Source organism: Acartia tonsa, chromosome 13 (genome assembly GCF_053477335.1).
Source record: "Acartia tonsa isolate MP-2025a chromosome 13, ASM5347733v1, whole genome shotgun sequence".
Classification (NCBI taxonomy): domain Eukaryota; kingdom Metazoa; phylum Arthropoda; class Copepoda; order Calanoida; family Acartiidae; genus Acartia; species Acartia tonsa.
The window spans coordinates 23,556,846-23,676,732 of NC_137272.1; the positions used below are offsets into that span (position 1 = coordinate 23,556,846).

The following is a 119,887-nucleotide window of genomic DNA, read 5'->3' on the forward strand; positions in this document are numbered from 1 at the left end:
TACTAGGATTATTTACAATAAATTTAACAATTGAAAATTGTACAGTGTATATTATACTGTAACTTTCTGGGGTGCTTTATCCCTGTCCTTACGTTATTATTAAAATCATGACTATAGGTGTAAAAATAAAGTTGGTAAAAAAGGTTTTTTTACCATTTTGGTGTAAGTTTTCAATTTATAAAATCTCACGATGCTTTGGTTGGGTTACGAATATCCAATTTTAGTATGAAGCGAAGATACTCACTAACTGTAGTTACCTGTCTGTACATCCTTCTAGGCATTCTAGGAAGCTGTGTCTTGTACTTCAGTACTGTATGACAATTAACTGTTCTTTTATAAATATTTGGGATCTTATCTTTACGGCCACAAATTAATGATTCTATCTATTTTGAACCATATCTACTAAAAAATCCACTAATATTAATATTAGATATAATCTGAGAAGCGTAGCAACTGTAAGGCCATTATCATGTATACGTCCATTTTACAAAACTATTTTGATTAAAAAATTTGACATAATTAAGTTCTAAATTAAATTATATTACTAGAATTTATGGACAAACAATATACTTTTCGATATTAGTTACAGAGTTGATATTCTACAGTTTTTATGGATTTTTATGTTTAATGTTTTAAATCAATTGGACGATTCTTTAACAGTACTGAACGTAACAGCATAGGATGAAAACAGAGATTATAAGATGAGGTCACATTAAATTTATTCAAACATAGAAGAAAACATCAGGGGAAGGACAAGAAAAGATAAAATAATCTTCCCAAGAAGAATTACTCGATTGTTGGTTACAAATTATTTCTGGGGGGGCGGGGGTATAATGTTATTTTGTTCTTTTCCTATCACCCCTCCCCCAACACTTTTTGATTGATTAATACAAACTTTCCCAAAGATATCATTCATTTGGAGATGCAGTAATTTAACCCCATTATCATATCCCTGTTTAACCACAGAGTAAGAAGGTATTCCAACACTTCCGGATAACTTTTAATAGTATTTCATAAATTAGTAAGTTTTTGGTATGAAGCTTAACATATCAATAACTACTGAACCGATTGGGTTCTTTATTTCAGGTCCTGTGATGGTTTTAGTAGTGTTTCATAATCCTATTTTATAAAGTAGTAAGATTTTTTTTTGTCTAGATATTGAAGATTTACATAGGTCCTTTGATGGTTTTAAGCTATTTGATTTTCAGATTTAAGACATGGGATAGTTTTAAGCTATTATTCTGGCCCTTCAAATACACAGCCCCTATATGATATGGGCGTAGCTTCTAGTATTCACAAAAAGAACAATAGCCAATAAATAGGTGGATGTTTAATTATGAGAGTGAATCAAAGGTGAAGGAAATAGGCTGTTGTAATAATTTGCAGTTCTGATAATTTGCTAATGTGACACATGTGCGGAAGTGATATGACACAAAGTAATAAGCACTTTACTTAAGGAAGTTTAATTCATTTTTCCTTTTCTAAATTTTCATTGAAAGGAAAGAAATTATCATCATTTTAACCAGGGATCTTAAGGGATAGGACAAATGAAGAAAAATTTATCTACATATCCAAAGATGAAAAGTTTAGACACAAAAGTTTGAACCCATCAATCAAGATTGATAAAAGAACCAAACGTTTTGAAGACGTATTATATATATTGCATGTTTTAAAGATTTGGATACCAATATTATTTACTACAACCTAATGTCCCCTTCTTCCCTGATTATAACAAAGAAAACTATATCCATCAGAAGCATAGCAATAACAAGTTAACGACGTTAATTGAAAAATGAACAGTTAACTAAAATACAGTAATACTAATTTAACCATGGCTTATGACATAAGTTATAATGTGGTTTTTTTTTTATAGTATAGAGTAGTCATAATGTCATTTGTAAAGCGTTATATAACAATTACCTATTTTATATGCATTCTACGGTAAGAATTAAAGAATGTTTTTTAGTCTTCGTAGAAAAAGTCATTTTTTCCTAATTCCCAGGGGCAAATATAGACAAAGGGAAATACTATCATTATAAAGTAGCTATGCTACTTGAAAATAACAAACAATTACAATAATAAACTTAAGCTTTCAAAGTCACGAAAAGAATATTTCCTATAGAATCCTAGTCATTTAAGATTTGTGATTTTTATCAATTTAATCATATGATCTAACTAGAAGGATGTCTATCAACTAAGATCTCACAAACGGTTTACTTGGCACCTTCCCTAATAATTTGATCAGAGAGAGAGAGTACAATGGACTGTCAAATTTTACTAGTCCCCAAAGTTTTATAAAAACGTTTTTTTATTCGTTGGATTAACAGCTTTGTGGACTTTGGTGAATTTTGATTGGTTGGTTAATTTAGTTGAGTATTTAAACTTTTCAACCACTATTTTGAATCTGCTAAAGGGGTAATTTTTTGTATTTCATTTAATAAAAAAAACGAAGTATGTCTATATCCATGGTGTTTTGATTAAATTAAATTTTAATTTCGTATAATAATAATATTTTGGATGAATAAGCAGGATTTATAGAGCTAGAATGTGAATATAGGAATTTTTATAGGGATACAGGGATAAGACAATGTAATATAAAACAGTTTCTGCATTAACAAGGATGACAACATCTTTAATAGCGAGGTTTAACAAATTCTAAAGTATGACAAATATTAACAAACATAGAGTAACAACATGATGGAAAATTGGACATTGACAAATCTTCATTTTCAGACTTTATATTATTGATATGCTTTGCAGTTTGCTTATAACATTTTACCCAATGGTCCTAGAAATCAATATTTGTATATAATATTGATTTTAAAAAGGCAAAAAATAATCATGTTTAAATGGATAAAGGAATTACGATTATGGAGTTTATAAATTTCAAAATTGAACCTAACTGTTACAGGAATCAGAATATTGGAAAAAGATAGGAAATTTATCTCATGTCTAGATTAACTGGGCTATCCGTAACGATCAGACGCACGTACGGACGGAAAATAAATGAAGAAAAGCTTCACTTTTCAAAAATGATGCTCTTCTAAAGTAATATTTTATTAAAAGGTTAATTTTTATTATTAGGTTAGGACCAAAACTGAAATAAAAACATACCATACAGCAAAAGCTTATATCCATTAAACTATTTTAAATGACGGATAGACAGACGAACATACATATGGAATGACACTGAGATAAGTTTAGCTGCACTATTAAAAAATCAATATTAATTATAGTTTATAAAAAGCATTAGTTTCCCTTTCTGTTCCTGTTGTTTGCGTATTCAATATTTACTCAACAATCTTTTTACTTATAGAACGGTTCAAATTTTAGGCTAGTAAGATTTTGGTACAAAAAAAGTGGACATATAATTATAAGCACACATATGTGACATGAATAAAAAAAGTATATCAGATTATTTTTACTTTTCATATTAACTTCAGAATTGAAACGGAAAACAGACAAATAGCCCAAAAGTTCTGATCACATATTTGAAACTACACTGAAAAGTAAAACCCAATTAGAGAAGTAATTACTATGAAAAACCCCTAATTATCTCTATTATACTTTTAAAGAGTTAGAACTACTAAAACTTTTTTACCACTAGATGATTATGGTTCTTCTATTATTAAAGCTTCTTATTGGTCTTCTGAAGGTATTTGCTGTTGTGTATTTTGGGGAAGGGTAACTTTACCCTTACAGTCTAAAATTGTCTCAACCATGACACTTTGGTTGGGTATGACTTCCGAATTGGCGGGAAGTTCTCGAGATCTGTTGGCGAACATACAAACCCCCAATACCAGGAACCATCAAGTTTCAACAGCAGGTTTGAATATAGATTTATTGATGAAATTATTTCAAAGTCCTGAAATTACAAAATCAATTAGTTCATAATTCCAGTTATTTATAACCACGTAATCTTAATTGCTTTTTAAAAATCATTTTTCTCTACGATTAAGAATCTTTGGAAACTTTGGCTTTAAAGGAAAATTATTTGGTTTAATAAATCATTGTTAAATGCAAAAATAAAGGCACATAAAAATTACTAAAACATATATTAATCATAATTAAGTTTCATGCTTAGCTGGCTAAAGCCTTTTTTAAAACTACATATAATCGTCCTATACACCATTCTTCCTAATAAAATTAACAAATTCTACCTGAAGTTCTTATGGTTTCAAATCCCTGATATACTAGGGTCATTCACACACTATGAGACCAATGATAGGCCCAATTTTGTTCTCCGAAATCTTCACACACTCATATCTCATTCAAAAGTAACGAACGTGCGCATCAAAATATACAAACAATCCATGCCGCGTCACATTTTGAAAGGAAAGCCAAAAAAGACGACATTTGCGCTTAGTTTTAGGATAATGATAAGGAATTAATTTCGAACTTGATAAACACAAAGCTTCCTCGAAAAGAGGTTAAGACACACCCCCCGTTTGAAAGTCAAATTAACTTCCTTAACGAGATTCAAGGTTTTTTGCGCTGAGCACTAGCAACATTTCTCACTAAACTCAACTCACCATAATCACATGAGAATGGCCACATCCCGAAAACGTGACAATTTTGCTCCTAACTAAATGAAACCCCGTGAAATGCATACACAATATTATACTCCTCACTAGGACTCATAATACCTCACATTTTAGGATAGAAGGATGGGGATTGGTTTGTACCATACAACATTCCATGCACATGACAATCACAAGATCACATACACAAATCCTAAAATAGATAATCCTATTAATCATGATGTTGTAAATATAACAACTATACTAAATAATAATCATTTCATAATCAATAGGTAATAAATCATTATTAATAAATCAATAAGTACCTACGAAATCAGGTCGAAATGCAAACAATAATAGTAAAATAAAACAAAATAAATCTTAGACAAGAAAATTAAGATTTATAGGTACTTAAAACTAAATTTGTTAAGCATCAAAAAGAGTAGTAAGAAAAAATATTTCAAAATCCTTGGGCAGAAAGTTTTTCAAACTTAATGAATAAGAACTGTACTATCTTAATCAACAATAAAACTTTTTAATACTTAAAGAATAGCAAAATAATAATATCTTTGTTAGAATTTTCATTGAAATTATGAAAAAAAATACCAATTTTTCTTTGTAAAAAAATATGAGACTTTAAATATGAATTTTCAATCATTCCTTGATCTGAATAAAAATGTTTTACTTGATTGAAATTCATATATAATTTTTTAAAAAAAATCTGCTAAAAAATACTTGATTTTTTTCTTAGAATAAATATCGAATCACGCAACCTCGACACATTTATTCCTTTTTGTTAAACTTTTCAGGTAAGTTTTAAAATGAATTGTACTTTTGAAAAGAATTTGAACTCAATAAAATTAAATTTGAGCATATGAAATAGAATAAAATTTAATCGCATTTCATTTGATTCTTATTTTAGGCATAAAAATAGGCATATGAAAAATGTGGCTTTTTTACTAAAAAAATCTCAATTTCCATAAAATAAGAATCAATTATTAATCATAATTTTTAACAACTGCCTGACTGATACAGCATGTTCTTCCAGGGGAGATTTATCTGTCAGCCTGAACAAGACTCTTGCAGTCTTTCTCCCATCCTCAATTCTCGTCACTCGGCCCATCCTCAAACATCTCATCAGCGGATTGGTACTCGTAACCAGAACTATATCTCCGTCAGCTAGTGGCTCTGCCATCTCATCCTTCCACTTGGACATCCGTAATATCTTCGGTAGGATCTCCTGGCGGTAGGCAGTCCAAAACTGGGCAGACAAATCTTCTAACAACTTCAACCTGGAGGAAATTTGGTCCTCCGGTTTCATCGCCACATTGCACAACGGCTGGCGGTCAACATTTCCCAGCAGCTGGCCAGGGGTAATCAGCCGCCAATTCTCCACGTCGTTCGCAGCTTCTATCGTCAATGGTCTGCTATTCATCAACTTGCTAACCTCCGCCAACAGCACCAGGAGCTCGTTGAAATTAACAGAACTATTCACCAACTTCTTGGACAGCAATCTCTTGGTTAATCCCACCATTTTCTCAGCTTGCCCAATGAAATGGTGGGCTCGGGCCGGGATCTGAGACCAAGAAAACTCTACCTGGCTGCCCAACTTCTGCTCTAAAACCTTGCGAGCACCGGATAATTGTGTGCCCATGTCGCTTACTATGACCTTCGGCAGACAATGAACAGCCTCCAACTTGCGCAGGGACAACAGGATACTGCTGGTATCATACTTTTCCAAGGCATCTAACCATAACGCCCCTGAGAACCTGCAGACCACCACGAACACCCACACCTTCTTCGTTGCTGTCTGACTCCTCGTTTTGGCGGCAGCTCTCCTCGTAACCAGCGGACCCATCAGGTCGACTTGCACAGCTTCAAAAGGCCTGCTCGGGACCAACTTGTCAGGTAACACATCCTTCATGGTAGTACGACATTCCTTGGCCCTCTCAACACTGCAGGGCCAACACTTCTTCACTTCCATGATGGACAACCTCCTTGCCTTCACAATCCAGCACCAACGGCGGCTCTCAGCTAAAGTTCCACGGACACCAGAGTGAAGCTCAACATGCGCTTCTCTCATAAAAACAGCAGCTAACCAATTACCAGGCTCCAAAATTATTAAACCTGGCATGTCTTCAAATATCATTTTACGGCCACCAGTAATGGCGTCAATGACGGGCTCTCCACGACCCACCATTTTAAGAATTCTCATTTCCCTGGTCACATAATTTCCTCCGGGACCAACGACAGGCCAGGTCAATGATACTTCATGCACTAATGGATTCAATGACGCATAATTGCCTTTAGCGTCATTTATCCACTCATCCTCTTGGCTTCGTGACACAATGAAAAGTTCCGCCGCCGCCATAAAATTGTACAAAGACGGCTTGTACACAGAATCTGCGGCTGCTACATGACTACCAGCGGCTGTAGTCTTACCTTCTTGTCTGCTCTTCAGCTTCTTCAACCAGGTGTTCGCTACTTGCAGGACAGCTGCCATAATACGCTTGGCCTGTCCAAATGATCTCCTGTGCTTAAACCTAAAGACATCTTCAGCGGCTTCTCCGGCAACTTTCATTGAACATAACTTAACCATTTTGGTATTCAACTCCTCTGGTGGTAAATCCTGCTTGACTTGTTCGGCAGTTTTCACCGGCCACGCACTTTCATCCTGGCGCAACCATTCTGGGCCCAATCTGTACCTGGAACCTGGTCCCAAATCTGATACCTTGCAGGTGCTTCTGGTGCCCAAATCTGCAACATTGTGTGTCCCCGGGACCCACCTCCAGTCATCCTTGTTGGTTGCAGATTGAATTTCTCCAATGCGGTGAGAATTAAATGTGTTCAACATAGCACTGTTGGAAACTATTTGTGATAAAACACACGATGAGTCAGTAAAGTACATCACTCTGATAACATCAAAGGGCAGGGCATCTCTGATGGACTTTGACAACCTTGTGGACATCTGGCACCCCATCAATTCAAGGCGTGGAATTGATTCACACTTGACCGGCGCAACTCTTGACTTGGTGGCTAGCAGAAACGTTTCAAATCCTTGTCTAGTTGGCCACCTCAAATATGCATTACATGCATAAGCCTCTGATGACCCATCCGAAAACATCATCAAGGATGGAAGGCCAGTTGGTTCCTCCGGGACCACACAACGGTCAAACTCCAATTTAGCGACCTCAGCTCTGTCCTCCAGCGACTTAACAAGTTCATCCCGTAGACTTTTTGGAATGAAATCTTGCCAGCCCAAATTCAGCAAACATGTTTTCCGCAGGACAAGTTTAATTCTCAACAGAATAGGGCTGCAAAGCCCGATCGGGTCGAAGGTTTGGGCGGCGAACCTGTGGACCATCTTCTTTGTCAGATTCTCGTCCAAGGCATCCTGGAGGTTGTACAAATCAGCATCCTCTTTCACCTTCTTTCCCTTGATTTTACCATCTTGGTTGACTCTTGTGGCGATGGACAACACATCGGTGGCTGGCTTCCATATCAGCCCGAGAACCTTGGTTGGCTGGCAATCATCTCCAGAATAAATGACTTGTTTGAAGGAAAAACTACCTTTGCCGATAATTCTGTCGGCCTCTTTCATCATCTCCTTGGCTTCTGGCTTCGATCCTGCTCCCGAAATAACGTCATCTATGAAGCTGTGCTTCTCAAGCTTGACTGCAACTGGAATCTGAGGTAACTTGAATTCCTCATCAGGGTAGGTAGGTATTTGTGGCTCCTTCCATAATTCAGGTTTAGCAACAATTTCACTACCGTTTATCTGCCCCTCTCCATACATCTCCTTGACCTCTGCTTCACTCTTTCCGCCGAACAGGCGGGACGTCAACTTCAGGGCTGTAACTGCCAAGTTTCCCGCAGCCAACTCGCCAAAATTCACAACTTTAGTCAGGTAAATTTCAAGTGGACCGTCTGGCGTCGGGGAAAATAAAACTCTCTTCATCTGGCTGTCGAACTCTGTGGCCAGGATGGAGTTATAAAACTTGGAAATATCCGCGGTTATACCAACCTTGTAACCGCGGAAAAGCATCAAATGATAAAAAATCTTCTGCATTGGCGGCGGGCCTCCCAGCATTATGTTATTAAAACTGGTACCTTTGAACGTCAGAGAACTATTTGCACACAATCTCATGGGTGTGGAACTTGAATCCTCCTTGAAAGCAACCACTATTGATGAACAAGACTTAGGCCCTTCATACTGCAATTCTTCAGGCGTGGCTTTTTGAAATACGCCTCTTTTTATGGCGTCGTTGAATACCTCCACATACATTCCATAGGTACCTTCCTTGACCATCTTGGCACGATCCTTTTCAGCAATTTTGCGGGCTAAACTCTCATTGTAGGGTAAAGTGTGAGGATCTTCAATATAAGCATATTGACCTGTCCACTTGTTGGACTGCAAGTCTAGTGTTAAACCTGCCTCAATTATCCTCTGCCTCTCACGCTGGTCCCAGGTAGTGCCGTCGGCCATAGCCTTGCACTCTTGACAGGCAGTACATCCTGGACAAAGTGCCTGCGGCTGTACGCCAAACGATTCAGACGTCAGAAAGTCTGGCAAGGTGCCTCCACTGACACTGACAGCCTTATATGCCGACTTTTGATCTCCAGCTCCACCGTCAGCACTCGTACAGATAAAACCACTACCAAAAATGGTTCGACACAACATAGACTGGCCCACTTTCTGGTAGGTTGATGGAAACACGTCAGGATGTGTATTTCCAATGATGATATCTAAGCCTCCACTAATATATGTAAACCTTTCTGGCGGCATTTTAAATATCTCGGCGGCAGTTTCGGGGTGGACCGAGCGCATCTCGTTGGCCCCGCCGAGGGTAGGCATGACAGCTGCCTCAAACTCCCTCAAATTGCCGTCCCTATCCTTCAGATAAAACACAACATTGCGGCAGGAAGACTCACTGCCGTCAGCTACAGAAATAGTTGTATATCTGCCGGTAGATTTCAGCTTCAGCTTGTTGGATAACTTCTCAGACACAAGTGCCAAATTTGCCCCAGAGTCAAACATTACAGTGGCGTGGCAGGTGCCGCCGCCAGGTGCTACAACAGGAACTAACTGAAGTAAGAAGGTACAGGGGCTGGGTGCAGAACTTGACTTGTAGACTGTATTCACACCAGCACTAGCCTCATGGAGTAACCTAGAATGGTATCTGTCGCAATTATTGGTACCACAAACACCAAGCTTATCCGATTTATTACACTTGTCAGCAGTATGGCCGTCACACAGGCAGAGTTCACATAACTTCTTCTGCTGGACAACTTTCTTTTGGTCAACCACATCCATCTTCTTAAACGTGAGGCAACGGAAAATCGGGTGTTTCTCCTTGCAGCTCTCCACAGGACATGCACTGTTCCACTTGGAAGCCTTGTCCTTTCCAGCCTTTCCATTCTTATTGTCGCTGCGGCCAGATACTTGCGCGGCGGCAGCTCTGTCACGATTTCTCTTGCCGGCGTTAGTGTCATAGGACATATCACCGGCCAACATGGCACCCCTGGTCCTCTCCAGCAGTTCTACAATCTTCTGGATGTCTGGTTGGTTCATGCTACCTAGCTCCATCATAATTTTGTCTCTCAAATTTTCAGGGCACTTGTCTTTAAAAATATGAATAAGAGTTAGGTGATTGTAATCCTTAGCTGCAGAACCAACGATGGTTTCTACTTCCTGCATCATGCTCTTGAAGGTAGCAATTGCGCTAACCACGTCCACAGGTTTATCCACAGGTTTCATCTTGTTCAGCTTAGTTAAAATCCTCATGAACCGGCGAGTGTTTGATAAAAACATCTGATCAAGAAACGACCATTGTTCATTATGATCTCTAATCGCTGACACTTGCTTGCGTAGTTCCGGGTTGGTTATCACCTTCTCCATACACAACATCAGACTTAACCTCTGGTCAGCAAATCCATAACCAGAGCATAGATCCTTAAAGACCTGTTTAAAGTTTGGGTAATCCGTGTCAGTACCGTCGAACGACGGCAACAAACTGTTGTCCCAGCGCCCATACTGCGGGTTGGAACTCCGAATATCCACGGCAGACATACTTCTGGAGAGCATGGCAGGTGTCCCACTCTCATCCAGATTAGATGAACGACGTTCCATCTCTCTAAGCCTTCGGTACATATCACGTACTTCTTGGCGCAACTCCACGGAAATTTTAAGCACTCCCATGTCCATCTTCACCTTCTCAATGACATCGAGGTTCCTGGCGACAGTGCTTGACCTCGCGTCGTCTGAATCATTGTCAAGCCAGTACAGAATTTTTGTACACTGCTCCAACGACGCATAAACTTTATCTGCAACAGTTTTCTGCTCACTAGCTTCATCCAAATCACGCTTGAACTCGCGCAGCTCACTAGTCTCCACGGCAGGTTTTAGACTTTTTATTAGGTCAGATTGGTCCTTGACCTCACTAAAAATGTCACGAATTGATTTTACATTCACATTTTCACATGAACTAAAACTTTGGCAGGCTTTTAGATTGTCATAAAACACTTTTAACTGTTCGTCAAACACTTCTAACCTTTCACTGCCAATAGCGATAGCTCGCTCAATTTTCTGCTTTTTGGTTAGTGGCATATTGATTCACTAGGTACTTATTTCACAGAAAAATTGTCACAGTTTATTGCATCAATAATTCACTGGATGCTATTGATCTCTTGATGAATGCTAACGCCTATTCATCAGATACTTTGAAATTGTCTCAACCATGACACTTTGGTTGGGTATGACTTCCGAATTGGCGGGAAGTTCTCGAGATCTGTTGGCGAACATACAAACCCCCAATACCAGGAACCATCAAGTTTCAACAGCAGGTTTGAATATAGATTTATTGATGAAATTATTTCAAAGTCCTGAAATTACAAAATCAATTAGTTTATAATTCCAGTTATTTATAACCACGTAATCTTAATTGCTTTTTAAAAATCATTTTTCTCTACGATTAAGAATCTTTGGAAACTTTGGCTTTAAAGGAAAATTATTTGGTTTAATAAATCATTGTTAAATGCAAAAATAAAGGCACATAAAAATTACTAAAACATATATTAATCATAATTAAGTTTCATGCTTAGCTGGCTAAAGCCTTTTTTAAAACTACATATAATCGTCCTATACACCATTCTTCCTAATAAAATTAACAAATTCTACCTGAAGTTCTTATGGTTTCAAATCCCTGATATACTAGGGTCGTTCACACACTATGAGACCAATGATAGGCCCAATTTTGTTCTCCGAAATCTTCACACACTCATATCTCATTCAAAAGTAATGAACGTGCGCATCAAAATATACAAACAATCCATGCCGCGTCACATTTTGAAAGGAAAGCCAAAAAAGACGACATTTGCGCTTAGTTTTAGGATAATGATAAGGAATTAATTTCGAACTTGATAAACACAAAGCTTCCTCGAAAAGAGGTTAAGACAAAAATATTCCGGCATAAGTAAAATTTCTGGATAAATATAAGTTATTTCCACTTAAAATATTAGTTTTTTAAATTCAAAAAAAGATAATCAAGCAAGAAAATTTGAAGGCTTAATTACTAGTGGGTTAACATATTTTGTCCATAATTAGAAATACAACATGATTATTCAATATTTGCCCAGAGGCAAAACAAAATAAGACTAATTTTAAATGGGTGTGACCAACGTGAATGATAGATTATGTATATACTTTCTTGTTAAGAGAAAAGATACTCTGAAATTTGAATTAGAGGTCTGTTAGTTATTTTGGATGTAAAAAAAACTAAGGAGAAAATAAGATTTTTTACAGCTATAGCTGAGTGAAAATTTACATTACGAATGAACATCCACTCTACATTTAGATTACTTCGTCTGTCAATGTTCCATTCTGTAATATATGATAATCTCTGCTGATATCATAGATAGAAATAAAAAAAATTCCTATTCAATGACATCTCAACATTTTTAAAACTTGTTTCGTTCATATTTCTGTGTTTTTTGATTAGTAAATCATTTTATACCTCAGATTACTTTATATGAATGTTGTCGTCTTAGTTTGTTGATAAAGAAGGCAAAAATTAATTATATGTGTCCCTAAAAAAATATCGTATCTTGTGATCATAAAATGTACAAAAATGTAATGAAAATTCAGAATGTAGCGTCCTGATTTGATAATGAAATGGCATATTTTGATTTTGCAAATTGTAGATGTAAATGAGGGTATATATAATAGAATATTTCATCCCAGCATGGTCGGATGGACGAATGTTATGTAATAAATTGCAACACTGCACTGGTTGAAAAGTTTGTACCATCCAAGGTTTGATAAAAATACCCAAAGTTTTTAAGCCGACGAATAAAACTTTGAATACATGATAATTAGCAAGAACTTTGCCTACTTTTATTAAATCCTGGTTTGCTGGTTTCAACCTAGTGTGTTGAAACTTTTCAACCAAAAATTTTGATCAACGTGAGGGGTAATTTTGTCATTATCAAAATGTATGTAAATGTATCAATCGTTGTCCTATCCCTATATATCCCTGAGTATAATTTACAATTTTTGTTTTGGAAGACACTAATTTTATAAATAATTCTTAACCTTCATGAGATCTTGTTTTAAAATTTCATTCCTAGAATAGGCACTTTGTTATATAGGCCATTTCTAAAGATATATTTAGTTAAGTTACAGCTAAAGAAAGACTATTGTTGAGTTCCAATCCAAGTTCCAAGTTCATCTTCGATTAATGGGATATAATTTGTACTCGGGGGATGGAAAAATGTATGTTTATATATGTAAATGAGGGACAAGTGGAAATTTTATGTTTATTTAAATGTATGCACTTCTTTTACACATTTTGCAGGGATTTAAACATTTTTAGTTAGGTCAAAAAAAATTTAAGACACATATGAAAAGTGCCTTTACCGAAGGATCTCGCTAACCACTAGACCTTGGTTCTCCTTTACAATGTAGCATCTCATAGGTCATTTAAATTTTTTTAACTATATTGTTCCACTACCCTCCGAAGAGATATTGTAATAATGGATACATGTGCATGCATTTATTTTTCTTGGGGCCAATTTGAACCCAATATTTATTGGATATTAGATAAGATTCACACTTTACTGATCATTTCACTTTTGTCACCGCTATAGATTTTTATTATTTTCATATTTGCAGACTCTACTTTCGTGAACAAACCACAAAGAACATAGAAATTAATAGAGATAAATTAGTTTCTAATTCTCTTAGTAATAATTTTTTATTAGTATATATAATTTCCTTTATCCAATGATATTTTAAGGATTGAATAAAGATCTTATCAAAGCACTTTTAATTCAATAACAGAAATTCTTTTTAAACAGAGATATCTCACATGAAAATATTTCTTTCCTTCCTCAGACAAAATTATGACTTTTATTTTTTCTTTTGTATTTTTTTTAATTAAACGTAACCAATTAAGAAATATAATTTTTAACTGGCACTTATCTCAGGATACCGTATCCAGGTGCCGTGTTAAACTTTTAAATTTCAAAATGATGAAGGTTATAATAGATATGATCATGTAAATTACTAGTAGCTGCGCCTTTAGACTTAAGTGGAATGTGTTTCCTATTTTGCGTTTAAGTGAGGAGCGAATGGGTGTTGTAATCCTGGGCAAAAAAGCTAAAACCTCTATAATGAATAATTTGATTAGTTAAACAAGTCTAGTGTTTTCTAAAATATTTATAGACAAACTAGTGGTTTAGCCCCTAACCATACCATGAATTATCTTTATTCTAGTACTTATTGCTGCACCTCTATTATCTAGGGGCTTGGAATTCGAATTGGAAGAAGAGGACATAAAATAGCATAAATCCATCCTTGGATCTTCCCTAAGATGAAGAACTAAATCGGTTGAGTTATTAGCAAGAGCTCAACTGACAAACAAAAACCTTACAACCTTATAGTTATAAAGAAGTATATCCAAGCAACCAAACATTACATAGCTCCTCTGGCCGCAAGGATGGAATGACTCCTTAATTTCTTTGTTATAAAGACATCTAAGTAGTCATGTAATCAAAGGAAAACTGTTTTCAACCTTCTAGATTTAATGTTTTATCAAATATTTCAGAGTTAAAATGGATTATTAAAATGGAATCAGCTTTGGAGAGAATACAACAATTTAGGTAATTTTAAAGATAATACCGAAATCAGAATGTCGAAACCATCTATCTATCTATCTATTTATCTATCTATCTATCTATCTATCTATCTATCTATCTATCTATCTATCTATCTATCTATCTATCTATCTATCTATCTATCTATCTATCTATCTATCTATCTATCTATCTATCTATCTATCTATCTATCTATCTATCTATCTATCTATCTATCTATCTATCTATCTATCTATCTATCTATCTATCTATCTATCTATCTATCTATCTATCTATCTATCTATCTATCTATCTATCTATCTATCTATCTATCTATCTATCTATCTATCTATCTATCTATCTATCTATCTATCTATCTATCTATCTATCTATCTATCTATCTATCTATCTATCTATCTATCTATCTATCTATCTATCTATCTATCTATCTATCTATCTATCTATCTATCTATCTATCTATCTATCTATCTATCTATCTATCTATCTATCTATCTATCTATCTATCTATCTATCTATCTATCTATCTATCTATCTATATATCTATCTATCTATCTATCTATCTATCTATCTATCTATCTATCTATCTATCTATCTATCTATCTATCTATCTATCTATCTATCTATCTATCTATCTATCTATCTATCTATCTATCTATCTATCTATCTATCTATCTATCTATCTATCTATCTATCTATCTATCTATCTATCTATCTATCTATCTATCTATCTATCTATCTATCTATCTATCTATCTATCTATCTATCTATCTATCTATCTATCTATCTATCTATCTATCTATCTATCTATCTATCTATCTATCTATCTATCTATCTTTCTATCTATCAATCTATCAATCTATCAATCTATCTATCTATCTATTTATTTATGTCTAGAGGTTCACTGATAAAGCACAAGTCCCAAGCATCCAACAAAGAATTTCCTTCAGAATATTCAGAGGTATTAGTTTTTCTAGTTTTAAATTAGTTTTTCTACAATTTAGGTTAGTCCGTCTGTCTGTACTTAATACCTATTTATATTCTTACATTTAGGTATTTTTAATTAGCTTATCGATTCCAAACAATAAAAAATTTATTATTTTAACAATAAGGTATAGTCTAGGAGTCTTAGAAACTTTATTATTAACTTCAAAAAGGTCCTTACAGAATTAACAGTAAGAAAACTACAAAAAAGTAGTATAAAAATAAGATTACTACAGTGTGTTTTTTTTATGAGAACTTTCTTGAAAGCAATTTTACCTCACTTATAGTTATCAGAATTTAATGATTAATGGCTTATTTTCTTTGTTTTTTAAGGCAATTAATAGAACAACAAAAAAATATTTCAGTTTTTATTTAAAAAGTACAGTAAAATCTAAATTTCAAAACTTAATTGTCAACATATAAAAATGGTGTTAGCGCATTTTTCTTTAAAAAATGGATTTTCTGTAGTCGACTTTGGGGGGCCAGTACTCCCTCCCTGGTTGAGATATGACCTTTAAACTTTGATATGTTCTAGTACATGTTCCTAATAGTATCTGTATACATTTTTAGCTCTATATCTTAACTTTAAAGTGTTTAGCAGCCATTCTTGCAAAAGGGTTGATTATTTGAGCATAAGAAAAATGCGCTAAAACCATTTTTAGATGTTGACACCTAAGTTTTGAATTTTAGATTTTACTGTACTTTTTAAATAAAAACTGAAATATTTTTTTGTTGTTCTATTTATTGCATTAAAAAACGAAGAAAATAAGCCATTAATCATTAAATTCTGATGGGGTAAAATTGCTTTCAAAAAAGTTCTCATAAAAAAACACACTGTATTTACATACATGAACTACTATTTACAATTATATAATTACTATTTATAAGTATTTATACATATAATTACTACTTAAACTTATATTATTTATATTAAGGATTATAATTCTGTATCTGAGACAGAATCAACAGTTAGGAAAGGAATATTAAAAGCCAGATCAAATTATGTTCAGGTAAGTTTTAAATACTTTTCAGTAAGATGTAATATCTTTTAAAATTGGATATTAGAATATGTGGATATTGTGAGGGATTCTAACATACCCTGATTAAAGGTTTCTCTCATCTTTTTTTATATAACAATACCCCAAACGGTAAACTTATGACTGTAATCCATCCCTCCACTGATCAAGGAGGAACGTATTGACCAATATTTGAGGACTATATAGCAGCCTAAATTGACAACAACAAATCGACTGGCGCAATACTTAATAATTTATATCCATTCTGCTATTTTTATCATCTTTAATAAGATTACTCTTTCAGAATTGATAAATAAAACATAACAATGTTGTCAGTTTTTTTCTTATACTTCTCAGTCCTGACAACTTACACTGGACGTAAAAAGCACTCCTTATCTTCTTCTGTATAAACATAAAAACGTATAAAAGTGTTTAACTGTATGCTTTGTGGATAGTGCCAATTAAGCGATAAAATATTAATAGTTATTTCTCGCATCGTATTATAAACAGCTTTCCGCGGATATAAAATGTAAAATTATGAGATTAAAGCAATTTATCCGTAAAGTTCTGACGCCTTATTGACCCCTTATTAAATGTAGAATTGGGTTGGGAAACCCCAGACAAGACTAGAACCATGTTTATCTCCGTAGGATAATATAGAATATTAAAACCTCTGGCACTCATGTTAAATAAAGGATAGGCTAGCAAACTAGAATGATATTTTTATCCGTAAACTAGCATAGAATATTGGAACCACTGGCACCCATGTGGAATAAAGGACTGGTCAAGCCCTAGGCTAGCCAAGACTAGAATGATATTTTTATCCGTAAAATAGCATAGAATATTGGAACCACTGGCACCCATGTTGAATAAAGGATTGGTCAAGCCCTAGGCTAGCCAAGACTAGAACCATAAATTTTACCCTAATGATGATAATGATATTATAATAAAAATTACACGATACAATGGATTCATTCTAGAACCAGGGCAAGGAACAAAATTATAAAAAAAAAGACTTTTAAGGTAAATTGGTACCTATTTCTTCAATGAGTGACTTTAAAGTAAAATTGGGGGAAATGAGATATTCCATTCACAGTTAGAACTTAAAAACAAATGTTTTAATAGGGACTATAAGATAATTAATCATCACGCCTAGTTTAAAGTTGTAGATGATTATTTTCATTTTGATTGCCCTCTTCCTCGCAAAAAATAACATTTGTTGAGTAGCTTCGCTACTAATAATTATTCCTTTCTATATTAATAATTTTCTTCTTAAACCCCAATCATGTCCCAAGAACTGTAACAAAGATTAATAAATGGACGATATGTAAATACACGAGAGAGGAAAAACAAAAGATATGCATCCATTTCTGCTCATAAAGTATCATACTGTCGTATAATCCAGGGATTTTAAGGGATAAGACAATGGTCAATAAATTGATGTACATCCCTAAAAATGATCCACAAAATTACCCCTCCTGTAGATTAAAATTAGTGGTTGAAACGTTTGAACACTCAAATTAATTAATCAATCAATCAAAATTCACTTAAGTCCTCAATGTTGTTAAGCCAACAAATAAGAAAACGTTATTATAAAACTTTGGGGAATCTATGCGGAAGTGAATGTAAACTAAAGCAAAACAAAAACTTAAACAAATAATACAAAATAGATATCAATAAGATTTTTTTTACAATTTAAAAAAAAGAAATAAAATAATTGATAAAAGCAGAAGTTATAAAAAAAGTGGTAAAAATAAAATAAAGAAATAAATAAAAAATGGCTAGAATTAAATAAAGTGCAAAATATATTAATATATCTAAGCAACTAGCCAAAAAAAGAAATTTTAAAAATAACAGAAATATAGATTAAAATTTAATTGCAGACAGAGAGAAAAAGAGAGAGAGATAGACACACAAGATGACAGAAAGAGATAGATAGATAGATTGATAGTTAGAGAGAAAGAGAGGACGAGTTAGGGAAGAAATAAAGAAGAAAGTGAGAGAGAGGAAGAGAGAAAGAGAGAGAGAAAGAGAGAGAGAGAGAGAGAAAGAGAGAGAGAGAGAGAGAGAGAGAGAGAGAGAGAGAGAGAGAGAGAGAGAGAGAGAGAGAGAGAGAAGAGAGAGAGAGAGAGAGAGAGAGAGAGAGAGAGAGATAGAGAGAGAGAAAGAGAGGGAGAGAGAGAGAGAGAGAGAGAGAGAGAGAAAGAGAGAGAGAGAGAGAGAGAGAGAGAGAGAGAGAGAGAGAGAGAGAGATAGAGAGAGAAAGAGAGAGAGAGGGAGAGAGAGAGAGAGAGAAAGAGAGACAGATAGAGAGAGAAAGAGAGACAGAAAGAAAGAGTTAAAGAAGAGATGAATATAAAAAGGGAGAGAGAAAGAGATAATAGAGGGTTAAGAAAGGCTGAATAAACAAGTAAACATATATCATTCACAGATAAACAGATGGACATCATAGATAGATAGACAGATAGACATAAGAGTCATGGACATCATAGATAGATAGACTAGAAAGAAGGGATTTGCAGCTACAGCAATTTTTAACGAGCCCTAATCGTAGATAAACCGCAGCAGAAGTCACAGTAAAATAATTTTGCATGTCTACATTTTCAACAAGAAGCATTCAATCAAAATCAAAAATCAATCAGTTATCAAAATTTCGTAGCCACAGCAAAATTTTCACACCTAAGCAGCCCCAAACGAACCATGTTAAAAATGCGCGACTGGCGGGCCCTAGCAGAAAGAATTATGGTTTTGTTTCTCCACTGTTAAAATGGCTATTAGTCATAGTCAAGCTTGCAGATTGTCCTTTAAAATATTTTAAGCGAGACTTTCCTGTAGAGCACTGAAACTTCCCCCCCTCCTCCCTTTTTAGTGAAATGAAAATAGGTCAAAATTAGTTTTCTTTTCATGTGTTTATCTCCTGCTTGGGTCCTACTATTGCGGGGCTACCCAATATTTAATATAAATTAACAAGCTGACCTAAACAAACCCAAAGTAGTAAACAAACAAAATAAAAACTCCCCGCCCCGCCCCCCCCCCCCCTCTTTTAATTTCAATTGAGAAAAGTGGTTTCTTAGCACAACAAGGCACTTAGAGGAAAAAAGCCCTTTAAGGATTAAATTTATAGTGTCGCAGCTACTATACACATAATTTAACCTTACTAGTTATTTAAATCATCAGCTTGCAATAAAGATACTATCCAATTAATGCATAAATAATAAAAAATCACTTCCATCTAAAATAGTTTTTACGCAAATTTTCTTGATTATCATGTACTTTTCAGCGTGATTCCGCGAGGAAAGAAATAATACGCTTTCAAAGATGCCACGCAGCTGAGTGTTGTAAATATAAGAAATGAAGAACAATAGGACCTGGTTGATGATATATATTTCTTATCAGTTCTAGGATTAAGGATAAATATACAAATTTTAATCATATATTGTTTGTTTAGGTTTCATTTTCTTCCTATTTAATTCTCATACCTATTTTGTACTACCCACTTCAACCATCCCAAGAGGGGAGAGAGCAACCCCCCACCCCCCTAACCCTTAAAGAAAAATTTTTCTGTAGCCTAAAATTTTAATAACTACTACCTATTACAGAAACTTCGTATTTGTTCTTGGGTGGTTTTATGCTATATTTAAAAAAGATCCCTAACCCTTACAACATAAAGCCCATACATGCTAGGTAGGCAGCCACTATTTATACAATATATATTAACAGAAGTGAATTTTACTGATATTTACAGTTATCTGTCAAATATATGCCTTTACACATTACAAGATTGAATTTGTAAATAATTATTCCGATCCTTGAAAATTCTAAATCTAAGTTTGATTTATCTGCAGTCAACTATATCTTTAACATATTCAAATTTATTAAACTTTTAAACTGCTTTTAAAACAGCCACTAAACTCTAGGGACTTCTCCCTAAAGAGAGTGGATTACCTCCCCCCCCCCCCCCCCCCTATGCATTTTAGTTTTAAAAGGAGCTGGAAAAAAATGAGGGTTATGATCTCGGGCAATTCTTTTACGCGGGGGTAGGAGGTTAGATTTACCTCCCTTGCAAGATTTTGGACATTAACCTATCGTGGACTTCAATTGTTTGTATAATTAAAGGGATCTTATTTGACTAACATATGTACATACATATAAGTTAGTGTTACTCTTTAAACATAAAGTATCATAAGACCTAAGTATATTGGCATGCACTATTGTATGTAGATTTAGGTATCCAGTAGTATGTTAATTCTAAATTAAAAACTGTATGTTCCTAACATGGAAATTACTACTGACGAACACAATTAGTACTGTTGGACTATATTTGGATACAGTAGTTCTTGTTTTGCATTAAAGTAGCAAAAATATATTTGTTAACGGGGACAGTTTCAATTTGTCAAATCTGATCAGGGGACAAATTCACAAAAGAAATATCTATCAGTTGATGGAGTATAATATTAGGACAAATGATTAATTTCGGAGGATAGCTGTAAAAAATATCTATTGTAGCTTTGGGTATTCTATTGATATGAAATTTTTATATATAATATATGGCAATAATTAAAAGTGGTTATGGCTGAAATTTTGAAAGCATATTAACCCATTAGTGCCGAACCGGACATTAAAACCCGGTTCCGAAAAATGGAAAAAAAACCGGTTTCCGGCTTCATAATTGCATCATTCTCAGTAGGAATCCCCCCTCTACTACCCTGGCTTTCATTTCCCCCTGGAGCAGGCAATTTAGCTTACTTCCGTTTTCCGGTATAGCTCAACAAAATTTGAAAATCATGAAAATTCAAAATACCCCTTCTAACTTTTTTGTTTTTATAGTAAAGTCGCTGATTTTTTTCGTGAAATCTAATGTTTATTGACAAGTACATCTATTTGTGAATTCGATTTATTCAAATTATTATTTTTTATATGATTCTTTATCGTTTTTTTACGCCCTATTATGACCCGGTTCGGCTTGGCCATAAATACCCGACAGTTTTAAAACCCGGCTCGGTTTCGGTTTTTATTACCCGGTTTTAACTTTTCAACCAATAAAAATAACAGTTTACGTCATTAGTAAGGGTTTGAGCCACCCTTATAACCCTAGTAATCTCTATAGGTGTCACCCAATAGTTTTATTCTCGTTTTCTGATATGTAACACCCAAATTTTATATGTTCTTTTTTTGTAGTGTGTGTCTTTTAAAACTTCGAGCAACGGGTTTTTTTTACCCGAAAACGGCGGCACCTATAGCCGAAACACTAAATTTGAAATAAATCGCTTCATATTATACTTTTAGCTCTATAGATTACATGAGGTTGTGTAGTTTTCAATTTCGGATCGTATCAAAGTTCTAAAAATTGTTCATCTCACTTTTGGCGTTCAAAAATTACATTTTTCGATTTTTGGTCAAAATAACCGGGTTTTTACAGCAAAACCGGGTTTTAACGCCGGCGGAAACCGCCCAAAACGGGTAATAATGCCTGGTTGGTATTTATGGCCGAGCTGAACCGGGTTTTTTTGCAACTTTCCTGTGCACGCCACTAGAGCAAAACAAAAAACACGAATTCCGTTTTGACCATTATAAAGCTTCCCTGAAACTTTCAGCTCGATCGGCACATAAAAGTGGCGCTCGGCACTAATGGGTTAACTTAACACTTTAACTTTACGGGACAGCGGAAAGTGTCATGTGAGACGTCAAAATGAATAAGTCTTTATTGATCTCTCTTTTAGGGGATAGGATTCCTTTACCCTTTCTACTCTCATCCTTCCTTTAAAGACGTATTTTTATGACATCCCTAACTTCATACAAATATTGATATAATAACGACACCATTTTTGACAGAGAACCTTTTTTAAACATCTTTTAATCATTCCCTGTCCTTACCCTGTATTCCTAATTTATTCTGCTGGAGAAATGGTTACATAGTATTAGATACCCTTTTAAATAATAAGGATGATAGTATAGTTTATGATATTTTTCATTCCTTTCCGATAGACTTTATTCAGATGATATGAATCGATAATATCATAAACTACATTGAATCAATGAGACGAAAATTCAGACTGACGGAAAAAATATAAATGATTACCCAAAATTTTGAGAATTTCGTCCCTGTAAAGTCCTAAAAAGTTTTCATTTCTAATCATTGTCAATCATCAGTTCACAATAGATTGCCTTTTAAGTTGCCAGGCAAAACTACCAAAATTTTGACAATTGTTTGGAGCGAAGCCACTCATTTAGTGACGTCTGTATGTATGCCTTTTGCATGTATGTATAATAGATGTAATCGTTCTTGTTTTAAATTAACTTTTTTTTTATGTTTTCAAAGGGCTGTAAGGGTCAAAGGATTAACTAGTGCCTAGTATATTTTAAACTTTTTTACTATCTTACCTTACTACAATTACTACACTTAAAATAATGACAGATGTTTAAAAATTAATCTAATAATCAGAATGTTTTGCTTTTTTAAAACATTACATAGCTGTGTTTAGTGCACTAGGAAAATTGGGGATAGATGTCACCGCTTTTGACCTACCTATTCTATTGACGTCATAGCAGAGGGAGAGAGAATGGGAAGGCCAGGGGAATAGAAACCCCCTTAAAAAATATTGTGTATAGGTATGCCAAAAGCAGTGACATCTATCCCCATTTTGCTAGGGCACTATAGACTGCTACAACAGTATTTGATTATCTCTCGGCCTCTAGGAAAGGAAAAAGGAGGGCAGAAAGATATCCTAGAACCAGACATGTAAAAACGTTTAAAAAGCTTCCCTAAAAAGTACTATCGATTCTGACCAGCAGTTACTGTACTCTTTAGTCTCATACAAAGTATTTGACATCCAATTATAGTTTGAAATGTTTTTTTTAATAATCTTGTTTGTAAAATATTGATAATTTTGAATGCACACTTTGATTGGACATTCCTTGAATATAACAGTTTAGTGGCTGAAAATATTTATTCTATCTTCAAAAAATCCTAATAAGAAAACTAAATTGTAGCTGCTGCACTTTATGTAATTCGCAGCCGCAATAAAGTAATCAATTTACAGCTGCTAACAAGTCATGCTATTTAAGGACCGCTGCGTAGATTATAGCAGCGCAAGTAAGTAAAACATTTGCTGCTGTTCGTTATAGAATCATACTTTTTAAAGGAAGAAGAAATATAACCAACCCCCAGCTGTACATATAAGATTAACCCTTTACAGTCGGGCCCCTTGCCGCACCTTAATCGGTCGGGGGGGGGGGGGCGTTCAACGCCCCCCCTAATTATCTCAGTTCCTATTAGAGCTAGAGGGCTAATTTTTTTTGTGCAAGTCCCCTGTTTGATAATTAATTTCCGACCTTTTATAAGTCTAAGTCAATTTTCGCTTCCTTCACCCTTTTATTTAACAACCTTTGTTTTTAGGTCTTTTTTTCTTTAAAAATTTCCCACGGCTGTAATTTTCTTATTTTTGAAGCTAGAAGAAAAATTTTTTCCCAGAAAATGTTTATTTTTATGTAAATTTTACATTAGAAATATCAAATATAAATTTCAGCGGCCGCAGCTGTACTTGGCAGCTGCCAGCCGCCGCAGTCGGCGGTCGGCGGGAAAACGGCGGCGGATCTTCATGAAATTTTAATACGTTATGTAGACATGTAAGAAAAGCTTAAGTTTAAAATTTGAAGTCTCTAAGTCAAAAATTGCGGCCACAGGAGCCTTTTAAAGATTTCTGGAGACCTGGAGAATCAGGACCTGCAGGATCATACCTGGAACCTGAAAGTGACTTGAACACCTGTATTTTACATAAGGATGTACTACTAGAGGATTTTTTAGTATTTTGGTATGATAAAATGCTTTGTTTTAGTCAAAAAAATATTTTTGCTCTTTACCTGGATGACCCTGCCAGGTTTGCTGGCATCCTGTGCCCGCCAGTATGGAGATATTCAAAAAATTCCAACTCTCAGTTATGTGTCATACCCATACTTAAAAAGTCAAGCAGTTTGGGCTCTTTATCTTTCACACACAGAAAATGAGATAGAAAAAACCGGATGGGGGGGCGTTCAACGCCCCCCCCCCGACCGTTAAGGGTTAAGATCTAAGCAATCAATACAACAACAAATAATTTTTTCTTTGCCTTTTTTATATTCAATGATTAATGTGTCCTGCTTCTGTACGTCGTATTATTGTTATTGAAGCGCAGCTACTCCAAAATTAACAATTTAAAATCAAAGATGGTTATTATTGAGTCAATGAAGTATTTTTAGTTCACCTCTACTAGGCAAATATACTTTGTTTGAACAACTTTTATCTTGAATTCCTAAGTGATCATTGTAAGCCATACTTCTTTATGACCAAGGCATTCCCTGCCACACGTAATGTTATGAACATAATATATCAACAATACTGTAAGGCAGCCTGTAAGTGTCATTATTACCAAAATATCATATTTTTGTTCATCTATAGCCTCATAAAAAATATGTATTTTTTTAGGAAAGACTTATTTTGCCGGCTGATTTTGAGAAACAACTTTCAAGAAAAGATACATTTTATAATACCAGGTAAAATGTTTTCTCTAATATTTTCGTCTTGGTGTACAATTTATAGGGGTGGGATAATTGTTATTAATGAATTAAAAACCAATTAATGTCAGGGAGTAAGGGAGGGGACAATGGATCGAATGTTAAATTTTTAGGAGTCTCAGACTTTGGGTACTGGCTTAAAGGGAATGTGCAAGAATTTAGCAGGTTCTGACTGACTTTGGGAACTAGCGCATCAAGTGCCGCTAACTCGCTTTTTAGTTTTGAATATAGCAGACGAGTATCAATAAACTTAATTTGTTATGGTGTGGCTGGTTTAAAAAAAAATCTCCAGAGAATATCCTTTCATAGATAAAAACTTTATTGTAATATTTGTGTAATAAACACTCTAAGAACCATTAAAATTTAGGGTTATGGGGCTATTAGGTTGAACAGGTTCCGGGAGATTTTTCTAGTAATTGATTACAGAATGGTTACGTCAGTCTGATGTGCTGGTAATCTAATTTTCAAATGAATGTTTTTTTTCTTGGAACTTTTTTCTTATTATATAATTTTCTAAATTTTTTTAACACACTCTTTAAAGTTTCCCTATTTTCTGGATATATCTGGATTTCATGGTCATTCAGCGAAAACTCTTAAATTGAATTAATTGCCCATTGTCCCCTCCCTTACTCCCTGTATTAATGTAATGATTCTGAATAATTAATATTTAGGGATCTAGATTCTGGAGTAGCTTGTTCTGAATATAACAGTTCTGCAGTTCTAAGTGAACAGGTTAGTCTATTCTAGGGCATTGGTCAATAAATCACATTTAAACTTTATTCTTTCTGTAAACAATTATTCATAGAACCGAGTCCAACTAAAAGCTCTTTTTTTAAATTTCATTCATTTTGCTCTTTATTTTCATTTTTAGTTAGCTTTGTCTGTAAAAAAAGACATAGCAGATAACGGCATTCTGCTCTCGGAAGTTGGCCAAAAATAGAAAAGTTGCGAATGTTAATTCTGCCTAAATTTTAAATCTTAAGTCTAAGACAACAAAAATAATGAACTTTGTACCATTTTTATATCCCTGATATTGCAACAAAAATGTCTTTCTATTCTAAAATAGAGATAAAACACTACAAAATGGCACAATAAGTCTCTTTTAATGACAAGCTATGATTTTTATTTTTATAAATTTTGTTGTTGTTTTAGGGAAGTGATATTTATCCTGAAGAACCAGGGAGTGGAGTTTATGGAAGTGAACAGGTATCCTTTTTTATTGTTTAGCAAAGTTAATTTACAATTTGTTGTGCCTTAACTAACATTCTATACTTCCTGATAACTGTCCATCCTTCATCCTCTTTTTAGTAATTACTCCCAATTAAACACACATCTTTTTTAATTATAGAATTAAATTAAGTATATGTGTATGTCTAGTGTAATCATAAACATATTTGGAATTAAGTAGCCTAGCTGTGGAATAGTGAACTAAATTGTAAATATTTAGGGTAGTAATATATTTGGAAGTGAACAGCCAAGCGGTGGACCAAGTGAACCACATAGTGCTGTTTTTGGCAGTGAATTAGCCAGCAATTATTTGGGTAATTTTTATGTATTAGTACATTTATCAACATGTTTTTATACAAAAGAACAACAAACTATGAAACAGTAATATAATGCAGATATGATTAATTATGCTGACAGAATTACTACGTACATGCACAGAACGAAAGGGGATAGAAATGAAGATAAAATCATTTATAAATCAGAATATTGAATAAATTTCATCTAGAAAACTATGGCTTAAATGGACCCCTGGAAAACTACCTTCCCCCTGCCCCTATAGCAGAGACCCCACAGCCCCCAACGGTCAACCTTCCCTTCCATATACCTAACCTTCCATCTGTGACGTCACTAGCCTCTAGGAAGAAGAAACAACAGGAGGCTAAACAGGCAACTATAAGGTAAACAGTCTAGAGATGTTTTAGCCTAACAAATCCATTCTAAGTTAAACATAAGAAAAATTTCTATCTAACAATAAACTCTCCATGTATCTATCTAGCTACCCATCTTAATGACTAGCTATCTATATTTCAGACAACACTATTACCCAGAAGGAGGATGGGGTTGGGTTATTCTTCTGTCTGCCCTATCAGTTCAGGTTTCATATTAAATTCTTTTATAGCTAGTGCTATTTGAACTACTATAGGCTATGCCTCTAGAAGCCTCAAGGGGCACTTAAGGATAGTAGGATCGGTAGAAAGTAGAACCTCCTATTCAAATTTTCTTTTAAAAAGAAAAACAAATAGAGATTTTTTAGAAGGGGGATTTTTTTCCCGGGGCAATTTCTCTTGGGGGGAATGTGGAGGTACCATCCGTTAAAAAACTTATAAACCCTATAAAGACCTATGTGAAGCTCCATTGTAAAGTAAGTCTAAACATGAATTATATACTAACTATAATCAACTTATCTTTCCTCCCATAATAGTATTCTATAGTGTATAAATATTTTTAGACACTAAGTCATGGACTACAGTTATCCTTTGGAGTTCTCATGTTGTCAATTACAAGAAGATGGGGCAATGATGAGGCTTTAGCAGCATGTAAGTTTTATTTATCTGTCTGTCAGAGTACGTGTCTGTTTGTCTGTCTATTTATCCATCAATTGAAGTTCTAATTTTATCATTTACAAGAAGACCGGGTAATAATAAGGTTTTGGCGACAAGTGAGACTTATTTATTTATCTAGCTGCCTGCCTATCAATCCATCTTTTGAAGTTCTAATGTCATCAATACCAATAAGATGGGAGTAATAATAAATTATTCTATACTTACATCTATCTATTTTTATTTGCTATTATCTGGAGGGTAGATCAAATGCTTCCATAATAAAAGTATATTAAGTGAAGGTCAATAGAACCACCAAAAGGCCTACCTAGTAGTATTAAATCTTAAAATATTAAATTAATTCCTATAATATGCTAGGAGCGAAACCACTTGCATGTAAAAGAAAAAAATATGGCAATGGGACTATACAAGCCTTTCATATTCAACAATAGTTAACACTTACTACATGCAAAATAAAATACTTGAATTACATTTTTATTTAGGTGATACAATTTTGTTTAAAATACTTAAAGCAACACTTTGGAAATTTTGATCCGAAAATTTTAGTTTAAAATAACCCTTTGAAAATCGTCTTTTTTTACCAAAAACCTGTTCTGCAAATGCAGTAACTCCTTTATTACAAACATTTTTTTTTATAAAAACCTTGTTACTACTTTCGTTGTTATCATCCTTGATAATAAAAATCTATTCTATTGACCCAAAATACTGCTTTTTGAAAAGCTTGAAATTATGAAAACCAACCGTTGAACAACCTATTACTTAGCTATTATATTCCTTATTCCTAACACCTCTTTGTTCAGTAGTTGTTATATACTGAAAAAGTGTTCAATAAATCTCTCCAAATTTTAAACAGCAAAAACGATTTATACCTTTAAAAACTCAATATATAAATCAAGCATTGAATTTATAATTCATTTTTTTCTCTTTATACTGATGATTTATCTATAGATCAATAATATAGTAGTATTTTCAAATTTAGAAATAGATAGGCATCATTACGTAAGTTTTGTATTGTATGATGTCAGGGAGTAAGGGAGGGGACAATGGGCAATTAATTCAATATAAGAGTTATCAAAGAAAGGGCATGAAATCCAGTTTAATCTAATAAATTTGTAGGAAATTATAAAGGGATTGTTAATTGAATAATAGATTTCCATAGCGTCATGTAAAGTGAAATCACAACTTGTTTTTGATGAAATATATTGAGGTTTTTGGTGTTATTTTTATATTAAAAGATTATTGGACCCGGCCAGCTGCTAGCAAGAATATGACTGCCCCTTTTTATTCTGTTTATTTCCCTTGCTTCCACCTCCCTTTTCCCTTCTCCCCGTCTGCTACATTCCAAACCAACACAACGAGTGTTTATTTCCCTTCCCCCCACTTCCCTTATCCCTTCTCCCCGTCTGCAATATTCAAAACATACATAACGAGTAGCGGCATTCTATGCGCAAGTCCTAAAACTCAGTCAGAAACTGCTAAATTCTTGCACATTCCCTTTAAGCCAGTCCCCAAAGTCTGAGACTCCTAAAAATTGAATATTCGATCCATTGTCCCCTCCCTTACTCCCTGGTATGATGTACATAACTTTAATATCAAAATATACCCTTTAAACGAATCAACTGTAACATAAATAGAAGCAACACTTACAGACAAGGTCGTGCAATAAAATGGATGATTTTTCGGCAAAAGTTTGGTTTAGAATCACATAAATGGATTGGCTCTTTGTTATTATCTTTCATTCCCAGCAGTGTAAACAATGGTATTCAGAAACTTAGTGTTATTTTCATTTTATTTTAGCCTTGTTTTAAAAAATGTGCGAAATTGTTTGACAATAGTTTGGCTCCCGTGGTTTTGAATGAATAAATGGGACAGAACACCTTCTGCATGCATATCAAAACCTCCAGGGATAAAAAGGATATGATCTGTGATTTTGTTAAAATTGTTATAATATAACAGTCGATATAATTGTTTAATAGTTGATTGATACTTGATGGTGACGATTGATAGTAACCTAGGACCAGACCTTTATATTAGGCCAGAGAGAACTAAAATCCCAACTATTTCAGACAATCTGGACCGAGGTATTTTTCCTTTCCGAAAACGATCGGATGCGGTGCGAGTTACGCTATAGTCATGCTTTTTATGTGTTATATTTTCAAGCTAGTTGTCTTTCTACAAAGAATTGGCTTTTTATTGCTTTTCGACCATATTTTTTTATATAAATTACAATACACTTTTTATAGTGCCTATAAAAATTACGTCATACTGTCCTACCATTGGTCAATTAAAAATGAATACTGGCCTGCCATTGGTATTTTAATCTGTGCATTGGCCATCTTGGTGTATTGTATTGTATTGCATGACGTCAATTTTATGGGCACTATAAAGAACTTCGCATTAAAATACTGTTCGGTAAAGGTTCGGTCTATTTTTTTTAGACGATATATCCCTTAATTGTGGGAACAAAACTTCATTGCAAATAATCATAAGCAAATATTTGAGGTGCTATTTTTTATATTTAATTATTCATTTTCAAGGTTTATTTTTTTCATTATTTCTATGCAAATGAATATTATTAAAACAAAAATATCAATATTAAAATGTAAAGTACAATTAAATTTTTTTATTTATTGCTTGATCTAAAATAACATATTTTTGTTGTTGTTTTAGCCATTGATTGATCTTTCTTTGATATGGTCAATAATAAATTTAACTGAAAAAGTTAAGAGTTGTTATTAAACTTTAAAACATGTTAAATGATGAACATAGACAAAAAAAATCAGACCTCTATCTAACACAGCATCCGAGAAAATATCATTTCTATAAGAGAATTTGGACATATGAATGGATGAACATTTTCTTGCTTTAGAGGAGTTGCGCGATTGAAAGGAGTATCATTATTATTTTCAACATTAGCATATTATCATGTATCATTGGCGGTGTGCATGAAATTCCGCAGACGATAAAAAATACATTATATAATAAATTAATGATAAGATAAAAAAAAGGCTAAGGACAGTTTGTGCTGTTGTAGCAAAGGATCTCGCTAACCACTGAACCGATATAATTCTCCTTTACAGTAAAGCTTACTATAAATCCAGGAGAGGTTATAACTATTTGGTAGGGTACCTCCACCCTTTCAGGAAAAATCTTCTAAAAAAAGTTTTGAAACAGTGATATATGAGTGGAAGTGAATGCACATAGAATATTTTGTTTCTAGTTGTTGGCAGAGAATAAGATATTAATGTATTTATTTTCAATATGCTGCATAAGTTTTTATAAAACATAGAACAAATATTTCATACATCATTTTTGGTGTATTTTTTTGGCCATTGAGACATCAATATTACAAACACCCAGCCTTTAACGAAAACCCTAAACTTTTGTCTCTTTAACAAGAATGATAGCAACCATAAAAGTGAAGCTTAAAAGTATATACGACTTAATTATAGAGATTCCTTGATTATATTAACGTATTACATCGCAATCAATTATTAAAGAATTATATGAATAGGATTATTGTATTAAAAAAATATTGTCAAAACAAGTAACAAAGCAGAATTTTTTTAACCAGACTTTCTGGTAATTACTATATAATTTCTACGCTTTTTTATTGTACCTAATTTTTACAGTAATCATAATGACATACTTAAAATTGATTCAAACATGCATGAATCAACTATAAGAGCTATCCGTTATGGAGTGACCGACCTAATTATGGAAAAAGGTTTTCTCGTATTCATTCGAATCCGGTGGATGGGAACCGGTTCTCATCCATACGAAAAATCTATGTCTAGCATCGTATTATATCCAGTTTTCTACGAATATAGAAATGTACAACCATAAGATTAAAACCAGTTTTTTTAGCCGGTGCCTCCGGCACCTCAGGGCTAAAAAACTAGTTTTAATCTTATAATTGTACATTCTATATCCGCGGAAAGCCGTTTATAATACGATACGAGAAATAACTATTCTTTTATAAATTTAATCAAATGTGTTTAGAAATCTTTTCTTAATTATTCTTAAATGACCATTATTTCTTAACTTTCTTTAAAAAAGTCCCCATTGACCAATTTGTAGTTTTTTAGAAGCTATCACAATAATTGCTGTTTTTTGTCTCTGCTGTATTCCCAATAGTTCATTAGATGTAGACAACATACTTAGGCGTTTTCACAAAATTACATTAATATAACTTTGATGTGGCTAAGTGTGACTTTAGAATTTGTGTTAATATCGTATCTTATCTGCATTAAGGATAGATAATAAATTTATTATCCCATATATAACTTTTATTAAATTCAACCTTTAAAGTTTATTTTTAAAAATATATTTTTTTACAAAGTTTAAGAAGCTGAGATTCTTTAAAAGCCAACTTGTCTGTCTATAATGCTCAAAGTATTGAAAAACTTTATAGGTTTTATACCTAGGGTATATGACAATGGAATATTTTCTACAATTCTTGATAAATTGTACCCAAATTGTGTCTGAAAAAACTTGGGAAGTTAATAAATTTCTTAGGGTAATTTAATCGCCATTGCCTTTCCTCTTCCTTTATTTTCATTTGATTGGAAGCAAATTGCTTCTTTCGTATGGACACCTAGAAGATATTGAGTGTTGTTGTATTGTTTTTAATGGTTTAATATGTACGCACATAATGACAAAAAGCACATGGACGATTATGTCCAACAGTAGTTAAGATTCATGAGACGATGAGGTGAATATAAAAAATGTTTTAGTATACAATAAGAAATAAGTTTGTCTATATGAAACGAAGTTTGATTTGTATGCTTTACCAATTCGAGAGGAAATAGAAAACCAAAAAACTAAACCTATTTAAAGCTTTCTAGTTGAACCGACTTACAAAAAATTAATTTATATAAAAATCATACTACACTTAAGAATATTTATGTTAAATTAGACATAATTGTTCTTGCATGTAAATTATTCAATGCATGTTGGTAATAAAAGTATTGTTTTCAAATGGTTTGAAAAATTAAGATATTTGTATTCAAATAGCAATTGTAAAAATACTTTGTTTTACATTTTTATTCAAGTTTTAACACGTTTTTGTTTTGTTCAGTTTTTATGCAAAAATACTTAGTGATTCATACTTTTTTTTTACTTTTTGGATTTTTGTCTGCCTTAATAAAGCATGTTTTGTTTTTAAAAAGAAGGACGATTATATCCACTAAAAGCGAAACTGTTTCAAATAATAAGCAAAAATGCCCATGTATGATAAGAAGTAAAAAACTTAATTCCATGAACATGAATCGTTTTCACTGGACACATAGGCAAAATACTTTCTTTCTGTTGATTGTCTTATCCCTGTTAAACGAGATATCGAGTTGTACGTAAATGATATATCTTTATTTAATTCAGACCTCCCCCCCCCCCCCGCTTTACTAGTACTTGAAATTCAAAGTACCCAGACATGTAACCATTAACATGTCGCAGATTAAAATTTTAATGCTTTGGAGGAAACTTTTTTTCGTTATCTTGTCCCTGTATTCCTGATGTAAATGAGATGTTTATTGTTTAGTATGCTGCGCTCACCATAGCGAGTAATTAATCATTATCCTTGTTAAAATATGTATTTTCACAGAAAATAAGGATAGCTCTTTTAAATAGAAAATTCCGAGAGAGAAAATATTTTTTTTATATGACGTCTATCTATAAAAAAATTATTGCTCAATCGATTAATGGTAACCAAATCAATAAAATCATATTTGTAAAAATCTTCCAAATTTATATTAAGAATCTCTAGAAATTAGATAAAATCTTTGTTAATAACCCTTTTGTGATTATAGAATGCCTTTTTGTTAAATTTATAGATTAACGGACACTTCTAAAGCTGTGGCTTTAAATTGTTTCCCCTTTTACCTACATCCTCCCAATTTGTGAAATCCTGCCTTTAGAAGACATATGTAATTAGAGTTGAAGTTTAATTCATCAAAATGTTTCCTAAGGCAATGGAAAAAATATTTGTGTTAATTTTTTTATTGCTTTATCCCTAAAACATTTTAGTGAGCGTGTTTAATATTCATCATAGGAAAATAACCAAAAAATATTTTTTGTTTAACAAGGATGAAAACTTTCTTAAAACCTATTCTAATTTTTAAAAAGAAAATGAAATTTTGCATTTTTTGTGTGAGTGTTCAGCAATATATCAAGAACATCAGATCCATGAATAATTTTAGGGAACATCCACCCATTCTCATCCTTTGTATTTCAAATCAAAATTGTATGTAAGGGGGCTGTGGAAATTCTTGAAGCGAACCCCTATAATCTAATGGCAAAGAAAATCTTCTTGATAAATATAATTGTAGAGTATTTGCGCTACTACATTGATTTTAAGATTAATTATTATATTAGAATAAAACTAAAAGCTTTTAATCTTTAACATGATAAAAGAATATTCTTTTTAAATTAATTGTTTACCAATTTTTTATAGTCGTTGTTAAAAGACCATTTATCCAAATTAAATGATCTATTCTCTTAGATCGAAAAAAAACTTCCTTTAGACATTTTTTATTGACAACAAATAAAGCAAACTTTAAATTCTTTAGATGAAAATAATTGCAATTACATTCCTTTTAAACTCTATTGGAGAGTGGGTTGTTTTTAGTTTTGGCTCAATTAGCTATGGCTTTTTTCTCTTTTTTGTATATTTTTAAATCATGAATGACTGCACTCTATTATTATCTCTATTAACTAGGCATATGACTTTAGTTGTGCCTTGTTTGATAGGCTCAATTTGTCATCCAAGTATATTCATATCAACCAAAGGGCACAGTCAGTTGCTTCAATGGGGTGGGATTGGAGATATAAAAGATTATGATAAATTAAAAACGATTAAATCAAGATTTATATATAGAAAAAGAAAAAAAAGGAAAAAAAGAAAAGAAGGTATAAGAAAACAAGGATGACAACATCCATAAGTAGCGAAGAACAAAAAATCGTCGATTGGAATACGTAGATTTAAAAGGTTTTTACTAAAATCAAGAATAGATTTATTGGATAAAATAAACATGAAACCTTGTTTTATTTTGCATGATGACGATGGTCAAAGCAAATTATATTAAAGATGCTCATAACAATGGGAAAAATTATTTTGATACAGATATCCCATAAAAGTTTGAAAATTGCATCAAAATATACAAAGATATGGGGAAATATGTAAAACATATAAAAATAGCCAAAAACCTGATAAAAGGCAGTCTGGCCGTCATGGTTGTTTTATTAAAACGACAAAAAATTTAATTTTCAAATCCTTAACTGAAAAAATTTGGAAAATCGGACCATATACACTGAAGATATGGAAAAAAGTGTTAGATATATAAAAATAGCCTAAAACCTGCTAAAAAGGCAGTCTGGCCGTCATGGTTATTTTGTTTAAAAGACGGGAAATTTAATTTTGATATATATAACTGAAAAATTTTGAAAATCGGACTATAAACACTGAAGATATGGAGAAAAATGTTAAATATATAAAAAACAGCCTAAAACCTGCAAAAAGGCAGTCTGGCCGTCATTGTTGTTTTCTCTAAAAGACGGAAAATTCAATTTTGATATCATTAACTGAAAAAATTTTGAATATCGGACCATAAACACTGAAGATATGGAGAAAAATGTGAAAAATATAAAAATAGCCTAAAACCTGCTGAAAAGGCAGTCTGGCCTTCATGGTTGTTCCTTTAAACGACGGGAAATTTAATTTTGATATCTGTAACTGAAAAAATTTTGAAAATCGGACCATAAACACTGAAGATATGGAGAAAAATGTGAAAAATATAAAAATAGCCTAAAACCTGCTAAAAATCGGTCCGAACGACAATGATGTTTTATAGTCAATTGTGCTCCTTAATGATGGGAATGTTGTCAAAAAATTTCAGCATTCTATCTTTTATAGGAGCTGAGTAAATCCGATTTCCCCCATAGCGTTACGGACTGACGGACTGACTGACGGACTGACTGACGGACTGACGGACGGACAAAGTGAATTATAGAGTAGCTTCGCTACTAAACAAAGTGAATTATAGAGTAGCTTCGCTACTAAAAAGAGTCAGAGAGAGAAAAAGCGAAAGATTTTGAGGGGGAAAAAGTATGAGCGGGAGATAGAGAGAGAGAGAAAGATAGAGGATATGGGGGGGGGGCGGGGAAAAAGAGAAAGCAAATAAGATTATCACCAAATCGTCCTCACTCTTTACGCCACAATACAGATATCATCAAATCAATCTGTCCATGAATATAATAGGCTCTTTTAACAATACACTTTTATCAATATAAACCTTTATCTATCTATCTTTCTTTTATCTATTTATGTGTACATTTATCTATATTATTGAAATAAATAATATACTTTAGGAAATCTATTTATAAAGGCCTTTATGGACAAATGAGGTACAGAAGGGTGAAGGTGGTCAACCACTGCACATTTTAAATTTTAGGTTAAGAAGGAAAAGGGAAAAAATTAGGGAGGGAAAGGGGTCATTATTTTCTAGAGGTGATTTATCTTGTAAGGGTTGAGGAACCATCCACCAAAAAATATATAAACCTTTCTTAGGCCAATGAAAAGGTACATTGTAAAGTTGTTAACGAGATCGAAAGCTACATACATACAAAAATCATGTTACTTTAATATAAGGTTAGGAAGTGCTGCTTCTCTATAAATAGTATATTTGAATAAGAAAGAATCCTCAAAATTTGGAGAAAAAAAATACAGTGGAGTTCTTAATCTTAATCAGGGAAAATCTTAATTAATATTCTATTTGAATTTATGTGCGGAATTGATTGAACATTTTTTTTAATTAGCAGGGTTTGAACCAACAAATCAAAAATTAAAACATGTACCTAACATGTCTAGGCCAACTCATGAGAGAAATTGTCTATAAAAATTTTGGTACTAATATCCCCTACCTTCCTGATAATGACTAATAAATTTGCTCTACATCTCTTCTGAATTTTAAGTTATAAACCTATTACTTATCGGGAAAAGATTCAATTATCGTCCATTGTCTAATCCGTGCGTATAATGCATATAAATGTCTGTATCTGTAGGAATATCAGTGACAATCTTGAAATTTTAGCTGGGCTGTAAAAAGTGAGGCAGGTTTGATGCTAAGTGTTGCACAGTGCTACCTAGACATCATTCTTATTTACTATGCAATTATTGTACAATGAAAAGGTTCATTTTTTTATGGGATTTTTTTTAGAGGGGGGGTTAATATATAAAGTTTTAAAATATATCAAATTTACCCTTCTCCAAACAAATAAATTAGGTACTTACCCCCAAACTATTTTCGATTGGTTTAAAAATGTAATACAACTCCCCCTCCCCCTGAAAAATATTTAAATTTTGTCCCCACAACTAAGATTCCCCCTACCCCACCCAAAAAAATATATTTATTATTTTGATATTTACTGTCGAATGCCTAAGAGATGTTTCCCAATAAAGCATGGCTAAATAGGTTCTTGAGATTTTCAGTGACAAAAAATAAGAAACAAATATTGAAATATATTAATAGATTTTTTTTATGTTTAGGTTGGATAGGGTCTCTGGGGTTTTGTGTATCTTTGCTGGTTTCTCCAGTTACTGTAGCTACCTGTAAAATTAAATCTACAAGGTAAACGTTATAATATTAAATTTGTGAATTTAAGTGATATAGCATCTTGTGTCGGTATGTATTTCTTGTATTCCCCGGCAAGTTCGAACCCATTAATCCCTGTTTCCTTACACCAGAATTCCCCAGAGAATGAGTGTGTTATGCGGCATTCCTAACTATCTCTGCGCGTGGCTTGTAAACGAACAAAAGAGACGCGCACTTTTCCTTTGATAAGTCCCACGTGAGGAGCTACGTGAATGAAAATAATGTATTGCTTGAATATACATGCGCTCTGATACGTGGAAGATCTCAAATGAGCCTTCCTGCTTAGTTTGACATCATATGTGGTAAGAATTTATCTTTTAATTCTTGAAAATAAGCGTAGAATGGTACAATTTTATGAAGAAATTTGAATCATTAATTTTTCAGCAAATAGACCATTTAACTGCTAAGTTTTGATATACGAATATTTACTTTTATGTTATTGATTATTTTATTCCAAAATTATCAATTTCTGATGCGATTTAATATGATTCGTGCCAATTTTAAGTTTTTTAGAAAATTCATATTTTTTATTAAATTAAAATCACGCAACCTTGATGCTAAAAAATAATAACAATTAATTTTATGTAATTAATTCTTATATTTTTGTTTTAGACTTACTGTTTTCATGGTAATAAATACACATTCGTAAACTTCACTATGTTGGTCATTCGGAGGGCTTCGAGATAAGATTTCGAGAACGGCTAGGCATTGCGTTCCGAAACAATGAAAACAAGACAGAACAGATGCAGCTAAGAAGAATCTGTGAAGTTTTGTGAATGTGTTGGTTGTGATACCTTACCACACATTATTATAGTCATAATCAGTACAGTTAACTTTCGTGACAATCATGGGTCCTAAAAAGAATAAAGGTGATCAATTGAGTAAGCGGCTGCGTCCAGCCGTTGATGCCCTAACCAGTGAGCTAAGTAGAGTGATGAAGTTGGTCAGTGATACTTCAGAACTTGATGTTAGACATCTCACTAAGGAGTCAATCCTTGTCCACGACAAGTTCGAAACGTTCGACAGCATCATGGGCGGTTTTAGCAAGCTTGGTTTGAGAATCCAAGAGCTTGATGAGTTTAGTGACATTTATTCTGATATAGTTACTGTGCAAAAAGACTATAGTGCCTTGAAGGATGCTCTTGATGCTATAGAAGAGCTTAGTGACATTCAAAGTGTTGTTGATGTAGTTGGTGATAATTTGCCTAACCATCAGGCTGAATTATATGATCGATGCTTGAAGATCGTGAAAGTTATTAAAGGGTCATATTTTCCCTTGCCCGATCCAATTATAAACACTTTGTCTGCATTGATGAAACAATTGGCTGAGGTTAAGCTTGAACCTATGAAGCCACCCACGACGACGGCGGGTGCCCCAGCAGCATCGCCATTTGTGTCACCGTTTGGCACACCACAGTTCGCCACCGGTTCTATGTTCACGCCAGGATATATGAATCGTGTTGACGAACGGCTTCTCCCCTCTTTCGACGGCCAGGAAGCATCTTACGTAAGTTTTAAAGACAATTTTAAAAAGCTTACTGTAGGACAGGACCCGTCGTATTTGCAGTTATTGTTGAGCAGTGAGAAGGTCTGTAAAAATAAAGAGCTGAGACTCCAATTAACTCAGATTCAATCGCATGAATCTCAGTGGGCTTACCTTGACTCGCGTTTCAAGTCTAAGACACGTCAAATGCTCTGCCTTTTCAACCAATGGGAGAAAAAGTCTAAGCCGTCGGACTCCAACCAGATTGTGACTGTGTTAGCAGAGTTCGGTGGTGCAGTTAGCCAGCTGGAGCAGCTGACTAAAGATGATGAAGATGATGAGGTTACCACCAGCCAGTGGTTGACCGTGATACTTCTGGAGATGTTATCCAAGAAGTTACCTCGAGACTTTCAAGACAAGCTTAATTTGGCATTGGGCTCAATGGACGTCCCAAATGTGCCAAAGTTGATGCAGATTATCGAGGAACAGAGGGGCGCTATTTTAATGCGGTGCTCAACTGATATGGACACCCCCTCTAAGAAGAAGGGTAATCCTGCGGCAGCAGCTACCGCCGTAGGTAAACCTGGTAAATCTAAGATGAAGCAGTCATGTTTTATTAATGGCTGTAATGATATGCACTTACTTTACAAGTGCCCAAAATTTCATGACCTGTCAGTGCCAGACAGGAAGAGTTTTGTGGAGAGTGCTGGATGCTGTTGGCTTTGTTTGCAGAAAGGGCATAAATCTGTGGATTGCCCGAAGGCAGATGTAATAGGCGGATGCAAAGTGAACAATTGTGGTCAGACCCATAACAACCTTCTCCATGAGAGTGTTGATATGGCTGCCGCCGTCTATGAAGCACATACTTCCCCTGAGGCAAACCTAATGTTAATGTTACAACAATTAGACGTCGTTGATATTAATCGCCAGAAGGTCCCAGTGTCCGCCATGTGGGACACTGGTTCAACTATCCCAATGGTAACCCAGTCACTTGTTAATAAACTTCAGTTACCTTTTACTGGACGTTCAGCAAGAATTTCTCTAGCTGATGGTGAAGTTAAATGTCTACCGACGGTCAAGCTATGTTTAGTTGATCGACACAAGAATTATCACATGTTAGAACCTGTGGTAGTGCCTCTCATTGGTCCTAAAGAGGCGATGTGCTCCATGAATCCTGTGGAGGCAGCTGTTTTGTTTGATATGAAACCTGAAGATTTTACTTTGGTTAATGGGCAGGTGGATTTGCTCATTGGGCACCTGCGCCCGTCGATGTTTCCCTACTCTGAACGCTCAGTAGGAGAAACCATGCTTTACTCCAGCTTGTTTGGATCTGGATATTTTGCTGTTAGTGCTAATGGATTAGCAAAGAGTAGGTATGTTGTCTGCTCAGATTTCGAGTTGGAAAGTGAAGCTATAGGGTTTTTAAAACCAGAAAGCTCAGATGTTCAGCCGCAGCCGACTGTTGGTGCTGCTTGTGATGCTATTGATGAACCTGTTGGTTCTGCTTGTAACGCTGCTGATGAACCTTTTGGTTCTGCTAGTGCTGCAGCCGTTGACAACATGGCTACGGCGGGTGTTGCCGTGGCTATTACTGATAATGATGTTAGTTGTGCTGCAGTTATTCCTGATGATATTGGTGACGATACTGTAGCCGTTGATAACATTGTTACGGCGGGTGTTGAGCCGATGAATGATTCGGTTCCAGCCGGACAAGAGCCGACTGGAGTTTCGGTTCCGGCTGGACAAGAGCCGACGGGAGTTTCGGTTCCAGCTGGGCAAGAGCCGATAAGAAATTCGGTCCCGGCCAGACAAGAGCCGACGGGAGTTTCGGTTCCGGCCGGACAAAAGCCGGTAGATGATTCTAAATTTTATGACAGCCACACTTTTTCAATTACATACCTAGGTGCTGTTGTGAATCAAGAATCGACTTGGTTGCTGCCAAGCTTGCCGCCCGACACAGGGTAAGAGGCCTGCAATATGGCGGGTGTTGCCGCCAGAAAGTCATTGAAAATTTTCAAACCACACATATCTAATCTACAACATAAACTATTTATGTGTGAAAATGATCTTTAAAGAAAAAATATTACAAGTTATATGTTGAGCTTGTGAAAGAAACCTAAATCGGTTCTGTAAAGAATAAGTATTCATTATTCAACTAATTTTATTGTTCATACCCAAGCACAAAAATTCTACAAAACTGTTTAGACTTTTAAAGCAGATTTTAAAAGATTTTGTTTCTTTAAGTATGATTTTGAAAAGCAAAAGTTCGTGTGTATTAACTAACAAATGAATTTTGCAGAATTTAAATCGAGAAAAATAGATTTTTTGTAAAATTTATTTTTCGAGGTATTTTTTTTATGGTTCACGTTTACTTAAAAAAATGTTATTTCTCAGATTCTCATATGAAATAATGCATTAAAGTAAAGAACACAACATGTAATATTATTATGATAATGTTTAAAATATTCCTCATTATTATTTTAAAAGATTATCGCAAAAAATCAAGATATTTGTTTAAATTTGTAAGCAAATCAAAGATTTTCTTTCATTCCAGAGGCAGAGATTTTTAACAATTCATGTACAAAAGTTTTTCTTTCACTCCGGGAGCTGGGATTCCTATTAATCCACGCGTAAAGATTTTTTCATTCCGAGAGCAGAGATTCGTAGTAATATACGTACCTAGCGATTTCGGACAATTTTAAACCTTGAGAAAATACTTTTAGCAATTATTTTCCTAGGTACATATATTTTTCGTTCATGTTTAAGCATTTATAATAATGAACACGATGTATGGTATTATTAAAATATTGATTATTATTTTATGTGAATGTCACAGAATTAATTTAAGATAAACTGTGCATATTTTAAATTAACTCTACCTTCATTTTTATCGCATATATTAAAATTGAAGCAGTATTTTTTAAAAAGAAATTACCCATTTCTTAAGATTTATAAGTAACGCAATTTTTGATACAATTTCGTTTAAACTTTCAAATCGATGCAAGATTTTTTTCATTTGAAATGCAAACTTAAGTTTTTATACGTTTTCGCAAGTTCTTTCAATGATTTAAGTCTTTCCGAGACCTGGGATTTTTTTCGAGGAAAATTTCCTAGGCACCTATACAGATATAAACATTTTTATCCTTGTTGGATTGAAATTTGATATGATAAGAAATTAACAAAATGAGATTTTTACATCATTTAAATATTTCTTTATGATTTATTACAATTACATAAATAATTTAATATTACATGCATATTAAAATTATTACTATTTACCTTTGAACTGATGTATCTAAAGAAAAAATGCAGATTTTTTTCACGATGAATTAAGCAGATTCTTTGATTTTCGTAGAATTTAGCTTAATAAGACCGCTTTACGACGTACCTAAGCTCTGTTTCCTCGGCCAGGCCCGACGCAAAACGGCAAAACTAAAGCATAAATTATTTTAATTTTAATTTGATTGCATTGATTGATGAATTTTAAAGTTTCTTTGAATTATTTCATGATTCTTTTTATTTTGATTTGAATTAAACATCACTAATTATGTTTGTTTCAGTTGATGCAGCCCTGCGCCAGAAATCCTGTTGGAAATTATGCAGTATCAAAAGATGTGATGGAAAGTCATAACGTCCGACAGGATAGCTGGAACAAGGCATTTATTATTATTTGATGGATATTGTTAGTTTGTATCTTGAGGGATTCATTCTAACTGAGGCCCAAGTTGCCTTTAATTATGACTGTATTTCTTACATTGAGCTTTTGTTTTATTTTAGTAAATTTAATTTGCATATTTCAATTGCAATTTTAATTTTACGCAATTCTGATTCACGAAGATTTAAAATTATGAAATTTTAATTTTCCGAAGTTTGATGATTTTTTTTACAGTCATATTTTATTTAGATTTAAGTATCTATTTTATTAAAACATGTTTAGATTTAAGGATCTTACTTATCTTATCTGAAAAATGTTTAGATGTAAGCACAATTATTTTTCTGTCGAAGAAAAATTCTAATTATTGAGAAGTTTTTATGCAATTTTACTTTTCTTTTCTAGCAAAAAGATTTAGTAGAAGAAATGTTATTATTTAATCTTTCTTTCTTTTGATGAAAAAAGTTTGAGTTGATTATTTAATTATCGATGCGATTTTTAGTATAAAAATCATTTACCTATTCTATTATGTAGGTACCTAATTGAAGTTTAGGTACTAATGATTATTAATTCATGTATTCGCAATTACATGGTCTGTAATTCTAATTTTATTTAAGATTATGAGGCCATGATATAATGAGATGTGTGAGTGGTAAATGTGCAATTCATGAATGTTGAATGCTTTTCCCATTCCTTATTCCTGTCCTTATGTGGTAGCTGAGGCGGTTTGAGTTGTTGTGGTATTCGTAAGTTTCCATAACCAATTTTAGGCCTTATGGCCATGACATTTTAAACTCTTGTAATTTATGCGTTATGAGATTGTGATTTTGTGGACACTGTCTGCACGCATATTGCAAAGATGAGGTATTGTGTTCAATTCCCAGTGAATAGACGGGTGTGTGTCGGTATGTATTTCTTGTATTCCCCGGCAAGTTCGAACCCATTAATCCCTGTTTCCTTACACCAGAATTCCCCAGAGAATGAGTGTGTTATGCGGCATTCCTAACTATCTCTGCGCGTGGCTTGTAAACGAACAAAAGAGACGCGCACTTTTCCTTTGATAAGTCCCACGTGAGGAGCTACGTGAATGAAAATAATGTATTGCTTGAATATACATGCGCTCTGATACGTGGAAGATCTCAAATGAGCCTTCCTGCTTAGTTTGACATCATATGTGGTAAGAATTTATCTTTTAATTCTTGAAAATAAGCGTAGAATGGTACAATTTTATGAAGAAATTTGAATCATTAATTTTTCAGCAAATAGACCATTTAACTGCTAAGTTTTGATATACGAATATTTACTTTTATGTTATTGATTATTTTATTCCAAAATTATCAATTTCTGATGCGATTTAATATGATTCGTGCCAATTTTAAGTTTTTTAGAAAATTCATATTTTTTATTAAATTAAAATCACGCAACCTTGATGCTAAAAAATAATAACAATTAATTTTATGTAATTAATTCTTATATTTTTGTTTTAGACTTAATGTTTTCATGGTAATAAATACACATTCGTAAACTTCACTATGTTGGTCATTCGGAGGGCTTCGAGATAAGATTTCGAGAACGGCTAGGCATTGCGTTCCGAAACACCCCTAGAGTATGAAACACACCTCGAGATCTTATTTTGTTTCATCTCTGAAACAAATTTTTCTTTATGATTATATGGGCAAAGCTTTTCAGACAACCAACTCCTTGATCACACTAACTTAGTCTGGGAGTCATAACTAACTCCGAGCAAATAATGTTTCGTTCAAATCATTATGGACAGACATAAAGTATTATAATCTAGCTTTACTAAAAAATTGCGTAAATATATTTTATTGTTTAGATTAACGGCTGTGATAGGAGGTCTAGTCCTTGCTTTAGGTAAATATTCATTAAATTTTATTTTATGTTTAATAATTTTATTTCTCTACATAACGTCACCCTCTCAACATTTTTAGTTCATACAATTCAATATCAAATTAGCGTCGAAACCAATTAATACCCGCTGGATTAGAACCAGTTCTGAAATTTACTGAAAAATCATGTATCATATACCAGTTTTGTTGGTCCTGAATTAATCTTATAATATTTCCTTTTCTATCCGCGGAAAGTGTCTTTAATACGAAAATAACTATTTGATTTTAGAAAATGTTTGTCTAAAGATTGACAATTGTTTCTATTAATTTTGGTAAACATAGTATACATACATATGTATAAAAATCGTATTTTTTTTTATCGCCGTGCTTCGAAAAAGGTTTAATACATAAGGCGTGCAGTGGAGGGGTGTAAACACCTTACATTTTAAATTGGGAAGGCCTCTCTACCCCTCTTTACACCTTAAAGGGTTCCAACCCCCTGGTATTTTGCTGGGCACGCCACTACGTCTAATACATAAAATGAATGTGAACTACATTTTATGCATCTAACACTGAGATCAAAGCATGAATTTAACATATAGCTCAGGGATAAAGGGATAGGTTATTACAAGAAATTAAAAACTGAGAAGCAGCTTATTGTGTCTATAAAAAATTACGCTTTATAATACAAAAGACCAATGATGGATCAGAATACATTTTAATTGACCAATGTTAAAATGTATATTGGCCTATCATTGGTCATTTGTATTGTATGACGTCAGTTTTTTATATTTACCCTAAGCTGCTTCCAAACTGATCTCCAATTTGAAAACATGTATAAAAGCAAAGCTTAGAAATTAGCAAATTCAAATATGATTAACGTACTAACGTGTAGTCACAATTATAGAATAGCTGTTGATTCTGTTTTTATGAAATGACACACAGACCCTTGTTACAGAAAAAAATGTATAAGTTTAGATGTATTTTCCAGACAACTACCTGCCCTAAGTGGCAGAGACCCTTTTCTTCTGGTAGCAAAATGATTTTTATTCTTTTGTAAGTACTCGACTATGTTTATATTTCTGACGCTATTAGCTGATTTTAAAGACCCAATACTAAATCGGAATAGTGTACCTTCCCTGAGGGGTGAGTTACACATAGCTTATGTCCCCTCTATTGTTTTACTTTAATAAAGAAAAAAAGAGCATTTTTTATATTTGTGTTGCTTCAAATATAAAATGAAATTATCTTCTAATTACCTCTCCCTATGAACATATAATTGTATGGTTCTTGTTTACATATATCAACTTTGTAGCCTACCCTACAAGGATAAGACAATGAATGACTAATTAATCTTCTTCAATATGTTTAAATTTTCAATATCTTTAAAAATAAAGGAAAAATGAGGATTAATTTTTTGTTCTTCATATGTAAGGTTAAAGGTTTATAAATGTATTTGAATGGTTATAGAATTTTAATCATGTTTAACTTTTGCAAAATTATGCCTCTTATCAAGAGCAATTCTTTCCAATTTTAGCATAGCAATATGATATATATAAAATGAAGGATGTTAACCAAATAAGTAAAATGTTACTCAGTATAATGATATAAATTGTTAAGCAAGTATAATATATTTTAGTTGTCTATTTGTGATTTAGTCCTCTAGCCACAGAAGGGTCATGTTTACATAACTTAGTTATAGAGTGGCTTTGCTACTAAACATTATAATTTATTGCAAAATAATTAAATTGTTGAATAATTGTCTGTGTTGTTCGTACCTACTTAAAGCATACATACGAAGATTGTATATTATATTCACGTACTCAACATACAAAAAGGTTGGGTCTCTTCGGAAATTCTACTATTGAATTTTTATTTTAGTAAAATTAAGAACTAGTTTTAATCCAGCGAATATTAATCGATTTCAAAACCATACTAAAAAAATCTGTTCAAAAAAGTACTTTACACTGTAAATTATGCGCAGATGGGTGCAGTCCCCCCCCCCTATTATGATATTTTTAAATTTCATTAACTAAATCTACCATCTTATTTTCTATTTTTTCTGTCTATTAAAGTCTACTGATCTTTGACAGACATCTGAGGTAACTCGTCCTTGTTAAAATATTTTTTACATTGTCAGAATTTATTTGAATGTACCGAAACATCCTGCTTTCTGAGTATATTAGTCTTTGAGTGTAAAATCTGATTAGAACTTGGTCAGGCCATAATAGGGTAGTCGGGGGTAAATTAGAACCAGGGACTTCAGGGGGGAGGGGGGTGTAAACTACCCCCTAAAATAAGAAAATAACACCCTGTTAATTATCTAATAATTGATTAAATGATTTAGAATTATTTTTTTGGAAAGATAACCCCCCCCCCCCCAAAAAAAAATGTGGTAAAATATTTCAATTAGGTTCAACTTTGAAGGAATGTAGGAGACGTACAAATCCCCCCCCCCCCAGCCCAATCGAAAATTTCCTCTTGGGTAAAATTTACAGCGAAAGTACTCCTCCCTTCTGATATTTTTAGAAGGGGTTATTGAATCTAAATTGAAATGTGAAAAAAATCACATGATCTTTAAAAACTAAGCACTTCGAATTAAGTTTATATTGAACTTGAATTTATATTTTATTTTACCAGTTATTGCCCTACCATACCCGAGTGAATACAAGCAAAGCAGACCATGATAAACTTTTAATTAGATTTATAGTTCAATACAGTTACAGTTTAGAGGAGTAATAACAAGGACTCTAAACATGTTATTTCTATTATGAGATTTAGACTCTATTAATACTCATTAATCATACAGAAGGGATAATTTTGTGTATCATTTTTGAGGATGTACATCAATTTATTGGCCATTGTCTTATCCCTTTAGATCTCTGAAGATTACTACTCTATTAATAATAACTTTGATGTATTGAATTAGGTATATGGTTTGCAAGTTCCCTCAAGACTTACTCGACATAAAATTACTACTCTATAAATAATAACTTCTTTGTATTGAATTAGGTATTCTGTTTGCAAGTTTCGCTGGTGAATTGCACCAGATTGCTATCAGCTATGGGTTTATTATAGGTAAATAATTATCTATATATTTAAATAAATATCTATCTACTTATCCATTTGACTGTCTACTTAAATATTTTTTTAAAACTATCTATACAATTATCCAACTATCTATCAGTTTAAAATGTATATCTATCCAACTAGTTATTAATCTATCGACCAGTAAAATAACTATCCATCTTTCTATTCATCCGTATATCTATTCATCTTTCTATTCATCTGTCTAACCTATCAATCTATCCACTATCTATCCGTCTTTTTACCCATCTATTTATCCCTCTATTTATCTATCTATCTATCCATCTATCTATCCACCTATCAATCTTTCTATCTATATATCCATCTTTCTATTTATCCATCTATCTATCTATATATTTACCTATCAATCTAGGAGTAGGTGTAAGTTTAGTCCGAGATTCCTCAACTCTAATGGTTGGACAATATTTTAAAAGAAAACGAGAGCTTGTAGAAGTAAGTGTTCAAAATTAAATAATTTTTTTATTTTAATTTTGATATTTTCTCTATCAGATATACTTCTGATAATTTGTCTTTGGGATCTTAGGGAATACGACAATTATGAAAAATGAAAATAATTTCTGTAGATTCTTTTTATTGTCATTGGTGGAAAAGTCTGGACACTGTTAGTTTGTGCTAATAAAAATACTTAAAGTGTATAATTACGCTCAATAATGTAATAAGTTTTAGCTGTTTAATCCACTTTTTAAAAAAATGATAATCTAACTCATCAAAAATTCGTACAATTTATATCTTTATATAAGGTTTAAATAAAATTTTCTTTAAATATTCTATATAATAAATAATTTTTTGTAAAATATTTTTCTCCTAAATCTTTTACTTTAATGTAATACAGTTTATGCTGAATTGAAAAGTAATCCTATTATCATAGAAAACTTTTGCTGTATGTTTGCTTTTATAGCATTGTTCAAAATTTTGAAGAAAACAAGGATGATAACATTCATAAGTATTAAAGCACAAAAAACATGGAAGGACAAACGTACATCGTAAGTCATAGAGCGGATGTTTATTTGTCACAAGAAAGAAAAGAAAGAGAGAGAATATGCTATCAAAAAACTTTTAAGATAAGGTTTATGACATGTTATGGACAAAATATGTCAAAGAAATCTTTACTAATAATTTCAGCTGCTTTGATAGCAGCCGAGAAAATCACATTTTTCACATAGCGTTTGGGACTTATAACTGATGTACTAACTGAAAGACGAAATAACAAAGTGAATTATAGAAGGTTCTACATACGGATATGCCCTAATTTTGAAATAGATGCAAGCATATGATAGGATAAGATACAGACAGGCGGACATATGTAGTTGTAGAGAATAGATGCTAAGTGGTCACATTGCATGTTATATAGTAGCCTCGCTTCTTAAAAGTACAATTTTGAAATGATTTTAAAATTTTGAAAGGGCCTAATCGAAAGTGTCGTATACTATGTATGCAAGAAAAATAGAAACAAGGATGACAAGAACTATAAGTAGGAAGGCACAAAAATAAAAATATTTCTTATTTAAATATAAAAATGAATACACATACTGACTATGTAAGTTAATTGGTTTTAGAAAATCTCGAAATAGCTGTTAAAAAATTACTATTTTGTGCATAAAATTAAATGTTATGGATGGGCTATTGACAAATAAGTTGCAGATACCTTTTAGTCTTAGAATTATTTTTCTCGTATTCATTCGAATCCGGTGGATAGGAACCGGTTCTCATGAATACGAAAAAACCATGTCTAGCATCGTATTATATCCAGTTTTCTACGAATATAGAAATGTACAATCATAAGATTTAAACTAGTTTTTTTAGCCGGTGCCTTCGGCACCACGGGGCTAAAAAAACTAGTTTTAATCTTATAATTGTACATTCTATATCCGCGGAAAGCCGTTTACTTACAAATATTGGAATTAAATAATATCTATCATGAATAACAGACGAGCAAAACATACATTGTAACTAAGAGAAGCTTCGCTACTAGAAAAATTTGAAAACATTTTCATACATAAATTTCAACATTTCAACTTTTTATATTGAATGTTTGTTTCATTGTCAGGGACATGGGGCTATATTCTTTACAATATCTGCCACTCAAAATGTATCATCATTATTAAGTAAAAGGATGTTTGTCTGTCTTTAAGTGGGTGTGTACCATAAGATCATCTGGACCGATATGATTCTCCGTTAAAGTGAAGCTTTATAAAGGTCCTGGGAATGCTTTTAAATAATTTGGGGTACGGTACCTCCACCCTCCAAAGAGAAATCGCGCCTAGGTAAAAAAAAAGCCCCCCTCCAAAAAAAAAATTTAAATTGGAATAAGTGCCAATCTGAATAAGTGATTTAGGGGTAGGGGTTAGTGACTCATAACCCCCTCCCCCCACATATATTATTTACTCAACATATTTTTTTTGCAATTGTTATATCCCTGTTCTTGGTTGGCATGCTTACTTGTTGTCTGTCATATCTCTGGGCTGGTAGCCAGGGATCTCAAGGGATAAGACATTGGACGATATATTGATGTACCTCTTTTTTATAATATGATAATTACTACTTTTGTAAATTAGAATTATTGGCTTACGCACTGATAGTCTAAAAGTCTAAAATTTAATAAAATTAGTACCAGTCCTTTCGCCAACGAAAGTAAGAACGTGTTTATAATACTATGGGTACCAGCATAATTTACGTTACAATTTCTACCTCCCTGGCCAACTAATAAAGCACCATTTCATTTTTCTATTTGTCTGTCTTGAATCTGTTATTTTTTTATATAAACATTCATTTTATTCTATCTTTCTACAATCAATTTCATATATTTTGCCTTTTCTTCACTATGAATACAGTTTGTTCGGTTTTCCATCTATTTTCAAAACTCTTTATTCTTTATCTATCTTTGTGCCCTTGTTTATCATCTTTCTGTGTATCTTATTACTCATCTGTCTTGTCTATCTATCTATCTATCTATTTATCTATCTATCTATCTAGATAATCCTGGTGTCGAGTAGTGGTATAGGAATAATCCTAGTGAGCTTATTTCTGATGGCAGCACTCAAAGAAATTGGTTGGCGGCTAGCATTGCAAGCTTTAACAGGTATACATATGGAGATATAACTATATATGTGAATAAATAGATAGATAGATCATAGATAGACAGAGAGACAGATAGTCATATTTAAGTAGATGATTAGAAAGAAAGATAGGTTGCACAAAAAAAAATATATTAGATGGAAGCTAGCATTAGAAGCTTTAACAGACATTCAGAAAGATCTTTAGATACAGCTATTATATGTGAATAGATAGATAGACAGACATATTTTTATAGATGGATAGGAAGAAAGATAGACTGCAATAAATGAAATTGGCTGGCGGTTGATATTTTAAGCTTTAACGGGTATAGATACAGCAATATTATTATAAGATTATAAAGATATAATAAGATTAGTAAAAAGATAGATAAAAATAGATAAATACTTCTAACATATAATATATATACCATAATAGGTATATGTACTGTAAGCAGCCTGCTTGGATCTTGCTACCGCTCAGCCACTCTTTACCATCCACAAAGAAGAGCTATACTACACTTAAAATCTCAAAAAAGAAAAATTAAGGTAGGAATAGTTATTTCTTTCATCGTATTATAAACCGCTTTCCGCGGATATAGAATGTACAATTATAAAATTATAACCAGTTTTTTAGCCCCGAGGTGCCGAAGGCACGGGCTGAAGAAATTGGTTTAAATCTTATGATTGTACATTTTTATATTCGTACAAAGCGGTTTATAATACGATGCTAGACATAGTTTTTTCGTATGGATGAGAACCGGTTCCTATCCACCGGATTCGAATGAATACGAGAAAACTTTTTATTAGCAAAGATTTTGTTTAAATAGGATTTGTACATCATTCTGAAGTATTTGAATATTTCTTTCAGTTGCAGCCTATAGTGCCTAATAAAAAATTACGGTATAGAATACAAATGACCAATGAAATGCCAGTATACAGTGTAGTTGAACAATGGTAAAATGTATGCTGGCTTATGTCATTTTTTATTAGGCTTTATACGCTGTTTTTTTCTTTCGTTCTCCCTTCCCATCTCACTCTCTCAATTCTCTCTCTCTCTATCTCTCTCTCTCTCTCTCTCTCTCTCTCTCTCTCTCTCTCTCTCTCTCTCTCTCTCTCTCTCTCTCTCTCTCTCTCTCTCTCTCTCTCTCTCTCTCTCTCTCTCTCTCTCTCTCTCTCTCTCTCTCTCTCTCTCTCTCTCTCTCTCTCTCTCTCTCTCTTCCCTTATCCTCTCGAATTTCTCTCTAACACTCTTTCTGACATTCTGTCTCTTTCTCCTTCTTTCTCTTTTTGATTTCTATTTTTTCTCCAAATCTCTCTTTTGAACACACTCTTTATCTCTCTCGTTTTTTACATCTATATCAAACTAACTCACCCCCCTCCCCCCTCCCTTTCTCTCTTTCCATCTCGCACTTTTTTTCTTTTTATCTCTCCTTCTTTTCTCTTTTTCTCTCCTATCAACCTGCTGCTTATAAAAACAAGAAAGTTTAAATTTGAGTGACAGAATTTTTTTACTTTGTTTACTTTCAATTAGACAGTAAGATAGATAGATAAAAAAGAATATGTAATAAAATTCAAATTAAATTACAAATATGAAATATGTGTTAGTGCCCTAGGAAAATGTCACAGCTTTTGGCCTACCTATTCTATTGACGTCGTAGTAGAGGGAAAGAGAAAGGGAAGGGGAAAAGAAACCCCCTAGAAAATTAAGAGATGGCTTATAGGGTATCTCCTGACGTCAATAGAACAGTTAGGCCAAAAGGAGTGACATCTATCCCCATTTTTCTAGGGCAATTTAGTATAAAAATAGTATACATTATTCAAGGGGAGCTAAGCACATAATTATTAATATATTCATTGAAAGAATAATATTATTCGGAAAACTAGCTCTGCGGGCATATCCTAATCTCTACCTTACTTAACTCAACCTATTATAAGCAACAAAAAGTTTGCTTGTAGTCCAGATTTAATATGAGGAAAACCGCCGAAATTTTAAAGAAAAAAGACATACAAATTATTTCAATAAGATAATAAAAAAGAAAATGCTTTGATTGTTCCAATTTTTTTTTAGAAACTGTTACAGCTTGATACAACCTAAAGGTGGGAGGTGCTTAATTAAGCTCCCAATGTATAAGTATAGAGTATACACTATAGAGAAGCTGCGATTCCTAAAATAATGTATTTCTTTATGGGTCCATTAAATGTATTAAATTAGCGAAGGGTGAAATCCTTTAAATACCCAATATTGCCACCATTAAAAACAATATTAACGCAGTTTAGGAAATTAAAAACAATAATATGTCTGTCTCTGCAAGGCAGTAAAAGTGATTTTTTTATAGAGTGGGTTAAACCCTCCCCTTTTACACGCCTTTGTCTGTATATTGGCTGTAAAAAGGCTTCCTTTTCTCAGTTAATACAATGTAAATTTTCTTAGTTTTTTTAAAGAAGGTGTATCAACTTTTTTTTTATAGCTAGCCGGTTCTTTTAGTAAGTAGTAGATGTAAAATTTTTCATAGAATTCAGATATGCAATCGGTTTTTTTTGTAGACCTCTTATTTTTTAAGTAATTTAAGTTTTTTAAAAAAATAATTAAGTCGGTTTTAAGGTACTAAAACGCAACAAAATAAAAGAAGAAAATGGCCAGTAAGAACAAAAATAGTAAGATCTTTAATTTGACACCTTACTTTTAAAATTCTGTTGAGTAATTATTGAAAAAATCTATTTTTTTAACCTCGGTTTAATAAAAACTTTAGACCTAAATATTTTCTCAAACAGACATAAAAAACATGGGTTCATATATACCTTTAGAATCAGAAAAATATTACGAATCCATTGTAAGCAAAATTGAAAAAAAGTAAAAAAATATAAAAATAAACAAATGGCCAATTATATTTTTTGTTCAGGCAAAACTATTGTCTTCCCTTTTTTACCCCCTCTTTACCCCCTTCCCATTTTTATACTCAATTCAAGAATTAAGACGTTGCATGTACAATATAATATGATATTTTCATATAATTCCTTTTATTGTAGTTTATATACTATATTGTAAACTTTTTTTTCAATTTTGCTTACAATGAATTCATAATATTTTTCTGATTCTAAAGGTATATATGAACCCATATTTTTTTACCTGTGAAATAATAAAATTAAGTTCAAAGTTTTTATTCTCGTGGGTTTAAAAAAATCGATTTTTTCAATAATTACCTGACAGAATTGAAAAAGTAAGGTGTCAAATTAAAGATCTTACTATTTTTGTTCATAATGGCCATTTTCTTTCTTTTTTTTGTTGCATTTTAGTACCTTAAAATCGACTTAATTTTTTTTTTTTAAACTTAAATTACTTAAAAAATAAGAGGTCTACAAAAAAACCGATTGCATATCTGAATTCTATGAAAAATTTTATATCTACTACTTACTAAAAGAACCGGCTAGCTATAAAAAAAAAGTTGATACACCTTCTTTTCCGCGACCTTTTTATTTTTTCAATTATTTCTCTAAATTGTTTTTATTGTTTTCAGGACAAAAACAAAGCACTAGAAGAGAAGCTGCCATTCTTTGATTTTTCAGCCCTGAAAAGTCGAACATTTCAAATAATTTTGGCGTCAACGAGTGCAGTTTTCCTGGGCATTTATACTCCTATTATCTTATTGGTAAGCACGTTTTAAATTATAAAAAAGTTTTGCTTTTCTTAATTTTTCTGTATGTATTTGTGTAAAGCTAGTTTTATATTTTGTTTCGGAAATGGCATTTTTTTTGTTAATTTTTCCCCCATGAAAAAAGCTCTAGACCAACACAGGACCTGAAGGTATACCCTAAAAAGCCACTTTGTCGGGTCAGCGGTTAAGAATATCTTAATCTTTAGACGGAGAGACTTTGCATGTTTTATAGTTAAAGTTAGTTAAACAATAGATCTATAGTATAGATGTATATACAGATTACTACCTGCCCCCCCTTTTCCAAGGACCCTTTTTGTCTGCTAGCAAATTTTTTTCTGCTACTTGACTGTTTTATCCCCGACACAATTGTTTGATTTTCAAAGACCCAATTGAGAGTCGGTACAAGGTTCTAGAGATGGGGTCATACAGTTATTTAACTCCTTCCCCCTTCAGTTTTTTACCCTCATAGTTAAACTTGACAAATTATTATATTTAGGTTTTCGAAGAGGAAGAAGATTTGAAGAAAGAGCTTGAACCAAAACAGGTACAACAAATAAACTCACATTTTTAAAAAATCAAGGATATATTGCATTCATAAGAAACGAATTTTACAGACATAAATTAATTTTTAACTTGTGAACTATAGAATTGATGCTTTTTTGTAATTGGGTTCTCCGATATATTTTTCAAACCTCTATTATTTATCTAATAATAATTTGGAATTATACCAAACGAAAAGTTTCGCTACTTAATAAACATGAGTAGTTTCAATTTAATTTTTAAAAAATGGGGTGGAGGGTGGAGCGGCTTTTTCAGTTGCCTAAAATTTAATTAAGTGAAATTACCAAATATTAATGGTTTTAGATCCAGATTTATATTGGTGGAGGCTGGATAGTTGGAGTCACATTCTTTGGAATTCTTACTTTATTTTCTAGCAGGTAAATATTTCTGGTATCCATCAAAATTGTTTAGCTTTTGTCGACTATCCTTCCATAGAAAATAGTAAGGTCTTTCGTCTGATGCTTAAGATTTCAATAAATACTAAACTAATTAAGTTCTTCTTTTTAGGGAAGCTTTAAATAGGCTCGGGACAGCTTAGGGCTTTTTTTATTTTTATATTTAACTGTGTTATGTTATGTTATATTTAACTATTCATTTTATGGTTTTATGTTATTTTCTGCCTCCTTCTTTATCTCCAGAGCCTATAGCTGCTATAGGCACATTCGTTAAAAATTTTTGGCCTCCTATCTTTAATAACAGACGAGAAAATGTCGTTTTATCTATGACCTTACTTTCAAGCGTAAGACTAAAAGTTAAACGGAAGAAGTAATAATGGAATAGCTTTACTTCTAAAAATACTTTATAGATAAGATAATTATGGGTCAGTAGGTTATAGAAAAATTTATTTAAACTCAAAAGATAATAAAAGAAGATGTTTTATTTTTTAAAATTTGTAATTGCCCAATTATAGAATAGAATTTTTTCGTAATTTTATAATTTTATTTTAAGGGATCGTGTCTATTTATCTGTATGTGAGTCTGTTGGCTACTCTTTTTTTATTATCTGATATCAAAATGTTGTGAAGACTTATATATTGTCGTTTTTCGGCGACCGTTGCCAGAAAGTTTTTCATTTAGGCATTAAGAAAGCCAATAACCATGACCGTGTCAAGATACAATACAGTTTTGAAGGGTATTTTTAATTAAATGGTTTTGCCTTTTGCATGAATTTAAAGTGGTGAGATAAATTGTCTAAAATGAAGAAAGAGGGATACTGCATGATGCACTAAATTATATAATTTTAAGGGTGATTTCATTTAACCTTTTTATATCTTATTCAATTATAGATCAGTAAAAAAAGAAAAAATACTATAAGATCTTCAAAATACCCATGAAATATAGATAAAATAAAATCAAAAAGTAAAAGTATATAAACCTTTGTTTGGACATAGAGAGAGGCTGAAACCCATGCCAAGTACAGGACTTCATGGAGAAACAGGGTAGCCGTATTCTCTGGAGAGACGCCCCTTATGATTATCAGGGATCAAAAGGGATAAGACAATGACGGATAGATTTATGTACATCCCAAATGCTGATACACATATTACCCCTTTCTCTTGTAGATAAAATTAGTCGTTAAAACGTTTGAACACTCAACTTCATGAACCATCCAATCAGTTTTCACAAAAGTCCTCAAAGATATCAAACCAGCGAATAAGAAAACGTTATTATAAAACTTTGGGAACTAACAGCCCATTGTCCCCTCTCTCTCTCTGGATGTTAATGATGATTTAGCAATAAATAACTTCTCAGGGTGGTTGAACTTTTGCATTCCTTTTTCGTTAATGTTCATTTAGCGTATGAATTATTTGAGAATATTTGTAACTTTAACGTACAGACATACGCTAGTTATTGAAGAGTAGATGCGCATTTGATAGTAAACTTTTAAATGGTAATTTTCAATATATTTTACATGAATTTAAATTTATGAATTGTTTAACTACAAATGAATATGAATATAAATGTTATGATTAGCTGATCTTTAAGACAAAAGTTTTGTCAAAATCCTTTTTCTTGAAACTGGATGGGGCCAATAACCCTCCCCCCCCCTTAAATCACTGCTTTATATGGGGAACTTCCGATAAAACTTTCGTGTATTTATCGAATCAACATAAATATTAAATATGTACTCATGAAATGCTGTTTTAGTCGACGTAAATAATAACAGTCATGATTGTTTTCATTTAATCATAAGAGTACACCACTAGAGAGGGAAAGGCTTTAATTCCTATCAAAATAAAAAGCTTTGACGTCCCAGAGAGGGGGGGATTTGGTCCGCTTTTAGAATATGGGATTCTATGACTGTTCTTTTTCTGTGTGAATATATCTTAAGAACAATTTCTATTTTGACATGAATAATGTTTTTACACCAGTTTACAGCAAAGTTTGTATATAAAAGTTTTAAATCTAGATAAAAACATGTATAGAAGCATAGATTGAAAATAGTCGATCAAACAAACTCTGACTTTTATAGTGTAGTATTGCTTTTTAATTGAATAAATTAATATTTCATTTTTTATAAAATGATCAAATAAAAAGCCTTTGTTAACAATGTTTACCTAATAGTCCTAAGAATCAACATTAAAATAATCAAACTCCTAACACAGTTCTATGACATAGATATCAGAGTAAAAATAGACTTTGAAGTAACATGTTTAAAATTGACGTACAGACTTTCAAGTAAAGGTGATAAAAGCTTTAAAAGTTACCACATATTTACTTGTTTCTGTAGGGTTTGAAGTCAATATTCTAACTGAATTAATCAAGGGTATCCGCGATAAACGTACTACAGACGAACTAACACATTTAAAAAGCCAATATAAATTGAAAATCTAAGAAATAAAAAGACAGAAGGGTAAAAATTGTCCTACTTTTCCTACATACTTTTGTTTGAGTGTTCTGCATATACGATGGGGAGATGTAGAAACACAACAGCAAAAAAACTTATTTATATTAGCAATTATGTAAGTTACTATATAAGTCGAAAAATTTCAATATATAGAACATTTCAATTTATTTATTAAAAAAAGTGGGATAGAGCAAAAATTATTAAAATAATATACAACAATTCTTCCCTCAACTGTTTGAAACCAAAAAAAATGCAGAAATACCCAAATTGATTTTTTGTCCATTGTCCTCTACCTGTATTTCTAACACAAGACCCTCTCTCAAAGGATTATTATCCTTGTGGGACTTCTTCATTCTTTACTTTACTTAACCTAACCTAGAATAAGTATCAGAAATATGTAATTTTTCCTTTAAAAAATTCGTAGTATCTATTCGATATGAAAAAAACCGTCAATATTTCTGAAAATAGCGTATGATACAGTTCTGCTAAAACGCTGGAACATCATATAAGAAGAGCCATTATGTCAAACCTTAAGTGGGGCTCTCACCTTTTTATGCTATATTGCCAATTCAGAACATAATGCTTAAAGTGCCACAACTTATTTCTTGTACTTACTTACAACTAAACCTATAAAGAGCATATAACTTTTATAATAAAAACATGAATATAATTAAACTAATTAATTAATGGCTATTTAGACCATAATACTTAAAGTGCCATAACTTATTCCTTGTGCCTATTTGTAAAAAAAAATTCTCTAAAGTAGCACATTTATATTGTCACATCATAAAATAGTGCTTAAAGTGGCAAAACATATTTATTGTCCTTACAAAAAGTGGAACTTAAAAGTGGCACAGCTAACTTTTTATACTATATTTTTATAATGCCAATGTAGAACACAATTCTTAAAGTGGGATGGAGCATTTTTTAATCTGATTTTGAATTGGACTTTTCCTCACCCTTATATTTGTTTATACTTTTTTAGGTGTTTCACTTTAAGCTTTAGGTTTTACACATACATTGTGCAACTACACATTATTTTTTACATGTTATAAATCAAAATAAACTTTTTTTTATTTATCCTATTTATTTATGCCTATTTAATTTCTATTTTTGTTTATTGACAGAATTCAAAATATTCTGTAATCACTGCAAATAATTATTTTGTTTTATTAATGGCAATTTCTTATTGCTGCGCTACTTATGGACTGAGGTTTATTTATGCTATGATTTTCTTCATAATAGGTCATATAAGTGCCTCTATAAGTTTATAGTATTGAAAAAGCTTTGCTAACATAATCGTTCCTGATAAGATTTGTGCGATGTTAGATTTTTTTGCAGCTTGTAAATCATGTTAAGCATTTTACAACATTAAAAAATCTTTTAATCCATTAACTATTACAATTAAGGTACACTACAATACATGGTATTAAAATAGTAGGGTATAGTCCCTTTCGTGGCAACGCCTCTTAAGGGGCGATTCGTCGTATTTAACAGTAGCTTTTGTCCTATTTCTAGCCCATGCAATCACCTAACCCAACTTAACAACTAAACAACCTCTTAAAAGCTACTGTGAAAATATTACCAATCGTCCCTTAAGAGGCGTTGCCACGAGAAGGACTATACCCAAATATTCCTATTGATTTTAAACTTTACATTAGGATAACCAGCTACGGATAATCTTGAAAGAGTAACAACTCTGAAAAGAAGTCCGTTGATGTTCTTGTATCATGATTATTCGCCATTTTGACACTATCAAAATTATATGTCAGGACAGACCTATGTTATAAACAAGATGCTATACTAATATATAATCCTATGATTTTCCTTCTTTATCTAATACCTCTATGCCAAAAAATACATTTATTTACTCTCACAATAGGATGTATACATTGTTAAAGTAATTGAGTTGAATCTGATATTTTACTAATGGGCACCAATAACCCCTCCCTCCTATTATTTGTTTACTGCCCCCGCAGGAAGCTCTAGTTCTAACTTGAAATAGGAAAACTAACTTGAATACGCTCACAAACACTTACCCCAACCTTAAAAAAAACTCAATGTTTCAAACCTTTAATGTCAATGTACACAATATTGCTTATAAGTTACAAAATGTAACTAAAACCTATAATACAACAGATTTACATTAGAATATACATTACATACAAAAAGAGACAGACATACGTACAGAGTGAGAGAAGCTACGTCCATAAGAAAATGTTAAAAAAGGATAGTTGTATGTTTGTGAGTTTTACTTGTAAAATACAGGATTTTTCGAAGCAATTGCATTAAAAGTGGTTTAGACTTTTAAATTGCATTTAAAATCATTCCATAACACAAAATAAAATCATGCTGGTCTGTTTGCGATTTAAAATTTATAAAACAGCTGTTTTTTATACTATGATATTGTTATCAGTATGTTTTACTAGTATATTGAAGCTTATGTTTTTAATGTTCTTGTTAAAAAGCGAATATATGTCACTACGCTTTCTATACGGCTAATCATAAAATCATGTTAGAATTGCCTTATCAATTTGAAACCTTGTATTTTTATTTAGGGATTGTCGAATAAGTCGACAGTATTTGTGTCAAGTATGTTTGTTAATATCAAGTATTACCAGTCTATCTCTACCATCTGTTAATCAGGTAAACTAAATAATTTTAAACTGTAATATACTGACTGACTGACGTACGGACTGACTATTATTCTAAATGAAGAAATTATATTGTGGTAATGCGTGTTTTCAGTAAGATCTTTAAAATTGATAGACTTTTAGTTGTAACTTATAATTAAATAAAAACAAGGATGACAACATCCACAAAAGCGAAGCACTGAAACGGTAGGACAAACGGACATTAAAACTGTAAGTAAATTTATTGAAAAACTGCTAGATACAGAATAATGTTTATGGACATACTTACATTTTTAGAACTTGATTATAGAGTTGCTTCGCTTATAATATTGTACTTTGTTGTCCCAGGAATCAATATACCAAAAATTAGATCAATCGGATAATTAGATCACATAAAAATTTGTTGTTAAAAAAGTAAAAAAATCAACATGTTTAAAATGGACGCACGGACATTCTGGTAATGATTATAGAGTTGCTACGCTTTCTAAATCGTGCCTAACTACTACAGGAATCACCATGAAAGTTTAAAATTGATAGGACAATTATACCATGCCTAAATTAACAAAAAAGAGCTATCCGTTACGGACGGATGGACGTACGGACGGACCGACCCTAATTATAGAAAAGCTTCGCTTTAAAAAAAAAATTTCAAGATTTAAACACTTTTTGGGGATTTCTTTTAAAAATGTTGATAAACTTTTCATCTGCTAGTGTTACTTTTATATCAACTTAAGACAAATAAATAGATATTGCGATTGACTCAATTTAATGATTTTACCACTTGTTTTTATAGTTTGATCCTAGTGTTAGTGATTTAAGAGTTCAGCTACTCTATAAGATATGTTATATAACATATCTACGATTTCAACCACTGCTGTGTCATATACTCGAAAACTTTCTCATTCAGCCCGTTATTAAATTGTTTTATGCCCCTTTTTCACCGCCAATTTAAAGTTTTAAACTAATTAATAACTTATTACAAACTGTGCAAAATTTTGATCCCTATTTATTTCAGGGTTGGGTAGTAAAGCTGTGGTGCCTTGGTATTGGTGTGGGTGGATACCACTATTCTCTTAAGGTTTAATTTAGATTCTTACCTTGGTATTGGTGTAGGTGGATACCACTATTCTCTTAAGGTTTAATTTAGATTCTTACCTTGGTATTGGTGTGGGTGGATACCACTATTCTCTTAAAGGGCGAATATAGGTTCGATATGATATGAGCTTATATGAAAGGTGCCATTTCATACTTTTAGAATATCTATGCCAAATTTAAAAATTCAAAAAAATCCTTAAGTAGATTTTGCAATTTTCTGTTTCAATTGAACATATGATAAATGAGATTGACGACAACGGTTTATTTTAGCCCTTTACAAGACTTTTTTTTTACTACTTTGCTTAAGTTTGATTGACTATTACAATGGCACGCATCTTAAATGATAATTTAAATGTTTATTATTTTAGATTATATACTCTTTAATTCAATTTTTAAAAAGCGTAATAATAATTTGCGTAAAAGTGCGCAAATAGTTTTGACTAGGGTAAATAATACATCTTAAAGTTTATTTTCTGTACAAAGATCATTGGTTAATTCTGGAAAATATAAAAACCCTCAAGTACGCCATTTTAACACACACACACACGAACCTTAAAAAAACAGGGATTTGAAATCATTCTTCCTCCAAGAAAATTTTATCAATTATTTTTTTTTTACTTTTTACATTATTTGATGTTTTTTTAAACTTTTAAATATTTTACTTTATATAATTTGTTTTAAGCTATAAACAGACTTATACAATTAGATATGTCATAGTTATTTCTCGCATCGTATTATAAACGGCTTTCCGCGGATATAGAATGTACAATTATGAGATTAAAACTAGTTTTTTTAGCCCCGAGGTGACGAAGTCACCGGCTAAAAAAACTAGTTTTAATCTTATGATTGTACATTTCTATATTCGTAGAAAGCTGGATATAATACGATGCTAGACATAGTTTTTTCGCATAGATGAGAACCGGTTCCTATCCACCGGATTCGAATGAATACGAGAAATATCTTTAAGTTATTTATAATCTATATAATGGCACCTTTGAAATAAGCTCATATTATATCAAACCTATATTCGCCCTTTAAGGTTTAATTTAGATTCTTACCTTTGTATTGGTGTGGGTGGATACCACTATTCTCTTAAGGTTTAATTTAGATTCTTACCATGGTATTAGTGTGGGTGGATACCACTATTCTCTTAAGGTTTAATTTAGATTCTTACCTTGGTATTGGTGTGGGTGGATATCACTAATCTCTTAAGGTTTAATTTAGTTAAATAAAAAAAGTTAAGTTATATTTGCTTTTACTTTAAAACATGATGTTGTAGTGGCCTGGACAGCAGCCTCACCTTCAGGTTTTCATAGAAATGTGTTTTAAATAAAATCTTAGTATAATTACGAAGTAAGTCCTAACTTGTAAACTAAAACAGTAATTAATAATTATGAAAGTAACCAATAATTATGATTTTATTAGATGTATGTGTTTGAAAAAGTGCGCGCAAGAAATTTTGCCCGGGCCTGGGGATTTTTACAGGCCTCTCAGGAATACATTCAAAATTCAGTATCTTTTAACAGCAGAGCAACTCAATAAGTTGTATTTCTGCCTGTCGGTTGTAATACAATATTAATTAGCTTCCTACCAATCTTTTTTCTCTCTCTTTACTTCTCCCCTTTTTAATGCATTTTTTCAAATTTATTTTTGGCGACTGTTAAAATATCCCTACCCCCCCCCCCCCCTCCACCTCCATTTTAACCCCGAATGGATTTGTTTTCTAAATGAAGAAGTTAAATATATTTCAATTAGTAACTTTCAGAACACTCTTGCAGCTTAAAAATAATTTGAATGTAATATTTGAACAGAGCTTATCAGTATTTATTGGAGTTCCTTTTACTCTTCATATTAACAAGGTTCATAAAGCAAATACCGTCTTAATATTCAAATGGAATCTGCAACAATATAAATATTTGTTGCCTTGTACCTTTGACCTTTAAAACTCAAAAGTTTTTAATATATTAAAAACACGTTAGAATCTAAAGGGAATGAGCGCTAAAACCAGATTTTCTTTGACAAGGACAATTATTTTCACAAGTAATGCAGAAATAAAGATGAATTGCAGTCTGACTGCCAATGTTTTTAAATGGTTTGGAGGAACACAGTAATAGTGTCTGACTGATTATGACGTAACAAAAAAAATTAGCCAATGAGAGGCCACTATAAATTTTACCATTGGTCAATAGCGGCCTCTCATTGGCTAATTTTTTTTGTTACGTCATAATCAGTCAGACACTATTACTGTGTTCGTTTGGAGAATCTACACTAGAAAAAATCAGACCTTTATCTATTATAGCCTTTGATAAAATTTTACTTTGTTGAATTACTCTGGCAGACGAACGCATGGATGAGCTTGCCATAGTTATAGAGTAGCTGGGTACTAAAAATTATATTATTAACCCTGAAAATTTACAAATAATTGTAAAAGTTACATAATCTGAAGTATAGCTTTATGAATTTCAGCAAAGTGCGAAGAGTGGTTATTATCTGAGTGGAGTCTGTATCTTTGTAGGATTTCTTACAATGTTTCTCATCGATTTGCATAAAAGCAGGTCATATGATATTTAGACATCTAGACATCTGTATAACTTTGTTTCATTTCTTACTATGTATCTTGCTACCTTACTAGATATCTGATCTATCTAACAATCTTATATAACTTATAATCATTTTAAAAAAACTGTAAAGGAACTTTAGTCAAGTACAAACCTTCCTTTAAAAGAACAACTCGATCATATTTTTCCTTTCTTATATTATTTGATTCCAGTGTAAATATATTTATTTTCCTAGTTAATCAATCTGACACAATAAAATATCAATGGAAAAAGGCAAATGACATAATGTGTCCTGTAGTCTGATTGTTCCTACAATGAGTTACTATTGCATTGGTCTAATTAAGGAATTGTTCATCTAAACTTATATTTATTATTGTTTTATAGGTTGCGAAAAAGACGGCATAGTCGACACATAAAGAAGCATGGTGCTAGCATTAAATCAACAAGTACAAAGGTACTTTTTTAGAATCTTCGCTCCTCCAGGATATCTAGCCTACCCAAAAAATCTTTCTGGAAAGTAAAACCCATATATTTTTATTAAAAAATTTATAAACGCATCATCTTATTTATTTGCTTAAATACTTTGTGCAATAGTCAATTTCGTGACATCGCCTCTTAAGGGGCGTTTATTTGTATGTTCACAGTAGCTTATGATTTAGTTTAGGTTAGGTGATTTCCCCGCAGGGTTAGAGCCACCGACAGGGTCTAGAAATAGGAGTAAAGCTACTGTAAGAATACGACGAAACGCCCATTAACAGGCGATGTCACGAAAGGGTTATGAATTAGACTTGTTGGTTCCAAATTACTAGTGTAAAAACTTTTCAACCATTAATATAATGTACCATTTTGGGGATGTTTTATAATTTATCGTCCATTGTCTTATCCCTTTAGATTCGTGGTATAATCTGACTAATTAGAATACTTGAAAAGAAAACTTAGATTTAAAAGTTTTTAAAAGACAAAAGTCCTATATTTTACTTAAGAAATCTTCAAAAGAAAAGAAAGATTTTAACCCCTTCAGGGACTTTTATATACTTTACTTTTTTCTTGTTTTGTACACTGCACTGTGGAAACAATATGTATGCATTTTCTGAGTTTTTGAGTAGTAAATCATCTCTTTATTTTAAGCATATGTTCATATTCATATTGGATTTCGATTTTCATTATATTTATCATTTTTCTCTCTCGCTTTCTTTTTATGTTCACTGAACATCTTCTCTAAAACTTACTTGTTCGTTTGTACAACCATGATTTTTGCTTCGCTACTTATGAATGTTTTCATCCTTATTTCCATAGTGCCTCATAATTTGGAGATGTTTACTTATTTAGTAAATGTTAAAGTCCTATTTTCTCTCTTAATAGCATCAAATCTCGCACTTCACAAATAAAAGGTATATTTGGTCTAATGAATTATAATTAAAAGCGCAGCTACCATACTAACTAGTTATGTCCATACATTTATACAAAACGCTTTACAGTTTGGCCATTTTCCTTACTTCCTTTCTTTCCTTTGCAGGCTAAAATATTACCCCTAAAACTTTTTATAAACTATAAAAAACAATTATTTGCTTTAAAATTCAAAATTGTTTGAATACTTCTTCAAAAGTATAAAATACAGCGATCTCGTTCGTCTGTCTGTTACGGTTATATTTTTAGGTAACGTATCTATCCATCACACTTTTGTTTAACAATACTTCAATGGGGGTTGTGCATTCACTCCTCCTTAAAACTCGCTTACTAACCCCCTTCCCCCCTTCATCTAAAATACACAAAATGATATTTTTGTAGTTGCCATATCCCTGAAATGACTGCCTGGACATATTTTTTCAGGACATCTCTCTTACTACTAACTAATGTAATAAACATTATATACTTGTGTCTTTTTTAAGACCTAATATTTGCTAAGATAGGAAAAACATGTTATTTCCTTTTTTTCTTAAAAATTATTATTAATTAGGAAATATTTGGGTAGTATTATAAATTTTAAACTTTTATATTTTTACGCGTGCAATAAGGATTAAATTTAGCCGTTTTATGAAATTTAGTGATTTAATGACAACAAGTGCCCAAAATTATCTTTATGGTTTATACTCTCTCTTTAATGTTATTCTATTAGCTTGTTATTATTGCTACCTACAACCAGGGGCGTCAAAGCTTTTTTATTTGGGGAGGGGGGGGGTAAAGATTTAAGGGGGGGGGGCAATCTCGCCGCAAATTTTTTTATCCCCCCCCCAAAAAAATTTTTACCCCTGGTGTAAAATTTGCCTGGGGTGGGTAATTACCCCCCATGAAATCTGTTGGCAGGGGTAAATTTTTTTTACCCACCCAAAAATTTACCCCCTTGGAAAAAAATTTTTGGGGAGGGTAATTTGATAATGTAAAAAGGTACCTACCCAATTATGAAATATTAAGTATTAAAAATGCATGCGAAGCGCGCAAAGTTTTTTTGTTAGGGATTATTTATTTTTTTTTTTTGGGGGGGGGGTAAATACCCCCTCCTAAATGGTTGGATAGGGGTTATTTTTAAATTGGGGGGGTAATCACCACTTCCCCCCCCCCCTTAGACGTCCTTGCCTACAACGCTAATCTTATTTAGAATTTCCAGATTTCCAAGTTGTGACAAAAATCTATGGATTTTTTTATCTATGATAAGTGAGTGCGTGCATTAAAATAATTGTGTAAGATAAATGTCTACAAATTAGAAAAAAATGATGTGGTCCGAATATGTCAAAACAGACCTCTATTGTATTTTTGTGTGATATGCTAGTTGTCTTGAAACTTTTGTAATCTGACGTCATAAACTTTTTTATATCAACTATACTAGAGTTGGCTCAATATAACTATATCGCTATTGGCTAGTTTTCTATAAGTACATATCTATTTATCTATTTCTCAATAAATCAATTTTCCTCCCCCGCTATTACTATCTAAAAGAAAGAAGTAAATATTTATTAATTTAAATGATTTTAAAAAGATTTTTTCAATTATATTTTTTTCACATTACCATCAACAAAGGGTTAATATGATTAAAATTTTAGGTTTAATATTCTAACACAAAGAAAGTGTCGCCACAATCGAATTCTTTTAAAATACAGTTTTCTTAGATTACTCTATTATGAACGTAAATTTTTTATTTATGAAAAAAGGATTTAATACTTCAATGTAATTCAAATATCAACATGAAGTGAAAAACTTAATTCATTCCATAAACAAATAGAATAAAAGTCTTATCGCTTTGGTCAATGAGAGTTTAATGAGGATTATTGGAGCACTATAAGTTTTAAACACTTTACCATTGGAAGACTCGAGCTCATTTATAGACGTTTATTTCCTATATTGATCTGTCATGGATCTTGATGCAATAAAGCATGCCGTTTTGTAAATGTTAAGAATTGGAAGATTTCATTAAATAAAAGTAATCGCAAATATACTTAGTAAATGACCTCAAATAATATAATAAAATAACATTACCAACATTGATATAACTTTGTGTAAATGTTGTGAAATTAAAAGACTGTAGCACCCTATATTACAAAGTGCTACAATTTAATGTTTATGTGGGAGGGGGATGGGCGTCTTGTAATCTAATGGGAAATTACAATGCCATCTGGTCAAACATAAAGAGATGGCAGGTTTTTTTTTACATATAAAGTAAGGATACAAAAACAACAAAAATACTAAAATTATATTTTATTTTATTTTTTCCTTCAATACAATTTTATTTTTTAATGATCCTAATAAGAAAATAAAAATAACCTTATACAAAAAGTTTTTATGTTTTTTTATTTGAAATAATGAGCTTTATTGCATAGGTACCTCGTTTTAACAATCAGGGTTTTTTGTAACCCAACTTTACATACGTATAAAGTGCTACCCATTAGTTACTCTAGTAAGAGGAACATATTTGACTTATTTAGTGTGGGTTTATGGAGGCAACGTTACTTACACTTTTTAAAGTGCAACCCATTAGTTTTTCTGATCTTGTAAGAGGTACAAATTTGACTTATTAAGTGTAGGTTTATAGAAGCAAAAATAAAAAGTGTTGTTAATAAAGAAACTAGTTATTAAAAATTTATTGTTGTCCTAAACTTCTTATGCTTTTTCTAATTTTGCTGCTATAATATCACACTCTACTTAACTTGAGTAAGTCTCCTTGGTAAAATTTGTCAACCTCTGGTAATTTATAAATCTGCCAGGATTTTAGCAGAATATACATGGATGCCTTTTACATTACTTTGCCCGGTAAAGTAATCTCTTATTACTTTTAGCATATATGGGAGGGAAGGTAGTAAAATAGCCCCAAACCAGTCTGTGACTTATGTTAGGCTTTTCTAAAATGGAATTCTTAATCGGTTCAGTTATCAAATATCAAATTAAAATCTTTGGTATTATTCAGTAAATTCTATGGGTTGGATTCATTACTCCTCCAAAATATGAAGGAAAAAATAGAATACTACATGTCACTAATTATGTTTTTGTTATATTCTATTAAAATCGGTTTATAGACATAAAATGATTATTTTCTTGTTTCAGGCATCTGAAGACTCCATAGCGAGTCCTACGAGGCTGGAACCAAGACGACTTTCATTTCCCGAGGGTGAAGAGGAGGTGGACAATATTCCCGCCATTTTATTACTCACTAATCAACAATTTATTGAGGAAAATATAGGTAAATGTTTTTTGTACATATTTTAGCAAAAATTTATAGTCTTTATCTAATACTTGAGACTATGCCCCTAGAGACACCTGGGCCACGTGAGGAAGACGGGGGTAGTAAAAAAATTGGGGTGCGATTTTTTTAGGAGGGTGGAGGTGCCTTCCCCCAACATGGTTATCAACCTTTCCTGGATCTATTAGAAGTATCTCTGCAAAAGAGAGCTCTGTAGGTTCAGCAGTTTCCGAGATCTTACGGACACACATAGACAAACAGACTTTACATGTTACTTTTATAAGCTGCGAACCAAAAAATAGGCAAATCTGAATTTTCAGAATAGCAGCTTCATTATACATTTTGGATGATTTTACTGTAAATATGAAATGTAGATGCATCTTTTGGTTACAAGTTTCCACCGTTAATTTTTTATTAATCAGCACCAATGAAGCACCAGATCTCAAAAACAGCATTTGAGGGAAATACTGGTGAACCAAAAAGATATGGAAATCCAAAACAAATCAATAAAAAAAACGATTTTTTTTCAATTTTCTCCCCTTTTAAAGATTGATTCTGATCAATGAACAATTTTTTTAGGGATTTATGAATTAATCATTATGAAATATAGTATAAGGTAGAAAAAAATGATTTTTCTTAATAAGAAATATTAGAAAAAAGAAATTTGACCCCTATCACTTTAGAGGACAGCTGCTGACCTCCAGTCTTATGGATGAAGCTAAATACATATTAAAGATAAAAATTACCCTCAAAAGTATTCAAAAATGTTTTGTGAGGTGTTAAAAAATCCATTATAAAATCTTGATTTTGAGTATGATGGCCTTAAAGATGCTCCTACGGGTAGTGATGGTGAGCTAAATGTTATCAAAGTGCATGCCCATGATGACACTTATATATTAAACTATGGTCCAAGTTGTGTATTCATAGCAATCTCCAATGGATCCTACCGACAAAAATATAAACATCTTCTAAAAACTACAGTAATTACCTTATGAATTGGAGTAATTAAAATTGCATTTTTTTTAAATACTCACGGTTGGACCCTCAGATGTCAAAACTTTATTTTAGTGTTTGGCCAAAATGACTTTGCAATTGTATCTGTAAATACGTCTAATAACACCCTTTGCTATTTTTAAAATCCTAGAAAATTTTTTTTGCAAGAAAATTGCATAAATTCGCAACCTTTTTTAGAACCACTACATAACTCGAGTTTTAAAACTTTTTATATAAAATCCTTTTTACAAAAAATATCAATAATTACTTAAAATTAAACCTGAAAGAAAAAAATCTCATTACACGTGTTAATTTGCATGTTTTAGGTCTTTTTTTGAGGAAAGTATAACTTCCACATTTTTGACAATAATTATATTTTTTTAACATTTCAAAGTAAAATATAATAAAACTTAAACGATTTTTCTTGAATTATCAGTTGAAAATTTCATCAAACATGCAATTTAAGTGATGAAAATTTAATAAAATCATTTTTTGAATGTTTAGAATTACCAATTTTCTACATTTAAAACAAAATGTTAACAAAATTTAAAAACATTTTAACATATAACTTCAAAAATCAATAACATTTTATAAAAAGATGTTTCAAAAAATAAATCATTAAAAGGTATTAAAATGCATTTCAAATTACTTAAAATTAAAACGAGAACATCTTTTTACAATGTATTCTGTGTAATAGATTTTAAATGACATGATTAGTGAATGAAATATTTCCTAAACTCATTAAGCCTTTTTGTGACTATATTAAAAATAATTTATTTTGTTTTATAGTGTTTTTTATTCAAATATTTGACAAAATTTTCCCTACGTCAATAAAATAAAGTCAGTTTTTTACTGTTTCCAGGTTTTTCTTTATAATTATAACAATTAAATATAATATAAATCTTCATTATCTTTTATTTGAATTATCATACACATTAAAATGTAAAGTATAAGCTAGAATAGCACTTTTTTTAACGAATATTTTAATGACATTATATCAAAATAATTCCTCTTAAATATCACACAACATATGATTGGGAAGTATAGCCATTTCTTGGAGGTATAATATTTACAAAAATACCATTAATTCTGTTTTTATCAGAAGTTAAAAAAATTGAACAATTCTAAAACAATGGTTGGCTGTCTAGATATTGAGTACACTAAGACTACGGCTCTGTTCTATTGAAATAACGTTGCAAAAAGAGGGGTTCTGAAAGTAATCTACCTAATTATTTTTAAAGAACCAACAAGTACTGTCAGTATCTTTTTTCTTGTAATCTAGCAGACAATCTAATCATAACACAATTTTCATGATAAAATATTCAGGTTTCTACTTCACATTTTAAAAAATATACTGATCAATAAAATGTTCAAAATTTTACTTTGTACTATTTGAAAAAATATGTTGTAATTCTTATTTTAAAGTTACATTTTTATCCCTGACAAAATCATAGACGACTTTTAAAGGCATCTTATCTAAACTTTTTGAAGAAAAACTTAAAAACGTTAATTAAGTATTAAAACTATTTTCTTCGATTTTTCTGAAGTTATTATCGCATTCTATGGGTTTTTTATTATCATTTACTTATATCGAAGGTGCCAAACATTGTACCCTAACTTATTCATTTAATAAAAAACCAAGCGTGTACTGTTTAAATACAAAAATTGAACCATAGTTCAATATATAAGTTGTCATCATGGGCATGCACTTTGATAACATTTGGCTCACCATCACTACCCGTAGGAGCATCTTAAAGGCCATCATCCTTAAAATCAAGATTTTAAAATTAATATTTTTAACACATCACAAAACATTTTTGTATACTTTTAAGGGTAATTTTTAATTTTAACTTGTATTTAGCTTCATCCATAAGACTAGAGGTCAGCAACTGTCCTCTAAAGTGATAGGGGTCGAATTTCATTTTTTTAATATTTCTTAATTAGAAAAATCATTAATTTCTACCTTATACTATATTTCATAACAACTAATGCATAAATCCCTGTAAAAATCATTAATTCATCAGAATCAATCTTTAAAGAGAAGAAAAGTAAAAAAAAATCACTTTTTTGTTGATTTGATTTGGATTTGCATATCTTTTTGGTTCACCAGTTTTTCCCCCAAATGCTGTGTTTGAGATCTTGTGCATCATTGGTGCTGATTAATAAAAAATTAACAGTGGAAACATGTAACCAAAAGATGCATCTACATTTCATATTTACAGTAAAATCACCCTAAATGAATAATAAAGCTGCTATTCTGAAAATTCAGATTTGCCTATTTTTGTTTCACAGTTGAGTATAAGAATGTTAGTTCTGGATGTAATAGTGGGTAGTTTTAAAATGAATTACCGACAGACAAACATCATTCTATTTTGTATCTTATTTAGTTTATGCATGTATGAAAGTAAGTCTTAATGTATACCTTTCAATAAATGATTGAAAGTCTATGTATGATAAAAAAAATATAAATGAATATGTATTAATACACCAAAAAATTGCATTTTATCAGATATATTTTTTATATGAGATAAAAAAGTGTATCGAGTAGATTTCACGTGAAGTAATTACGATTTTTTGTTACTGTGAAAGTTTAATCTTTTACATCACTTGAGCTTAAAAAAAATAATTGAATAAAAACTAACTAAGATCAATATGAATCTACCAGTTTGGTCGTTTTAGATATCCTAATTTACACACAAATACAAACACAAAATTTTATACTTCTTTATATCAAAATAATGGGCCTACAACTATCCTCTAGGGCCCTTAAATGATTGAAGTCCCCCCAACAATAATTTTTTTGTGAGATTTGGAAGGAGGTTTGGTTTTATCTAATCTCCTCGAAATAATATAAAATCAATACTTTATTAACATAAATCTTAACTAACAAGGATGACAACATCCATAAAAGCGAAGCTCTGAAACGGTAGGACAAACGGACATTAACACTTGTATAATGTCAGAACTGAATAATCAGAATGCGAATGTATAAGAGTCAAAGCAAAATTGTAAGTAAATTTGTTGAAAAACTGCTTGATACAGGATAATGATTATGGACATACTTACATTTTTAGGACTTGATTATAGAGTTGCTTCGCTTATAATGTTGTACTTTATTGTCCCAGGGAACAGTATACCAAAAATCAGACCAATCGGATAATTAGGTCACATACAAATTTGTTGTTAAAAATGTAAAAAAAATCAACATGTTTAAAATGGACGTACGGACATTCTGGTAATAATTATAGAGTTGCTACGATTTCTAACTCGTACCTAACTATTACAGGAATCACCATGCAATATTTGAAATCGATAGGACAATTCTAACATGCCTAAATTAACGAAAAAAGCTATTTAAAAAAGTAAAAAATCAACATGTTTAAAATGGACGTACGGACATTTTGGTGATGATTATAGAGTTGCTACGCTTTCTAAATCGTACCTAACTACTAAAGGAATCACCATGCAAAATTTGAAATCGATAGGACAATTCTAACATGTCTAAATTAACGAAAAAAGCTATCCGTGACGGACGGACGGACGGACGTACGGACGGACGGACGTACGGACGGACGGACCAACCCTAATTATAGAAAAGCTTCGCTTTTAAAAAGTGAGAAATACATCCTGAAATTTTACTGTTCTTTTTTCTTTATTGAAATATGGACATAATTGTTCTTGTTGAGATGTATTCATCGAACTCTATATTTTTTGTCGTGGTTGTATAAGTTTCACAGTCTGTGTTTTGGTTGTATTTCAAGATGTTGGTTTTATGTTAACAAATTTAGAAGAATCTCTTATTCCGTCCATGGAGCATAAATTCTCTACTCCTTTCTAGTATGGATATTATGTATTTCTAGAGACGTCTCAATCGCACAACTTTCAACCTAACTTTTTATAAAATGGGACACTTTGTCTTCAGAGAGGGCTCCTACATTGTTTATTAAGGGAGTTATTATTTTCTAGATGTTCCCATAACCCCTCTAGATAGCTAGAATTTCCTAAGACGAATGCAATGTTATTCCAGAGATCTTAAGGGATAAGACAATGGGCGATAAACTGTATTAACTCCCCAATAATGATAAACAAAGTTCTGACATTGCTAGTTTGAACCCAAAGTTTAGAATCCAACAAATATGAAAATCTGGCTTTAAACTTTTGGTACTAGTAAAAGTTACAGTCGATTGTCTCCTCCCTCCCTGCGTTTTACTGAAAAATATTGAGTAATCAATCAAGTCGATTAATAAGATCTATACATATAGCCCTACAGGTCATCTTTAGGTCTTTGTCCCTTGAATATTTTAGCTCTGTTTTTTTCTGAGGGATAGGTGGTAGGCTGAAGAATAGAATATTCATTAAATATTTAAACCCGTGCGTAGCTTGTTCATCTCAACGGCAGAAAATAAACTTTACTTCTTTATATAAAAGGATTAGTGTAATTGGAATCCTATGCTATGATTTTTTAAAAATAATGTAAATGTAGGAGAGTGGGAATTTAGCACCATCACCCTTGCACTGTTGTTAAAAAATGTATAAATCCCAAGATTTTGATAAACTCGGTTGATAAGAAGGAGCTAACATATACAAAGTGTCACGAATATTTTACATATTTACCAGCGAAGTTACTCTATAGTTCAATTTGTTTTTTTTTGTTCTTTTTGTCTGTCCGACCTTTATATGGATAAAATGTGATTTACTCGACTGCTTCATGTATGTCTGTAATGTTCTGGGTTAAATTACATATATAACCGGTCGAGTTTTCTATTTTTAAGAAAGCTTCACATTGGTCCCAGTGTAGTTTTGGAAACTTCATTTTTATTCTAAGTCTTAGGGGGGTTTTAGGTATTTTATGCTACCATTTTGAATACAGAGCAACAAGATTCTAGTTACAAGAATAAAGCAAATAACTGATAAATTCTACGGTTATCATTAAAATTTTTACACAGTTCTCACTTAATTTAAGCACACTATTAAAATTGTTTATCAAATTTAAGGCATCCTAAATTTTTGCTATGGTCTTTATGCATTTCAACAACTCCATAAAAAATTCATTATGATTATTTCTTTGCTTTTAGAAAACACAGAAATATATGTAACACCTTCAGACAATCAACTCCTTGATTGCACGACCTTTCTAAGTGTTGTTAAACTAAAGAAACCGACTAATCAAAATCACTTAAAGTAAAGTTGTTCATCCAACGAATAAACAAATGTTATTATAAAACTATGGGGACTAGTGTAATAATCAGCCTAATGTCCCCTCCCTGTCTGCCATTATCCTACCGTGTAATATGATCACGCTTAACCATTTTCTAAGATTATTCACAAGATAAGAAACCATCGGTGTCTAAACATTTCCGCATAAAAATATTTTCCATCGTTTGTCATATTATTTAAAAAATTTGAAATTATCAAAGTAAGCTTCATTATTCTTCTATAAAACTAAAAGTAATCAGGATGTTTGACTGTCTGTCGTGAGGCCTCTAGTGGTGTGGCCACTAGTCTACAATATTTTGCTAACATCAATCAAGTATAGCTTCGAAACCGATTAATATCCACTGGATTAGAACTGGTTCTTAGCCATACTAAAAAACCATGTATAGCATCGTATTACAGACAATTTTCTACCAAACAAATATAAAAAAATAACAGAACTGGTTTTAATCTTATAATTTTTCATTTTAATTTCTGCAAAAAAGCTATCTATAATACGATGCAATAAATAACTAATAATTAATCAATAGTTTGTGTTTTTATGATTGTTTTCTTAACGTATTCTTGCTTTTATTGACTGAAATGATCGCACACCTAAAAAAGTAACTAAGTGCTGGTATGTTAGGACAATGTTCTTTTTAGTAAAGGATTAGAAAACAACTAACAATTGAAATTAGAGAGTATTTTGCTGTCAGTCTATCTAATTCAACCTATACTTTATAATTTTAACTATAACTATCCTAAATACTCTACATTATAAAAAGTTGCTAGTAATCTATACTTTATAATTTTGCATATAGCCAAGGATTAAATTTACTATTGAATATGCATAGATGTGCAAGAATCTTGAATTTTCGGGGATAAAGGTAGCATCAATAAAAGGTTTAATTTATAAAAATAGATATAAAAAGATTAAAATAGATTAGATTTATTATACTTGGGTGTACACATACATAAAAAGAACAACATTAATAAATGAAATGAAAAAATATTAATAAATATATATGTATAGTAAAATTTTATTGTTATTGTTATTTTATATGAAAGTTTTTTTCCTAAATGGCAATTTGATAAAGGTATGAAGTATGCAGTAATGCATTGTTTTCATGCAGGCCATAAAGTTACAATAAATAAAATTATGTAATGGATTCCAATTTTCAATATGATGATAAGTACATAAATATCATATATGTAAACTATACATAATACAAATATATTATAATTCTAAAACATGAACCATTATTTTTGACTCAAGAAAAAGTTGGAGGCAAAAAATTCTTCTTAAATCCTTTAATCCTGACTTTATTCCAGAAGTCTTGACTTTATAATGATTGTTGTAGAATTAAATATTATGCTGGGTTTATAGTCTTTATTGATTATATCATGTATAGGATATCTAAACATATATCTTAATCTTAGCCATCAAGTTTTTGCCTATTGGCATTTTGACGCGGCAAAATTATGATATCCCTTTTTTTAAAGGAAAAGAAAAAAAATAGGGTAGGCATTTTTAAGGGACGATTTTTCATTAATTGGAGGTGGTACCCTTCCCCTAAATAGTTTTAAATTTTCCTAGTAAATATGAGAAGTTACATTGTAAAGGAGAACCATATCTGCTCAAAGGTTTGCTAGATCCTAGGATAGAGACAGAGAGAGTGAAAGAATGCATTAAAAAGACTACATCATTTGTTCTTCTTATACATAATATAATTATTCTATACAGATAATTACATTAATTATTGATTCTATAACCTAAATACATATCAATATCTAATTATGTCGCGAATACAGGGATATAATAATTGAAAAAGATTTAGTTTTTTTATTAAACCATCCCTTTCCCCCAAATTTACCAATTTTGACTTCTTAGGGAAGCTTTACAAGTCAATTCTTTATTTTTGACATTGTGCATTAAAGTATTTTTATAGTGCAGTTATTTAATAATAAGGGTATGTCTGTTCCTCCGTCAGTACTATAATGGACTATTCTAATATGACGTCATTTTTTATTGGCACTATAAAGAGCTTTCTACCCTAATCCCTTTTAGGTCTCTTCCTTTGCTGAGGTTTAAAACCTTCCTTTGTTGTTGTTTTTTATTCTTATTTTTCATTACTTTCATTACAAAATACATGCCCTTGTTGAATTTATCTCTTAATCCTATCACTCAATTCTTCGTGAATAATTAATATTGTTTATAACTAAAGTCCAGACAATAGATATAAACTAATTAAATACATACCAGTAAATCAGCCAATTGGAAAACAGTTGAGGAACAATCAGGCGATATTGGTGGCTAAAAAGTGTACAGATTTTGTTGCTAAAGGTAGCTGGACAAAGTGTCTTAAAAATCAGCAATGTAACATCATAAAAATGAGGGAGATGAGAGGAGAATTGGGAAAAAAATCCCTAATGTGCTCATAAAGTGATGCATATGACAAAACATGTATAATGATTCAGCTATAATAGTTAAATTCGTCGTTCGTATTTTTATGGAATATATCGTATTCAACTAAAAATAAAGAAAGGTGTTTGTCTGCTATAAAGTTTTATGGAATATTGGGTCTACAGTTATAAATCTATTGTTCAGACTGGATTAAGGAAAACCTTGTCCAGATCTTGGTGGCAGGACAAGCAATCCTTAAATAAAAGTAACAGGATATCTTCTCTGTGTCTATCTGTCTGCAATTCTAATTGCTGGTATAGTAGGATTCTCCTTTACAATGTAGCTTCTCCTAGGAAATGAGACGGTTTATAGCTATTTTGGGGGAGGGTACCACTACCCTCCGAAGAGAAATCGCCCTATAAAAGATTATTCTCATCAATTGTGTCTTTTAGTAGATGAAAGAGAAAATCAGACCCTATATCAGGGGGTTGGATGGATGCCTAATCTTTTCTAGTAGGTCCCAATGCAATAACATTACAATAACGATTATAAGACATTAACATTTGTATGGAAGTCCTAACTGTGCTTAATAATAAGATGAGTTTCTTTAGTCTGGAATATTTTCTTCTCTTAACAATGCTCACCTGACATAACACCAGTAGGTTAAATTGTATACGCCTTCCGTCTTGTGTCTGGGCCGTGATTCTTTAAGTTCATGCATTTCTTGTAAATTATGACTGTAGTTGGAAGGGGTTTAGGTTGACCCCCCTCCCACCACAAATTTTGATGGGGCATATTTTTTTCTATGGGAGATTAGGAGGGTGGTGTTAACCTCCCCCAAAATAGTTATACATCTTTCCAGGACTGAGAAGCTACTAGAGGTTCAGCGGCTAGCACGATCCTTAATTTAATAACCCAATTTCTTATCTTAGATTTTAAAAGAAAAAGTAAAAAAAAAAATTTTTGGGGGGGGGTGCCCCCCCCCCCTCATTTTTAATTTTAAATAAAAAAAATTTTGGGAGGGGGGTTGGGGGTGTCCCACCCCCCAAGAAAATAGTTGTAAACCTTCCTGGGACCTATGAGAAGCTACCTTGTAAAGGAGAACCCGATCGATTCAGCGGTTAACGAGATCCTTCGTTGCAGACACACAGATACACAGACACACAGAAAAACATCCTGTAACTTTAGTATAAGGATTGTCTCATATCCCTATATGCTGGTCTGTCTTACTTAATTATTTATAGCTATTTTCATCCTCACAACGTTTTGTAAAAAATAAAGTCATATATTTAATTTTTTATGTATTGATGCATTTCTAAAATTATTTTGTATGTTTGTGTGCACTGATGAATCGATTTGTTTCGGAACGCAATGCCTAGCCGTTCTCGAAATCTTATCTCGAAGCCCTCCGAATGACCAACATAGTGAAGTTTACGAATGTGTATTTATTACCATGAAAACAGTAAGTCTAAAACAAAAATATAAGAATTAATTACATAAAATTAATTGTTATTATTTTGTAACATCGAGGTTGCGTGATTTTAATTTAATAAAAAATATGAATTTTCTAAAAAACTTAAAATTGGCACGAATCATATTAAATCGCATCAGAAATTGATAATTTTAGAATAAAATAATCAATAATATAAAAGTAAATATTCGTATATCAAAACTTAGCAGTTAAATGGTCTATTTGCTGAAAAATTAATGATTTAAATTTCTTCATAAAATTGTACCATTCTACGCTTATTTCAAGAATTAAAAGATAAATTCTTACCACATATGATGTCAAACTAAGCAGGAAGGCTTATTTGAGATCTTCCACGTATCAGAGCGCATGTATATTCAAGCAATACATTATTTTCATTCACGTAGCTCCTCACATGGGAATCATCAAAGGAAAAGTGCGCGTCTCTTTTGTTTGTTTACAAGCCACGCGCGGAGATAGTTAGGAATGCCGCATAACACACTCATTCTCTGGGGAATTCTGGTGTAAGGAAAAAAGGGATTAATGGGTTCGAACTTGCCGGGGAATACAAGAAATACATACCAACACACACCCATCTATTCACTGGGAATCGAACACAATACCTCATCTTTGCAATATACGTGCAGACAGTGTCCACGAAATCACAATCTCATAACGCATAAATTACAAGAGTTTAAAATGTCATGGCCATAAGGCCTAAAATTAGTTATGGAAACTTACGAATACCACAACAACTCAAACCGCCTCAGCTACCACATAAGGACAGGAATAAGGAATGGGAAAAGCATTCAACATTCATGAATTGCGCATTTACCACTCACACATCTCATTATATCATGGCCTCATAATCTCAAATAAAATTAGAATTACAGACCATGTAATTGCGAATACATGAATTAATAATCATTAGTACCTAAACTTCAATTAGGTACCTACATAATAAAATAGGTAAATGATTTATATACTAAAAATCGCATCGATAATTAAATAATCAACTCAAACTTTTTTCATCAAAAGAAAGAAAGATTAAATAATAACATTTCATCTACTAAATCTTTTTGCTAGAAAAGAAAAGTAAAATTGCATAAAAACTTCTTAATAGTTAGAGTTTTTCTCCGACAGAAAAATAATTGTGCTTACATCTAAACATTTTTTAGATAAGATAAGTAAGATCCTTAAATCTAAACATGTTTTAATAAAATAGATACTTAAATCTAAATAAAATATGACTGTAAAAAAATCATCAAACTTCGGAAAATTAAAATTTCATAATTTTAAATCTTCGTGAATCAAAATTGCGTAAAATTAAAATTGCAATTGAAATATGCAAATTAAATTTACTAAAATAAAACAAAAGCTCAATGTAAGAAAGGAACTTTTCTAAAATGCTGAATCTTCAATTTCTCTCTGTTTTAAGAAGAAAGCAATGTATACGTATTCATACAGTCATAATTAAAGGCAATTTGGGCCTCAGTTAGAATGAATCCCTCAAGATACAAACTAACAATGTCCATCAAATAATAATAAATGCCATGTTCCAGCTATCCTGTTGGACGTTATGACTTTCCATCACAACTTTTGATACTGCATAATTTCTAACAGGATTTCTGGCGCAGGGCTGCATCAACTGAAACAAACATAATTAGTAATGTTTAATTCAAAACAAAATAAAAAGAATCATGAAATAATTCAAAGAAACTTTTAAATTCATCAATCAAAGCAAATCAAAATTAAAATAAATTATTTTATGCTTTAGTTTTGCCGTTTTGCGTCGGGCCTGGCCGAGGAAACAGAGCTTAGGTACGTCGTAAGGCGGTCTTATTAAGCTAAATTCTACGAAAATCAAAGAATCTACTTAATTCATCGCGAAAAAAAATCTGCATTTTTCTTTAGGTACATCAGTTCAAAGGTAAATAGTAATAATTTTAATATGCATGTAATATTAAATTATTTATGTGATTGTAATAAATCTTAAAGAAATATTTAAATGATGTAAAAATCTCATTTTGTTAATTTCTTATCATATCAAATTTCAATCCAACAAGGATAAAAATGTTTATATCTGCGTAGGTACCTAGGAAATTTTCCTCGAAAAAAATCCCAGGTCTCGGAAAGACTTAAATCATTGAAAGAACTTGCGGAAACGTATAAAAACTTAAGTTTGCATTTCAAATGAAAAAAATCTTGCATCGATTTGAAAGTTTAAACGAAATTGTATCAAAAATTGCGTTTTTTGTCTTTCGAAAAAAATCTGATAAATCTACCGAAAAAATAAAATTCAAAGTTAAACGAGAACGATACTTATACTAAACTTTGGGTAGATTGATCTTGAGCAGTCGTCTTGCGGAAGTCTCGTTACTTGTGGCGGCTGCGTCATCTGATAATTTGTATTTGGCAACCACGGTCCTTCCACCTGGGCGCACTTCTTGAACACGTCCCAATCTAAACTTCTTCATCAAACTAGTGCTGTCATCAACATCTCCTGGCTCGAGCTGCACCTCGTTGCGGCGCCACTTGATGGACTTCAACAGCTCGGGCATGAGCTGCTCCTTGTACACTTGATGGAACTGCCTGGTCAACTCCTCTAAGTTCTCCAACCTCCTGGTTATGGGCTCCTTGCAACCGGTTTCAAACGTACAGATTGCATCATTTGTCCTGCCTCCAAGCAAATCAGCAGGTGAAATTATTCTCCAGGTATTGACGTCTTCTCCTGCAGTGGCATACGTCAATGGTTTAGAATTCAGCACTCTAGCTGTCTCAGCACACAACACCAATAAATCATTGAAGGTAACGGTAGCTCCGGCCAACTTTTTGTTCAACACCCGCTTGACCAGCCCAACCTGTCTCTCCACAGTGCCAACGAATGAATGTGCAGCTGTGGGCACAAGATGCCATTCAAAATGCATCCTTGTATCCTTCAAAAGTTCATCTAGAATGCGTTTGGTACCAGCCATATTGGTACCACGATCAGTCGTAACTCTTCTTGGCATGTTGTAAAACGCCTGAAGTTTTCTCAAGCCGACCAGCACGGCTTCAGTTGAATAATCTGTCAAAACATCAATAAACACAGCCTGTGTAAATCTACAAGCTACTATCAACAACCAGACTTTGTACTTTGTCTTGGTATTCCTGGTGCCAACGCCAGGTTTCACAACTTCTATGGGCCCCGCAAGGTCCATGTGCACCTCTTGGAAGGGCACTGACGGCTCCACACGGTCTGGCAGGATATTAGCCATTGCGGGACTCGAACGCTTGGCATACTCAATGGAACATGCAGCACAATTCTTGACCACTTTCATAGCCTCCATGCGGCCATGTGTGATCCAAGCATACCTGCGGCTTTGCGCCAAAGTCTTACGATGGCCTCCATGACCCAGCTCATCGTGAGACTGTTGAAGGATGAGCTTTGCCAGCCTGTTGTGGCGGCTAAGCAAGACAACACCTGGGCTGTCCTTCATAACTTTCCTTGGGCCTCCAGCATCTATGGGCCAACAAACCTGGACTTTGTGATGATACGGTTGAAGAGAATCGAACTTCCCCTCGGCGTCCATGGTCATCTCCTTCTCTTGGTTGAAGGATGTCAAAAATAGGTCACAAACAGAATCCAAATAAGTGTTTGTGAAAGTATAGTTCTCATAATACCTAGAACTATCATTGTTGCTACCACCATCCTCATTTGTTGCAACACCACGTTTCTTAACAAGTAACAACTTGAAACGGTTGGCAGCCTTAAGAACTGCGGATACAGTCCTTCTTGCCTGCCTGTAGGTCCTCCTTGCTAGCGACCTCCAGAAATCATTGTCCACCATTTGTGTGAACATTACCTTGAGCTTCGCCATCTTTGGATTAAGCTCACTCTCAGGAATAGATGCGTTAACCTCACCCGCCGTTTTAACGGGCCACTGGTCCTGTTCCAGGTGCAACCAGCTTGGACCTTCCTGGTATGTAGATCCAGGTTGTACATCCTCAATTGTACACAAACCTCGCGTAGCTAAATCTGCAATGTTGTGTTGGGTTGGAACCCATCTCCAATCTTCAGGGCTCGTCAACTGTTGTATTTCAGAAACACGATGACTGTTGAAAACATTTAGCATAACACTGTCACTGGATAACTGCGCCAGGGCACAGCTGCTATCACTAAAAAATACTTTGCCAGAGATGCTGAATGGTAGGGCTCTGACAACTGTATCCACAAGCCTCGCCAAGATTAGGCAAGATAGCATTTCTAACCTTGGTATAGACTCTATCTTAACTGGTGCGACACGTGACTTGGCACAACACAAAACTACATCAAATCCTCCAGCAACTGGCCATCTCAGGTAGGTGATGGCTGCATAGGCTGAGCTTGATGCATCACAGAAACCAATTACCATTGGAAGCCCCAATGGCTTATCAGGAACCATCGAACGTCTGAACGACACATTTCCAAGTGCTGCCCTGTCCTGGAGGCTGCTCACAAACTCTGACCTCAACTCTCCAGGTATGGAATCATCCCAGTCACATCCATGTATACAAACTGAGCGTAGACATAACTTGGATTTAAGCAGCAATGGTGCTGCTAGACCCAACGGGTCATATAACTGTTGTACGATTCTCCAAACTTCTCGTTTAGTTATCGTTTCAGGTAGACTTCTCCAGAGATCCTCCAAATCCAGGTCCTCCAGCAGCTTTCTACCTTTAATCTTCGCGCCGTGGTTGGCTCTGACAGGCAAGAACAATATATCCTGTTTTGGGACCCAAACAATGCCCAAAACTTTCACACTGTCAACATCATCTCCAGAATAAATAACAGATTTAAATCTGAAATTTCCAGGTTCAATCATCTGCTCCAGCTCTCGGACCAGCTGGACAGCTTCAGGTTTACTGTTATGACCGCTTAAACAGTCATCCACGTAAGTACAAGTCTCCAATTTCACGGAAGGAGGATCTTGATACAACACAAATTCAGATCTGAGTGGCTGCTGAACATCTCTCCACACATCTTGATGGGCTACAACATCAGAACCTCTAATCTTCTCAGATCCATAAACATCATGAACATCCTGCAAGGATCTTCCACCAAAAATACGACCAGTGAGTCTGAGGGCGGTCACGGCCATATCGCCGGCGAGGGCTTCACCAAAATTAACGGTTCTGGTGAGGTAAACCTCCGGCTCTCCATCAACTGTATCAGCAAAATATACGCGTTTCAGCTGAGAATCTTCATAGGTAGCTAACAAACTGTTATAAAACTTCTGGATATCAGCCACAAGCGCACACTTGTAGCTTCTGAACCGAATAAGATTATGCATCAGGGAATATAATGGAACTGGCCCGTCCATCATAATACTGTTGAGACTCAACCCCTTGCAACAGAGGCTACTGTTGGCGCATATCCTCAACGGCGTGGAGATACTTTCTTTATATGCACATACCAGGCTCGAATAATACACAGGCCCAGTGTAAGACAGGTCTTCTGGCGACGCTTTTGTATACACGCCACGAGAAACAGCTTCATTGAACACTTGGCAGAAAGTATCGTATTCGCCCTTTTTGACCATTCTTTGCCGGTCACGCAGGCAAATCTTGTACGCCTGCTCTGAGTTATCAAACAACACACTTGGCGGCGTCTTATAAGGATATGAAGCCGTCCAGATACTGCTATCAAGATCCAGTGTCAAACCTTCTTCAATCAGCTGCCGCTTGCGGACATCCAAGGCGGACTGCCCGGCGGCAATGGCAGCGCAATGGCGGCAGTTCTTACAGCCGCTGCACATTGATGGCGGCTGTATCCCCAAACTCTCGGTGGAAAGGAACTCCATCTTGCTGACCTCTAGCTTAGTAGCTTTACAAGCGACAGGATTAGCAACAGTCCTGCCGTCCGCAGACACAACTAGATAACCTGTACCAAATAAGCTTCTGTACAGTCTAGAATCACCAACCATTTTATCTGCACACGGGAACATAGCTGGTGTCAGATGACCGATAAGAACGTCAATCTTACCGTCAACCTTAGAGAAATTATCAGGCTTCATATCGAAAATCTCGGCGGCGGCTGCAGGATCAATAGAACGTAACCCTTCTTCAGTACCAATGCTGGGCACTACCGCCGCCTCCAGAATATGGCAATTCCGGTTGCGGTCAACCAAGCAGATTTTAACTGTAGGACATGCTTGGCTCTTACCATCTGCCAAAGAAATAGTAGCTGTGCGACCTGTTGATGGCAACTCTAACTTCTTGGCAATACTTCTAGAAATCAATGTGAGATTTGCTCCACTATCCCACATTGCATTGACGGTGACTTGGCGATTGTCAGCCGCCACAGCTGGTAGCTGCTGCAACATCAGCATATAATTGTTCTTGCTGAACAACTGTGATTCATAAACTGCCGCAACTTGTCCACCAGCAACAGACTCATGTAATAAACTATTATGAGGCTGGTTGCAGCTGTCTATGGTACAGCTGCCAAGTCTATCGGCCTTAGGGCAATCAGCAACCCTGTGTCCCTTTTGCAAGCAAAGCAAACAGGCGCCGATTTTCTTAATAAAGTTTTTACGTTCAGGAACAGACAGATCCCTAAACTTAGAACACTTAAACAACAAGTGTTCAGAACTGCAACCTTCCGACGGGCAAGGCTGTTTCTTCTTGGTCTTTGCTGGAGACCCAGGTTTACCTACGGCTGTAGCCGCTGCCGCAGGATTACCCTTCTTTTTAGAGGGGGTGTCCATATCAGTCGAGCACCGCATTAAAATAGCGCCCCTCTGCTCCTCGATAATCTGCATCAACTTTCGCAGATTTGGAACGTCCATTGAGCCCAATGCCACATTAAGCTTGTCTTGAAAATCTCGAGGTAACTTCTTAGATAACATCTCCAGAAGGATCACGGTCAACCACTGGCTGGTGGTCACCTCATCATCTTCATCATCTTTAGTCAGCTGCTCCAGCTGGCTAACTGCACCACCGAACTCTGCTAACACAGTCACAATCTGGTTGGAGTCCGACGGTTTAGACTTCTTCTCCCATTGGTTGAAAAGGCAGAGCATTTGACGTGTCTTAGACTTGAAACGCGAGTCAAGGTAAGCCCACTGAGATTCATGCGATTGAATCTGAGTTAATTGGAGTCTCAGCTCTTTATTTTTACAGACCTTCTCACTGCTCAACAATAACTGTAAATATGACGGGTCCTGTCCTACAGTAAGCTTTTTAAAATTGTCTTTGAAACTTACGTAGGATGCTTCCTGGCCGTCAAAAGAGGGAAGAAGACGTTCGTCGACACGATTCATATATCCTGGCGTGAACATAGAACCGGTGCCGAACTGTGATGTGCCAAACGGTGACACAAATGGCGGTGCTGTCGAGGCACCCGCCGTCGTCGTGGGTGGCTTCATAGGTTCAAGCTTAACCTCAGCCAACTGTTTCATCAAGGCAGACAAAGTGTTTATAATTGGATCGGGCAAGGGAAAATACGACCCTTTAATAACTTTCACAATCTTCAAGCATCGATCATATAGTTCAGCCTGATGGTTAGGCAAATTATCACCAACTAAATCAACAACACTTTGAATGTCACTAAGCTCTTCTATAGCATCAAGAGCATCCTTCAAAGCACTATAGTCTTTTTGCACAGTAACTATATCAGAATAAATGTCACTAAACTCATCAAGCTCTTGGATTCTCAAACCAAGCTTGCTAAAACCGACCATGATGCTGTCAAATGTCTCGAACTTGTCATGGACAAGGATTGACTCCTTAGTGAGATGTCTAACATCAAGTTCTGAAGTATCACTGACCAACTTCATCACTCTACTTAGCTCACTGGTTAGGGCCTCAACGGCTGGGCGCAGCCGCTTTCCCAATTGTTCACCTTTATTCTTTTTAGGACCCATGATTGTCACTAAAGTTAACTGTACTGATTATGACTATAATAATGTGTGGTAAGGTATCACAACCAACACATTCACAAAATTCACAAAATTCACAGATTCTTCTTAGCTGCATCTGTTCTGTCTTGTTTTCATTGTTTCGGAACGCAATGCCTAGCCGTTCTCGAAATCTTATCTCGAAGCCCTCCGAATGACCAACATAGTGAAGTTTACGAATGTGTATTTATTACCATGAAAACAGTAAGTCTAAAACAAAAATATAAGAATTAATTACATAAAATTAATTGTTATTATTTTGTAACATCGAGGTTGCGTGATTTTAATTTAATAAAAAATATGAATTTTCTAAAAAACTTAAAATTGGCACGAATCATATTAAATCGCATCAGAAATTGATAATTTTAGAATAAAATAATCAATAATATAAAAGTAAATATTCGTATATCAAAACTTAGCAGTTAAATGGTCTATTTGCTGAAAAATTAATGATTTAAATTTCTTCATAAAATTGTACCATTCTACGCTTATTTCAAGAATTAAAAGATAAATTCTTACCACATATGATGTCAAACTAAGCAGGAAGGCTTATTTGAGATCTGCCACGTATCAGAGCGCATGTATATTCAAGCAATACATTATTTTCATTCACGTAGCTCCTCACATGGGAATCATCAAAGGAAAAGTGCGCGTCTCTTTTGTTTGTTTACAAGCCACGCGCGGAGATAGTTAGGAATGCCGCATAACACACTCATTCTCTGGGGAATTCTGGTGTAAGGAAAAAAGGGATTAATGGGTTCGAACTTGCCGGGGAATACAAGAAATACATACCGACACAGGCTTCACTACTTAAGAGCAGATTTATATAGGTCCTGGGGGTGGTTTTAGGCTATTTTTAAGATTCAAGTATTGGTAGGGTTTTTAGTATTTTTTCTACAAATCTCTTCTCCTTCGAATGCGGATTTTTACAATCATTTCTCCCCGTCTAAATATATTTTAACTTATGGATTTTTAGATATTGGGAACCTGGATCAAATGGAGGAAATGAGTTGTCTATCAGAAGGAATTGGGGGCATTGATTACCAGGTATGTTCTACACCCTGTTATTATTAGTAGGTACAGTTTAATCCAGAAAAGTTTAAATACAATAATTAAGAAATAATGTATCGGTTTTTGTTTACTGCAAATTTTCTTTTATTTAAACTAAGCTTTGGAACACCTTGTTCTACATACAAATATTTAAATTTATAATACCAAAAACAGAATTAAGAGAGGTTCATTTGTTCGATTAAAAACGAAAAAAAATAGTACCAAATAATTTTTGCTGATGTTAAATGACATTAGTAAAGCAAAAAGTAAGGGATCTTGATCATTTTTATTTTTCACTTTCTGTTTTGAACGATTTGCGATCATAATCCTGAATTAAAAGTAACTGGAAGTGTGTCTGTCTGTGTGTACCGAAATATCGCTAACCGTTAAACTGGTGTGATTCTCCTTTACAGTGTAGCTTCTCATAGGGCCCTTAAAGGTTTAAAACTATTTTTGGAGAGGATACCACCTTCCTCACAAAAGAAAGACCGTTTCCTCCCATAGAAGCCTCTAGGGGCGTAGCCTGTAGTGATTTAATATAAGATACATTGCGCAAGTGATTGCGCATCTTAAAAGTATGATATTCAAAATTGAAATTTGTTTTTGATTACATTTTATTGTATTGAAATTATTTTCGCTCATTATACCTCTATTATAACGTACATATTATACGACATAATCTACACAAATATGGGGCTACAAAAAATTTTTTATAAAAATGATTTCATTAAAGTATTAATTCATCTCAGAAAATGTAAGTATATACTGTCTCCTGTATTTAAGCAATTTTACAACAAAACTATAAAAGATTTACTTTATATTTATGAATTAATATTCTTTTTGTTAAATTCGTTATTGTTTGTTTTTCCTATCGCCTGATATTATAGCTTCACTTTTAAGGATATTGCCATTTTTTGTGAATTTTGTAGCCCCACTAGTATTGTGTCGGGTGAATGATAGCCGTCACTTTTTATATGATAACCCTTTCAACCTTTATTTTTTATATATACACTTGTGGCTTTACATCCAGCGCAAGGGCTTTTATAATTTTTCCCTCTTTATATATTTTCTTATGACTAGCAGCTATACTTCCTTCGAGGCCTCTTGGAGCACTTGAGGACGAAGCCCAAAATTCATAACTTTTGCACCACTTCGTCTTTCTGTGACGTCATAAAATGAGGGAGATGAGAGGAGAAGTGGGAAAGAAAATCCCTAAAAAAGATATGGAGAATATGACGTCACAGAAAGACGACGTGGAGCAAAAGTTATGTATTTTGGGCTTCGTCCACTTGAAGAGAGGGAATTCCCTTCACTTTAAACTTTAGTTTTTAAAAGTTTTTTTTAAGGGCTGGGAGATATTTATAAACTTTCCCTGGGCCTGTAGGAAGCTTCACTGTAAAGAAGAACAATATTAGTTCAGCGAATAGCGAAAACCTTCTGTACAAACACAGAGACAGATTGACATCCATTTATATTAGGCTTGTAATCAATACGATGATTTTAACATATGTTAAATTACGATTAAATTTATTTTGCAGAAGGGCACACACTAAAAATTTTAGTTATGCTTTTAACATTTTTCTCTCCATTAGTGCGATGTTCAAAGTAAAGATAGCCATATTTAGCTTACACTAGATAGACTCATGAATAAGTACTTAACTTTATTTAAAGACAGCCGGATAACTCAAATTTAGCGTCTAGTAATAAAGCTTATTTTCAGTCCAAAAAAATAACTTCCTGCAACTCCAAGACGAAGAAAGTCGTTAAAAAAATTCTGACGTCATAAAAATGAGGGATGAGGAGAGGAGGAGATGGAAAGAAAACTCTTTAAAAAGAAATAGACAATCCCTCATTTTTATGACGTCACATTGGGCGACTTTCTTCGCTCAATGAACTAATGACAGACTATCTCAAAAAGCTCTTACAGAATAAGCTCAAAATCGGTTTATATTTAAACAAAAAAAAGTAGTATAAACCCATTTTAATAACTGAAAAATAACGTCTTTGCAAAATGTTAATATCGTTAGGATATGCTATAATCTATGAGCCTTTTTCGAGAATTTCCTCGTTTTTTGCCTGTCCAGACAAATTGCTTTTAATTTAAGCTCATTACAAATTAGGCAGCCGCGTTTTATATTAGTTTTATCATACATATCATTTTTAATAAATAGACATAAAACCATGATGATTCCAGGTAAAACCAAAATATTTCAGCGGGGGCTTTTTGAGAAAATTAGATTTGAAAATTTCAAGTTCAATTTTCACCCCCTAGGAGTTGCCGCATAATCATGACAAGAAAAGCAAATATTATTTATTATGAATTTTGAACAACTTTGCTTTTATGAAGTCCTTCTTAAAACCTCTCTATATATGATTTATTTTAGGCTGAATTTTCGTGACCTTTGCAAAGCAAGTGATAAAAATGGCCATTTATTAACTCCCTTTAGGAGTGGTTTTATGAAGAAGCAAAGTTGTTCAAAATTTAAAATAAATAATATTTGCTTTTCTTGTCATGATTATGCGGCAACTCCTAGGGGGTGAAAATTGAACTTGAAATTTTAAATATAATTTTCTCAAAAAGCCCCCGCTGAAATATTTTGGTTTTACCTGGAATCATCATGGTTATATGTCTATTTTCACCATACATAGGTCCCAGGGCTCGGCACTTACTTTTGTCTTGATTCAATTCTAGCCCACAGTGAGAACAATACCCCTATCAACCCTTCTGCCATAACTTGGCACCTTCACCCACTACAACTCATATATTTATCTATCTATCTATCTATCTATCTATCTATCTATCTATCTATCTATCTATCTATCTATCTATATATATATATATATATATATATCTATCTATCTATCTATCTATCTATCTATCTATCTATCTATCTATCTATCTATCTATCTATCTATCTATCTATCTATCTATCTATCTATCTATCTATCTATCTATCTATCTATCTATCTATCTATCTATCTATCTATCTAGGACCAGCTACTACTACCAGATGAAGTCTGCCTGGATAACATAACCTCATGTGACGTGGTTGATAATTATCTAATGCTGGATGAGTATGAACAAAATCTAATAAAGGTTAGTTGCCTTTTCAGTAACGAAGCTACATCATAATTGTTATCCATTATTAATATATTGTTGTATTTATATGTGATCCATCAATTTTCTAGGATGAAGACCCTATAACCTGAATGGACAATAATAAGAGTATCTATCTATATATTTACTTTCTATCTATATATCTTAATTCATATGTATCTATCTATGTACCTAGGAAGATGAAGGTTCAATACCTGGAATACAGAGAAAATAAGAATATCAATCTATATATTTACTTACTATCTGTCTATCTTACTTTCTATGTATCTATCTATGTACCTAGGAAGATGAAGGTCCTATACCTGGAATACAGAGAAGAACAAGAGTATCTATCTATCTTACTTCCTTAATATCTAGTACCTTGAATGATGTACATATAATACAGAGATGACTAAGAATATCTATCTATATATTTATTTCCTATCTATCTATCTTAATCCCGAAGTATCTATCTATGTACCTAGAAGATGAAGGTTCTATACCTGGAATACAGAGTAAATAAGAGTATCTATCTATATATTTTCTTACTATCTATCTATCTTAATTCCTGTGTACCTAAGTATCTATGTACCTAAAAAGAAAGTTCTATACCTGGAATACAGAGTGAATAAGAGTATCTATCTATATATTTTCTTACTATTTATCTATCTTAATTCCTATGTATCTATCTATGTACCTAAGAAGAAGGTTCTATTCCTGGAATACAGAGTGAATAAGAGTATCTATCTTTCATCTTTCTATTTATTTACTATCTATCCATCTTACTTCCTATGTATCTATCTATGTACCTAGAAAGATGAGGGTCCTATACCTGGAATACAGAGAGAATAAGATTATCTATCTATTTATTTATGTACTATCTATCTATCTTACTTTCTATGTATCTATCTATGTACCTAGGAAGATGAAGGTCCTATACCTGGAATTCAGAGAAGATTAAGAAAATGGAGTTTGATGAAACAGGAAAGTTTTTCATTAAAAATGGACTAAAATTGAATTTTAAACGCTTTCAATAAAATGCATCAGCTTATTTTGTCACTTTCTTCAAATATATTTAAAGCAATATATGATTAAAATTTGTAATTCAGCTAAGATTAGTGAAGGAAAAGGGGTCAAAATTAAAGTTGTTCTAAGATTGCTAGTACAAAAAAGTTTTAAATTGATAAGCAGTTCCTATTAAATGAAAAGAGGTTTTAAATTTGTTTAGAAATAATCAATATTAAATTTTTAATGACTAAACTTTAGAATTCTATACCTGACACAAACAATGGAGAAACAAAAGGTAAAATGTTTAAATTTTGCTTTTTTATTTACTTTGAGAAATTTAGCTATTTTTGTGGTGGCTAAAACTATTAGAATTCAATTTCTATCCGTTCTACAAGTTTGAATAAAGTAAAAGCTAGCATCAGAAGCCTACCAAATGGGTATATATATAGGGGTGGATATCCAAGCCCCCCCCCCCCCCACCCCACCTGATAGAATTCAGGAGAATAAATATACCCCCAAGGTGTCAATCCACATACACCCCTCACCACATCTCTTGACAAATTTTGAAATAGTCAAGGATGTTGTCACACCTTGAAAAAACTCTTGTGTGGCGGACACTGTCCAGCCGTAAGTTTGCCCAACTAATTTTGTTTAAAATAAGGTGCAACTGCAAAAACTGTGGTTCAAGAAACCAAATCCCGACTCATAACACCAATTGTGGAAGAAGACATTCAAGAAACTCAACATTAATTTCTTTTTTGTCGCCAGTGTACCGTCATTTTAAAAATTTAAAATCCTTGTTTATTCTGTATTTTACCCCCCAACATTTAGACTAATGGGAGTGTCAAAATTTTCGGGTAAAGTTCTTAGTAATACAATCCCCCCGCCCACTTATGAATTTGACCCATCCCCTCCCCTAAACACGAGGAAAGGTATTGACCAATATCTGAGGGCCATATTAGCAACATTAAATGACGACAAAAAATCCTCTGTCACAATATCCACGTATTCTATATCCATTATTATATTATATAAGTATCCCTTTATAAGATTGTCAGAAATTGCTATATTGTAAATATATCTAATTTTGTCTTTCAAAAGTGTATTATTTTGTAGAAAATTTTTAATTTAATAATTTATTTGTAGATTTTTATTATAGATATTTATTTATTTAAATATGAAATAATAAATAATTGTGTTATTACATTTTTTCAGTTTAAACAAGACAATTACGTACAATAGTAGCGAATCTTTTTAAGAAGTCAAGCTGTTCGAAAATTTACATAATTAAATGCCTTAAACTTGAAAAAGATTGCAACCCGTTACATAGCACAACTGGCGTTACAGTTTAATGGACAGCAGCAATTGTAGTTTTTAGCAACGCTTCTCAAACAAGTATGACAACATCCAATGAAAGCGAATCTCTAAAATCAGACTTTAGGACAAATGAACATTAACACTTTCAGAATGAAAATTTATAAGTCCAATCAAAATTGTAGGGGTTTTAGAATTACTTAAATACAGGAAACTATTTAAGGAAATACTAAAATTTCTAAGACTTCATTATAGAGATGCTTTACTTTTAACATAGTACATTGTTATCCAAAAAAATCTTTATTTAAAAATCAATTAAATAGAATAATTATATCATTGTACAACTAAAAAGTTGTTATCAATAAGTTTAAAAAACAACATGTTTAAATACACCTACAGACTCTTCCTGTTAGCGATTGCAAAGTTGCTACGAACATACTACCTAGCTGTTACAGGAACCATCTAACATGCCTAAATTATTAATAAGAGTTTTATGTTACGGACGTACGGAATTGCCATAAACATACTTATTCCTCGCTCTAAAAAAAAGGATGTAAAGGTGAAGCTATGATTATAATCTAATTTATTTTTTTCTTGCCTGCGGGCACCTGCCCTCCAGCCTCCAGCCTGCCCCAGGACAGATTTAGAACAGGTAAATAATTTTCATGTTTTTATAAATATAATTGGACAGATAGATATGTAAATATCATCATAACACGTTGGATCAAGGTTTTATATGCTAGGTTGGGGTGTTACATGCCACGCTCTAAGAATCTAAGAGGTTAAATCAGGACATCAGAGCAACTTGTTATCGATGTTTAGACGTGTGTACATCAAAAAGATCTCGTAAATGGTTGTACAAAATACATATAGTTCAATAGAATGTCTATATTGTTTTTATCCATGTCTACTTTATATCTATAATTCAACGGTTTAAATTTAAAATTTGATAATTTCAACATTTTCTTTGTTTCTTGGCTACTTGTATAAAAGTCCCTGAGCCTTAATATTTTCTTTCAAAACAAAAAGTGTTCTCACATTGTACCGTAAAATTTGATTTATATTTGCTGAACCTAAAGCCCTGCAGGGGAAAAACCTAACTTAAATAAATGTTAACTTACCTAACTCAATCTCAAATATTTTAATCCAAAACCTTTTAAACAAAATGAAATAGTGTATTTTAATTTTCAGTCGTAACATATTTTATCATTTCTGTTATATTTTTAATTATTAAAACATTTATTTACACATGTATAAAGTTTATTAATAATTTGATTTTTAACTTAAATTGAAACTCTAAATTTTTTCTAAAATATATTTTAACTTGTGAGCATAAGTACTAAAAAACATTCCAACATACATATTACACATTAACCCTGCTCAGTATATTATTTTATGTATTAAGATATTAGCATACTGACGTCTACGTCCCTAGAGGCCTTTAGGGGCACTTGTGGTATAGTGGGAGGGAATACAACCCCCATATTCAGTTTAAGTTTAAAAAGGAAAAAGATTTTTTTTTTGGGGTTATCTTATTCTAGGTGCAATTTCTTTTGGAGGAGTTGTGGTACCCTCCCACAAAATAGTTATAAACCTTCCTAGGACCTATGAGAAGCTAAATTGTAAAGGGGAGAACCTTTTCGCTTCAGCGGTTAGCGAGAACCTTCGATCAGACAGACAGACACAGATCCTGTGACTTTTATATAAGAATTGCAATTTTCTGTGCTTTAATATTTTGTTAATGCTGTATTTCATATCGTCCAAATTTATATACACTAAAAATCTAAAAATAATGAACAGTGCTATTTGACATGTATATGAATTAAATCCATGCTATAACTATTTATATAGTTTAACAAGGATGCAATGTTAATTAGCAGCACACCAAAGAGCGTTTTAAATTAGTGTCCTATGGAAACTAGATGTTTATCTGTCTGTTTGTGTGTACCGAAGGATCTCAATAATCGCTTAACCGTTTTGATTCTTTCCAGTGAAGCTTCTCATAGGTTCAGGGAATTTTTTAGTTCTTTTAGGAGAGGGTAAAAACACCCTTCCAAAGGAAATAAACCCCTGAATTTTTTACATCAAAAAAATTTAATGTGGGGATTTACTTACTAAGTGCTCCTAGGAGCCTGTAGAGGCGTAGCCGCTTGTATACCTATAAAGTAGCCACGCTGAAAAAAAGCTTAAACGCTGATATTTACATATTTCAAAAACACCATAAAAGAACAGTCACCTTTTTATATGACACTAAAAGGCATTTTTAGAAGTAAAGCTTTTCGAGTACACAATACTAATATTTCCTAATATTAATAACAGTTTTGTTGACCCAAGCCTTCAAACATGATTTTGGTAATGATGAGGCCCAGCTAGGCCAATTATTTTCTTAGAGTTTTGGTTATAGCTAAAGAATAGATTTGTATTTTAGCTAAGACTACTTTTGTATTAACAAATTAAACGTAAACAAATTTTCTGTCAAGAAGTAAGGTATTTTGTCTGAAGCTAAAGATCTCGAAAAATACTGGTTCTAATTGGATGTACTTTTACAAATGTATGGGGGTGGTTTTAGCCTATTTTCTGGCCATCCCCAGAGGCTAGAGGCGAATTACAAAATGTAAACATAATCTTGATACATTTCTTTCCGCGCCATTTGTTTTGATATGTATGGTTTCACTAAATTGGCACAAGGTGTTTTTGGCTGGCTTAAAATCTGCAACTATACCTATTAAATAGTGCAAAATTACAGCCACTTATTAGACTATTATAGACTCTAATTCAACTGTGATTATTATTATTAAATTGTTTTGAAATGGTTTTTAGATAACTCATTAATATTTGTCAAATGTAAACCAAAATGCTTTCAAGGGGGTCCAAATTTTACGGTTTTGTTACTTTAGACTAAACATTTCAGATATCTAAAGAAATAAGACAATGGCCGATAAATTGATGTACATTCCCAATGTAAAAACACAAAATTAACCTTCTTGTATATTACAATTAGTGGTTGAAACGTTTGAACACTTAAATCAATAAACCAACCAATATAATCTAAAAATTTCTAAATTTGTAAAGTCAACGAATAAGAAAACATTATCATAAAACTTTGGGGACCAGTGTAATAAACCACCTATTGTCCCATCTCTCTCTCTCTCTCTCTCTCTCTCTCTCTCTCTCTCTCTCTCTAACAACATTTGCACTTTTCTTCTCTTTAAATGACAAAAAAATGATTAAGGCATTCCCTGAAAGCACAATTTAATCAATTATTGCATTGTTTTGCTTTAGACTTTAAAAAAAGAAAAAAATATTAATTTTTGTTTAAGTGTGTGATTTTCATAGTATAGGATATTAAACAAACGGACAGACAGATAGAAATTAAGAAAGAAAGGACAGATAGACGGACGGTCATCTTTTTATTCAAGAATACACATAGGATATCAATTAATTAATAATTAAGAGCATATGCAAGGTTTTGTGAATTTTTTTAATACGTGATTTACTCAAAAAAGTTATTTATTTTATATCATGGAAAGTAAAAATACTTCAGAAACGATTGGGCTCCTACATTGATTTTAATGGGGGCCGGGGGGGGGGGGGGAGACTTACCTCATGTATGGATATATTTTGGCCTAGGCCACTTAAATGGTATCAGTTTCCAATGTAAAGAATCATTTTGTACCCGCACCTGTAAAATTTATTATTTAGGCTTAGCTGTAGTATAATCCTTACACAAATAGAAGGTGTTAAATAGCTTCCCCCAAAAAATTATTTCATATTTTCAAAACCTATTAAAGTAATGAATTCTTATATCAAAAAAGGATGTTTGTCAGTATGTTATGTTATGATATGTTTTACATTCACAATGTAGCCTTTTAAGGTCCTGGGAGGCCTCCCTCTCCAAGAGAAAGCACCCTACAAAAAAAAACTACCCCACCCTTCACAAAAATTCGCTTTATTCTTTTAATTATATACCATATTTTTGCTACTTTTAAGCACTTTTGTGGAAACAAAGAAACACCCAAAAATAAACTTGGGTTTTAAGAAGGGTTGGAGGGTGGTCCAACCCTAAACATATTTAGCAAGAGCGAGGCTTCTCAATATCTAGTTTTGTTCATTCATTAACAAATCTAATATACATACATACTACCCCCCCTCTCTTTTTTTTCAATGGCCCTTTTTCGTCTGCTGCAAATTTTTTTCTCCCACTCGGTTGTGTTAATATTCCCGTTACCATTGGTTGATTTTCAAAGACCCAATTGAGTCGGCACAAGGGCATTTCGATAGGGAAATGAAGATTCTTAACCCTTTCTCCCTTTAATGTTTTACTCTAATGATTCATTACCTTTTATCCATTAAAAACATTTAAGAATTTTTATAATTATTGGGCTTTAATTTGCCATGTTGTCCCAAACTACTAGGATGGAATATATTTGCTAAGCCCCTAGAGGAAGGGGGAATCCACATTCAATTTAAGTTTTTAAAAGAAAAAGAGGGGTAATTTTTTCTAGGAGGGGTTTCTACCTTTAAAATTAAACTTTTCCAGGACCTAAGAGAAGCTATACACTGTAAAGGAGAAACTTATCGATTCAGCTTTTAGCGAGATAATTCTGTAAAAATAGATAGATATACAACCTGCTACTTTTATATAAGGATTAAATCTCAAATATGTATACCTTCCTAGAGTCCTTGACTGTTTACAGGTATTAAGATTACAAATTGAATCCGTCACGTTTTTAAATGCACAAACATATTGGTGTGCAAAAAAATCGCAAATATACCAAATTGGGAAATAAATGTAAAATTATTTAAGGTATAGTCAAGCATTTAGAAGCATTATATTGTATTAATTTAGATAGTGACAGACATAATCTACACCCTTTTCTTCCCTCTATAATGACAAAAATTAAATACCGATAAATTTAATTTATCTTTAATTCCCATATTCCTATAATTCATTTTTATTGACTTTGTAAAACTATAATTTTAAATTTTTGGGTTTTTTAAAATTTTATTTCAACACCCCAACCATCTACCTACTTTTTTAACCAGATACTTTGTAATTTGGAGTTGGTTTGTCACAGCTTAAATAGATCAGTGCAGAAAAAAGTTGCTCACAAAAATATCAAGGTTTTTAAAAGAAATGCAGATGATAAAAACTTTTTTGTATATTGATTTTGCTATAAAATATTTTTTTTTATGTGAAATTAAATAGCAATCAATCTTAGGTATACCTATAACCCTCCGATGGTAATGTGTCGGGTTGCTATTGGGTTCATGTCAATACCACATCATGTTATAAAGAGACATTAAAGAAGTTGCTTTGGATGGAATGTGATATCAATAGTACTTAACGGTGGAATACTTTGGTATTTAAACAGGCGCAACTCATAACAATGCACAGTTAGGACTTCTAGGCATAGGTCTTGCAATAAGGGTAGTTTGTAGATAAGTAGACTAGACATGGCACCCTTTGCTATTCATTTTTTGCAAATTTGCAAATTCTATTTTTTAGCTAATATAAACCAACAGAATGGGCTTAATATCAAAGCTGTTTCTATACTATTGAGATACTATAACACCACATAAGTATTGATAAGGGTTTGTCAAGCTACTGTACTGTTAAACATTTTATTTGATTGACTCCAAACTCTATCTATTTAATCTGACATTAGTATTACTACTTACTTCGGTTGAAAAACAATACAACATTATTATATATGTATTTCTAGTTGCCAAAGCGAAGCATCCAAAAAAAATCCATCCTGGAACTAACATACATCTTTTTTAACAATAAGATATCTTAAAGTTAAAGTTTTTAAATTTTTTTAACCAGAAACATACAGACATCCTATTCTTACTTATTTTACACTTAAGTTTATTTGCTGTAGAAATCGAACACTACGTTTTGGTTGACACAAATGGACATTAGTATTTTAATTTAACAGTTTTTTTTAGATTAAATTAAAATCTAATGCAATTTTAATCTAATCTTCCTTGGTTATATAGCTTTAAATATTGAAACATCAAAATATTCTCTAAAATATTGATCGAAGTCTCTATGGTCATACTTAAAGGGAGTGTGAACGTAAAAATTTCTCATTTGATTATCAAATCTCAACATTTTCTAATCACATTTCATTACACTGATCAACCAAAAACGTCCTATTAACAAAAATATCCAGGAATAATGCCTTGATTTTATGGTATTTTGGGAGGGAAAGTAGAAAAAAAACAGGGAAAGTCTGAACGTTTTTGTTTCTTATAATGTTTGTAGGGAGATTTAACTTGTCTTATATAGTTGAAACAATTTACTTACTGTTAAGGATTTATTTTATGATTTAAAATTGCCAATTAGTTTTTTAATAACGTAGTAATTAGGTAAAAAATTTAGGTTATTTAAAATAATAATATCCTTTTTTATTGTGTTGGATAATAAATAACCCACTTTAGAGAATTAGTTTACACTTTTATCAGACTGTTTATAAAGAAATATTGTACCTTTATTATTTATAAATTTGTAATTAAAGGTGGGTGAGAGATGGGCCATCTAAAGTTACTTGGATACTAATAAAAAAACCTGTTTCTAGCTTTGTTATTGTATTTGGTATTAAATAAAAAATATTGCTTATTTTATCAATTTCTAAGTAACTATACATTTGTTTAAAGCAAAGATTATGTTAAAAGTCAGCTTAACCGTTAGGTCAAAAAGTTTAGTTTTAGCTATAAAAAGGAAAAAAGACAATTAACTGCACATTTATATAGTCCGGAATTTTTTTCGCAATCTTGGACATAATAAAAATCGACGGAAAAGGCGTTTTTTAAGGAAACGAGAGACAGTTTTGCCCTATCTTTGAGATTATATGAAAGAGATGATGTCAGGGTTTGATAATCTGATGAGAAATTTTCTCGTTCACAGTCCCTTTAACTTTGAAGAAATGATTTTAAAGAAAAGCTGATTTGAAAGACAAGAATCAACTAATATAATTACAAAAGAAACCCCTTCATCCACAGCCGCACTCAACCGAAAATTTAATTTCAGCAGCAGTCAAAATGTTTAGTTATCTAAAATGTTAGCTCTTCATCTTTGTTTTTTTTCACATAAAATAGAGAAATTTATTGTTCATTCACTTCAGCATATAATCACAATCTTATATTAGAATAATAGAACATTTAAATATGCGTAACAAGTAAAGGGAAGTGTTATATTGTGCTGTTGTAATAAATTACGGTTCTGATGGTTTTGTAACGTGATATATTTGCGGAAGTGAATTCACACCAGAAAATTTATTTGTCCTCAAAGTTTTATTGCAAGATATGGAATAAATGATGAATTATTGAACACATTATGTTTTTAGGTCAGGTTAGGGTCTTCCAATCTATATATATGAATGTCTGGAGTGTTTAACATCGAGAATATTGGAATAAATTGTGATTTTTTGGACGCATTTTATCCTTATACTAAAGTAACAGGATGTCTGTCTGTTTGTGTGTCTGTCTGTCCGCCTGTCTGTCCGTCTGTCTGTCTGTCTACTCTTCAGGTAATATACCTACTGGACCTGTGATGGTTTTAAGCTATTTTCTTAGGGGATAAGTATTCGGTTTTATTAGAGATGTTCAATTTCAAGAAAAACAACCCTTGTACTATTGAAACACTATGGGACTACCGGGTCTCCGTAATCTAAAATTGATATCACAAAATCTGACTATGATAGGTCACTTTATAAAATAGCAAATAAATAAGTGGTAATGCATACCACTGAATACACTCACATGAGAATTAAGCGTTACAAGATAGCCCTACTAATAGAATTGATATAGTAACATGGATATTGTGACAGGGTCAGTTTTGTTGTAAATATATGTTGCTAATACAGTCCTCAGATATTGGACAATACGTTCCTTTTTGGTCAGGGGAGGATTTTGGTAAAGTAATCAGGATGTACTAGAATCTCTCGCGATATCCACGTATTATATAATCATTACTGGCTGTAAGTCTTAAAGAGGTAACAATGGTTAACAAATCAAGTACCTCAACCATGCCAGGTATTTAGGTTCACTTTACGCTGAAGTCACTGGTTCATTGTTGGAACGTAGGAACCCTACAAATAGATGAAAATGATAAGAACTCAATATAACTTTTCATATAAAACACCAGGTCATGTCAAATAAGAAGAAGGGACATGTCCAGAGGTAATCGGATAGGGAAATGGATTTCAAAAATAATCTTTTGTCAATCAAATGCCTGCCACGTGAATTAGATCTCACAGTTATGAATTCCAGACAAAAGTCCTGCAATCAAAGGGTCTGTTGGATGTTACTTAATATAATATCCTAATTGGAGGTACATCTCATTTCAAGCGTATAATGATGACCTGAATAAAGAAGATGAGAATCCTACCCAGACGCCTAGATTAACTAGGTAAAGAATATCCCATAATCATGTACCTGTATCCTTGATATATTTAAATTAGAAATATGACATTCAATAAAATTTATGTCTCCAATATTTTTGCCGGTCAAAAAATAATGTTCTTAAATATTGTCAACTATTACATAAATATGCAGGATAGAATTATAATTTTTGTTACAATAATAATTATACATCAATGTTTGGGTATAGTCCCTTTCGTGGCAACGCACCTTAAGGGGCGATTCTTCGTATTTTTCACATTAGCTTTTCTCCTATTCAATCACTGTTTCAACGACAAATTTTAAAAAAATATTTGGTTGAAGATTCATTTATATCATTTCTGCCTATGACAATTTCAATTGAACGCACATACACACACACATACACACACACACAGACTCCAATAAATCAATTACTAAGCCTAAAAAGTTTACTGCTCAATTTCAAATGCTGTAAAAACAGTTATTTTGGAACTATATTTTTATTAAACCTGTAAAATATGACATTAAATTTATTCAAATAAAGTGAAGCCTAACCAAATAATTTTTTAGTTAGTTGGTCGGTTTTTCACCTGCTGTGTAACTTTTGTTGTCTGTAGCTTAAGATTTCGATAACTACTGAACTGACTGAGTTCTTCATTTTAGGAAGGCTTTACATAGGTCCTTTGGATGGTTTTTGGCTATTTTTCTCTACTATTTCGAATATAGTGCCACCAGATGCTAGAGACGCAGGCGCTAGTATATGAGACAAAAAATAAAGGCTTCAAAAGACGAAAATTTGAATGAAAAAGTAGACAAGAAAAAAATTTGGAATATTAAAAGTTAATTTAGATTTTATCCTCCAATTTAGAATTGAAAATAGAAGTAATAAAAGAAAATTACTTGGTTTCCTGAAAATAATTTAAAACAAGAATCATACGATCAAAAGAAGCGAAGCTAATGGGGCTTATTAATCATTTACGTTGGATTAAAAGCCTATTACATCAATAAATCTAATTATATTTGTTTTGTTTTTTTAACAATAAAACCATTGTAAAACTCTGCAGATTTTTAAATGATAAAAACAGGTTTTTTTTTGACAAATCCAGAAAATTTGCAAATTCTTTTACAGAAAAGTTTTGCCTTTGAAAATCATCATACAGGAAATATTAGTTAGATGGGTTTTAGTTAAATTTAAAAATACTTTCTACCAAAATTTGAATTTGAATAAAGAACATTGATATACATAAATTTAAATTTATTTGATGCTTAAAATTGCTTTTATGGTTATTAGCCATTATTAAAGTTGGACAGCACTTTAAATAAAATTTTTAAGAAAAATATTTGTTCATTTATGTACTTGACTATTTTGATGGGGGTAATTTACCGTCTTACAAGATTATAGAATAGTATTTCCCGCATTGTATTATAAACAGCTTTCCGCGGATATATAAAATGTACAATTATAAGATTAAAACCAGTTTTTTTAGCCCCGAGATGCCATAGGCATAGTTTTTTCGTATGGATGAGAACCAGCTCTTATCCACCGGATATTAATCGGATTAACAAACACATAATCTGGTTTCAGAAAGGTATTTTTATCGAACAATAATAAGAATTTTGTATATTAACAGTGAGTTTATAAATTAAATACTTTCAGAACACATGCTGCGCGTATAAAAACTCTAATACTAAATAATAATGCAAAAAGTTGGTGTAGCTGACTAAACCTTTTTTCTTATCATGTACACTACATGATATTTTATTCCCTTTTATGCCCATATCTTTGAAGTAGCGAAGCTATATGCAAATGTTTCCGTCCGTCTGTCCGCAGAAAAGTCAAAATAGCAATATCCATTCCCAGAACATCTATTTTCATTCTTTCCTTTTTTACTCATCTCTCATTCAAAACTTAATTCTTATGTAGGTGCACTGGAAAAAATCTACCTAGATTTCAAACACTTTTGTTTTGTCAATTTTTACGCTCTTAATTTGTTTTGTTTTAGCAGCGTCAATTGTAAAATAAAATAAGCATAAAAATATTAAATATACTTTTTTAGAGTGTAGCAGAAAAAGCCCTTGGATAGGAGGGGGTCTTTTTACCTACTTAATGGTACAGCATTAGTTAACAAAAGTTTTGATGTTTAATTCAATAAAAAGTGGTCACATCACTGCCGGGATGCAGGGATAGGAAAAACAAAGATATGTCAATAATAAAAAAAAATTTCTCTTAAATTAATTTTTTTATATTTTTCCTCAAACTATCATGACGAAGAGTTTGTGTTGTTATGTTGTTATCTACATAAAACTTTACCTAATTAATTATTCTTTATTTTTATGCTTCTAAAAGTCCTTGTTTAAGAAAGAAACCCCCATTTTCATTTTAAGTTTAAAAGAAAAAAAAATTGGTGGGGTTATTTCTATTGGGAAAAACCTTCCATGTACCCATAAAAGCTTCACTGTAAAGGATCATATCGGTACGACTGTTACTAATTTTCTGTCAAACAATGGGAAATAAAGAGTGCTTCTTAAGTTTCTAAAATTAGGACAAGAACCAAGGAAATTTTTGGAATATCTATTTCTATTTCTATCTTGGATCACTTTTTTTCTTGTGAAAAACGTATACAGGTAAAACGAATTGTAAAGTGGCTACGGTCCTAGAAATAGGACAAGGACTATACGAATTTGTCGAAAATCCATTTGTATGCCCATTACTTGGTGTGCATCCTTTAACGCCAATGTATCAAATCATTACAACGGCAAATCAGTACCATAGCTCAAAGTACCATTTTCGCTTTTGTTGCCTCAATTCTCATCATTAAACAACTATTCAAATCTTTTTGGTAATGTAACTTTTTTGGCAATATTAAACATTCAGCGAATATGATAATATACGGAATTGAAAGCACATCCGATGACTTTTCTTATTGAAAGTCCATATTCTTGATATTGTAAGGAAATGGATAAAATTACTTTCCAAGTCATATTAACATACTTACACTTTTCTGTCTATCTTTCTCTCTATCTATCCATCTATCTATTCATAACACATATATTTTTTTCTATCTAGCTATTTATTTACATTTTTTCCGGTCATCTATCTATCTGCCCGATATCTATCTGCCATCTAGCTATCTATTTAAAAGCTTGTCAAAAATGTTGAGTTATTAGGGCGATGCTACAAAAAGTCTAATTACATAAGGTATAATTTACAAAAGGTGTAATTACATAAGGTCTAATCCTACATAAGGTCTAATGTTACGAAAGGTCTAATTATTTTTACATATAATAAAATTATCGCTTAAAAAGTCTTCCATCTGCCAAAGAAAAAATCTTCTAATTTCTATGACCATTACATTAGACCATTTGTAGCACTAGATCATAGGCCAACATAGGCTTGTAGTCATAATGTCCAATTTGAACGACAAAAATATTACAAAAAATATCCTTCTGCAAATTATTATCATATTTTCAAAGATTAATAAAAATTTAAAATTCCATAAAATGAAATAATAATGCGGAACTGTGTAAGGTAATAAAATCTTATTAACTTTTATTTCTATTATTTCCTGTTTAAGTAAAGGGGAAAATGTTTTAAGTTAAAATAATTAAATAGGATAATATAAACAGTAATAACTTTGCCGTGATGGGGTGCACACGTACCTCTTCTGAGCTCTGTCTTGTGCTAGACTGAATTTTTTTTAGTCTTTTTTTTATACAGTCAGCTTATAAAGAAATGGGGCGACAATTGTATAAGAACCTATTGGATTCTGAAGAATTTTAAGAAGAAAAAACCATCATGAAGATCAGAACAACTTACCATCTCAGTGAAAGCCAACCAGAAATTTGAAATATAACAAAAAAATCCGTTTACATGGACTTTTGTTTTGTTTGATAAACATGTGTATTTATTTACATCTCCCCTTTTCACCATCTTCGTCCTGTCTACCCCTCACCTTCCCTTTCTCTTCTCCCACATGGTCAGGCAAGTTGACCCCAAAGCCAATCTTCTCAAACATGTGTTTTCACCTCACCTCATCCTTCCACCCCCAAGCCTTCCAACATCTACATATAGAATTACAAACGGAACCACAATAGGCATATCAGAGACAAAACAAATAAAATTTGGGGATATTTATTTGTTTCAGTTATTACTCCTGAATTGTCAGTATAATCCCTTGGTTGCTCGTGCCAGGCGTTGTCCATTTTATTATGAGCAGAGGCATTTTTAATTAAATGTTTGCGTCGTGCTGTAGACGAACTGTCTTATACTAAGGCATTTTCAAGTTAATTTTCCGCCAAGTATTAATACAGAAGAAATCAGTATCCTGTACAAACTGTAAATATCCTCAATAGCAAAGCCGACGGTTTTATTCATCATTCTTTCCAGGGAATCTTCATTACATCAATCTAAAGAACATATCTGAAAGAAGAATAGCATCAATATATTCAACTACAAATCTATATTATCTATTATCATGTTGATTATATCATTATTATAATCTTTATTATATATGCATTATACTATGTTAGTATGGAGAATAACATAGGCATATCATTATTTTCCAGTATTTAGCCAAAGAAATACTGAGACTGCCCTATTTATGGCAACATTGCGGCCCATAGTGCCCTATCTCACCTTTGATCCAAGGAGGATCAAGATGTCTTATGACAATATCTCATTTATAACGAATTTTATCTCTATCATATGTAGTTAGCTTATTATTAATATTATTCTCTGAAATGATAATGTTTTTTTAATTTATATGTATGATGTGTTCCTTTCAATTAAAATTATTTGTATTTTTATCATGTATGTTTTATTCCAAAAGATGAATAAATCATTTAAACACAAAGGATAATATATAGTAGAAATTCTTTTTTTTTAAATTTTACACGTACATCTAACAAGAGGAGAAGCGTTTATAATATAGGTTTAGGGCGGTGAATACATCCCCTGTCAGATAATGGGGGATAGATAACCCTCCTAGAGGCTAGATGTACGCCCTCCCCAAAACCCCCTTTGACAAGCGGATGGCGGCCTTTTTTTTAAAATCACACCACACCCATTTAATTTAAGAACAAAGTGCCACTGAACATTTTTTCCGTTCCTCTTAACTTACAAAAAAGCATATTACAAGAATTAATATAACCATAAAAAGGAAATGTGGTTCTGACAAACAATTCCGGGTAAAAATTTCCCCACAACCCCCTTCCCTGATCCCCCCCCCCCTTCCTACCCACTTCCATTTAGTTACATAAAAAAAACAAGTTTTACGTCAACTCTACGCCAATAAAATATTTAATTTCAAATGGAATAAATTGGCTGAATAGCAGCCCCTGGGTATAACAAAGAAATGGTTTATAATTATTTTCAAATAAAGTCCTTGCACATAATCTTTATTGAAGAAAGAAATATGTAATCAAATATGCTAAGAGCACTGAGGCCTAGCCAGAGTCCGAGTGCAAAACCCAGATCAACAATGAGAGCAAAAATGTCATAAGCATCAACATCAGTGGTCAGTAGGATTTCTGCATTTATTTCAAACTCAGCACCTCAATTGTCAGGTCACCTAAGTCAGTCAAAGTTAATGGACAGATATTTCCGTATGTAGACAAGACGCTAGCAGTTGTTGTCTCATCTTGTTCAGTATATTATTCATTTCTTTGATGCAAAGCTACTCTTTGATTTAAAATCCATCTGACCATTTTTCTGTCTTAAAGAAACCATCAGGTGAAAAGTGAATTATTTTGCTGTTTTTCAAAATAGAGAACAAAATTTTTGTGAAGATAAAGTGAAAGAAAACATTGCTAAAGAACCCATGTAAATATGAGGGAGGATAGAGATGTAGATTGATTTAAGCGCTATTTATCTTTCCCTCCATGTTTTATTAGAACCACAATTGAAATAGAAAGAAAGAAGGGGGAATTGTTATACTGAATAATATTTGGTTCTTTCACAAAGTTACAATATTTTGTTCCAACGAAATAGCTTTTAATACTGATTTATTTTTAAATGGAAGCTTTTTCACATTTAAGGTCTATATGTATAGCTGTGGTTGTTAGAATTGCCCTACGGATTTCAGACTTTGTATGATGATTATTTTAACGGTTAGAAACAATTTAAAAAGCGTAGCCACTTTACAATCATAATTCAGAAATATTACAACATTACAAAAATTGGTTGTTTAGTAAAAGTATTAGAATATCTATTTTTTGTGGGTTGCACAACATTATATTTTTATTCAGTGTCCTATCTTTTTATTCATTAATACAGAACGTTATGAATTATCTTCCCCTTAATTTTTTCATTTACAATTCTAACTTTGGTAGCTCGCAATTTTGATTATTTGAGCCACCCTCCCAGATTTTTATTACAACAGCATTGTCAAAGAAATGAAAAATAAATAAAAGAAAAGAAAAGAAAAGAAAAGGATTAGATAAAAGAGACTAATGGAAAATGAGAAAGAGCGAGGAAAAGAAAGAGATAGATAGATAGATATATCTAATGATGATAAACAAAACTACCCCTTCTGTAGATTAATATTTTTGGTTGAAAAGTTTTGACACTATAAGTTTGGAACCAATTATTCAAAATTCAATCAAAGTACCCAAAGTTTTAAACCAACAAATAAGAGATCGTGGTTCTAAAACTTTTGATACCAGTGTAATTTCTAGTCCAATGTCACCTACCTCCCTAGTGAAAGACAGACACGATAAAAATGAATCTACAGGTATAAATACAATGTACTTCATCCAATTAAGCGAATTAAATAACTAGCAAATTTAGGTTTACCCACCACCCACCCCCTTTTTTAAGCAGGGGTTAGAAATTAAAAGTTGTTTCTACTGCTGCGAAGAATAAAAAGTATGTGTAAGGGGAATGCCTTGGCTAAAAACCAGCGAACTCCCTAACCAGGCACTTCAAGACAAACGTAGTGCAATCAAAGTGTGGATTGTCTGCAATAGTTGGGATGTTAGTGCCTTTGGACGTGCTTATCAAACCTACTTTGAGGTATTAAGTATTAACTAACATTTAAAGACTTTTATCCCCTTTTTAAAAATAGCCTAAAACCAACAAAAGATACATAGACATATTAACGTAGAATGTAAATATTTTCGCTTGGTTGTCAATGAGAGTTTAAAACAAAAGTTCTCGATAACTGGTGGACAAATTCGGATTTTCTTTATCATATCGCTATTGGTATTTTCAGCTGTATTTCTGGAATACCGTAAATAAAGTATACCATAGTTGGCTAACTTGTTATTTTCAAACAAAATTGAATCATCAAGTCTCCAGGTCAGGGATATAGGGTTATATCAATGGAGAATAAATAAATATTCCCCCCAAATATCAATAAGTAAGAATATACAAATTCTAGCTTACAATTAGTATGGGAAAGAAAGGGTTGAATATTTATTTAATTATAATTATCCCTTTCCTCCCTGTGGTTCTCTGTGAGGTGTATTACTCTTTAGTTTTTTTAGTTTGCCTTTAGTTTTACTTCAGTTATCATCAGAATAATGCTATTTTTTATGAAGAAGCTTTTCTACGGTTTTGGTTCATTCTGTCCGTATGTCTGTAATGGATAGCTCTTATTGTATAATTAAGTCTTACATATAAGTACGTTCGTAATAGAAAAAAACTATTATAATCTTCTTATTTATTGTATTTTTAAAAATTCATGAATTATGAAAAAGAAGATGTAAAAACACATCAAGGTGTTTATTGATAGAACAACCGAATATTAGTATGTCCCCTCCAATTTTCTCCGCTGATATTAAACTGACAGCTGAACTTTTTAGTAAAGATTCCCATGACAAATGCGCATCTAGTCTAAACATTATTTTTCCCGTCTGTCTGTCGTTCATGGTTCAAAAGACTAACATACTTGTTTGTAAGAGTTTCGTTATTTCTATTTCTTTTTAAAGACTACTCATCATCTGCTATATAACTTACTTCGTCCATTTATCCATTCATGTTATTTTTATTTAACTTTCGTTTTGTTTACTTTTTATCTTAAATTTCTTTTATTATTTTTCACTCACTTTTCCTTTCCTCTTTCTCCTAATTATCTCTCTTATTTTTCTTTCTCTCTCTCTCTTTCTTTTTTACCCCTCTCATTTTCTCATTCAGTGGTTTAAATGTTATTTGAAATATTTGATTTAATATTTGTATTGATCAATCATGTACTGAAGCATAATACAATATTCCAATATCTGGGATGTTGTTCCTTTAAAATAGATGTTTAAAAATCGTCAAATCTATTTTTGTAAGCTTGAATATCCAAAGATGTTTAAATTATGATACAGTTAATTGACCAATCATAGAGATTTTAAGGATTTTTAAAATGGGGATGGCTTTTTAGAGCATGACTAACAGATAAAAAACAAAATGAGTTGTATACTTATATAGAGTGAGTTTTAGAGTAGTTTTGCTACTAGAGAGTCTATAGCATTCTTTTAAAAAGAACCATCATAAGAAAGTGATATGTGTGTAAAAATGAAATATTGGCTTAACTCTACAAGATTGATAGTGTGGTATCCGCCGAGGATAAATGGCAGACACCGGAGTTCAATTAGATTACGGCAGTGTGACAGACGTGGACACCTTACGATAGAGAAGCTACGCTTCTCTAACATTCACTAGATAATGATCAACATCTATTTCAGTTGTCACTTTATTGAAGGTTTAAAAGATACTAAAGCTATATACAACAAACAATAATTACATGGATAGGAATAAATAATCATAACATAAAAGCATCATAATACATATACAATGGTCAGTTTGGGCAATAATGATCCCCCATCCCTGAAAAGGGTGGGGGAGAATTAAGAATACAGTTAACCATAATAAACATGACAGATTCAATCATTAATTTTAAGCATAGGGAGGGGGTCGCTAGACCCCTTCCCCAGGACTCGGGGGAGGGCCATTGACCCTCCACCGAACCCTAGATCAGGGGTGCCATAGGCATGGCTCACGGTTGCCGAATACCACAACTCTCCCCTCGGAAGGCTGGGAGATGATTTCCCTACCAGACTTCCGACAGTGGTTGAGGCCTTCGGTCCGCTCCTTAGGGCTAAGATATATATATACAAACGATAATGATTCAATGGAATCCTAGTGGTGAGTGTCTTCTTAGGGTTGATGGGCTCCCAATGTGGGATAGAAGGCAGAGGCTGGCTTGGGTTGGACACGTTGGTCAGCGCCGGCAGGTATCAGGTTTGCTGGTGGCACAGTTGTTGCTGGAACGGTCAGCAGTGGGGCCTGCTGGTTGTTGTTGGCAGCGGCTGGGGCGCTGGCTGCCAGGTTGATCGTCTGAGCAGCGGCCTGTCCTCCTGAGGGGCCGCGGGGTCTGCCAGAGGGCGGTCCTGGCCTACCTGGGCGGTCATGCCCGCTGTCAGTTGATTTCATAGACACCATTTCCTCGGCTGCTTCCCTGCCGATGGGAATGGCATCCCAGTCCACTGAAAAGTCCCGGGACTTGGCATGGTTGAGCCTGGCTCTAGCCAGCGCTTTCCTATACAAAGCTGGATGGTACAGGAACACTTGTGATATCGCATTCAGGGCTGCCCGGACTCCTCCTTGTGCTGCTGCCAGGGAAATGATGGTTAGGTCCCCCAGCAGTTTGAGGATCAACAACAGCAAACACAGTATGGCTGCGCCATCTCCCCACTCGTGGATGGCTTGTCTAAATCCAGCCCAGACATCCAGGGCTGCCTCTCCTTCCTCCGCCAGTCGGTCAATGTTGTAGGACACTATCCCATGGTCTCCTGTGGCCGAACAGCTGCCTTGCTGAACGCAGGAGCCATAGGATAGGCCGGTCAGCATGGCACTCTTGTATGCTGGGAACGCCAGCAGTTGTTGCCAGTCGTTCAACTCAGCCTGCGAATACAAGCCACCTGAACTGAAGTCATCTAAGGGCTCGGTCAACAATTGCTTAGGCGTATCCAGCGGGGGTGGCCTTTTCTTGGGAGCGGGGGTTAACTCTATCCAGCCTTCCTCCGCGTGCACAGTCAGGGGGTAGGTGGAGGAGCAGGGAATCTTGGTGGCGTGTTCACTATATACCCGTGTCACAGCGTCTACAAAACCTGTGGGCTCTACTGGCACTTTGTCCCAACACTCCTTGTGTTCGCGGACAACGTATTTATGGCGTTGGCAGGTCAGCTGCAGCAGGATGTCTCCCCTCAGTACCGAGAACGTGCTCCCCTGGACACGCACCGGGTGGGCCGGGTCTATTTGCTGGAGCTTCCAGTTGGCCGCTACTTCTTCTGCTGCGGTGCTTTTCATGCGCGTTTCCAGGGTAAACCCAATATAACCTGCATGTATTTGGGCTTGAAGGGGAACGTCAACATCCCTGGCCGACACTCTGGGCAGCGCAGCCGCGGCTGGGTCAGCTGCCACGAACAACACTGGATGGTTTGTGGCATGGGCCTCGAAGTCGCAGTTCACAATCAAGGTGGGGTTGGTCATGTTGATGAAAAACTGGGCCTGATGGTCAACCAGATATGCATCCATCACCAGGCTGGGCTGGAGGCTGCGGATCAGCCTCAAGGGGCAATCTCTTCCCAGGTGGTCCCACACGTAGGTTGCTTCCCCAGTGATGCAGGACAGCTCAGAATGGGGACACTCTAGGGTCAGGTGGTCAGACTGGGACTCCACCCGTCCATCCTCCACCACATAGGTCTCCTCCTTGACCAGCAGCCGTCGCTCCTGGAGCACTAATTCGTTGCGGTATAGCTGGCCCTCGAAGTGGACGTCCTCCCCTTCACAACCCACCCCCTCGGGGCTGTTGACGAGGGCGCCCACCATATCGATGGTGAAGAACAGGGGATGGTTCAGCTGGAACGTCAATGGCTGGGTCTTGCCTGGCAACGTGTAGACTCGGTTCCTGGCCAGGTCTCGGCACGCTTCTGGGTCTATCTTGGTTGGCCTCATGAGGGTGGGGACCGAGGTCACCTTGAGGTGACCCCATACTCCACACCTGAATGTCCACTGGGACACGGTGAGCTGACAACTGTACCCGGTGGTTTCCCTCACCTTGACTTGCTGCAGGACGTGTACTTCATGGCCCAGGGGTACCTCCTGGTGTAGGGGCTCCGTGTTACACATCTTTTCTTTATTGTAGGATGTGACATGGGTGGGGTTGGCACAGTCCCATCCCACCAGGACGTAGCTGGTTGTAGGCCACACGGCTGCCAGCAGGAGGCCCCACAGGACCATCCACCAATGGGAGAGGCTTTCAGGCAACCATCTTCCTCGTACACGCAGCTGGGGATCTTCAGCTCTGGTCACGGCTGCTTCTTGGGACTGGACACGGCTGGGCTGCTCCTGGCTAGATACAAGTTTCCATTGAGCGTTATCTGTATGCGGCCGGGGCACCCTGATACCCTCCCCAATGACAGACTGGCAAGCGACTGGCACTTGCCTGGGTGTCGGCTCCCCTAGCCCCAAGTGCTCCCTTCCCTTGTCCAAAGCATGCCCAGTGGCATGGGGCTGAAGTGCATGTGGCACAGGCTCGCCCTTACTCACTTCCCTCCCCTGCCCTAGGAACTCAGGTGCATGTGGCACAGGCAAGTCCTTATTTTCCCGAATTTCAATCTCCCCAGCCTCTGGTGCAGGGGGCACAGGCAAGGCTGGGTTTTTACAATATCTTGGATACAACACATTTAACAAATTCAACTTATCCTGATGTTGAGCAGCTGGGTTCCCTTGGCTGGCAGGGGGCGCTGGATGGCATGTAGCTGGGCTCTCCCTGCAGGCTGGTGGCGCTGGCTGACTGGGGGTGACGGGTGTCACCCCTTCCTCTGGGACCGCTGGCTCGTTCCAGGACTCAGGTCTCTCGGTGGCGGCGACGGTTGTCGCCCCATACATCAGGTTGGAGGCTGGCTCGTTCCAGGATCCAGGTATCTCGGTGGCGGCGACGGTTGTCGCCCCAGGCACCAGGTGGGAGGCGCTGGATAGCACCCCCCCATCATCCCAGGTGGCGACGCCGGGTGGCGTCCCATACATCGATGCAGAGGCGCTGGCTAGCACCTCCTGCCTCTCTCGTTCGGCGGCTGCCAGGGCCTCCCCGTACACCGTCTCAGGGACGCTGGGCAGCGCCCCTCCACTCTTGCTGGGTAGGCTCAGTCGGGCAGGTTCCATCATGTTGAGGCTAAAATGCTGGGGCCTCAGAATCTCTGGCTCGGCGACATTGTTGGGTTGTATCAGCTCTGGCCCCAGATGGTTGAGGCTGAAGCCTAGGCCAACCCGGTTGGGTTCAGCCGCGCCGCCCAGTACGTTGATCCTAGCTGGGACAGTCCCAAACTGCGGCATCCCATCGGCTCGGTCCACAGCTTTGGGCACGGCTGCTTGCTGCGGGGGTGCTGGGGGCGCGCCCCCTTCCATGTGGGCCACTCTGCTGGGCTTCCCTGGAGGGGCGCCCTTATCGGCGGTGCGCCTGCGGCTGGCTACCTGGGCCCAGTCAGCTCTACAGTCGGCCGCCGTGTGACCGTCATAGTGACAACGCTCACACTTGGCAGAACGGTCACGGCGTGGCTGGGTACGTCTCTCCTCTAGGCTAACTTCCACAGGCGTTGGGCAGTCTCGAGCTCGGTGGCCTCTCCCCTGGCAGCGGAAGCAGCGTCCTGGAACCTTGTCATCTGGAGCGACCTTCCCCATCTGGTGGAGACCCGGAGCCAAGGCGCCAATCTCCATTGGCTCCGACTCATCATACTGGGGCAACTGGATGCTGGCGGATCCAGTCAGCCCGTCGGTAGAGTCCACTAGGCACACACCTTCCTTCAGTTGCTTTGTGATCATGGTGACGGTGAACATGGCCTTACGAGTGTACTCAGGTACACTCGTAATTTCATGACCCATCATGATGCGTTTTACATTGGCGTTACGAATTCCACGATTTAATTCGTCCACCAACAACTCAAGATCCTCATGGCTATAGGCGTCCCGATACAGGGCACATTTAGTGGATATGTACGCCTGTATCGGTTCTGTCGAGTGTTGCTTGTAATCCCTAAACGCTTGTTTAAGCGTTTGGGATTCAAAAGCAGGACGAAATAACATTTCACACTCGGCCTTGACCTGCTCGTAGGTCAAGGCTTGGCCTGCCTCGCCAAACAGATGGGACGCCATTTCCGCCGCTTGCCCTACCAGTGACAGTAGGAGGGCGTTGCGGCGGTTGAGGGAATCATGAGGTGGCACGCGGTAAGCCGCCCATGACATCTCGAGTCTGCGGATATGTGACGACCAGGATTGCTTGGGCGGCCCTCTATACTCCGGCAGATTGCTCAGCATCAGCTTGCGGTACTCGGCTGGGGCCGGCTGAGGGTCATCCTGGAGCCATCCTGGGGCTTGGTCACCTCCTGGGGCTTGCGGCTGGTCCATTGGGTCAACTGTTCAACGGCGGGGCACAAAGTTATACAGTACTAAAATGAATGGTTTGTCACTTGAGGCTTTCTAGCCTAACAGCCAACACTGTTTGTATCACTAGGTTGGTAGTTTAGTTGCAAAGATATAACTTAGCTGTACTTATCACTAGTTAGGTGCTGAGGTTGTAGGGTAGGCTGGTAGGGGTAGATAGATGTTGAGGGTCTGAACTGCTGTCAGGAACTGATTGGGTTTTCCTTTATCACACTAGAGCTAGAAGGAGAGAAGCTTGTAATTCTTTATTTGCTAAAAAATACCCCTGTTAAATGCTATGGAGTAGCTCCGCTCCGGTGTGTGTGTGTGTGTGTGTGCGTGTGTGTGCGTGAAATCTCCTGTCCTTGCAACGCGCGTCCGCACCGTCAAATCCGCGCACACGGGGAAAACGCGCTCTCACCCCTCAACTCGCTCTCTCATTGGTCCGCTTCGTCCGTTGAATTTATGATATTTTCCGCACTCTGTTGCGCTACCCGTGAATGGCGCTCTGTGTGTCCGATCGCCAGCCCCACACTACAGACGGACTTAGTCTAGTGTGGGTAGGAAGTGGGAAGCGCGTGAGGGGACGGGGGTAACTCTGTCCGTTTCCCCTGTGAGGGAGGGAGGTAACTGTGTGCTGGTGTAATAGTGCCTTTTCTTCTTAATCCTAGGCTTATCTATTATATCACCCTGATTGTATTTGCCTTCAATGGAGAGGGGCTCCTCCCTTTCCCTTGGAATAAGGGGTGTATTGTTGTTGTGCTGTGGGCTTGAGGTGTTTTGATTGTATATCAGGGTCTTTATTATATTACATCTAGCTTCTATTTTTGTCCTTATCACAATTGCATAACAGATTTGTTTACCAACTCTGTTCTATTTTTAGCTGTTATCACAATACACAATAAATCCAAGCCTGTTCTATTCTTAGATTTATCACAACACAACAATTTGTTTGCCAAGCTTTGCTCATAAATCTATTGTTTAGCCATCACACCAGGGTGGTAATCCCTGCAATGTAACATAATATCTGTTTTTCTAGATGGGTGGCTGCGTTGTAGCCTCTCAGGATACTTGGAGTTGACGTAGTTTTTCTCTGTTCTGGTGCACTACACTCGTATGTTGGCTCGCAGCTTGCAGCTATGTGGCATGTTTCAGCCTATCGGCGGCAGGGAATGTCCCGTCCTGCTAGCGCCGCTGATCCAAATCCGGCTGATGGCGGCAGGGAATGTCCCGTCCTGCTAGCGCCACTGGTTCGGATCCTGCTATTTCTTGCAGAAAAGTTGGCCTATTTCCAGCCGTTTACACTTATTTGGCTTGTTTCAGCCGGTCCGCAGGCCTGTTTCAGCCCTTTGAGCGCTCAATTCTCCGTTAGATATCGGCGCTGCTCGCGGTTATTCGTCAAATTTCGCTGTCTCGCTTCCACAACTGCCGGATGCAGAGTTAAACTTTGCTGTCCAGGGTGGGTAATTCAGGTTGCTTGCGTCAGTTTTGCCAGATTCACTGCTGGGAGTACCTTAGCCTCAGATGCGCGTCTGCTCTACACTTGTGGTTTGCCGTAATCTCACACAGCTGTCACCAAAAGTTGTGGTATCCGCCGAGGATAAATGGCAGACACCGGAGTTCAATTAGATTACGGCAGTGTGACAGACGTGGACACCTTACGATAGAGAAGCTACGCTTCTCTAACATTCACTAGATAATGATCAACATCTATTTCAGTTGTCACTTTATTGAAGGTTTAAAAGATACTAAAGCTATATACAACAAACAATAATTACATGGATAGGAATAAATAATCATAACATAAAAGCATCATAATACATATACAATGGTCAGTTTGGGCAATAATGATCCCCCATCCCTGAAAAGGGTGGGGGAGAATTAAGAATACAGTTAACCATAATAAACATGACAGATTCAATCATTAATTTTAAGCATAGGGAGGGGGTCGCTAGACCCCTTCCCCAGGACTCGGGGGAGGGCCATTGACCCTCCACCGAACCCTAGATCAGGGGTGCCATAGGCATGGCTCACGGTTGCCGAATACCACAATAGTATGCTATACTTTTTATGTTTCTACAGAAACACAAATTTCAAGTATATTTATGAACAAGACGATTACTTCTGTTTGTAGCGAAGCCTCTGGAAAGGTTTAAGATTCATGAAGGTTGTTTAATTGTAAATTTTCTAAAACTGTAAAATGCTTTACCCATTTTATTGACTAAGGCATTCGATTCACATACTCGAAATAAGTATGCTCATTTTAATGAAGTAGTAGGCACCATTTTTAATGTCTCCTGTATAACGCATTTTGGCTCAGCCTAAATCATTACAATTGAATTTTTGTATTTAGTTGATTTAAGCATCTGTTCTTTTTGTCTAAAATTGTGAAGATTGCTTCGATATTTATCAAAAATTGGCTACTATAAAATGTAAACTTTTAGTTGTATTCACGAGTTGATATCCATTGCATTGTATTTTGAATCCGAGTAAAGTTCTGCTGAATACAATACAATCAAACAAGTATGTTCAATATCTATAACAGCGAAACTTTACCAATCAGACTAACAATATTAACAAATATTTAAAGAACTTTTCGAAATATTAATGAGACAAAATATACGTAATGAAAAAATCTAAGATTATACCTCGTCAGAACGCCAGTAAGAATTCTTAATATTGATATAGATAAAAAGTTAAGCTAGTATTAAGAAAAATCATTCTAGATAACGGTTTCAAATGTTTGAAATAGACGTAGTTATAATTGAAGCAAAACTTCGCTTTGAAAGAAAAAATTTGGACTGCAAATTCTTTTTTAAGTGATGTTTTCTTGATTTAACTCAAATAGTTGATCGCATGATATAATGAATGATAGAGAAGGTTCGCTCCATAATTCCTTGTTCTTTCAGTACACATCCTATATATCATATTCGAAATCTCATTTCAAATTCAGATATCTAGATCTATCATTCTTTGTCGTAAGACTTTTTTATCAATAATAATTTACAAAACAAATCAATTAAAATTTTGTGGCTGAGGCTTTGGGTTGTCGAGGCTGGGAGTGGCTGAATTCGGCTGAGGCTAATGTTTTCTTTAATCCGCGCGGCTGTGACTAAGGCTGAGGCCTATTGCTTGACTTAAAAAGCCGCGTAGCTAATTTTTTGGCTTCTCTAAGCCTCACAGCTGATTGTGGCTGCGTCTGCATTTTTCAAACAAATTTGTCTATGGTATAACGGTTAGAGGCAGATTTATTATTCTTCTGGTGCAATCTCCCTGCTTATGTCTTCTGATAGAAAGGAAATTCATGTTTCTTGTTACAGAAGATATTGAGATACACATTTCAATATACACAGAAACAAAGGCGTGCCAGTGGATGGAGGAGGATAAAAATCATTATTCCTAACCATTGTAAAAAAAATATAGAGAAGTACAACCTATTTGCAATCAAAACATAAAACCCATAGCTACAGAGGTGACCCTTAACTATACCCCCCCCCCCCCTTGGATAAACCACCCTAAACAATTTTCCAGATATGAGAAATTTTAGTGGTGATTACTTTTAAAAAACATCCCCACTCCCCCTATTTGTTTGCATGTTCTTGTAAACACAAAACCATTTGATTTTAGTGATTCCGAAAGAGGAAAAAGAAAATTTTTGTTCTTAATATAGAAGATTATATGCAATCTAATTTGCAAAAGTTGGAATAAACCGCCAAAATCAGAATAGCAGATCATTTGATATCATGAAATTAAATATAATGAAATATGAGAATTAAGTTAAACTTTAAAGCATTGAATTCTCATAGATAAAAGTTATTTTCCCATAGTAATCTTTGTTTTTCCTCTTATCTTACATTTCTTCTATTTCAACTTGAAAATATCTTATTATTTTTTAATATGTATCCCTTTTTACTTCAATAATAGTCCTAATATAGTAGTAAGGGTTGTCTTAAGATCTCAATAACTACTAATGTGGTTTTAGGCTATTCTATTGTCAGATTTAAGTCTTTGGGTGGTTTTAAGCTATTAGACAATAGCCCGTAGAAATGGGGGCGTAGCTTTTAGTATACACACATAGTAAACCTACAACACAATGCGCCTAAAAAACATTACTGGAATAGTCTCATAAAAAGTATAATTTTTTTGTAAAAAAAAACTTGTTAGGATGATCCACACAAAAAATATCTATTAACTATAGGAAATTTGAGAAATCAACACCATATTAAAACCTCTATCTTTCATAGCAACTAAGAAATCCCATTTTGTGACTCGAATAAAATGATGGATAGAAATACCTCTTATTAAATAGATGCTTTTTTTTTAATTAGCTTAATTTATTTCAGTATAATTACAAATAACATGAAATAAACTATAATATTTTTGGATTTTTTTTTATAAATTATATACAGTAAAATATTTCACATTAATGAAACAATATGTATAATATTTTGTTTTGTTTTAATATTTTTTAAAAAAATATATTTACTTTTTTTGGAAAAAAAACATTTTTAGGTTTGAAAGTAAGTAATATTATCTTTATATTGTAAAAGAAAATTCAAAAATTCAGATGGAATATTAACATGTGAAGAAGTTTTTCCTGAAATTTTTATGGCAAATTGGGCAACAAAAAGTGTTTGAGAGTAGCAATTATTAACAGTCCATTTTTGTATAGCTTCGTCCTTGCTAGATTTCAATGCTCTGTCTTTGGCTACTAAAATGATTGTTGAAATTTGAAGAAAATCTTTATCATTGAATTGAGGATAAGTGATGTTAAAAAGGAAAAAGTTTTCTTTTAAAAAAATGAATTCTGGATTCCCATCATTATATTTTTCGTCTAGAAATAATGCAAATGCATGAATAAAATACTTAGCAAAATAACAATAAAAATCCCATGTTCAGTTGTGGATTCTACATTACATTTAGGACAATTAGCATTGTCAAGTAAGCCAAAATGCATTAACTTTTTTCTACTTACAAGAGTTCTATTAAGCTGTTCTAATAAGAAAGATTTATAGTACAAAATTAAAGGTAATGACATTTTAATATAAAAAAA

At 33.7% G+C, this 119,887-nt stretch overlaps 1 protein-coding gene across 1 annotated transcript; it reads left to right on the forward strand.

Moving 5' to 3' along the window:
- The first annotated feature begins 14,627 nt into the window (after nt 1-14,627).
- On the forward strand, nt 14,628-92,587 carry LOC145303946 (monocarboxylate transporter 10-like). The gene is made up of 31 exons (XM_080145617.1): nt 14,628-14,678; nt 15,567-15,630; nt 16,589-16,663; nt 25,131-25,198; nt 25,891-25,951; nt 26,372-26,425; nt 26,667-26,760; nt 26,952-27,123; nt 27,257-27,320; nt 27,675-27,762; nt 37,328-37,409; nt 44,406-44,443; nt 47,431-47,496; nt 47,879-47,958; nt 50,500-50,605; nt 51,016-51,125; nt 54,095-54,226; nt 54,729-54,776; nt 55,097-55,170; nt 60,199-60,286; nt 61,289-61,351; nt 62,794-62,859; nt 63,177-63,227; nt 63,835-63,923; nt 64,311-64,380; nt 68,460-68,595; nt 87,549-87,619; nt 90,615-90,719; nt 91,641-91,701; nt 91,984-92,022; nt 92,389-92,587. The coding sequence occupies exons 1-31, from the start codon at nt 14,644-14,646 to the stop codon at nt 92,475-92,477; spliced, it is 2,439 nt and encodes an 812-aa protein (XP_080001743.1). The 5' UTR covers nt 14,628-14,643; the 3' UTR covers nt 92,478-92,587.
- The last annotated feature ends 27,300 nt before the right edge of the window (nt 92,588-119,887 follow it).

Excerpts from the sequence above, each read along its gene's own strand:
- LOC145303946 (XM_080145617.1), top strand. The coding sequence starts at position 14,644 with ATGGAATCAGCTTTGGAGAGAATACAACAATTTAG. Across the intron at positions 54,227-54,728 it reads ATACTCCTATTATCTTATTG|GTTTTCGAAGAGGAAGAAGA; the intron begins GTAAGCACGTTT and ends TATTATATTTAG. Across the intron at positions 54,777-55,096 it reads AAGAGCTTGAACCAAAACAG|ATCCAGATTTATATTGGTGG; the intron begins GTACAACAAATA and ends TAATGGTTTTAG.